At 33.5% G+C, this 144,179-nt stretch overlaps 10 protein-coding genes across 21 annotated transcripts; 5 read left to right on the top strand and 5 right to left on the bottom strand.

The window, feature by feature from the left end:
- Positions 1-9,891: 9,891 nt before the first annotated feature.
- On the bottom strand, positions 9,892-27,339 carry LOC105325886 (cleavage and polyadenylation specificity factor subunit 6). 4 transcript variants are annotated; one of them, XM_034448811.2, is made up of 16 exons: positions 27,225-27,339; positions 26,728-26,802; positions 26,471-26,575; positions 25,199-25,302; positions 24,763-24,929; positions 24,182-24,337; positions 23,715-23,800; positions 23,302-23,398; positions 22,582-22,611; positions 21,686-21,760; positions 21,279-21,397; positions 21,061-21,152; positions 17,297-17,409; positions 17,043-17,190; positions 15,351-15,598; positions 9,892-15,053 (listed from the first exon to the last, which is right to left on the bottom strand). In XM_034448811.2, exons 1-15 carry the CDS (start codon positions 27,282-27,284, stop codon positions 15,367-15,369), a joined length of 1,659 nt encoding a protein of 552 aa, XP_034304702.1. In that variant the 5' UTR covers positions 27,285-27,339; the 3' UTR covers positions 9,892-15,053; positions 15,351-15,366. The 4 variants fall into 4 exon arrangements, with proteins under 4 accessions (XP_034304702.1, XP_034304693.1, XP_034304709.1 ...); XM_034448802.2 differs by having other exon boundaries at positions 9,892-10,185; XM_034448818.2 differs by lacking the exon at positions 22,582-22,611 and having other exon boundaries at positions 9,892-10,185.
- A 3,926-nt stretch (positions 27,340-31,265) lies between these two features.
- LOC105337148 (signal peptide, CUB and EGF-like domain-containing protein 1) lies at positions 31,266-58,423 on the top strand. Of its 5 annotated transcripts, none has more exons than XM_066085602.1 (25): positions 31,266-31,399; positions 33,544-33,828; positions 37,305-37,943; positions 38,557-38,574; positions 46,451-46,570; positions 46,707-46,829; positions 47,044-47,166; positions 47,693-47,812; positions 47,949-48,065; positions 49,147-49,263; positions 49,520-49,642; positions 50,015-50,131; positions 50,496-50,618; positions 51,016-51,225; positions 51,481-51,600; positions 51,811-51,969; positions 52,263-52,365; positions 52,484-52,587; positions 54,386-54,550; positions 54,694-54,861; positions 54,954-55,115; positions 55,549-55,746; positions 56,012-56,164; positions 56,327-56,406; positions 56,657-58,423. In XM_066085602.1, exons 2-25 carry the CDS (start codon positions 33,792-33,794, stop codon positions 56,798-56,800), a joined length of 3,543 nt encoding a protein of 1,180 aa, XP_065941674.1. In that variant the 5' UTR covers positions 31,266-31,399; positions 33,544-33,791; the 3' UTR covers positions 56,801-58,423. The 5 variants fall into 5 exon arrangements, with proteins under 5 accessions (XP_065941674.1, XP_065941672.1, XP_065941675.1 ...); XM_066085600.1 differs by lacking the exon at positions 31,266-31,399 and adding an exon at positions 31,475-31,669; XM_066085603.1 differs by lacking the exons at positions 31,266-31,399; positions 38,557-38,574 and adding an exon at positions 31,475-31,669.
- On the bottom strand, positions 58,411-60,506 carry LOC105337136 (low molecular weight phosphotyrosine protein phosphatase 1). The gene is made up of 6 exons (XM_066085604.1): positions 60,410-60,506; positions 60,077-60,150; positions 59,580-59,696; positions 59,312-59,373; positions 58,921-59,023; positions 58,411-58,789 (listed from the first exon to the last, which is right to left on the bottom strand). The coding sequence occupies exons 1-6, from the start codon at positions 60,447-60,449 to the stop codon at positions 58,706-58,708; spliced, it is 480 nt and encodes a 159-aa protein (XP_065941676.1). The 5' UTR covers positions 60,450-60,506; the 3' UTR covers positions 58,411-58,705.
- A 136-nt stretch (positions 60,507-60,642) lies between these two features.
- Positions 60,643-64,061, top strand: LOC105337127 (transmembrane protein 237). The gene is made up of 5 exons (XM_011441722.4): positions 60,643-60,989; positions 61,904-62,189; positions 62,430-62,745; positions 62,980-63,154; positions 63,622-64,061. Exons 1-5 carry the CDS (start codon positions 60,693-60,695, stop codon positions 63,814-63,816), a joined length of 1,269 nt encoding a protein of 422 aa, XP_011440024.3. The 5' UTR covers positions 60,643-60,692; the 3' UTR covers positions 63,817-64,061.
- Positions 64,062-65,104: 1,043 nt separating this feature from the next.
- LOC105337124 (uncharacterized) lies at positions 65,105-68,058 on the bottom strand. Of its 2 annotated transcripts, XM_011441709.4 has the most exons (7): positions 67,916-68,058; positions 67,655-67,772; positions 67,502-67,550; positions 66,867-67,375; positions 66,622-66,723; positions 66,239-66,527; positions 65,105-66,024 (listed from the first exon to the last, which is right to left on the bottom strand). In XM_011441709.4, the coding sequence occupies exons 2-7, from the start codon at positions 67,703-67,705 to the stop codon at positions 65,783-65,785; spliced, it is 1,242 nt and encodes a 413-aa protein (XP_011440011.3). In that variant the 5' UTR covers positions 67,706-67,772; positions 67,916-68,058; the 3' UTR covers positions 65,105-65,782. The 2 variants fall into 2 exon arrangements, with proteins under 2 accessions (XP_011440011.3, XP_065941671.1); XM_066085599.1 differs by lacking the exon at positions 66,622-66,723.
- A 109-nt stretch (positions 68,059-68,167) lies between these two features.
- On the top strand, positions 68,168-74,293 carry LOC105337111 (G2/M phase-specific E3 ubiquitin-protein ligase). Of its 2 annotated transcripts, none has more exons than XM_011441692.4 (6): positions 68,168-68,279; positions 68,624-68,692; positions 70,154-70,650; positions 71,538-71,639; positions 71,916-72,204; positions 72,403-74,293. In XM_011441692.4, exons 2-6 carry the CDS (start codon positions 68,653-68,655, stop codon positions 72,648-72,650), a joined length of 1,176 nt encoding a protein of 391 aa, XP_011439994.3. In that variant the 5' UTR covers positions 68,168-68,279; positions 68,624-68,652; the 3' UTR covers positions 72,651-74,293. The 2 variants fall into 2 exon arrangements, with proteins under 2 accessions (XP_011439994.3, XP_011439988.3); XM_011441686.4 differs by having other exon boundaries at positions 68,207-68,319.
- Positions 74,294-86,638: 12,345 nt separating this feature from the next.
- On the bottom strand, positions 86,639-90,475 carry LOC105337100 (prestin). Its single transcript, XM_011441675.4, has 2 exons — positions 90,334-90,475; positions 86,639-89,730 (listed from the first exon to the last, which is right to left on the bottom strand). The coding sequence occupies exon 2, from the start codon at positions 89,696-89,698 to the stop codon at positions 87,215-87,217; it is 2,484 nt and encodes an 827-aa protein (XP_011439977.2). The 5' UTR covers positions 89,699-89,730; positions 90,334-90,475; the 3' UTR covers positions 86,639-87,214.
- A 9,878-nt stretch (positions 90,476-100,353) lies between these two features.
- LOC105337091 (prestin-like) lies at positions 100,354-103,319 on the bottom strand. The gene has a single exon (XM_011441665.4). The coding sequence runs from the start codon at positions 103,114-103,116 to the stop codon at positions 100,729-100,731; it is 2,388 nt and encodes a 795-aa protein (XP_011439967.2). The 5' UTR covers positions 103,117-103,319; the 3' UTR covers positions 100,354-100,728.
- A 3,196-nt stretch (positions 103,320-106,515) lies between these two features.
- On the top strand, positions 106,516-115,760 carry LOC105337066 (DNA damage-regulated autophagy modulator protein 2). Of its 3 annotated transcripts, none has more exons than XM_011441641.4 (7): positions 106,516-106,660; positions 107,828-107,959; positions 108,188-108,255; positions 108,363-108,505; positions 108,943-109,120; positions 113,931-114,004; positions 114,358-115,760. In XM_011441641.4, the coding sequence occupies exons 1-7, from the start codon at positions 106,626-106,628 to the stop codon at positions 114,550-114,552; spliced, it is 825 nt and encodes a 274-aa protein (XP_011439943.3). In that variant the 5' UTR covers positions 106,516-106,625; the 3' UTR covers positions 114,553-115,760. The 3 variants fall into 3 exon arrangements, with proteins under 3 accessions (XP_011439943.3, XP_065941670.1, XP_011439951.3); XM_066085598.1 differs by lacking the exon at positions 106,516-106,660 and adding an exon at positions 106,667-106,850; XM_011441649.4 differs by lacking the exon at positions 106,516-106,660 and adding an exon at positions 106,667-106,965.
- A 5,752-nt stretch (positions 115,761-121,512) lies between these two features.
- LOC105333051 (ALX homeobox protein 1) lies at positions 121,513-133,079 on the top strand. Its single transcript, XM_034448680.2, has 4 exons — positions 121,513-121,999; positions 122,799-123,136; positions 132,080-132,214; positions 132,562-133,079. Exons 1-4 carry the CDS (start codon positions 121,801-121,803, stop codon positions 132,850-132,852), a joined length of 963 nt encoding a protein of 320 aa, XP_034304571.1. The 5' UTR covers positions 121,513-121,800; the 3' UTR covers positions 132,853-133,079.
- The last annotated feature ends 11,100 nt before the right edge of the window (positions 133,080-144,179 follow it).

Raw genomic sequence — 144,179 nt, 5'->3', positions numbered from 1 at the left:
ATGAGTAATACATATTTCGTTTACGTAGACGATACTGCAAATATGTTAATATTTGCTATCATACAAATCATATACTTTATTCAAGAATTTTAAATATATAAGAAACATTTTGTTTTTATATAAAATATAAACAACCAAGGCCGTCTGTTTTAAGTTTGCAGTAGAACTATTCTAATAGAAAAGGGAATTTTGTGACGTAATAAAATAACAAAAGTTTGATAAAAAAAAATCTGTGTCGGAGATAAAAGAACGGCTATAAAGGAAATCAGATATCACAATTATGCATTTAAATAGCGATTAAGAGGTTTTTCGTTTCGAGGTGGTTTGGGTTTGTTTTTTTCCTGGTACTTCTTCATCCAGAATGTCTTTTCAACTGCAATTTTTAAAAGAAAAATTTCGTCGATCCTCATGCAATTTTAAAGATTTTTTCTTTTCTATTTTCTCACTAAGATTTCACTTGAAAAAACAATCAATTCATCGTATATCATCTGACAGTCAAATATGTTCGACTGCGTCCTAAATTTGTATTTCATTTGACAATTTATATTTACTTAAAAAATCAAGAAGACAATTATGCTGAGTATAAAAATTACTTAAAACTTGAATATCAGCACACAGAATGAAGATCTGATGAGAGTTCGTTCACTTAGCAAGTATTTACATATACATTGAAGTAATAACACTGTTGCAGATAATAATGCTAGTGCCAAGGTGGCATTTTTGCATCTGCTTAAGATGCAGTTTCGTAATTATCCATTCATACCAAATGATGGACCGTTGTCTAGATAGTATATAACCACTTTTGTTTTAGTATGCATTACAGACGAGATATTTACCTTTAAGAATTAATACCCTGTAGGAAAATAATAATTTCCATTCGAGAAATAATTTTCCTACATTAAATATTGAGAATCGTATAGGAATTATATTTTCTATTGGAAAAAAGTATTTCCTGTCAGCATGTGATTCAGACAGGTAGTTTTCCTGTAGGATATCAAGGAGTTTTGTTCAAATCCTATCGGAATTTAAATCCCCCTCTCTCTGTATGAAATCTGTGTTCCTTTTAAATTTTAATTTAAAATGCTTCAGTAAGAAATAGAGTCTACCAAAATTTGAGTGTCAGTCGTCAAGTGATAGAAAGATACAGAGCTCACATTTCTTTGTTAAAACAGTATGTCAACAAAACCAAGGCCATTGGTTTGTTTTTACATTTTCAACATTGACAAGAAAGTTTCAGGTTTAGACCTAAAATCAATGTGACAAGTAGTAGATGTAGTCTTCAATATAGCTTTAACAAACACTTCTGTCATATTTTTGTATGGTAGATCGTCAGCATAATATGTTGGTAATATTATATCAAAAGCTATTAAATCTTTATGGGCCTTGTATAAATTTATTATAACAAAAAGGTTGGATAGATCCAGACCCCCCCCCCCCTCCCTAACGTCCTGGCCCCTCAAGTTTCCCCGGGAAACTCAAATTGACTCATTCACAGTAAAATAAAATAGTAAAATTTCCGAAAAAATAGTTTTCTATTACACATTGCAGTTAAATACCCCCCCCCCTTCCCCGAAAAATCTTTATGGATCCGCGCATGGACTTTTACAGGTAAAACCTGCGCTTGGTGAATTGAAGGAAGAAATTAGACTCTCACTTCTAACATTTTTAAATGAAATTAAGCTTCTTCTATTACCACTGATGATAATGTTGGATTGAGAACTAAATTAAATAAGACACAATAATATATTACATTTTTATAAGAATTAATCTTTTAAATCGTATATTGAGTGTTTTTTCTGCATAAGTTTTTTTTTATAAAGTAAACCAAATGTATTTCTATTTCATTCAATTTTTTCAGCTATTATTATACATTTTTATTTTCAGCAGCAGTATGTGAAAACAGGCTTCTGAAGTTATCGACGATGTCAAAACAGAACTATAATTGAACTAAATAGTGACCAAACGCATAGCCTATATAGTGATTCCTTATTCATCTGATCAGAGACATTATGTCTCTGATCTGACTCGGAAGATGGATGAAAATAGGAGAAAAGCAAACAATTGAAGAAGATTCAAAGGATACAGAGGTATATAGATCGACATTTGAAAATTTAATATTATTATTTAAGTGTGCATTTTATAAAAGGTCGTGAATATTTAAGTTACCGGTATATTGATTACTGTTAATCTTTGTGAGATTCTTTAATAAGGACAAAGTTTGAAGAATATTGGTTGGATTAAATCATTGGCCAGACATTGGGCCCACATTAAAACTACAAAACTACTGACAATGGGCCAACATCACATCAATGTGTTGGTGCAATGTTGCGCCGATGATCAAAATAACATTAGCCCGATGGTATTTTCAGACATTGGATCAACGCTGGGCCAATATAAGCTTGCTATCTGGGAGAGGACTACCACATCAGGAAGGAAACGTGGTATTCAGTGTACTCCCAGTGAGATACATGACAAAAAACTCACCATGCAACATCATCAGAAGGAATGTGACTTAAAATAAACAAATCAAGACCATTGCCCAATAACCAGTAACAATTGGTGGTAGGTTCATCAGAGAAGTTAAATCCTTCGTCTCCCTGGGGTGTGGTGGACAGACCGTGATGTGAAGTCAATAAACGGCAGGAAAACACCTTGATAAAATCTGAGCATCTAAGATTGTCTTAATTACTTTTAAATCTCTCTTACTGTATGAAGCAATAACATTGAAAACGACCATAGTTACCCTGGAGAAGATTAAGACAATTTACAACACCTGTCTCTTTCAAGCGCATCTGCAACATCCGATGGCCTGAAATAGAGCATGGCAACCATCACTACACATGAAACTCAATCGGAGGAAGTAGGTTAGATTAAATCACCTTAAGAAAGCCAACATCCAGCACCACACACAAAGTCCAGACTAGAACACGCACAGAGAGAGAGAGAGAGAGAGAGAGAGAGAGAGAGAGAGAGAGAGAGAGAGAGAGAGATGGGGCGTCGGCAGGATACAGTGGTAAAATTAAAGGCACGACATGACCTTGTACGACACTGCAAAAGCAGCCCAGAACCTTGTGTGCTGAAGGTCTGTCATTGATGGCCTATGTGCCGAACGGAACAACAGGCCTAAGTAATTTTTACTGATATTAGAATAAATGATATGCTTTTTATCTACCGGTATTTATATCATTTTATATCCGTGACGAAAAAGCGGGAATAGCCTTAAATCATATCAGAAACACTTGTTTAAAAATCCTATTGCAGGCGTAACTTATCATAGAATTTTGTCAAACAAAAGAGCTACATATAATTACAGATAATGTGTTCTCAAAACTCTTTAATTCAAAATTTATGAAAAGAAACAGTTTTACGTTTTGCAAGTTAGGACAGAGGAAAAACATTTTGGCTTGAACGGCAAGAACTAATCGCCCACTGCTTTGGATTTAAAACTAAAACCATGCCATGTTAAATACAAGGGGATTTTTTCAAACGATTCCAAATATCTGATTTCATTATTTAATACATGTAAGTTCGAATGAAGCTAGGTGGTTTGGTCGACCTTTACCTCATTTAGTCAGTTATTTCAAAATCTTTCTAATCGATAGTCTATTCATTATCTATCTATCAGTCTATCTATCTGGTCTTTTTTCATTGTACATTGTAGTAATTTTCTCATATTTTTAAAAAGATAGTAAATGAGTTTACCAATATAAACCTCTGAATATAAGCATTATTTAGGTGTAAATGCAAAAAACAAAATGATAAGGTAAGTGATTTGTTTTAAATTTAATATAATATATCAAAAGCAATTAAAAACTCCTTTAACAAAAAAAGTGAAAGTATAATTCTTAAATTTGTGTTCAGTTTCACGAACTGATATAAATAATGCAAAACAAAATTCAAATAAACTACTTGAAATTTAAACACACTAAATCAAAGACGAGTATTCAGATTCGATTTAGATCTGTTGCTGTTTAATGTGATAGGGTGCAGGTATTGTTAAAGAAAATTCTATAAACATAATACCTCGATGCATGAAAATGGATCACAAATACTAGTAAATCAAACCTTTGAAAAAATGCATACAATTACATTCTCGTAAATAAAGAAAAACCCATGACGCTTAACAAAACATTAAATTATTTAAAAAGACACGTCCAGGGGTCATAAGCAATCTTTGTATGAAGTTAAAATTTTTAATATTTCTCCATAAGAAAGATATAGACCGGCTTTTTTCTCTCTTGTGACCTTCAACTTGCAAAAATGACCATGGATCAAAATAATGACTCACCTTCAGATCATAAGCAATCTCTTTGTGAATAAGAGCTTCCAATGTTTCTTCATAAGAAAGATATAGACTGGACGCAAATTTTGCACTTTTCCTTCCAATGACCTTGAACCTGTCAAATGAATTTGGATCAAAATCATGACACACCATAAGGTCATAAGCTTTCTTTGTGTGAAGTAAAAAACTACCAATGATTCTCCATAAGAATGATACAAATACGAACTAATTGGGCTTAAGTATACTTTTGACTGACATCTTTAAAAACAAATTCGTAATGAAAAAATCACATAATAAAACATTTCTCATTTTTTAAACCTCCTCATTTGAAAGAATTAGGTACATATACACTCTGGGGATAGCTGGGGATAGCTTTTCCTTTTAAAATTACTATGGTTACAAACAAGCCAACAAAGACAGAAAAGAACAGAAAAGCGGTTGGGTCTGGCAATATACCAGTGGAAGCTATCAAAACTGAACAGAGACAGCTGTTCACATTTTGCACCTCTTCAAGAAGATACGAGAGGAAGAAAACATTCCGGAGGAATGAAAAGAAGGCTTCCTTATTAAATTGTCAAAGAAGCATAATAATAAAGTTTTTTTAATATATCTAAACAATTATGCATCTATTTCTGTGTTCAAAAAATCCAAATTTTAAAAAAAAAACGTAAGGAGACCTGATGGACTTCAGTTCCTACTGGGGAATAGTGCTCTTGTACTGTCAGTGCTTGACAAGGTCCTCAACAGGATCTTTTTCATGAGGATGAAAGAGGCATTGGGTCCAGAGCTCTGGAGCTCAGAGGTTTTAAACGCAAAAATCAAGTGCTGACCAGATAGCCAGTCTGTGTTTCATCATTGAACAATCACTTGAGTTGAAGCCCCCCTCCCCCTTTTATATCTACTTCAATGACTACTAAACCGCATTTAACAACATTGCGTGACTGTTGAAGAAACTGAGGCACTATGGAGTTTCCTAGAAGCTCGTCTCCCCTATTCGTTATACATACCCAGGCAATACATGTAGGGTTCCCTTGCTAGTCAGACATCCGAGAGTTTTGAGGTCAAGATAAGAATTTGTCAAGGGTGTTTACTGTCACCAATCCTCTCTCTCTCTCTCTCTCTCTCTCTCTCTCTCTCTCTCTCTCTCTCTCTCTCTCTCTCTTGGTTATTGACAGGATTATGAAGACTACCAAGGAACAATGGTATACAGTGGACACTACTGACACAACTCGGCAATATCGATTTTACAAATGACCTTACTCTCTTTTCCCAAAACCCCAGTCAGATGCAGGAAAAATGAAAAAATTTCACCTTGCAACCACATCAGCAGGAATGGAATTTAAACAAAAACAGCGTACACCACTGTCAAATAACCAGTCACAATTGGTTGAGAGTCCATCAAAGAATTGGAATCCTTTATTTACCTCGAGAGTGTGGTGGACAGAGAGGGTGGCACAGAACGTAACGTGAAATCAAGAAACGGCAAGGCAACAGCTGCGTTTACCATACTATAGAACATCTGGGCATCAAAGGACATCCTAATTACTATTAAGTCCGCCTTGCTGTATGGAGCAAATACATTGAAAAGGACCAAAATAATCCTACAAAAGATCAAGATATTTTTCAACACCATCTCAAGCGCATCTGCAATATCCGATGGCCTGGAAAGATCACAAATCAGGAACTATGGATTAGTGCAGGGCAGTAATCACCACACATTAAAGTCAATCAGAAGCAATGGGCGTGATTTGAATCTTTCTAAGGCAGCCAACATCTAGCACCACACGCCCAGCCCTGTCCTGGAACAAGCAGGGCAAGAGAGAGAGGGGGATGTCCAAGAACCACCTGTAGACGGGGGATACTGAGTAGAACTAAAGGCGCAAGACATGACCTGGCAAGACGCTGCAAACCTTGTTTGGTGGAGGATTGTCGTTGATAGCCTATGTTTCTTATGGAACGACACGTCCAAGTTATCAAGTAATTTGACCGATATTGGAGTGAATAAAAATGCCTTGGTTTTTACTATCAAATAACAAACTTGTCATTCCTTCTAAAGACTAAAACTTAAGATTTTATATATGTGAAGAAATGAGTGAATAGCCTATATTGACATTCCATAGACATTAGTTTGAAAATCCTAGTTTGAGGCAAAACTTAGGATAGAATTGTAAAACAAAAGAGCTACATATAATTAAAGACATATACTTAATTCTCAAATGGTTTTGAAAATGAAATCTTTCAAAATTTATGAAAAGAGATAACAAGAGAGATTTTTGAGAGTTCAAGTTATGATAAGCGGAAAAACTTTATCGCTTAAATGACAAGAATTTACCGCCCTGCTTTGAGTATAAAAATAAAACCATGTCATGGGTTTGTAAACATGTAATTACATGGGGATTTTTCTCACTATTCCAAATAATGTTTATGACATCATTCTTTACTGAAGTTACAAATGCAGATGGTTTGATCGACCTTCACCTCATTATATTATCAGTTCTCTTAAAATCTTTACGATCAATTTTCTATCACTGATCTATCGGTCTATGTATCTGGATTTATAATTGTAGTTATTTTTTATATTTTTAAAGTGGGGGTCAAAACCGATAGAAAATCGGTTTACAAAATATACAATTTTATACATGTGACATTCAGGTGTAGGCGAAACAGGACTAAAAACAAAATTATGGTGAGGTTGGTGAATTGTTTTAAATTCAATATACATGTATATCATTTCATTTACAACATTTTTAACCAAACTGATATTCTGCATAATTCTTAACTTTTTATTCAATTTCACAAATTGATAAAGTAAATAATGCAAAACAAAATTCAAATAAACTGCTTGAAATTTAAACAAACTAAATCAACGACATAGATTTAGATATGCAGTTGGTAATATGATCGGGTGAAGGTATTGTTAAGAAAAATCCCAAAAACATATTAGTTAAAACACCTCACTGCATGATAATGAATCACTTATACTAGTAGATTAAATCACGTTTGTTTGAAAATATATGTATACAATGACATTCTAGTTAATAAAGAAAGCCCACGATACACCCAAAAGTATTAATTTCCCTGTCAGATCTCTATCTTTCAAGCATTTGAACGACGCTTGCGTTTTTGTTTTTGGTTTTTTGGGGGATTTTGGGGTTGTTTTATTTACATTTAAAGTGCTGTATTTAAAGAATTTTTTTTTTGTTTAAACTGTGTTATAATAAAAATAATAATTTTTATTTTTACTAAATAAGATCCTCATTAATGTTGTTAAAGCAAATCTAATTCTTTATCAGAAAATAATAATTTCTGCACTAAGGAATACAATTGTAAAGCAAACGAATGTTTGTACAAGACGACAACAACTAAATGTATCTTGAAACTGAACCTCAAAACAGCGTGTTTCACTAACATATAACTAAAGGGGACGGGAAACAATAAATAATGGTCGTGGGAAATCACAATTTTACAATCAAAAATATTTCTGAAATGAAAGATGCCAGCTCACATTGAATTATTGATTCCGTCAACGAAGTCTTTTTTTTCTTAGAAACAACATTTTTATATCTGGATTAAATTATGTATTCTAACGGGTTTTCCCCCTGCAGATTCAGTTTCCATAGGATTCAGTCTCAGTGTATTTAAATCATCACTACTGTGAATTCATTATAAATTCATTATAATTTGTGGGTTGCGATATCACATCTTCATTTATAAAATATAATTGACAAATTTTATTGAAAGATAAATACTTCGTAATCCACAACGCGCGGGATTGAGGGGAGGGAGGTTTATCGAAATAACTCAACTATGAAGCATATCAATCTAATTAAAATTAGACGTAGAAGTCTAATTTTAATTAGATAGGAAGCAAATGGGAACAAACGAGAAAATACGCCGAATACTCAAATGAAACAGAACAAAATCCTAGTTTAAAAAAGCCATCAACTGATTGAATGTTAACAACATCCAAAAATTGTAGTCGAACGCAACATCGATACTAACTACTGGTCCCATCATAGACGAAAGTAAGTACATGTAGTTGAATTGCTGACCTTTATATATACCGGTATATAAGATTACAAAATAAGAGTTATTTTTATTATTATTACTTAATTTCTAGCTCTCTGATATCATATCTAACTATCAACAAAAAAATTAGAACTCTAATATATCTACCTACATGTGACCTAGAAGGTCAATATAATTATATCATTTGATGTTTCCTACATTGGACTAAAAATAGATCATCCAATGTAATGTCGCGTTTTTCAATTTGTTCTTTATAGTTATTTTAAGGTACCTGGAATAAGAAATAATGGATACAACAATCATACCGATCTGTCTTGTTTGGTCAGGGTACGCGTATGTGTTTCAGTACTGCCAGACCTATCTGAATTAGAATTGCAGGCATGTGTGAAGAGTGAAAGGTTGTCTTTTCAAAGGTTTAAAATCCCCGAAGAAAAGAGCATGCTATTGTACCTAGTCATTTTAGTTTTCCGAACCACTCCTGTTTTGTTTTGTATATACAATGTATGCATGTTATATAAGTCTCTGGTTTTCCCCATTACTCATGTAGAGGCAAATGATTAACCATCAAGTCACATTGTATGTTTATCATTGCAACTATATCTCCCAATAGAAAAGTATCACATAAAATGAAATATATTCTTCATATTAAAACAGAATTTTGTTTGGGAGGGGGATAATTAATGAAAGCTCCGTCTCACGTTCTTGTATGAGAGTATCATCTTACTCCGTTCTCTATCAAAAAAAGTTTCATGTTACACATCGAAGCCGCTTCGTTTGGGGGGCCCCCAGTTGAGAAAATGCTGAACGAAAATGGATAAATACATGATCTCGAATAATTCAAAGCGTTACAGTAGCTCGTTTTCTTTGATCAGCGCTGTTTAGTTTGGTTCATCGTTTCAAGCCACGGTCCTGAGTCCCCACACTTATCTCATACCACGGCAAGATGGGAGAAATCGTACTTATTGGCCGTGGTTGTGAGTTTAATTTCGCTTCACGGGAAAATTAGTAGCTAGAGATTTCGCCTTTAACTTTTCTGAAATCAGATTAATTTTGTTGTAAAGATTGTTGGTCATCCAGCCTCCTAAGTATCTGTTTGTAAAATCGAGTTCAATTGCTAAAAATGAGAAATATAAACCCCGTCAAAAACAACAAATGCTTTGGAATAAAAACCGCCTTAAAATTATTTTTGTGGCCTTGACGAGATTTACCGACACTGTGACAGTTCATTGACTGCAACGTATCATTAAAAGTCGAATTTTTGGTAAAATGTTGCCATATGCTAATCGACCGTATTCACATTAACTCAACTCTTCCAGCACCAAAAGCTTGCCGATAATCACTTCTACATGAAAGTTCAGTCTTAAAAGTAAAATCTAGTGTATTTATTCCATCATAATATTACATGTACATGGTGGTATAGGTCATTTAAGTCATTCACTAAATGACTACTTTAACCCGGAGCAGAGAGAAGCAATTAAAAAAGATAAAACGTATTTAGTGACTACTGCAAGTCCAAGATCTCTTTATTACAAACCGATCTACTATTTATCAATTTCTGTGAGAATAAAAAAATAATACAATGTATTTACAACACATTTATTTCAAAACTATATCAAACACATGGCAAAATTTCCCGTTGCACATTCTTCTATATTCCATCCACTGACAATCTTCAATTTCCTGTCTGTATTATCCACTTCTTTCGAACACTTTCCATCGGTGAGTGCGCTCTCGATGATAACTTTGGAGTCTCCGGCAATAATCCAGTGAACAAATTAATATAACATGATACATACTGACGCAATTACAACGACGTCCTTGCTACTAGTAGAATTTACATAAAAAGGTGAGGCGTGAAACATCTTGACATAAACCTACAAAGAGAAGACGGAAAGAAAGATAACGTGACACCTAGCAATACAAACTTAGCCTTCAAATATGCACCAAAAGATTTTGATTGCGCGGTATTCAACTGAAACACTTGCATCGATTGTGTAAACGTGATAAAGTTAAAAAAAAAATTTCGGCTGGCAATGGGTTTTTCCGTTTTAAAGTTTCATTTCTTTTCAAATGGTGCATATTTGTTTAGATATTAATAGAAAATACAGCGCATAAAATGACAGAATACAAAATCAAAACAAAATTAAAAATAGCACGACTATGAATTGATGTGCTTCAGTTTTACATAAAAAGCAATCTGAATAAAACTGAAGCACCAATCAAACTAACAGAGTATGCTCTAGGAATCAGAATACCAACAATACAGAGCAATTGTAGTTATGCATTAAACAACGCCAGGACAATCTAAACTCTTCAGTCTTGCATTTAAAATCATTTTTGTAGTGACTCATACGTTGTTATATTGACTCGCACGTGCTCTTTCATTCATTCATTCTGCAACCCGAATTACAATAGTAAGCAAATTAATTTCCAACCAAATCGATGAATACAATTTTTAACAGTTTAGAAAAGCAATCCACTTACAAAGTTCACCCCTTCTCTCTCTCTCTCTCTCTCTCTCTCTCCTTTCTCTCTCTCTCTCTCTCTCTCTCTCTCTCTCTCTCTCTCTCATTTTTTCAAGATACAAATTACTCCCTCTCTAATACCTCTCACTTATTACTATCAATTTATAGAAATGCATGGGTTTTTTCACATTCATTCATATTTGTTACTGCTCTCAAACATTAGATTCAGAGACAATTTTGCCATTTCACATAGATGCACGTGGTCTTTTAAACGGATACTAAAGACAAAATAAAATTACAACAAAAAATTCCTCACAAGAGAATGAAAATTTAAAATCTAAATAATCCTCATCATTGAAAATCTTATTTCGTAGGCACCAAGCAAAAGTATGAGATACAAATTGTGTAAATTGCAATTTAAAAAAAAAGACCTATAATATTATTTATAAACAATGAACTGTCATTATATTCATTTTGCTATAACCAAATAACTTTCAATTTATATGACATTTACAAAGTTGTAATGATTTGTCATTGAACCAGTCTAGTTAAAATTAAATGTTGGATCTGCTTGTTTCTAAGGCCAGCATTAATAATTTATATGTTTGTTGTACTCCGACCCAAAATTTTCATAGTAAATAGCTTTTTTTTTTTAATTTTTTTGATAATCTGATAATCAAAATATTTTTTCATATACTGAGAAAGATAAACAAATTCCATATTATTGATACAAAAACACAATCTAAATGAGTTTTTAATATGATATGTACAATCAATTTTTTTTAAAAATCAAACTCAAAATGCTGAAAAATTATTGGGTACAGGCGATGGGTCAAACAAATCAATTTTTAATTTTGACCTATCTATCCAACATCTTATTTTACTTGGATAGGTCAATGAACTTCCAGCATCCTATATATCATGCATTGGAGGTAGATATATTAAATCACATAGTGCCATTTCTTCCAAACCTTACGCTTTACATATTCTTTCATGTTCGTATCACTCATCCTCACTTTCTAGTAAACTGTTTCATATAAATTTTAAATAACTTTCCCCCTTTAAAATAATTTGGAAGGGTTGATTTAGGATGACAGAATACATGTATTGTATTTCTAAACATAATTTTATTTCTAATTTATAATCTGAAAAAAAATTCTCTATTAATAAGCTTTTTCTTTCTTTCTTTCTTTTATAGATTTATATATTAAGTTATAAACATATGAAGTTGTGGTACAAATGTGACTCTAATGATATGAATAGTTATAATAAATATTAGACATAAACATATTCAAAAACAAAGCAGAATATACTACAAAGTATTGCATAGCATTACAACTTTTCAGAAATGAACCTAAAGAAGACAGGTATACTTGGAGAGGTAACATTTGGGATAACCCCTTTTTTTCTCTACAGGCGAAACACAATTCATTTATTAGGCTATCAAACAAAATAAAGTATTTAAAGCAGTTACAAATTAAAACCCCATTCATTTAATGTATATGATCAAACTTTTTAAGTAAATATTACAGATATGAAAAAAGTGGGAACTAAATATGAGTAAAAACAATGCATCGTTTTCTAATTAAATAAAGTAATTGTTAATAGTGATTTCAATTCCTGCATTTAACACTGTAAAACCCAGTGTATTTAACTAGTTCATGAAACATTTTTGTTCATAGGAAACAGGGAAACCCAATACATTTGAAATGTTATTTTGGTTAATTCATGGAGTACTACTTTTGATACTCAGTTTCTCTAATCTAAAGTATTTTTATCATTCTTAAGGCATTTTATGTGCATCACTCCATGTACAATCATAATCGCTTTTACCAATTTTTTTATCTGAGAAAAATACTTTTTTTTCCAAATGAATCAAAACTACATGTATATATTACTTAGCATGGTACATCGTAAATAGAAATGAAGATGATAGGCATAACACATGTATTTGATATATCTTGCAACAGAACAGTGCAATGTAAATCAACCACTCATGAAAACCATGTATCTGTACAATTAAAAAACAAAATAGTCATTAGTTACTTATAACTACTAGTAAGTAAACTCCTCGGAGGATGAAGCAGACATCACTGAAATCTACATAACAAATCTTAATCAAAAGTGTGTCTTTGCTGAAATGAAATGTAATAAAATGAAAAATCTACCTTAAAATATACAACACAGAATTTACACCAATAAAAATGGAAGAAATTTTTAAAAATTAAAATGGATATTGATATTAGAACCTTTAATGAACATTTTTATTGGTGCATTATATCAGCTGACAGTTTGCGCATTCATGTTGAGTTAATACATGTTGTAACTTGTCAGTATTGGTAATATGTCCCATAGAGGACCTTACAACATTGCATGCACAATATGTTTTACATAGTCACCTTATTGACATGTAACTGGACATGAACACACTGTTTATGAGTTTTAACTATCTAAACATCAATTAATTCAATAACAAATGATTACAATTGAATACAAGCTTAAAACCTGCAAAAAATATATTCAAGTAAATATCAAATCTTAATCAAAGTTTACTGAGTTAAATCTGTGCTTCATATAAATAGATTTTTACCTCTTATTTTCTTACACTTACCTTTCCACTTACCTTTGTAACTGTACGGTAACTTGACATACACTGCACATGTATGTTTTTTGATATACATGGCACAGGTATGTCTTTCAAATGCACACATCCACGCAAACACACATACAATACATATTTATACACTGATATGATTCGGAGGCTATGCATCAAAAGTTTTACAATCAGAAAGTACATGTATGGGCTGATGAAAGCGAAACATGGATGTCAAATGATAAATACAGCAAGTTTTCCACGATCATTTTTACATAGTTAATTAAAATGAATCAAGGTCTATGGCAGACGATTAAAGAGTCAGGCTTGGTAATGCACAAGTTCATATAATTTGTTTCATCTTGGTTTCAGACTATAAGACAATCTTTCAGCAAATTCACAGAGATAGAGAGTCATAGAGGGGTTTTTTTTACCATCAAATCAATGTAATTGGGATTCTAAATCTCAAAGTTATAAATGAATGAGTACAACTCACAATACAATCAAATATGAGGCAGTATACAAAATTTCTCTAATTCTGAAATAATATATAGCTTTGATCTGTTTGTATTCCTAAATTTGACAACTGATGTTATTCAAGATAACGTTCTTAAATCAGTTTCTTATACAAAACATGCACAGTTGATGTAAAGTGGACAAATTGCCTAAAAAAGGCCAAAAAAGTTTGAATTTTGTAAAATTACAAAGGGGCCTGGGTATATGACTGGTATACCCTTCAAATATAAATAAAGCAAAGGGTAAAAATAAATAAATGGAAAAAATAAACTTGTGAAATTTCTTTGGCACATATTGGGAAAAAAAGCCATAAAATCTAACATCAAAACAAAAAAAAGTCTGGATGTAGAGAGTCCAGAATAATTCCAATGTAAGAAAATACACAAAGATGAATGACTAGAAAGGATTATCAGGCCACTTTTATAACTCAGTTCACAAAGCCTGTCAAAATATATCTGCAGATGTTCAAGAGTTTTTATATATCTCTTATTACAGTCATATCTAAAAAAAAAAAAAAAAAAAAAAATTCGAATGTCATTAAAAACATCAGTATTCAACCACCCTTTTACCTCAGTATTTGCATTCTTAAGGCAATATATGCTTTACTAACAAGATAGATTTTAAAATTTTGATGAAATAATAAAAAAAAATCATTAAGCAAAAACATGAAAAGAAAAAGCTTGAGAATCTACAGATCACTTGTCAGGTACAGTGCCTAATACAAAACAAGGTAGTCCTCATTCTAAATAGATCTCTTATACAAAACAAAACGGTGTGTTAATATGGGCCAGACTATCCACATTTAACTGATTTACAATGACATATTTTGCAACTTCCTCATTTTTAAGTGCAATATAGATGGAATGACTTAATTTTTCCAGTGAATATAATTTTAGTTCTAAGTTTTAAAACTCATTAAAAGCATTCATGAATTTGATTTTAAGGCATTCCATCTTTTAACAAATTTCTAATTCAAGCTAGAGTATATGGCTTTAAATGGACAACTTACACATCTTTAAAATTGACAGGTAGTTTTTGCTTAGTTTTTTTTTTATTTTTTACAATATGGGCAGATAGACCTATCAATAATCACATTTTATGGGTATTTCCAGAATTATGGGACAAAATGCACCATCGGTGAGGAAAAGAGTAGCCTCTATTTCTACATCTGTAAAAAGAAAGGTAACGATTTTTACAACTTAAGTAAAAAAATCCTACATAACATAGCTTAAAAATGGCACTTACCTTTATTATTACTGGAAATGACTTATGTGGAACTGATACTGACAGAATGGCAATCATTTACACAGAAACAGTAAGTGAACAGAGGCATGCAACAATTTTGAGGCATATTCTTATACAATCAGCATCACTATTTCATCACCTGTATTAGGCAAGCTGCCCATGGAGTAATCCCTGAAAGTCAAGCTGTTAGTCAACAAATGAATCCTTATTTTGTTCTTACCAAATAAAAAGCAAAATTAATGTCGTCGGCTGCTGTATTCACGTTCCCTGTCCCTGTCTCTTTCTCTGTCTCTATCTCGGTGAGACCGAGATGAAGAGGAACTGGACTCGGCCTCATAATGGCGATCTCGTTCTCGACTTCTCTCTCGGTACTCTCTTTCCCTGTCGCGACTTCGTGATCTGTGACTGCGACTTCTTTCCTTGCGCTCTCTGTCCCTCTCTCTGGACCTCGACCTTCTGCTGCTGCTCCTAAACAATTGGTAAAATAATTTTAAGAGACCCTCTACCATCTGAATAATCTTATTTTCTTGGATAATCAATAGAACAGTTAGGAGGTAAGTATTTCAACGAAAATAGAAAGGCAGTCATACAAGTTCAAACTAGAACTGTCCTAATGGGACTAATACCTCCGCTAGGCTAATTTCAAATGGGACAAATAATTGAATTAAATAATAAAGGTTTGGAACACAAACAAAAAAAAATTTCTAGAATTAATTGTTTCAAATTTTCCTCACTTTCTCCTATGGCACAATGGAACTCCATATCAGAAAATTGATCCCATAGGACTATGATTTTCTTTGATGAACTTGTTAAATTTAATAAACTCCCAAAACATTACCATAATTACCATACTATGTAAAAATATGTAAAAAAAAAAAAAAAAAAGAAAATTTAATATTATAAACAATTTTAAAACTGCCAAAACACTACAATCATATCAGTAATTTTGAATTTTGAATTTCATTTAAATTAATGCCCAATAGGGTCACTTCATCAATTTACTTGACAAATAAATTTAAACAACCTCTAAAAATAGTTTAACTTCTTTATTAATAATTATATTATTTATTTCCTTATAATGATAGAACTTTTGGTTTGCATGAAACAGTTTTAAAATAGCCCCAAAACCATCACCCACTTTACAGATTATCAATTTCCCCTAAACACATGCTCCATCTGAACCATGGCTCAGATAATGGCTCCCTTGGGACAAATGAATTCAGCCACACTTGTCTTTGATGTTCTTATTAGCTCCTAAGAATTTATCATTGACAAACAAAAACTTTGCATTGTCAGTTGATAGAATACTTATAAAAAATAATTTTTTTTATTAATTAAGACATAAAGACAAAAAACTCCATCTGGATGTATTTATATAAATATATTTTAGAGTGTTTTCTATTACTTAATTAATAAAATCTGTAAGGATTACCTCCCTTACTTTTCAACATAAGTGTACAATATATAGAATAAGGAAAATGAAAACTGTCATAAAATCATTAAATCTTGTCTGATCTTAAAAAAAATTGCAGGTGCACATCTTCAGATGGTGTTCAACATATGTACAAATTTTCAAACTGTTCCATGCAGTAATAAAAAATTCTATAGGGGGGACAAAGTTGCGTCTACAGACAGACGGACGGACAGACAGACGGACAGACGGACAGGGTGAAACCAATATACCCCCCTAAACTTCGTTTGCGGGGGTATAATAAACTTCGTTTGCGGGGGTATAATGATTCTGAAACAAGTCTAAATTCATAAATGTAGTTTAAGGTTGTTTTTTGTTGGTTTTTTTCTTTTTGGGGGGGGGGGTTTAGTTCTGTGCTGATATCAGCTAACAAATCCTTTTTAAACAATTAAAAACTCTTGGATCAACAAATACATTACAGACACAGACAGTATCTCTTACTTGGATCCATAAGACTTTTCCTCAATTCCATGAAGTGTATCCTGCAAGGAGCTGATCAGGATCTTACAGCGATCATCACTGGCAATCTTAGACTGCTTGATCAGAGAGATGGCCGTCACCAAAGTCTCTATTGCACTGGCAAATTCACCTGCAAGATACAAATGAAGATAAATATGATATTAATTTCCACAAGTTACACACATCTCATAGATTGATTACTGTTTGTTTGAACCACCACTGTAAGATTTACAGACCTGCACTAGCATCTTGAACTGCTCTTGAAATAGCACTGCTAGACACTGTTTTGTTTCTCTGAAATATCTCTTCAAACTCTTGTTCACTGAGTGCTGGGGACTGTGGCTCAGGTCTACAAGACAACAGAAAGGATTGAATAAAATGACATGGTAGGTGTTATGTAGCATTCTATGTGGTGTAATTCTTATGCTGCTGTAACACTCTTATTTACTTATTTACAGTTATATATCTAATTGGTTAACAATATCAATTCTACATTCAATTCTACATTCAATTTATTTCACTACGAACATTAAGCTTCTATTCATAATGCCTTATTCTAGAGCATTTCTCAATTCTTACAAAATTCAATGAGGATCAAGTTAAGCTAACAAAAGAGAGATAACTCCTTCACTAATACAGTAAAACTCGGTTATAGCCAAGTCCTAGGGACCAGTGGATATACTTCGTTATATCCGTAATTCATTATATCCGTAAAACGAATTCGTAATAATAACTATAGCAAATTCACTATAATTGTTGCCAATTGAGGCTTAAAATAAAAATACATAGCTTTGTTACCTCTAATAATCAGATTGTGAATTGAAAAATTTATATGAAAATTCATTCATTCAAACTGTTAGTGTTATGTTGAATGGTAGTGCAAACTTTTTAAACTGTAATGAAATTCGTTATTAAAGTGTAAATTTTCGTTATTATTCACTTCTACGGGACTCAAAATCAGTTCGCTATATCCGTAAATTCGGATATATTCAAAATTGTTCAATATCCCTTCATTATACATTGAATACCTTAAAATCTTGTCTACTGTGGTTTAGCAGTATTACATTGGAATCCTTCCACAATATTCAAAGATACAATAAACATAGGTAATCACAGATTACAAAGCTCACCGAGACGAGACATCACCCTTATGAGACTTCACCTTTATGAGACCACCTTTATCATATTAAATGAAAATCATACTTTATGATCTTGGATATTCATGGATTCTGTTTTTACACAATATCGTATATCATCTGTTAAAAAATTGAATGATAATCAAATGTTCATATGTAAATCAATACAATAATATAAATATTGCATCCTATCATATTTACAACATGTATCATATAATACAATAAAATACCATAATTAACAATGATGAGATATGATATTGTAAAGTATGGTATGACATTGTATTGTGTTATACGTTATTGTATTTGATCACATAATACAATATCATAATATATAAAACAACATAGTATTATATTACAATATCATATTACATAATACATCATAACATTGAAACATATGATATTATATTGTATAATATAGTATGATATTGTATGATACTGTATCATTTTTGAAACATAATATGATATTGTATCATATGATATTGTATCATATGATACAATATAATTTGATACAACATTGTATCATTACAAATGATACAATATTATGTGATAAAGTAAAATATATAATACAACATCATATTATACATATTGTATCATATGATACAATAATATATTTTACAATATCATACAATACAATTTCATGTGATGTGATAATATATCATATTATAAACCAATATCATATTATACAATATCGTATGATACGATATTATATAATATTACAGTATCATATTATACAATTTCATGTGATATAATTCTATATTACAGAAACTAATATCATATTATACAATATCGTATGATACAATATTAAAGAATATACAATATTGTATCATAGGATACAATATTATATTTTGCAATATCTTATGTGATAATACCATGTGATAAAATAATAAATTAATAATACAATATAATATTATACAATATTGTATCATAATATACAATACTATACATAATGATATCATGTTACAATATCATAACATAAAATATAAAAAAAATTGATTCAATATCATATCATATCATTTCACTTTTTATTATATTACATATGATATTATACTGTATCATATTTAACAATATTGTTTCATACCATACAATACTATATCACAGGAATCATGTTAAATCATTTATCAACAAACACATCTATCTATAGAGCAGGTTTGAGTGAGGTGGGAGATTTCTTTAGCATCCTTGATAATGGAAATCAGGCTCTGCATCTGAAGCAACCTCTGCGTTTCATTTATAATATAGTTAAATCAACTATGCAAGCTATCATCTATAAAACATGTGACCTGTTCCAAAAAAACTAAACCTCATCCAGCATCCGAAACTTATGGCTCAGATTCAGCATTCAAGCCTGTCAGGTGCATCAGTATACATAAGACGCATCTCCATGCAAGTTTGGTGAAGTTCAGACCAGTAATAACTAAGATATTATCATCAGAGGGCACTAGCAATTAAAACCTTAACCTGCTCCAGCATCCGCAACCTAATATGGCTAAGATTCAACATCCATGCCTGTCAGGTGCATCTGTATCATAAGAAACACCATCCTTTCAAGTTTGGTGAAGTTAGGACCAGTAATAACTAAGATATATTTTTTAGCATCCTTGATAATGGAGATCAAGCTCTGCATCTGAAGCTTCCTCTGTGATTCATTCATATTACAGTTTAATCAACTATGCAAGTTTGAAATAGTACTATTATCTATTAAACATGTGACCTGTTCCAAAAAACTAAACCATATCCAGCATCTGAAACCTATGGCTCAGACTCAGCATTCAAGCCCGTCAGGTGCATCAGTATAATAAAACGCACCATCCATGGAAGTCTGGTGTAGTTAGGACAAGTAATAATTAAGATATGATCATCAGAGGGCACCTGTTTCAAAAACTTTAACCAGCTCTAAAAACCATAACCTCCCCAGCAACCGAAACCTATGGCTCAGATTCAGCACCCAAGCCTGTCTGGTGCATCAGTATCATAATACGCACCATCCATGGAAGTCTGGTGAAGTTAGGACAAGTAGTAACTAAGATATAATCATCAGAGGGCACCTGCAACAAAAAATTTAACCAGCTCTAAAAACCTTAACCTCCTTCAGCATCTGTAACCTATAGCTCAGATTCAGCACCCAAGCCTGTCTGGTGCATCAGTATCATAAGACACACCATCAATGCAAGTTTGGTGAAGTACGGACCAGCAGTAACTTAGAAATTGCTATCAAAGGGCACCTGCAACAAAAACTTTAACCTGCTCCAAAAACCTTAACCTCCTCCAGCATCCGAAACCTATAGCTCAGATTCAGCACTCAAGCCTGTCTGGTGCATCAGTATCATAAGACACACCATCCATGCAAGTTTGGTGAAGTACGGACCTGCAGTAACTTAGATATTGCTATCAAAGGGCACCTGCAACAAAAACTTTAACCTGGTCCAACAACCTTAACCTCCTCCAGCATCTGAAATTTAGGACTCAGATTCAGCATCCAAGTCTTTCAAGTCCATAAGTAGGTCCAGATGCATCATCCATGCAAGTTTGGTGAAGATAGGACAAGTAATAGCTTAGATACAGGACCTGCAACAAAAACTTTAACCAGGTCCGGACGCCGACGCCGACGCCGACGCCGACGCCGAGGGTATAGCATAAGCTCCCCCTGACTTCGTCTCGGTGAGCTAAAAATTTGCTGTAAATTTAATGTTGGTTTTCAATGCACTAATAAATCTATCCACCTTTCTTTGCCTTATAAGAATTGTAAGTTTACATAGAAATATCTAACAGTTACATCATAATAGCGATATGTGATATCAATGTGAATGTCAGAAATATCTAACAGTTACATCATAATAGTGATGTGTTATCAATATGAATGTCACCTTTCTGTTGGAGGTCTGGCATAATGATCACTTGGATATGACACAGGGGGTGGAGCTCTGTATGGGTCGTGATGTCCAGGCGCTGCATGCGGCTGAAACAAGTAAATGAAGTGCAAATATAAAACATTCAATAATCAATTAAAAAAAATTTCTTTAAATAGCAAAAAGAATGAATGAATTTATGTTATAAAATTCTCATATGTTCATTTGATTCTTACCATAGTTGGGGGTGGTCCACCATGTTGAGGTGGGAAGAAGGCTGGGTTGACATGAGGGGCCGGGGCTGGGGGATGTCCAGGAGGGGGGATAGAAATCGGGGGCTGCTGGTGAGGCATTCCTGTGAATAGAAGAAACCAACATGTACTCATCATACCTACAAAGGATCTCAGCTATACCTATAACTAAATGGGATCTCACAGCCTGGGACCTCCTTTTTGCATCAGCTATTAAACAAACACATTTTATATAATTAGTAGAAACAATCACTCATCTATGTGCTTCTCAAAGGAGAATTCTTCCTGTACCTGGTGTGTTTGGGTTATATACAGTAAAACAGGGGTTAAATCATGAACAATGCTACAACTGTCTGAAGAGAATTAGTAAGAAATTGAGAGAAGTGCCCTACCAGGTCCTGGGGGTCGGGCTCCCGGAGGTGGGACCGGCTGAGGTCCTGGTGGAGGGCCAAGTGGAGGGTAAGGTGCTGAAAGGAACAGAAACATTACAGAAACTAATACACGGTACAGTTTGTGATTAATGGTGGCTAATATTTGGTTAATACATGTACTTCCATGGCAAGAGTGTGAGCAAATATTTAGTGTGCAGAAAAAAAAATTTTGTTTAAAATAAAAATTACTATAAATAACCAAATAATCAGCCTCCACAAATGAGAATGAATATCTCCAACAGTGCTAGAACTAAATGTTAATAATAATTGTTAAGTTTTTATTATAAATACATAAAGTAATCTGAGACTATGATCCTGAAAGTTCTATAAGGTCTGTTGAAGTGGATATTCTTGAAGACTAGCATTTAATTTCTTATTGATTTTGCAAAAGGGAAAACTTGCAAACAAGAAGACAATTTTGTCAAAGAATAGTTCTGAACTTACACAATTCAAAGTCATAAACAAAAATATCATGATGTATAAGAAAGCCTTCGCTGGAATATAAACTTGGTGCTTATAATCACCTATTTTCCTGCAAACCTTTGAAACAAAACCTCACCTTGGCATCAGCAACATTCACATCACCCATTATCCACATTTACCATACGTTGCCAACTTTCCATCATGCAATATCTACACATGCTTCCCCTTTAATGCCTTTTCCCCAACACCACAGAATTCATACCAGTTTATTTCTTTAATAAATTTCAGTTATGTGTTTCAGGTAATGGGCAATATGCTTTTAATCTGTCTTCTATATACCATTTCAGTGTGGATATTACCATTTCTTAGGTTGAATTGACAAGAAATAGCCCTTATTGAAAAACAGAGACTGCTTTTAAGAAGGCACAACTTACTGCCTGGAGGTGGAGGTTGAGTAAAGACATCTATAAATAGTAACACAACATTAAACACTCCAAACACCTCTCAAAATAAAGATAGAAGCCTTCAACTCTGTATTAGCAACCACTAAAATGTCATGTAATGAATGGAAAATCAAAACAAAAGAAATCAAGATATTCAAACAAGGTATTAACCTTCACATTTAACAACATTGGTTAATAGTGTTTAACTCCTGTATAAATTTTCATAAATTTAAATATTATCTTTCAAATTTTAATTAGGATAAAGAATAATTCTGAAGAGATTAAATAATTCCACTTTTCCAAGTAATTCCCTCAGTCATAAACTTTACATGTACAATTCCTAAGAAGTGATAAAAATCACCAAAATGATACCCTTTCATTGAATGTATTTGCAGTGGGCATGCTAAAATGACACCTGCTCATATTGTTCTGTTAATATGGCAAATTCTGTTAGTAAAAGCTAATAGTGTGAATATTTCTTCTGGAAAAGGAGTTGTTATAGGCTCTGACTGATCTCTTTCGTAGTTTATACTTCATAATTCAAGTGCAAAACTAAATACATAAAGATGTGAAAATATTACAGAGCATGAAAAAAATAATAAATTCCCATTTTATTTTCTGTGTCGTTCCAAATCTACGTGAACATGTGCCTTGTAAAAAAAATATCTAATCTTGCATGTGAATAAAAAATGCAACACAATGAATTCTTACCTGGTCCTGGGGGTCTGTCCCATTCGGGTCTGGGCGGGGGACCCCTGGGGTCCGCTGGGGGTGGTCCCCTTATTGGTGGTGGTGGACCTCTCATCATCTGAAATCATTGAAAATGAATGTCACTGTACAGAAAATTGCTCAAAAAATCAACAAGTACATTCCATGGGCACCTGAAGTTTGGATACTTCTTTACCCCCCCCCCTTTTTTCTGAATTTCTTTAGTTGTGATTTTTTCTTCAAAATGTATGAATATATCAATTAAATATAAGTGGATAAAAATTAAATTTACACATTTTAGAGAAATTATTATAACAATAACAACAAATCAGAAAAAGGGACAGGTTAGGGGGATGATAGTAGTATCAAAACTTAAGGTCCTGTGCCACACTCCAGTTTTAGACTTTAACACTTACAACAGCTGGAGGAGGGCCCAGAGTTCTTGGGGGAAATCCTGGTGGGAACTGCACCTGTGGGGGAGGACCAGACACCGGTGGCATACCTGTACAATGAAAAAAAGAGTTGAGTTTCCTTTAGTCTTCTTTACATTTTAACATTGCAAAAGAAAAAGAATTGCTCAAGATAATGGATTGAACATCTAATTTTTTTTGTAATTACGTATTTATAAAAATAATTAAGTTCAATAGTTTTAAAACAAAAACTTTTCTAAGGAACAACAAATCTTTCCCCACCCTACCCCTTGGGCAGCATTCAAAAGGGGGATCTTTTTCACATAAGATTATGTAAAATTAAGCAAAGCAGGGGTTTATCAGTAATCTTCTCATGAGCAAGAATCCGTCTATTTCATATTCATTTTTTTTTCAATTTAGCTGCATAATTTTCCTCACATTGTTGAACAGTTCACTAAGATTGAAGGCCTTACCTGGCATGATTGGGGCACCTGTCGGGGGTGGGCCTGTGGGTGGGGGCCCTGACACGGTCGGGCCAGAGGGCCTCTGTTGCTGGCGATTCACAAATGGCTGTTTCTGTTGGGTCCTTGAAGGGCTGTGACTTCTTTGGTGACCTTTGTTCGTATTTCCTTAATTATATGGAAGTTGATACCCATAAAAAACAGTTGCATATGTATTTTTAGGAAAAGTTTTTGGCTGTAAAAACATGTTATCATGATAACTCTACTTTTCGCTTAAAATTTATAATTAACTGAACATAGGCATTGAATTTATCCTCATACCTCTTTCTAACTAAATTGAGAATAAAACACTTAATCCGAAATTACATATTTTACAAAAGGAATATCATGTACATGTAATTTCCGTTTAACAGAATCTCTTAAAAATTTGTCCAACACAACTACAAACATAACAAAATATATATGGGGTTTTTATGTCATTGAATTAATAAAATAAAATTTCCTAAAAAAAATTGACACTAATAGGCTGTTCAAATTGCTTTTTAAGTCATTAATTATTTTATTAACTGGGGTCAGTTGAGCTGATTTCCTACCATTCTGTGCTGGGGGCTCTCCTTTCCGGGCCTGGGCCTCAAACTGACTCAAGGCCTGTCTGTTACAGTTAGAGATTTGTGGCACTTGTCCATGTATCTCCTTCTTTGGTAACTTCTCAAAAATCAATCGAGATGAATTGTCTGAACCAACGACAACAACAGCAAACCTATTTAATGAAAAAAAATTGTTCAATGATCTTATTATCTCGACTGATATATAAATAAATGCAGTTTATACATTTTCCTCTATGATTTTCATAAAAAAGGGCATAGTAAAAATTTGTAGTAATTCTACACATTTACGTAAATCATTTTTTCAATGGGCTGCCTTTAATACTTTCTCACTTCAATACATTCTACTTTGTAATCTAAAAATTTTGCTTCAGTATTTAAAACAACTTTCTAAATGTTATTAAGCATTTCGTGTCAGATTTACCCTTTAGACTGTCCATTTGCTCTATTCTCATAGAACTTGATTTCCACCAAATCTGTTACACCTATGGCTGCCAAAGAATCAATTAAATCCTGGTCTGTTGTCCACTGAAATTCAATAAAATGTAGCCATATTAGTACATAATTGAAAGTTAACCAGTAAATCCTATTGTAAAACTCACAGCATATTGATAAATAGAAAAAGACAATTAATTGTGGCCATAAATTTGTGTAACATAATACCTTGCTGGTCCACCTTCATTTCCACATTAATCAAATAAACCATGGGAATATTGAAACTGGTTTTTTTTTTCTTTTGGCTATTTGAATTTTTCTAAAGTTAATAACTTCACTTATTAATAAATTTTCCCCAAAAGTTATCAGTTTCAGTCTTTGAAAAAAAAAAACAAACCCAAACAAGTCTATCTGAGTACATGGAGCCCTACTCCATGTACTCAGGAAAAGTTTCATGTGGGTGTATGTAAACTTGATATAAAACGGCTTGCTGATTTTTTTTTCATAACTATTTATTTTAGATTAGGCCTAACAAAAAAATAAGTTTGTTTCTGCTTTCCCGACCCACCCTAACTTAAACCCGCCGACCCCAAAAAATTTTTTCGAGTTTTTTCGTAAATTCCGTTTTTATCTGTTTTTTGTTAAAATTTCGTTTTTATCTGATTAAAAAGTCTATTGTGTCCTCTAAATTCAACTCGTAAAAATGCTTATAGAACTCATTTAGATGCCATCAGTGTTGTGTAGATGTTTGTTATTTACAAATGGCAGCACATGTCGTGCCAGTTGAGCTCTAGATGTTCCCACCAGCCAGGGAAAAAGTTCATCAGATCATTTAAACAATGACAACAAATACTTGGTTTTTGTTTTTATCTTACCCAGTTTAATAGATAAATGGTTTAATATGCACAGTTGAACAAATGGAGAGGGGAAAAAAAAAAGATTAAAAAAAAAAAAAAAGCCGACCTACCGACCCTAATTTTTTTCAGCCTGAAAGCGGAAACAAACCTATTTTTTCGTTAGGCCTTACTATTGTAACTTTATATCACAGGTTTAATGGTAAACAGTACAGCTGTACACTTGTGTTTATTTTTTAGACCATGTTCCTTGATCCAAGTAGTACTGTTGAGGGTATCAAGTGCAATCATGACGGTTGGTTAGGTGAATGTATGAAATATTCAAGTTAGTATAATTATTCTCTTCCATTAGATCAAGCAGATTTAAGATGAAGTGTCCATGCTTGTTAAAATTGTCTTTATCTTACCCATGTGAGATTGCCCACATAGAGGCTGATTCTCCGCCCTGTGTATCCAGAGGGGACAGTTACTGATGGTGTCGTCTTGGTCGGTGTATCTGGCTCTTGTTTTACCTAAGGAGTACCGGGTAAAAGAAATTCTTTAGAGCAAACAACTATCAAATTCCAATAACATTACTTCATATTTAGGAAATTTATATGCTAAAAAAGTTACATTTAAAGCTTAATCTTTTTTACAAGCAAGGTTCAAGTAACATTGAGTTTACCTCTGCATTATCACCACTAGAGGGAGCTGTGATCACGTCATTGTAAAGATCATCATCTGCATTGAACTCGTTTTCCTGTTTGCAAAAAAAAGACGTCAAATGGAAATATTAAAACTATCATCATCAATAGGAGACTGTTTATAAACATGATCAATGGAATTTTAAAATTTTAAGCAGCGTTCAATCACATTATTTATTTCCTTCTTATATCCTTTTTAAAAGGTTTGAGGTGTTTGTTTATTTTCAATCAAAAACATGTGTAAGCTTGGTTATAAAACAGCTGAAATGATTAATCAACTCAAATTTGTTAAATATGCCATTTATGTTGGCCGAGTTTGCAAATAAACAAAGGTGCAATGGTCGAGTCACGCTTTGTTGGTTGCACGGGAAGTAAAAATTTGTATGTGAATGAATAACAACACTTCACACAGTTATCCTTACAATAAATATAATTTTAAACACTGTAAATCGTATATTTGCAAGATAACAAAGATTACCTGATCAAAGCCTTCTTCTAAATTGTCGTACAAATCAATATCCACGCCATCGCCCGCCATTTTGTCTTCTTTGCTGAAATAAAATTCTAAAGTCTAAAACTAAACTGGATATTAAACCCGGAAAAAGGACGGGAGATAAGAATGGCTAATGAACATAGGCCTATTGAAACACCATCAATCGTTTAATATGCAAAAATATGAAATTATATTATGGTTTGTACCATTCAGGTTATAATGAATTAAGAAATTGACTTTCCCGATGGATTTATCTCAGTCGATCAGTGCTCTTTAACGTTACCTATTCAATCCCAGGCACGTAGCATCGTTTTTGAAAGTTGGGGGGAGGGGAAATATGCTACTTCCTAAAATTCTGAAAATCCCAATCCGTGGGGTGGAAGGGGGGGGGCAGGTATACCTATATCTTCAACTTCACTTCTAATTACCGTTATTTCAATTCAAATTTTTAACATGGTCCAAGAAAAGTGTGGCGAGGATCAATTCCATGTTTATTCATGTTTTTAAGATGTAGATTATAGAAAAATCATTGCTGTGCCAAAAAGTGGGGGGGGGGGGGGCAGCCCTGCGACACTGCAATTCTTATAAGCCATTTTGTTTTATATCTGTAATGTTTTTTGGTGGTTTTTTTCAGATTCCACCCCCTTCCAAAAAAGGGGGAGCATGCTATATTATTGCAGCTACTGCATGTACTAAGCGTAACTTTTATCAGTTTATAGTGCATTCATGGTGCAGTGAATTTCCATTTTCCATTAAGCATACCTCGGCACTTTTCGTCTCCTTCCTCATCAGATGAGCTTACAGCTAGCGGCTTCCTTGACATCCCATGAACCATCGAAAAAAGGATCTTAGTGTTTAAATTCATGTATTTATATAGTATTTGATTCGATATTTGTCGTGTTGCAAGAGATGAGTGTGCTTAAAACATGAAATAAATTTCTTTGGATTATAATCAGTTTTTTAAAATCCCCATACTCAAAATTAGAAATGACATCATTAGTTATTGGTGACGCATGTAGTGATGATTACTGTAAGTTTCTATTCTATATAGAGAGTTTCCAAGTCTACAGTTTGTTGATCATTCCACCACAGAGTTGTCTGGCTTACCAAATTTACTGGTCACGATTTTGGTCAATTTCTATTTTTATATTTTTATTATTTACAATGCTTGAGAAATGCATTTCTAATGATCAAATAAAATTTGAGAGTCATTTGTAGAATTATAAGCAAGATACAGGGCTCACAATTCTTTGTCATGTAAACAAGGCTCGTGCCCTGTTTTTGTTTACATAGGTTCAATATACCAGTAAAAAATATTTTTCTAGCTTATTTGTCTATCTTTTCATTTATTTTAAGCATATATAAACAGTTTCTAACGTTTAACACATTCGTTTTAGGTTTAAAACTGAAATTTTTACTTCAACGTTCAAAATGTAAATAAACACTTTGTTTACATAGCGAAGAATTTCAAGCTCTGTAACTCGCTTATAACTCAACAAATAACACTCAAATTTCAGTTGTCCATTAATAATGCCTTTCTGAAGCATTGTAAATATTAAAATCGGGAAAATAATTTTTGTCCAAAATCGTAACCATGCCCCTTTAAAGGGGTTCAATCACAAAAACGTGCTCTCTCTCTCTCTCTCTCTCTCTCTCTCTCTCTGCATGATGAAGCACACAGCAGTAACCTTTAGAGCATGCACTCTAAATCCGCAACAAGGCGCTTATCTTCTGCCTATTTAACAGACTGGGTGCGTTATCCATTTCTTTCCCTTGATCACAGAATTTCGATTAAACCGAGGACATTTTATGGGTGGCCGCCACTGTTATTTAATATGTTTTTCACAATTAGTCAAATTAACACGCATTTGTCAAAACTTTATTCATGGGTTATACCAGAAAATTTATGACTTATATAATGTCGCTCTGGCCCTTTGATTGCTGTAGAACCTAATGAAATTTTAAATTTGGAGGCGTTTTCACAATAAAACTCAACACCGTAGACTGATCCTGCCCTCCAGATAAGAACTGGCGGTTTATATATTCAATTTCCTCTAACCGGAATTATCATGTGAATATATTAACATAGTCAGATGCATTCAGATAAATGTATAATCAAGTCTAATGGCATTTTATAATGTAACAGCAATATCTCAGAAAGGTAGTGAGACAGAAAGAGAGAGAGGGGGAGGGAGCGAGAGAGAGAGCCTCGGAGAGAGAGAGCCTCGGAGAGAGAGAGAGAGAGAAAGAGAGAGAGAGAAAGAAAGAGAGCCTCGGAGAGAGAGAGAGAGAGAGAGAGAGAGAGAGAGAGAGAGAGACTCGGAGAGAGAGAGAGAGACAGAGAGAGAGAGAGAGAGAGAGAGAGAGCATCATTTCCATGCAAATATGATGGGCATATATCAGAACTATAAACTAAACTGAATACATACCGTTATTGCATAATATGATATTACATGTATTCGCTGTGTGACGTTTTCAGTAAGTACCACTGTCAAGTCACATCGTTTCATATAGCAATTATTCTGCAATGATTGTTAATATATATAGAATTGTGCCCGATGGTAAAAAAACAACTCAGAACAACAGCAAGGGAATCTTTCCGATTTCAGTCATCTGCTAAGAAACTGAAATCTCGGACTATCTGTGCTAACGTCTACACGTGCATATTGTACCCTAAATATGCAGTGACCAATAGCTCCATCGCAAGTATCGAAACACTTAGTACAAACTCATTTCTAAAAATATTGTGCATCTATCATTTCTATAGCGATCCAATCCAAAACTTTACGCCAAGTTTAACATTTCTGGACACAACCAGAAGCTTTGATTGAAATGGTCTATTCATTCAGTGCTCATATATATATTTAAAAAGTATTGCAAATTTGTCAAGTGTTTTATTAGTAAATTTGGTATGATGCAACTATAAAAAAGAATCCAGCCGTTTTATCACATCTAGACATATCATATGAAGGCTCGAAAAATTATCAATCAAACATGGCTTAACAATATTTTATGCACCAGTTGATTTGTTTTCAAATTCATATGCAGGGTTTTAAAACTATAAAAAAAAAGTATGTGACATCCTACATTCTAAATCAACGATAAACCAAAAATAATTAAGATGCAAAAAGATCAATTATAATCGAAAGATAACTATATATACTTTATAGTGTATTTTATTGTGAACTATTTTACAGAATTCTTTCTTGTTCTGACTTTTATTATCAATACATGTTACTACAGTTGACTCAAGAGGACGCATCTGAGCTCTTTACATCATCCATTAACGCTCTCTCTCTCTCTCTTGAGAGAGAGAGAGAGAGAGAGAGAGAGAGAGAGAGAGAAGGGGTAAAGGATATCATTGTAGGGTTACATTAGAGGAGATACATATACATATAGAAGACTGTATTTCTACTCAGTAGTATAAATCACTTTAGCCATGACTTTTAGATATACAACATACGTAATCTACTAAATTAATAGCGACTTAAATCTCAGATCTCAGTTAAAGATCACACATGTAAATCTTTTTTTTTCTTTCTATAACCTTTAATTGTAGTAAACTAAATTTAAGAAAACGTTTTCCTTAATTATTTTTATTGTAGAGTGTAAATCAACATTTCTCCTATTCTTAAGTGATTTAATGTTTTTTAAAGACGATCTTGAAGAATAGTGTATCTCTTTAGAATATGGCGCAAGCACTGAGTTCACAAGGAACTGCATCGATTTTCTACTCATATTTCTTCAACTTTAATTGAGCAAAGACATGATCTAACTAAATGATATATCACCTTTCATTAACGTTTATTGAGAACTTCAACATCCGGGAGATATCAGATCATGGTCTTTTTACAAAGCGTGGACATCCTATACAAAAGTGGCCAGGCTTTGTTGATCAAGGAAACCTAATATTGTATGTCTAGCTGGATGAATTCCCCAGTAGCCTTCGGTTCGATTTAAGCGAGTTGTTGAAAGCTTGCTCATTACGGCTTGTAATTGTCAAATTTGTTCCTAATGCTGTACCCATCTGATCTGCTTGATAGAAAAACCATAAACAGAAGCTCCCGCCGGCAATAGCGAACCTTCGAAATGATTGAAACTTGCTTTGCTAATTAGAGGCTATAAGGTTTCTCACAGGTCAAATCCACTCCACCCTTTCGGTAAGGCAATCTCTCTCGATGTTAATCCTTGGTAATTCTTCAGTGACATATGTCCATTCTCTTTTCCGGATTTCTTGGGGGGAAGGGAAACTGATTCAACAGACATATAACGCTGATAGTTATACTTGCAAAATAAAAACGAAATTTGGAAAGAAGAGAGAGGAAAGCTTGGCACGATTAATTGAGTGTATAAATATTTTGGTTGCGTTTTACAAGCAATATACTAAACTGTGAGGATTGTTAAAAATATCACGGAAGAATATTTGGAAGGTAAGAAAAATTAGAAAATAGAATTCCAGATCTGATTAGAAAAAAACACTCGTGAATTCAAGGTAAGAATTTCTAAATAGTTCCCATTAAGTATATTACAACAAAACGCAATATATACATGTATTTTCTCTTAATGTTAATATATGTTCTGCAACAAATTATTGTTATTTGCCAACGATTTGTGAGTGTTTAGAGAAAAAAAAACAAGTTGCTACATTACTGACATAATCACGAAGTATTCTGAGTATTTCCTTATCAAACACTTCCATTCGGAATCACCGAAGAAAATTACAGGTAATAGGTTTATTTTCAGAATGTTGAAATGTTTAAACAGATGTTCAATTATACTGTGAATTATTTGCTATTTTGTTTATCATTGGCCCTCTCTTTTTTGCAGTTGCATTTTTGGGGGTAAAAAGGCACATGGGATCTTGATTGTATTATTGACCTCCATGAACTTTCGCCATATTGTTCGGTCAAATTAACATCTACATTGAGGGAGCCCTAGATAGCCGGTCAGGGCGACATCGCCATCTTGTACGGGCCATGTTGTCTATTAATGACAATCCGAAGACTTTTGTACAAACACGTGTGCGGAGATCTTTAAAACCAATTATTACAATTATGTATTTTTGTAACAGTCCTTTTTTTGAGATCGTTCGTTTATGAATACTGAAGGTTGAAAAAAAAAATAATTAAAACACTGGAATCCTATTTACCCAGGTGTTCCATACATCGTACAATCATTTGTTTGCTTTCAATTGCTTTCGTGTATTAAACAGTAAATGAAATGTCATATACTCATAGAAAAAATTCCATAAAAATTATTTTGGATAGAAATTCTTTTTTTAAAGTAATAATAAAAACCTTGAATGACCGAAAGATACGACTTATCTATAAATCTGATTTTAAAATATTTGCTTCCCCATAAGGATTGGCGAGTGTTGCGGAAACGAATATGTCATTTGTGTTTATCCTCTCCATATAAGTACCCCTTACACCGAGTATTAGAAAGTTATGAAGTTATATTGTATTACAAACCCTTCACTTGTCTGTCTCGGCATGCGAAAAGCACTGGATTGGCACTTCATTACTTTTAAAGAAAACTGTTAAATAATATTTGACTGTCGCTGCATTCAGTAATGAGCACATAGAGATGCCCTGTCTCTAATCATCTAAAATGATTGACTCCCCTAACCAGCAGATTGGGTATTTAAGACGTTCACGGCGTTCAATTTACAGCATTAGATGCTGAATTCCATTCGAAAGTGACAAAAGAATTTTGAACTTAATTTTGTCAGATAAATATCTTTAGCGGTGAAGCCGAAAGGGAAATGTGTAATGCACTGTAAAAGCTCTGAAGAACGGAACAAGAGGAACTCTTCTGCAGGTCTATTGTGTAAAGCTCATAGTCTGGAAATCTATCGTTTATTTTTTTTTCACCCATTCAAAAAATAATTTGATAAGAACGTTCGATGTCATTCCAAAGAGAGTTTAAACTGAATGAAATGGTGGCATTTTGTCAGGTACATATTATTAAAAACTGGCGTACAGAAGAAGAGAAAACCACTAATTTTGACGACATACTGTCAATTGTCTGATACACTTTTAATTATCTTGACAAATCATCTGATGAAAGGTATTTGAAATATTTTGTAATCAGTTTAAAAGAACTCCACTCTACTCAATTGAGTCGGCCGAGTCTAAAACCCCGAAATAATGTCGTCTTACCAGAAATATACAAGGTTTCCTTCGGACTAACATTGTATTGTTTTTACATGGATCATGTTTGGCGCGTTTATGGTGTCTCGCCTGACAGTAATGGTTTTCACAAGATATCCAGTGTTTACATGAAAATTCCTGTTATTTTTCAGTAATCAAAAGAAAATGTATATGTAAGATAGGACCTGAGAAATAAGAAGAGGAATTGATAGAAAGAAACCAGCAGCCAATCAGAATTCTCCAGAGATCATGAGGTTTCCTGTTGTCACCCTATCAAGGATCACGAAACATCCCACCCGTGGATAGACGAGTGATGTCTGGACTTTTGTACAGTTTCCAAAAGTTATTACGTATATATATTTAATAATTACCGATTTACCCCAAATGTTGAAGGATCACGATGGAGACTCGGATGCCGTTGGTATTATTACTAGAAGGTAAGTACCATCAAATTCTGTCAAATTTTCATGTTTAATTTTTTTTGTTCCGTTTTGAATGCATTTAGTTAAAAATGCATTCTTTTTAAAAAAGAAAAAAAGAGCAAAAGACTTCATTTTCTGAATAAGGTCGATCTTGCTTGGCTTTGCAAAAGTCATTTTAAACATTCAATGTAATATCCGCAAAACAATTGTAAACCTTAAGATTATATGCTCATTAATGATTCAAAATTAAAATTTATAATATAATTGAATATTTTCTAATTTCATAAAGTTTTTTTTATTTTTTCAAACGATAGAGAAAAGTTAGCAACAATTTCTGAAACAATCCATTCTTTGCTCTCTATTTGGGTTTTTTGGTAATTGTATGATATAGTCTGGGGCTCATTCTAAGCAAAACTTTTTTATAAAGTCAGAATTTTCTCAGGGTTACTCAACTGTTAAAGTACTACATCATTTTAAAACTTGTAAGCCCAAAATAAATAAATAGATAATAATAAGATGCAAATCTACTTATATATGAGCATGCAGTCTGACCAAGAGAATGGCAATGCCAGCTCAGAATATCAAAACAGATAAAATTGTTTCAAGAGACCGTAATGGAAATAAAACTGGAGTTTGTAGTGTAAAAAAGAACGGCAGAGACGATTAATTGAATCAAAATCTTAGTGGTTAGATTAAAGTTTTATCCAAAAAATCTCGTGAACACGATAAATGCTTGTTGTTTCTAAGCAGCTACATGTAGATTCTCTGGAAGCTAGAAGAGAGTGTTTCTAAGCAGCTAGATTCTCTGGAATAAATACTATATGATAAAGAAGACATGCTGTACTGTATATGGACTTAAAACTATTTACTTATACTCAAATATAAATAAAAAACCTTTTTGGCAAATTGACATTTAAATTCAGTATTAAATGCGCTGTTTGCAAATTTCGACAAAATTCACTTTTAGATATGTACATTTCCATTTAATACATATGAATGATGCCAATCTTAAAAAGTTTGACTCAAAATATCCATTTTTATAACCTTTTATTTAGAGCATGATCTGTTAATTTAAGATTATGAATTAGTTGGTTGTGTTGACATATAACAATTTTGTTTAAAACTTAGTTTGCTCAAAATTGCAATATATATACATATATAGGTTGTGATTTCCTTAAATCCAAAACAAACGAATTCCAGAAACACTTAAAAAATACGCAAATTGGTTTGTACAAGAACATATGGACTGCAAGTTTAAATGCCTACAACCTATATATGGTTGTCAACTGACAAAAGAATATTTCGGTCAGTTATATTTCTGAAAATTTAAAATCAAGATGGTGGAATGTATTTGTTTACATTTCACAAATATAATAGTCCAGAGATTCACACGTCTTGCCAAGTTGTTAGTAATTTTATAATCTACATTTATTTGGAAAACCTCTGTATAATTTGACGCACAGCTTTTACTGTGAATAGTTTTTTTGGAAATCTTGCTTTCCATTGACCAGTGTCAAGGCTAGCACACAACTCCACGCGACGGTTCATGCGACGTCATCGGGAAACGCATTCTACATGAACACCTTCAATATATGCAGTTGATACCAGTGCCATGACCAATAACAAATGCAAAAAAAATTAAACAAACTAACTAATTCACATGTATTGCAAGTCAACACTCTTTGACTCTCTTTTTTTTTTCTTTGCTTTCATTTCCTTTCGCTATGTTAATAAATATCACTATTTTAAGAATTCTTTGAATTTCACGTCATGAATCTTTGACATATTATTGGACACACGAATGTTTTAACTGAATAATATCGTCTTCAGCAAATTGTATTAACTTTGCACGGTGAAAGCCATATATGGATCTACATGATTATACATTTTTTATCAAGTGTCAGTTGAAAATTGTGAATTCTGGAAAATAAGGAGTTGACATTTTGACGTGTAATCAACCATAAAGGCACCACAGACCAGCCAATTACTTCTATGACAGACTAAGTGATAAAAGTATAGAAAAACTGTACTTTTAACTATAACTAAATAGACAGAGTAACTTCCGGGATTCTCCAGCAATATCAAGTGTCTGGGTGATAAATTACCAATACTTATCTAACACAAGGAATATTAGATGCTACAACTCCTTAAAACACAACACGTACATTTTTGAATCTATCACAGGCAAATGACTTCGAGCCGATAAAACCCCGATCACAAATATAGATAAATCTATCACAGTTCCTTCCTGTGTTTGGGTGTGAAATACCAAGATAACCAGTAAAATGACAATTTGTTGATTTAAAATAAGGACTTTAACTACAGGAATGATTTATGGCACGGGAAAGCGTTTATGTCAGTTTTCTTGTTCTAATTTTTATTCCAAGGGTACTCTAAAACCATAAGCAATCGATAAAAATGATATATTAATGATTTTCCAAGAAGCTGGTATTTACATTTGTATTATTCTTGGAATCAAGATGACAAACAAAACATACAAGAAAAGACATTTCTTACACAGGTACTAGTAATTAGTTTAATAATTTTATAAAGTCTGTGAATAATAACTTGAAATGAATGAAACTGATATATTGTGCATGACTTCCTTATTGTTTATTTACTAAAATGATGTCGGGAGAGGCATGCGTAATGTGAATATATTGACGTCAAATTTTATTTTTCTTAAAACAACAAAACACCATTGATATGAAATAGTTAAAATAGTAAATGAGTATAAAAAAACACAAATTAGTTAGGTAAAAAAAAGCAGAACCAGGTCTTGCTGGGTTTTTTTGGAGCATCTCATGTGTGGATCCAGAAAAAAAATTTAGGGGGGGGGGGGTGAAGTACGAAGGTTATTTGAGTTTGGCGGTGAGGGGGGGGGGGGGTCCCGAGCCATATTTTTGGTAATTTCAAATGTAATTTACAGAAATTTGAATTTTGCAAGGGGGGTCCGGAACCCCCTGAACCTACCCCCCCCCCCCCGATCCGCACATGCATCTTATGCCTTGGTTGAGCTCTGTTCCAATAAAACATTTGTAAGACCGAGAGAAGTGACAACGAAGAACAATTCGACAGGAGTCTTCACGTCACAATGGGAGCATGATTGATTGTCGTGGGAGGCGGTTGAATGACAAAATTCTTAAGAATCTCATAAAAATAATCAATTTTCTACTTAGGTTTGTGTTCAACTATCAATTTACTTGTAATGTTAATTATATTTCACGATATCACATAGGACAATGCTCTATAAAACATGTCCTACACTGTGTTGGCATGACGAAAGCATATTTATGACAGTCTGGTAAAAATATAATACAGAAAACAGACCAGAAAAAAATTCAAACGCGAACAAGCAAATGCATGGATATCAATATAATAGCATGTATACTTTTTATATTGGCACAAGATGAATAGGGTTTCACAGAGAAATAATAAGTTGTGTCAGATAACAACTTACAAAATGCTTTATTTCATATTTCTATTTTCAGTAATGTTTCTTCAAACGGTTGAGTGTCTGGATGACAACTATGTGCATATTAATTTGAAATCGGGCGTGGTTAGGGGTTACAGTCCTTTTATCTCCTTTTTAACCTCCCCCGTCACTTCCCCTGGCTCCCGCTGCGATAAGCAAGTGGTTCTAAGGATTGACTTTTCCGGAAAATATCACGGAGCCAAGTTTTTCTTGGACTATTCGGAGCCCCCTCGATTTTGGACTTTGGATATTTCCGATTCTCCGACGGGGGATGGGTATGGAGGTGACCATGGAACCACAAGTAACATGGCTGAGACTCAGATTCATAACAAACAGTTACGGGTTTATGGGAATGACCTGCCGGGACACATGGATGCGTCCTCCAATGGGGGCTTGTTAATTCATACCACGGATAATTTTGTGAAAAGAGGATCTCGTGTAAAATTGGATATAAGTGATGAAAGAATACAATGGAAGTCCGGAAAAATAAAAGATTTTCTCGAATCTAAGTTTTTGTTTACCTTAAATGGGCAGGAACCCTTATATGGAATTAAGGATAACTTTCTGTATGTTGGTTTGAACAGAGTCGTGGCAGGAAATTACAGGAACGGGAGTGGGTTGTGTGACGTCACCATCTCCTTGTATTCCTTTCCAGGTACGTTACATGAGTATTAACCATCACTGTATGTAGACTTAAAGTACACGTATATCCACAAATATTTAATCATAACCAGCTGTGTATGGGTAAATGTTGTGACCCCTGTGGTATACAGTATTGTCCGCGGAACTTGATTAATTTCATACTCATGCGCTATGTGTACATTAGTGATACTCACTTGAACATTCCAATGCACAAGTTACCAAGACATCTTTTACTATAATGACGCAACCAAATTAAGCTGAGAGTAACTTTTAAATACACATTGCTTTTTTATTTCAACAAAAAGGAGCAAAAGTATTTAATAATAGACAGTTCCAGAAAAGAGAACAAACCAAGCTCGGTTTTGTAAACAAGGTTTTAAAGGTTTTGATCGACTGTTTCAGTAATTTAACATCAAACAATAACAATCAATTTCAACTATATTGATAAAAAAAATGTACAGAAAAGCAGTTCCTTGTGCGAATATTGAAAAGATTCTCAAATATTCATGATAAAGTGCCATAAGCTTCAGACTTGTTAAGGTCCTTACGCCAAAGTCAACTCTCCAATTAATGACCATGTGACTGTTGCTGACACATTTTACAGAAAAACTTCGTATCTTATGCAGGGAGACGCCCCCCAGAAGGTAGGCAGCACACGCACTATCACGTATCACGCTTCAGTGGCATTCATGTTTTGTGGCATTTATATAGCTAGCAAGAAATTACTCCGAACACCCTCCAATCAATTGTTTATTTATCAAACTGATACCTAAAAGCTATATGTATCATGGGTTTCATAATTTTTTATCATGACTGAAACATAATACATAGATGCAAGCGTAAAAAAAGGAAAATAGATACAGTAAATAAATTAATAAAAACCGGATGAATATTTTTCAAGGTTTGAAGAACAGTTTCGGAGCATGCATGTCCACTGCTTATTGTTAAAATAATACAATATTTCTTTATCGACTAGTATATTTCTCTGTCAGTATGTGTCTGGATTTTGTTTATCATTTATTTCTAAGTGTGACAAAGAGCTTCTCGTTTGTTTTCAACCAGCACTGTAGTTGATGCGCAAGTATCGTTTTGTCCTTTTAATTTTTTTTTCATATTTTAATTTTAACGCTTTTTTCGATTTAATCAGTAGACATATTGTACACATGTCAGATATACAAACCTATGTTCATGACTTTTTTTAATGCATGATGTAAGTTATAAGATGTTTTAAAATAGAAGTCCTAACATTTTTGACACAATGCGTCTATCGCTATTGTGTAGTAGGTCGGGTTTTTCTTTTCAGAGGGATGGCATATGCACATGATTTGATTTATTATCCTACGGCAAAAGTTAAATAAACATTCATTAGTCCACTGTAAATATAATGTCTTCTCAGACGGAGATTTATGTGATTTTCATTAATTGGGGAGTTCAATGTGTTGAGATGAAAAGCGAAATCCACGAAAAGAAAAGAAGGGGATTGCTTTGGAATTGCTCCAAACTGTTTTATCTCCAATGTTTAGTCTATAACAATGTTTTTAAGGAAACCACTTATTTAAAGACTTAATTAGAAGGACTTGAGTCGATATATGAATTTTGAAGCATTTGACTACGCCATTGATAACTTTTTAGAAATGTGCTCCTTTTTTTATCGGATCCAAGTGAGATTTTGTGGATATCCGAAATAAGTTGAAAAGTAACACAGCGTATGCTGTATGAATACCATGTTTAACATAAAAATCTCCTCTCATTGCTTGCATGGCAGCTTATCACGTGTCATTGATCGACCAGTGGTTGTGCATTATGATTAAAATCCTGCATAAGTATGAAGTATAAATTTTTATTTTGTTCTGCAATTTATTTATTTTTATTTTTTTTTGGGGGGGGGGGGGGGGGGGGGGTTAGTATGAAGTATAAGTTAATAATCAAAATTTGCAATTTGTGCTGCGATGTAATTTTTTTTTTGGGGGGGGGGGGTTAGATTTTTTAAACAGATTGACGTTTTGTTCAAGATTGAATAGAAATATCTAAATATCTTAAAATATAACCAAAAAATGTTAGTATTTTTCTAATTCAATACTGCACAGACAATGATAGATTACACCTTCATTGAGAAAACGCCGGATTACCATTTGGTTCATCGTGCTCGGCAATAATCAATCAAGAAGCAATTTAAACGATATCACTCGCGCAGCTCATCTCGGCTATAAGAAGTTCCCTCGCAGTTTACACGAAGGCAGAAGCTTTATGTGCGATCGCAGACGGCCGACGACGCAATTATTATTTTATTACCGTAATTCCCGCCAAGTCAATGGAAGATAAACTTTTTTGCTTATGTATACAGCTAGATTCCATTCTCCACTTACCTCTTTAATACCATAATGAAAAGACGGTATATGATCCATCAAAACAGGTACCGGTGATGTGTTATTTATCATTATCGGTGACTAACTACTAGACTAACAAAGGTCATATAAGTTCATATTAAGTCTGTCTAGACGATAAACGGACGTAGAATAAAACTAGTCAGGCCGATCTTTTCGACCATTGGAGGAGATGAGGTGTGTGGCTTGTTTGCTGTAGTGTGGTCTATCAACGTGTGCATTGGGGACCAATCGAACCAGCTGAGAATAGCTAGAAAAACGAGTAAGACTTGATCCTTAGCAGCTAAAGGGAACAAAACTGACGACATTAGTCAAGTGATTCATGCTGTTGTAGTAGATTTTGTTATTAAAGTTGGTATTGTAATTTGATATTTTAATTCAAGTGGGAATTTTTAAGTATTAAAATGTGATATCAAAATATCTAAAGAATCCCTCAGCTAGAGCACTGCAAGATTATAATAACAATCTTAAGGTATCAATAGCAAATTAACTCTTGGTGAGCCATCAACTTCAATGAACGTATTCTATCGAAATGCATTCAGGAATCTGGTTGTACAGAAATACGAGTCCCAATGAAATACTGAAGGGGCGGAATAACCTACATATATCTTCTACAATTTTTAAGTTTGACGTTGAATGGATAAATTGCCAAAAAAAATATGTTACAAGAAAATCTCATCTTACCTAGTGCATATTTCATTTTCGTATATATCGGTATGACGTGAAGCAATTTTGTATATCAAAGAGAATATAAGATATGAATTTTGGTAATATCTAAACAAGATGCATCCTTGATGATGTGGAAGTCGCACTTATTTTTTTAACTCTCTCATAATGACCATGACCTTGAATTGAACACCATACATAACTTATGGGGGTAATTCTAAAAAAAAATACCTTTTTATGAAGAGTTATTGTTTCGAAAAGAATCTAATATTTATATGTGCTGTGAACGATAATAATTTTCATGTTACTGACAATTTTACGCCATTACCCATTAGGAATTAATTTGTGTTTTAATCTTTGATGTATTTGTTAAAAAAGTAAGTTACCATAACCTTGAACTTTGACAAACGAGAGAGACCAAAATCAATATTCCTTCGATAATTGATCTCGAAGGCATTAACAATGTTGGTCACTAAGAAATACATTTCTTACGTAGAGTGTATAAGTAAATACACCATCTAAAACCTATATAATTAAGATTAATTTTCTTCCATTGTGTTGTTATGATCCATGTTGACAGTGTAGTTAGACACGTTTTGACAGTCTAGTTAGACACGGTTTAATAATCTAGTTAAACACGGTTTGACAGTGTAATTAAACACGGTTTGACAGTGTAGTTAGACACTGTTTGACAGTGTTGTTAGACACAGTTTGACAGTGTAGTTAGACACGGTTTGACAGTGTAGTTAGACACAGTTTGACAGTCTAGTAAGACACAGTTTGAAAGTGTAGTTAGACACGGTTTGAAAGTCTAGTTAGACACGGTTTGAAAGTCTAGTAAGACACGGTTTGACAGTGTAGTTAAACACGGCATGACAGTCTACCTAAACACGGTTTGACAGTCTTGTTAGACACTGTTTGACAGTCTAGTTAGACACAGTTTGAAAGTGTTGTTAAACACGTTTTGACATTGTAGTTAGAAGGGTTTGACAGTCTAGTTAGACACGTATTGACAGTGTAGGTCGTGGGGTTTATAAAATGTCGCCTGAGACTCAAGCAAGTGTGATACGTCCGACAAGAACTGAACTTTCACCATTGTTGCGTTAAATGCCCTCTCATGCTTATTTCATTAGCAAATAATTGGACAAAACGCTTTCGATACACATCGCTCAGTCTCGATAGAACCGTGTATTTCATTACCGTAGGAGGTAACATATGACTCTAAGTGATTTTTAATAGCAACATGGCCCTCAAATAACATTTAATTGCTTTCAATCAGGTGTTACAATGGCAATTTTTTGTAATGATTGCTGTAAATAACATCTTTTCTTTTAAGGTATTTTTAGATCATTTACCGTATTGATAAACGTTCATATTAATTCAGTATTTAACGCAATGACTGCACCATTTCACCGAATATTCAGAGAAATTAAAGTAAATATATCTTTGTGGATCAATGAATCGAATATTTTTGGAATCGACTACTTGAAATACAGAAAACTATTATAACATTTACTAAACTTTTCATTTAATAGTGCATTTGTTTCTATGTGCTTCTATCGCCACACACGCACGATTTTTTATGCTGGGATTCTTCATTCAATTAGGTTCGACCTCAGACGCAATAAAACAAACACGATTGAAGGTCTGCAGACATTCATGATTCTATTGTCACACAGAGCGACCATCTGTGAATATTTCTTTTATTTTTTACATACTGAAACGTGCAAGAGTAGTTTTCACTCGATATTATCTCTGGAACAACTTTTTCCTTTTTCTGTGTCTTGGTCCTTCATCAAATAACGTTTTAGGCAAAATTCTGTTTGAAAATATAACAACGACACGTTACAAGTAAAGGAAATGTCTCTGATTTCTATCATTGTATTGGAATTTATTTAGGGGAGACAGGGACCACGAGAGAGCGGTGTATTGTTTTGTTGAATGTCAAGTATCATCGGCCGATTTCTTATTGAAACCGACAGCACACAGAAAATGATTCTAGCTTACTGTGTTGTGAATGAAATTGGCATTTAAAATGACGATGTAGTTTACCCGAGGAAGTGCATTTTGCAGTCAAGACGTGTTTCACACTTATAAACATACTTTCTATTTCCAATGTGCAGCTTGGGATGCCTTTATAAGAGAGAGGACCTCAAAACCGTCTGTGTCATTGTTGATATAGGAATCCGAAAATGAATTCAATGAAGGATCATACAGAGATGCAAAGATAAAATTTTGTTTTGTCTCGTATGTTTTGGATGAAAAATAAGAAGTTTGCAAATGGACCCTATTCTCGTTTCACACTTTTCTGTAAAGTTGTGTGTTTTGTGGCTTTTTGACAACGATGTGTTCTATTGTTACGGCAACTTCACTTAGTAACCAATCGCGTTGAACTATGTCGCTGATGAAATTTTGTGGACATTTATGATCTTTTATTTAAAAGCAATTTTTTTTCACGAAAGTCTTAAAAAATTTGATGCAAAATGCCACCATCATTGAAAAATGATCAGTTTGTTTCTCCTACCTTTATACCAAAAATATTGATTGTTGTGAGAATATATTCTTACAAAGGATTCTGAAATATTGAGTAAAAAGTGAGCACGATCAGTGGCGTACGGGAAGAGGCAATGACGGCAAAACTCGGTGTCGTCTGTTTGTGTCTGACCTTGGTAATAATGATGGACTTTATGGATTGTAAAAAAAATAGCACCAGGCGACGAAAAGGTATGAGAGAGAGAGAGAGAGAGAGAGAGAGAGAGAGAGAGAGAGAGAGAGTTTAAATCAATGGGTATTTTAATTTTTTAAAATAAAATTTTCAACTTCATTTCCCTTCATTCATTCTAATAATATGTGTAAAATTCAAATATGTTTAACAGAAAGTTATATTTTCCACTTTTCCCTCTTTTGTCATTATCGCACATGTAATATTTTGTATACATTCATTATGTAAGAACCATAGGCTCTAAGGATAACAGCGTATCCTCCAGTTGATAAATGGATTAACCCAAGATCAGATTTTGTTTAAACGATTTCGGAAGAGAAGGCGCAGGTATAAATTGGCGTTTCCTGTTTCAATGCTTAACCAAAGTGCAGCAAATGAATGCAGAATGGAGTCAAATTCCGAAGGTTATAAACGATCTTGCCAGGAGAATATTTGTTAACAAATATATAAGGATGTGCATATTTTGCTATCTTATTATGATTTCGCAGTTACTAGTATACACTTCGAACATAGCCATGATATAACGTTTCTTAAAAATGTCATATCTTACCTTCTATTTTACAAGATGGCTTTATCGTTTGATATATAGGTATTATTAACAGTTGGGATGTATAATTTGGCACCGATGTGGGAGAAAATTGTCATCAGCACACATTTATGAAATTTAGATATCAATCAAAGAAGATCATATCTCCGCGTTTTCTAAAGAGTCCAATTTTTTAATTGATTTTCTGTATGTAAATTCCACTGCTTTGCTTTGAGGAAGGATTTAAATTGAAATTTTGAAGAATTTTAAACTTGCAACTTCGCTTAGCAAATTAAATTGTTGTCAATAAATTAAATTCTTTAGATCAAGTATCGAATAACAAGTTTTATGAGCCGCTGTAAGATTTGAGTGTAACACTATGACCTGTCAAACTCTGAAAGGAAATTACCTAAACGAATTTTTTACTAAAATTTTTGATTGCTACAACATCAAGAGGTTCGTCGGTACTTTGAAGTGAGGATACGTCGTATGTACAGTAAATATCTGTGGTCAAAGTGCCGTTCCTTCTGTACACATCGAACTATGCAAGACATGGGTTTTTTACGAGAGGCGGTTATTTTACATGACGGAATCATATCATATTGCCATTTTATGGTGTACGATTCATTTTCGCTGCCTGTCTCCACCACAGGTCTTCTTTTAAGCCCGACTGTTCAAACTTTTTTTTTTTTAAATTAAAAAAAAGCGAAGCGATTGATAAAAAGATTCTTCACCAAAAACCGACACGCACCCGATTATACACGTTATGTCAATAGAGTAATTGACTCAGATATCTCATTAAAGGCATACTCAAACAAACTTCATGTTCGTTCAAATTTTTAAAAAAGACAGCATGATAAAACAAACTTGAAATTGAACATGTCGGAATGGGAACGTGTCGTATAGCAGATACTTGTCCATTGATCGGCGAATCCGGTTTCTTGAAAATACATTTTTTAACTATAATACTTTTGTGCAAAGTAAATAAGCGAAAAGAAATTATGTACGTTTTAGTAACTTATCACTTTCCTCAAAATATAAAGTTTAATATTTTTATGTTCATAGACAAAAAATTTGAAGGTCATGAATAACAACTTCTAAGTTTCATTGAAGGAATAAACCACAATACTTGCAAATCTGAGATATGTTTATATGTACTAATTGTAAATCTGAATTATTTATGAAATAAATCTGGTTATAGGCATGCACATGCATACATCTACGTAATCTATATTACATTGATATGTCCTTGATTTGAAGAAAAAGAAATATGTTGACTGTTTTTGCTTCAAGGTGGTCGGTCGAGACCACACCTTACTCGCGAAATAAAAAAGCTGAATTCATTTTATATAATAATAAAATATGCTTATCAGTAAAGAAAATCGCTATCAATATGATTGATAAGTACACTTAAAGGACCTCTCTGTTCCGTGCCTGTCTAGATTGTTTCCACCACAATTATGCGCTTTACGGTTGTAAACTTTAGGAGATTGTAACCTTGAGGAAAACATTATTGTTACGCGGCTGAGTTAAAAAAAATGACTTCAGTCTGACAAAAACAAATTTTTCAAAGAATAACAATGACAAAGATATTTATTAAAGTATGAATTATCCGCATATTTACTACTTTTTTCTATTTTTCTAAATAGAAAAACGCATTTAGGTTGGAAAGACGACACACAATTTAATTTCGCATGATTCAAATGAAACCCGTTCTTATTTTCAATAAGAACACCTGGCAAATGTGCGATGCTTTGTAACAAACTAACATTCATAAACTATGCACATTACCTATATCATACGTAAGTGTTGGTCAATCCCATCGCCCCACAAAAGGGGATCTCTATTTAGTCTGGAAAGTTTACGAGAATTTTGACCTGCAGGTGTAATGCTGTTATGTTCAGGAAGTTGACTTTAGATTGACCTGATAGATAACTTAGGGTCAAATAAGGATAAACCAATGACTGTCACTAGTTATGGTCATGTGACCAGTAGACCAATGCATTGATGAGCAAGAGTGTTCGGATGGAACAATATGCCAGACATAGTAATCATATGAAACAGCGAATAAAAGGATTTAACACAAGAGTTTATTTTACTAATTTTGTATATATAATACATTGTATTTACATACATTTCATCTAAATACGCATTTCTAGAGCCTAAGTAGTTTGTGTACATCTCTATTTATTTAAGAGTACAAACATTTCATTACTTTTCAGGTAATGCCTGTGAAAAGGGTACTCATAATTGCCACAAGGACGCCATTTGCATAAACACAAGAAGACGGTTCCGATGTCGTTGTAAGCCAGGATACTATGGAAACGGAAAGCTCTGTTACGGTACAATGAAAAATGGATTTCAAGAAAATTTTAACTTTTTTCGTTTTTTCTCAAATTTGAAATTTTGTTTGCAATTCATTTTCATCAATTTTGCATGCAAACTCACGTGTCTCAATTGTTTCCCCTTATTTTAAAGAAATCAATGAGTGCATCTATGATAACGGGGGTTGTGTTCATTTCTGTCAAAATACCAAAGGCAATTACACGTGTAGCTGTAAGAACGGATTTGAATTGGACAGTGACGGACACAACTGCATCGGCGAGTATTTTTTTTATCTTCTGTTATCTGATTTATTTTCATCTTGTTTTTACATTTAAAAAAGTTATTGAAATAGATACAGGTATTTTTACAATAAACTTTTATAATGTAAACGTATTTACAAGAGGAACTCATATCTATTTAGATAATGGTGCTTCGTTGTTGATTCTATGTTCACAACTTAAAATGCAACGTTGTGTCCAATTTTTTGCAGATAAGAATGAATGTTTACAAAACAAAGGAGGATGCCATCATCAATGCCTCAACACACTGGGAGGGTACGAGTGCAAATGCAACGCAGGTTACTCTCTATCCAAGGACGGGCGGTCTTGCCAATGTAAGTCCTAACAATGTGGCTTAATTACCCGCAGTTTGCGTCACAAATAAAGTGTCTGTTAAATGTTTTGTCAGGTTGAATTTCTTCTTATCACAAGACCCACCAGTCTAACATTGCAACGTGCTCATTAGAATTTGCATCAACTTGAATACTCAGTGCATGTTCAGGGTGATTAGCTTTAACTTTTAATTCCAGTGGATAAGATACAGATTTAAGCTAATAATCTGAGGGATAAATACTCGGGTTTTTTACCGTTTGCGCTCTATAACAAGATTCTGTAAACATAATCAGAAATCTTAAAAGAAACTTGTTCGACAATCGGCATGTGTAACTTTTTAATCTCTTGGTATTAGATTTGCAAGATCATTATCTTATTTTAAGTTAAAGGAAATGTATCTATGACTCTAATATATTGGAACCCTATTGATTATCGATTGAAAATGTACAGTGTATATAGAGGATAGAACATAGCATATGAAATATCTCGGCTTTCGTGGTTGCCAATTTGTTTAAATTTTCAAAACAGATGGAACTTGGTGTACAGAAAATTTAGGATGCGACCATCACTGTGACAGTTCGGCTTCCGGCCCCCAGTGCGCATGTCGACCAGGATATACTTTGATCTCGGACGGGAAACATTGTCAACGTTAGTACGCATGCGTTCTGGTATTTTCCAATTAATATTTTTTGTTCTGATTAAATTATTTAGTGCATATATAAAACTACAAAGAAGCTGCTGGTTGATAAATAATCATGCATAGGGTCATGTCTCTCCTTTTTAGAAACCTGTGCTGTTGGAAATGGGGGTTGTCAACACAATTGTACCGATACTACTTCCGGTCCAATATGTAGCTGTGCTCCCAAGTACTTACTGATGGAAAACAATAAGACTTGTATTGGTAAAACTAATTGTATATATATATTTTTTTATTCATTATAACCTTACGTGTTGAAGACGGATCTATGGGCTGTTAAGAATAAGTAGTTCATGTCGTCATTTAAAAGATATTGAGGAAACGATTATTTTACTTATTTTGGGCCAAAATATTTTTAAGTCGATTATCAGTTACCATTAAAACAACAGAGTGATAATCTTCTTAATAATTTTTTTTTTTACATATACAGGATAAAAAATGTAAGAGAACACAAAAATACCTTTTTAAGTTTGTCTCGCTATGTGACTGTACAGTGCATGAATTGTTTGAAGGTTATGGTGACTGATCTGTACTTGTTTGATATTGCCTGGAGTAAACAACTGGCGTTCTTTAGATAGCGAGAGAAAAAGAGTTCTTTTTTTATAAGCTAGTCTTACTTTATAAATATTTTAGTAGCAGTTTATCATGTTACTCTTATACAATTCTTTATTTTAATTGTGTGGACCCCAGACGGAACACAAAAGGCAGCCTTTTTATTTCTTATCACTAAACCACTTTATTGTTAATTACTTCATATCCTTCGTTTTCTTTTCATCTCAGACAATAGAAAAGATATTTTTAAAAGCCCACAAAATGTCGAGACATTTTTATTATGATGGCCTAACAAGTTTGATAATCGAAAATGTCATTTAAAACGCATAAAAACATTGCTCTGATGAGGTTTTGATTCAGTTAACAAATTTTACACCAAGATTGATGTATGCGAAGCAATCACGTAAAACAAAACAACTTGTTTGACATTAAAAGTTGCATCTAAAATCTAAATGGACTTGATTAAGCTAAAAACAGTGCCCTGCTATCAAACAATGCATTAAGATTTATTATTTTCTGGACGACTGGATTTATCGTACAATCTAACATGCCTAAGAGTTAACTGTTTTACATTTTACGCAATTTAAGACAGGTGAAACCATTGAAATAGACATTTCCTTTTTAAAGAAAAATACAATTACATCTGTCCATCATGCATTTTACGACATTGAAATCGGCATGAATTGTGTTGTTTTTATATTTGTGACAACACTATTTGTCTCTACTGTTGCAGCTTCCTGTGATGTTAACAATGGCGGATGTGACAGAGAATGCATAGATTCCAGGGATGGACCAAAATGCCAGTGTCCCTCCGGTTTTCATCTTCACCAGGATGGAAGAACATGTCTAGGTATTTTCCCATTTTGTCGTCTGCTTCAGAATTTTAATTAAAAAAAATAACCAGTGCACATACAAATCTGTACATCCTATTGTACCTTGCGGTTCAAATTGAGACAAACAACTTACGTTTAACTACCTTTCGTCAAAACACTTTCGGAACAATAAATCAAATTAAGGAATCAAATATTAGTGTATGTATGAAGCAATAATGAAACTTACATGAAGCGTTTTATTAAGTCAAAGCAATATTTTCTTTTATGCGACAGATGAGGATGAATGCGCTGTTAACAATGGGGGATGCAGTCACAAGTGCTTGAACACTGAAGGAAGCTATGAATGTGTTTGTCCAAAGGGATTCAAAGTTCAGTACAACCAAAGAGTCTGCGTTGGTGAGTGTATTGCTTGATGAAATCTTACGCTTACTGACCAAGGCCATTTTCAATCCACCACTATAAACACTTAACTTATTTTTCTTTGATATTGTGAACCGATGAAAGCATTCACGCGATTGGGAAGACTTTCGTCACAAAAGTGTGAAGAAGCCAATCGGAATACGGCACGGATTATTTATGTTATTAATAAGTTAAATCACATTTATTAAGTAAACGCGAGACATGAAACATCTTTGTTTTCTACATCTAAATTTTTTATGACCAACTAGATGTGAGTTTGTTTTTGTCTTTTCACACCACTCAGAAATATAGGGAAAAAACGCCCAATCCCGTTTTCCTCGTATTATTGTGCTGTATGTATGTTTTTAGATATCAACGAGTGTGAGCTGAATACAACGTGTGATCATCACTGTGTGAACACCCCGGGCAGCTATTACTGTACCTGTAGGGAGGGCTACAAAATATACGGGGTCACTCACTGTGCAGGTAAAACTACGCTTTTAAATGGATTCAGCAGTTTTTATTTCAGTCATAACTATTAATATATTTTCTAAGAATTTCTTTAGACAGAACAGTTAAATATTTCAAAAAGTCAACATTCAGAGTTGTTATTTTAAAGAAAGCTAGGTGATCACAGAAGGACAGAGCATAACCAAAGAGATGTTTCTTTAGATAAAATAACTGTTACATGACAGTTCATATATCTTGTTCTACACCATTTGCAATGCTAAATAAAGGGAACAAGTTCAATATCCAATTTCTGTTCCTCCAAATTGGCTGTATGCAATGTACAGACATATGGACAAGCGATTGATGAACGACATACTTACAACCTGACATTGTTTGCTAGATAAAAACGAATGTTTGGAACAGAATGGCGGTTGTCAGCACTCCTGTGTTAACAAAGAGGGAAGCTTCAAGTGTTTCTGTAAAACTGGCTACAAACTACATTCCAACAGAAAGGACTGCCTAGGTATGTGATGGTGTTTGTTTCACACTTCCTGTAGATGACGTCATTTCCTTGATGACGAATACTGTAAACCAAGTTTGTTTTGCGATTTACCGGATATAAACTTGATCGCCGCGACTAATTATCGTGAACAAGATGTACATTATATAGATAATACTGCACAAGAGACATTTAATAACAGGTTTGCGGCGGGAAATATTCGCGTTAACGAGTCTCTTGCGAACCTATCGAAATATTTTCGCACGCAAATAAAAATTGGTTTACAGTATTTTCTGTTTTGAAAATCAGTACAATGTCATGTTTATAACATTTTTTCAGTCTTATCTTCGAAATTGTGCACCTTTTTGATATGTGTTGTGAATTTTTAAGTCCTCAATGTTTGAAATTGTAATTTATATAGAGTGGAACAACTGTTTACCCTTCGAGACCCCTGCCAAGACCTTGACGTCCTGCAAGCAGACTGGTGCCGACCAGTACTGTTCCATTCAGTGCGAGGCTAACACTCATCCGTCCGGAGTACTCAACACTAACAAGTACTATACTTGTGGTCCCAGTACGCAATTTCAGTGGTCCCATAGTCTGCAGAATGTCACCCTGCCGTTTTGCTCGGGTAAGAGACAATTCAAATCCTTATATTAATGATCTTTTGCGGGTTTTTTCTATTCATGAAAAAGGGGAAATAATTGCATTTGTTTGAGAGTGAGAGACGCCCAATAAGATATCAACCAAAATCTTTTTAAACTCTTGTATTTGCAAAACACCAATTCGAATATGATTTAAAATCTATCACAAAGTCAAAAATACTTTAAATGGATGAAAGCCTTCTTTTTAAACCAAATACATTTAATATGCTTTTATTTCCCAGAAAATATGCGAGCTCCCTCCGTCTCTAAAACAATCAAGTTTGTGTTTGTGGCCACCCGATGCCGAGTCAAGAGGCGGTTAAGACACGAGGTGCAGCATAATATTACGAACCAGCTGAACAGTGCGTTTAATATATAAACATAAACTCAGTAATCTAAAGCTACTTTTAAATGCCTAATTTGTCAGAATTCACAGTGCTCTTTAAAATATCACCCTAAATATGCTATTTATTATTGGTATTTTAAATACTTCTTGATATGTCATGATAAGCATTGCGGTTTTTTTTTTTACTAAAAAGATTTATAATTAACAACATTCCTTTTTATTGCAGCATTGAAGAAGTTTAAATGCAGAAATTCGTGTAAAATCAATTATGTTCAGATAGACTGCAAACGCATTCCAAAGAAATTCCGAAGACTCGCACGAGATGTGTCAAAAACGGTCATAGCGGGACAAATGGAACTGGAAGTGCGGCCGTTTTCGACAACTAGTATGTTTTCATTCCATATATAATGGCAATAAATAACGCCAAATTCATAATTTTAAGCAGACTCTGTTGTCCATAATACAATCATATCTACCTTACATTTACATAAGCATACATGATGAAAAATTATCATAAACAAGTACATCATTAAATACATGTATTAGATGAATTTTGTACCACAATTGTTTTGACTGATGACATGCAAAAGGTAGAACTTTCTTGCATCAGTATAGTTTAATCATAGACTATAATATCTATCAATGAGCTGAATCTCAGAAAACTAAATAAATTTGCAGAGAAATGTGACATTCCTTGTACAACAAAACGGACTGAGAGGCGTCTGAAGAAAGCGTACAAAACTCTCAGAAAGATGGTCAACAAGGAACAGCTATTCTTCAGGTACATGTAAACACATTCAATTCATGTGCTGAAGATGGTAATGGTACTCGAAATTGCCGCCATCTTGTTTGTATGTCAACGAATGCGATTACTATAGAATTAAACGTTTCATTTTCAGATACGACAAGCAAGACGTTTCCTTTGCCAAACGGTCCTTAAAAACGAAGAAAGTGTATGGTTATGACTGTCCTGTTGGTAGCATTATGGCGGAACTCGCTTGTGGTATGTTTCATTGTATTGTTATTTATTATTTTATATTTCATATTGCCAAAGGCGATTGGAAAGATGAAGTTGGTAGCTGCAGCTGCCGATTAAGGTTACACAGCGCTTTCTTCTTGACCCCGCTTAATGTTTACTGTACTGTTACGGTTACATTTACATTATAAATTATATCTTGGTATGAATTGTATAGTCCTGTGGTCCGAAATCCTTTTGCATTATAAGTTGGATCCTAATATTCCTGGTTTCATCATCCAATGATCTGAGAACTCCATGTTTCCCAATTAAAGGATTTATTATTGAAGTACCGATAACTCTAAACTGATAGAGTCTGTCTTGGTTCTGAGGCATCAAAGCTACAATGGCTTACGATGCAAACAATAGATCGAACAGTTCTTGTAGCAAAACCTTTATTGAAAATTCTGTTAATGCCATTAATGACCTTGTGTATTCTTTTTGCTTTAAACTACAGTTTGTCCCTGCAAAGTTGTGTCTGTAATAAGACCATTATGTTTGAACAACATGAGAACATGTACTATACATGAAATATTCAATCAGTCTCGATACTTCAGTTCTTTATGTTTCAAGATCTTTATCGAAACAAACAATTCTTGAATAAAAAACGCATAAAGTTACAATCAGACATTGAACTGAACAGAAAGTTTGCCGTTGAAATCAATGGATATCACAAAAATGCTACAAAAAATAAAAATAATACAAACATTTCTAAACTAGTTGCAATCAAATTATTCAACTTTTGCCTTAAATTTGATAACCGCTATTTTCGGAAGTTCAAAATATTGTATCTGTAGCATTGTAAAACTGACCTTTTGCTAAGATATCTGCATATTTCCATCCAAAATTTATGACAAGTGTGAAGAGACTACTGTTTTTCGACGATAATCCGTGTGTCGGTCTCTTCTACTGGTGCTATCAGCTTCAAGCTCAACAACCTTCGTTATAATGGACACAGGAGACTGATTTTGGCGCCTGATTCCTGTAACTTCAGTTGTATCGTCATACTCTTTGATAGTCGGATGTGTATGGCCATATTTTGCTAATGAGGTTATATTGTGAGTTCGGACATGAAAAAATGGAGCATCTATCGGGCGATCATCACGTGTTTGAAAATAATCCTCTAGATCTAACAGTTTTCTGTTTTTTGTGATCTTGTTGTATACAGAAATACTTACCTATGCTTGCTGAGCCTCTTTTTCTAGAAGTATCGATCTGCTTCTTCTCATAAACTGAAATATATTTTTGTCAACGTGCACCCACTTTTGACTTATGAGGTCAGTTTTCATACGAAAATTGGATGTTGTAAAATATGATAAAAATTAATTCAACGAAATTAATTATTTATCCAGTCTTCGGAGCTATAATATTCGATCGTACTTGATCTTTGTCCCACTTAGTAAATTGTGGAAAAGGGAGACTATGTTAAAAGGCGAGGCAAAATTTTACGGCCCCTCAGCTAGATTTCTTTATTACATTATAATATTTGCAGCGGTGTCAAAATATAGTTTAAGTATGAATTTGTAAAATAAAACGTAAGAATAATTTTTGTAAAAGTGTCAACACCATATAGCTTTCAAGTTTAAAATCATTGTAGGGATGCTCTCCTAGCTAGAAAATGTAGGTTTTTTTGTTATACAACTATCTATATATATCTAATGAAATTACATTGTTTTACAGTGGACTGCGGTATTGGGTTGTACTCGTATTATAACAAATTGAAAAGTTTCAAATTATTGTAATTTTGCATATATAATACAACTACATAAAATTTTTTGCTTTACAGTGGATTGCGGAGTTGGATCGTATTACAACAAAAGTAGCCATACTTGTGAGCTCTGCCGTCCAGGGACCTACCAGGACAGGGAGGGGCAGACAGGGTGCAAGGCGTGTCCCCCCATTATACAAGGGGGAGGCATACTGGGGGCAAAGAGCACGAGTGAATGTTCCAGTTAGTGTGCTAAATACAAATTTAAAACATTCCCATATACATGTAGTTGTATGCATTCTAAGAATTAATTTGACACTAGTAAATTGTTAATATGCAGAAAATTAAGTTAGCGTAATGTAAATATATTTGTATATATTTTATAGTTTTATGTGGCCCTGGCACATACTCTTCTAGTGGAAAGATTCCGTGTAAAAAATGTCCACGGGGAAAGTACCAAACGGACTATGGCAGAACCAGATGTGAAGACTGTGGCGTGGGGTTATCTACAATACAAGATGGCGCGCTGTCCTTCCGAGATTGTAGTACCAAAGGTTGGCATCCATAGTACTCTACTGAGATTGATTCAGATATGTCGGAGTGTTTAAAAAATTGTGTTTCCTAACTTTGCATGTTCTTTTCTCAGTTACGTGTGCTGCAGGGAATTTCTTTGATGTTCTGAAACACCAGTGCCTGCCTTGCCCAGTTGGGACGTACCAGCCAACCGCTGGTCTCAACTTTTGTTACGCATGCCCAGTCAGTACATCCACAGATTTTGTGGGGTCTACAAATCAGTCAGATTGTAAAAGTGAGATATATTATCAGAGATGCTTTTTTATTCATTTGCTTTAAATTTAGAGCCCTCAGTTACCGAACAAATTATTGTAGCACATTATGGCTATTTGCAAATGCGTCTTCTTTTTACACCTTATATATCAAATTAATTGGAATTGAATTACATTGACCAGCTAGAACGGGGGGGGGGGGGTTGTTGTAGATTTTTGTCAATATTTTCTTCTAGAGTTTTTTATGTATTTAAAAAATAATCATTTTATAGCACAATGGGGATTGACTTCCCTGATTAGTGATCGAAAAGTGTCAACTAAAAACCTAGATAACCAATCGAACACAATCTTCATAATGTGTCCTACGTAATTTATAGTTCATCCTTCCAATAAAAACCAAATGATATATATTTCAGGCTGCATAAGATTTATGAACGTTTCGCTTTAATCAAACAGATCAAGAATGTGGCGGTCAGATTGGTAAACTGCAGGGATACATCGAGAGTCCTAACTTTCCTGGAGACTACCCGAACAGTATACAGTGTACTTGGAAGATAAAACCCGGAAAGAAGCGACGCATTCTTGTGATCATTCCGGAAATATTTCTTCCTAAGGAAGATCAGTGTGGAGATAAACTTGTCATGCGCAAATCTAGTGAGTAGTTTTTTGTGTTCATTATTTCATTTTGTTATTTGGAAGGGGTATTACTGTTTAAATGATAATGTTTTTATTAAAAAAAAATTAACGCCTCAGGTTCGATTTAAACGGTAAAAAGACAAAGTTTAACCAAATCTGAATCGGTTGTATATATTGCAAACCATAAATAGTAGCAAAGGTAGTGAATATAGTTCTTTAGGACAATTGTAAAGTCATGTAATTTCACTGAACATTATAGTTTTTATTATTTTTATGTGAGCAGGTAAACCCTCTTCGCTTACCACTTATGAAGTTTGTGAAACAACAGAAAAACCCAGAGCGTTTACCTCCAGAAGTAGAAGGTTGTGGGTTCAGTTTAAATCCGACTCCCAAAACACTGCTGGTGGCTTCTCTATTCCATTTGTCACCTATAATGGTACTATACTCGTAACCTTGTTTTGTTAATCACGAAGTTGAAATACTTGGAATGGTTGTACAATTTATCACAGATAATCTTTAGCAGAGTGTTTGATTATCAACGAAAGGAATATGATTCGTATTTATATTGCATAATGACAAAGTATTTCTTCTTTATCAGAGGACTACCAGCCTTTAATAGAAGATATTGTTCGAGATGGCAGGTTATATAGCTCATATCAGCACCAGTCCATCTTAAAGGTGTGTAGGTCACAACTGTTTAACTGTAGCATATAGTCGTCACTGTCATTCTTGTTTTTTTTTAAATTAACGTTGTTGAAATAATATAAAAATGTTGATGAATTTTTCCAAGCAAATTCAAAACTTCATTGAAAAAAATATCCTGGAGTTGTTAAGTGTGAAATTATTTTAACAAGTGTAGTGCACTTATAGAGTACCATATAACCATGTTATATTAGCCTTGTGTCAGACGTCATAACTTCCTTTATAGGACCGTAAACTGCTGAGCGTGCTGATGGAGGTGATATCCCAGCCCTATAACTACTTCAAATACGCCAATGTCTCACACACCATGATGCCCACCTCCTTCATACAGCTCCTGACAGAGAAGGTCCAGCGGTTCTTCTCCACCTGAGACCTGTCTTGTTGGTCGACAGGGATGCTATGGGCGTTCAGAGGATTACAAGGGAGAAGCAATATCAAAAAGGGGAACAATCAAATCCTATCTTGAGATTAAACAACTGTTGAACAAATTTATGTTGCTGTTTTTCAGGTTTTGAAGTCTTGATTCAAAACACATATCAAGAAAAGACTACCGCCATTTGTGAATGGAATGTATGATTAAAGATGTGTTACTTATTTAAAAAAAAAAAAGAGTTTGTAATTTACAAACCATGTTTGTGTTTAAATGTATGTAAATGCTCATAACATGCCAAATTAGTATTTATTTTGTATGTCAACTTTTAGTTTTTATAGATTATTTTTACATTGCTTCCATGTTTTGAGTGCATATTATTGGAATATGCATTAACAGGTTGATTGTCATCTCAAAGCTTTCTTTCACGTATGTTTTATATATGTACCATAGCTTTTTTTCAGTTAACAGGAAAAGATTGTATTTGGGTGGTTTAGATTTTAAAACTGTGTCACTGATAAAGTTCAAGTTCTTTCTAATGAAATGTAATTAATTATTCATCCAGAGGTATTTTAGCTTTGTTCCCTTTATGAAACAGGACAAAGGATATTGATTCCATCTTGCAATACACCTTCAGATTCAACTTATGGTATCCTACAATGGTTTAATAAGTATTTCACTGACTATAGGTCCCCGAACGAGAGCTGTGTACTTATTGCAATGTAAAGTAACTACAACTGTTCATTATGATATTTCAAAAAATGTACACAAGTGCTAAAAAGGGCCAGTTTCCCAAAGGAAAATAATCTTTAATTGTCTGTGTACTTATTGCAGCCAGAGTTTATTATTATTCCAGATAAATAATGTGACCCTGTTAATTTAGGGTCAGTGATTTCCTGTATATGATGTATGCAAATTCGCAGTGGTGGAGGGGGCATACATTATTATGACAAATATTGTATTTGTATCTATTTTTATTTTACAAACCATGTTTGTTAATATATGCAAAATTGTTTTTCACCTATAATATTTTGTTTCATTTCCAAACTCGTGCTTTGTCATTCTGCTGGTATTTCTGAGCATTTGCCTACCCTCTTCATGTATCAGCACTAATTATTGGTTCCAAGCTTAACTTGATGCATTCACACAGATCAAGTTTTTGCCATGAATATATATGTACATTTGTTGTCTTCATATGTGAAGAGTGGTTATTTCATGTGCCTGCATTTTTGTGATTATGAGCAATAATTAATTATCAATAAATAGAAAATCCTTGTGTATGTGAAATATCCCAAGTCTTATCTCTTCAAAATAAAAACTTTGCAATCAATATACAATGTAAATGGCATATCGCAAAATTGTACCATAAATGCCAGAAAATATATCAAATCAGAACGAAATGTGCATAACAAAGCTTTTTTTTGTTTTTTAAACCTCTTAACATTTTAATCGATAAAATAAATCATTTTTAAAATAAGCACCAGTCTTTGTAGCTGCAGTGCAGTAGAGGTGTACAGTAAAATTAAGTTGACAAAACAGCAGGTCAAACAAAATTTCTAACTAGAGTTGCCCATCTGCAGCTATATGTACAATCTTTGAATGCCAATTTCTTTCTTTTTAATTTGCTTAGTAAAAGAGTTACATAGATAATGAAATTGAAAAAATAGCATCTCGGAGTAAAGTAGGCTTACTTAGTTAGCTGATAAAATAACACTGTGTTGATAGCAGAGGTTTGTTGTGTGTTGTCATATAAAGCAGCCTGAATGATTGATTTCTAATAAAAAAAATATCATCAGCCCAATTGTGGTAAGCCAGGAAATAAAACTCTGCAGCAGTTTATGTCCTAAAATTTTTGAATTGTTCCTTGCACGAGGAGTTTCAAACAGACTTTGGTTCAAGTCATTATCATGAGGCAATGCTGTCATAAAATCCTCTGCAGCATCTGTTCACTTTGTCATAGACTTCCTGGAAGGCCTTTATATCATCACTCTGTTTAAATCAAATATGTAACTTTAAGAAGTCACGAACTTCGCTGAAACTTTATTTTAACATTTTTAACTGGTTGAGAAGAACAAAGAACTAGTAAATCAAAATGATGGTTATCAAAACGGTAGACTTACATAATATGGATCCTCTACATATGTTTTGCTACCATCTGTATCATAATCTCCAAACATCACCAGTTTTGCTTTTGAGTTTTTTGGCTTTAAATCTTCCAAATCACTGAAATATAAAAAAAATTTCAAAACTATTTATTCTATATGGACATGGCCCACATTCATTTCATATCTGAAACAAAGTCTATTTACTATATGAATCCTATGGTACTTGTTAGAATATGAATGTAGTACAATGCAAAATTTCAAGATCTTAGTAGTTGACAAAAATGGTTGTGTAGCTACACATACATGTATATAGCATAAACAGTGCACAGGGATTTTTTTTTAAAAGCATGTACACCTCTTCACTTATTAAAATAACAGTTGAATTATCATGCATAAATACATGTACCTCATGTTATCATTATCCATGCCAACAATGTAATCAAATTCCCCAAAATCTGAATTTCTTATCTGAAAAACAAAATGAAATTGCATTAATTATCATCCTTTATCATGTTAATAAATTTACAAACTGTGAAAACTGATTTTCATTAAAATTTAGTAGATATTAAACGTTGGTTATAGAATTTATAAAAACAGCTGGACTGTGAGATTTAAATTTTAGATTAGGCAACATGATTTGCGTTCTGAGGATATTATACTAGTATTATGTCTACCTGTCTGACTTTGTGGGTGTATGAGGTGATTCCATTCTTATTCAGAGTCTTTATTGTTCTGCTGTCTGGGTTTTTACCAATATGATAATCAATGATTGCTGCACTATCCACCTTCCACTTGAAAATAGACAAAATCATCAACATGAGATCGATTACCGTCACTGTCTGATAACATTGAATATATCAAATAAGTTTATTTCTTTCTTAAATTTTTTTAAAAGATGTGCCAGGGACAACCTATATAGCCCTACATGTACATGTAGCTAGGCAAAGGGATTTCATCAGATTAACAAACTAACTTAATGTCACCGTGTTAACAGGTGTATGACTGTTAATCAACATATCGGGTCTCAATACCTCAGTGGTTAATTAGAGCATTGGCATTATATGCCAGAGGACCTGGGTTTAATTACCGGTTGAGACTTGACTTTCCACCACCTGTTACATTTTTTGTGTCATTACAAAAATATTGTGTTATGTGTACTGGTTAGACTTACTGAATCTCTCTCTCTTTTCTTTTCTAAAAGGTCCAAGAATAATGCCTCTGATATTGGTGATCTACAAATGTTACCTGCAATTCAAAGAAATTAGAATTGTATCTATTTGATCATATTGCATTTTGAGGACCTGCCCTTGAATAATCAATGTAACAAAAAAAATGTACAATCTTATAAAATAGCATGTGCTATGTACAGTATTAATTTTATAGATTGTGCATAAATAATTATCGCCTAAAACAATTATTTCAATGTTATATACATGTAATATAAACATCATAAATATGCTGTCAAGATGTTTAGAACATTTGTCATTGAGAGTCATCTACAAACCAAGGCAAATAAAAAGAACAGACTTCTTTGGTGATGCCATTTTTCACCTCGGGATCGGCTTGTAGATAAGAGATATTGATCCCGATCCAGGAAAAAAATCTTTTTTAGTTATCAAGTATTCTTAAATAAAACCCGTAATTATTTTTATGGATATCATTAATATTTGAAAATTGACAAAGACAAGCGAAGACGTTTAAAATAAGATGCTTGGTTAATGTGTAAAAAAAACAAACAATTAAAATACCAGAAGGCCGCTTACATCAAAATTTACATTGACAACAAGATGTCGGACGCAGGAGCAGATCCACCAAAGCGGAGTAAAAAACTACCCCCAATTTCCTCTGAGGATGGCGATGAACAAAAGAAACCCGTCAAAAAGAAAAAGAAAAAGGCCCCGAGTTCAGAGGCGAACGGCACGACCTCTGTAAAATCGGATGAAACGCCAAGAAAAAAGGTAGTGAAAAAGAAAGATGGAGAGGGGTCTGATAAACCTACTCCAAAGAAACGCAAGAAACCTACAACCACGGAAGAAGGCGAAGGAGACCCTAGTTCTGCTAGAAGTGCAGCAAGCAAAGACGAGGTAAGAAATTTATACAAATATTATATGAAAGTTTTGCACACTCTATAAGTTTTCATACAGTAGATGTGTTCAAACATGTTTGACAAAGTAAATCATTGATATTTCTGTCTCGTAAACTTGTTTCACCTTTGAATGTGATTATATTTTCTGAAACTAAGTATTTGATTTTACAAACTTTGCATAGTGAAATTCAAAAGCAAAGCAAATTTATTTGTTAAATTGATATCTTAATTGATAGAGGAGGCTGAAGATATGCTGTATACAGGGAAATATTTGCCCCTGTTTTATTTTCGCTCCTTTTGCCTTCATTGTCAAAGGGCGAGTTTAAGACTGGGCGAAATATGATGTCTCAAACTATCTCTCTTAAAGCACAACTATGTCTGGGCAAATTCAAGACGGGGCCAAATTGTTTGCAAGAGTAGAAAGGGCAAATATTATAGTATATGTGGCGAAAATAACCCTGTATACAGTAACAACAAATAAAGCAAATTTTAGACCATAAGATTTTGATAAATGAATTCTTGTTTTATTAATAAGAGACATCCAAAATACATGATTATCATTATTTTGCAATGCAATAATTTTGTTTTGAAACATATATACAGATATGATTATTTCAATTGAATGTTTGAGTTTCGAGTTGTTAATATAAATGGGTAACAGCTTGACTGGACGGCTTTCAATATCATTTTATCAATTTTTGCTATGCAAAGTTCAGTCTTCAAGGGGTAGTTAATACACCTTCTTATTTTGACTGATTTCATGCAATCAGTTCTGTTGCTCATGGTTCTGTTGCTCATGTTGCTGTGCAATTCATTTTTAAATCAATAAGTGTTAAAAGAGACAACAGAGATGTACTTTATAATTTCTACATGAAAACATCATTATGACTGTTTGAATGCATTATTGATAAGGATGTAACTGGAAGCAAAGCAAGTCTGATATCTAAAGATACAAAAGGAAGTGGAACACCAAAAAAGAAAGTCAAGAAGAAAAAGAAACCTTCCTCTACGACAGCTACTCCCCGAGAGGATGACGAGTGGGCGGATACTTTAACGGCAGAGTTACAGACAATACATGAGGATGTTGTGAGTCCAAGTGGCAAAAAGGGCAAAGATGAAGTACTACTTCACCCATTTTCAACAGAGGCAGCAGTACTAAAGAGTCAACCTTTGGAAAAACTTTTCATTGAGACCGACAGTAAGATTTTGTTTATGTATGTTTTTCATCAACTGCTACATCTATTAATTTAAGACTGTATTAAAAATTGACTGTTTAAAAAGTTGTGCAAGCGTGTACCACATAAATTATATCAATGAACAGTGTACCCTTTCTCTTAACAGTAACTTCCTACCATTTTTAAAAATTATGAATAATAACTGTGATACGTGTATGTAGCAATGCCAAAATTATTAATACATTGTTTATTTCTTTCTACAGGTGGATTTAAAGGAGAAAGCAAAGTCAAGTATGCCAAGAAGTGGAGAGAGGAAGAAGCTATCCGAGAGCAAGAACCAGAGCAGCAAGTGGAGTCAACTATTTTGTTCGCTATAGGATCACACAAAGTGTTTGTGACATTCTGTCTGTTTTTACATGGACTAACAGCAGGCATTGCTATGTGGCACCTGACAATGACATACATTTTGTTGTATTTCTCATACATTGACTTTCTGGAGCATTACAGAATTCTGGCACTTCCAGTACAGTGCATGTTTTATATTCTCCTTGTGTTGTGTACAGTTTCAGCATGTGATAGGTAAGTACCCGTCATAAATTTAAAAGTAGATTTTATTATAAGGAAGTTTACATTATGATGAACAAAATTACAAATAAAAGAAAAAATAATAGGACATTTAAAACTTGATGGTCATATTCATGGAAATACTTACATTCGAATTGTAGACAGCTGTGTGAACATGATTCTATTTAGACAGTAATTTTTGCATAAATATAAACGTATGTTTTAATGAATTTAAAATTAAATTTGTAGGTTTGACATAGGCCGTCCCACACGTAGATTTGTTCTACAGTCTTTCACCCTGCAGACAGGCACGGTGTCCATTGTCATCTATTTTGTGGCTCTTATACTGAGCCTATGTATGGCAAATCTGGAAGACAAAATGAACTTGTACAACAGATATCCAGACCTCTGGATGGATGTGAATGTAAGTACATAAATATGTAGGAACTTTGTTGTCTGTTTGATACCTCAATCTTTTTATATTGCACAAAAATTTTTGAGATTGGTCCAAATATCAATCAGACCATGCCATTAGGTAACTTCTTGGATGATTGCAGTGGGGAGTATTTTGTTTGAATTACTGGCATTGAATGTTTAAATATAGTATTCTATTAGATATCACAATCCAATTGGATGTTTTCTAGAGTTTTGAAAAGGTAAAAAAATATGACATGCCTTTCATGAATACTCAACCTCTCTATTGTTATCACAAAAAATGATCATGTAATGGAACTAAATAAAATGAGTTTTAAATAAAAGATACGTTAAGTTTTTCTGACTTTTAATTTTTGTGATACAGCATAGCAAGACCTAGACTTTGATATAATACAAGTTCTATTTGTCTTCTTTATTTCTTGATTCACACTGAATCCCCCTCTTTTTGCCTTCCAGAATAATAATAACGTACTGTCCAGCGCAGGTGATGACATCAGTACATGGAGAGATCTAAACACGGCTCGCTGCTGCATGGCCATCCTGGCCTGGATCGTGCTGTCAATCACTGCCTCCACGGACAGACTGACAGACAACCTGAGGGCAGGAGATGATGAGTTTCTGGAGGATGTGGGGACTCAACAGAAAGTGTGAACACTAATAGTGCCTACATCTGTATTTATTATGCCTTATTATGGGGTGGTTCTCCCGTACTAATTTGTAGTATTGAAATTAGATTATACCCAAGATCACTGGAGTATCTAATGAACATTAGTTACATGTATAAATTGTATTTATTTATGAAGTGAAATTCTGTGATCAAAGGAATATTCCAAACATTTACATGTTTACTGTAGCATATGCATATGTAAAATAATGCTAGATAAATCTAAAGTAAGTTCTGCGTTTTTCTTATTTTATGCTTTCAATGTACAATACATCATGCATCCCTAGTAAGTTTAATAATGCTTGAATTAGAGGGTGTCCAAGTAGCACAGTAGACAATGCACTTGCTTCTCAATGCAGGCGCCGCGACCCTAGTTCCATTCTCTTGATCAACAACAGTTGTATGTGATAGGGTATGGTGGTCGCCTGCATGGCAAAAATATAGTTTTCTCAGAGTTCTCAAGCTTCCTCCCATATCAATGTGATAGCAGTACCAGGAGAGATATAAATTTAAATTGAATTGAAATTTAATTCTAAGTTGTAGAAAATGGTAGTTCAGTTAGTGTTAGGACTACGGAGAAAAAGAAAAATATGTTCGGTTTGCTTTAGAAGAAGTCTGCAATAAGATTATCTTTTCTTATTTATATAATGTTTGAACTATGTTGTTTTAGTGTGCCAAAAGATCTAATGATTCCAAATTTCATGTGTGTAGTATCTTTGGATACACACTTATATTTACATCTACCAAGTATTATTTCATCTATTTCTTACGGAAACTTATAGTTAATTCATAGCTCTATAGAAATAGCCAGACTGAAATCACCACGCCCTGTTTATAGATAGGTCGAAATCTACAGTGGCTGAAACTGACAGGACTGAAATTGACACGCCCTGTTTATCGATTGGTCGAAGCCTACGGCGACCTAAGAAAATCCCGGACTGCATTAAATATACTGTAATCATGATGTCACTCAAAGTCTCACAGGAGACGATTTGGCTGTTGCTTTTAACTAACGTAATTGTGTACATTAACAGTAATTTTGTGAGTTTTAATTACTTTTCATAATCAGTTTAATAATTAGTTTAAAGAAAGATGTTAATCTAAATAATAAAATGCTTTTTTGATGATCCATGCGGGTTATGAAGGTAGCGATCATTGGCAAAAAAAAATATTTTTTTTTGCAATGTTGCTACCATCATATCCCGAATGAATCACCAAAAAATCATTTTATTGTTTAAATAAAGTTATTGTTAGATTAAATAAAAAAAACCCAGAATTTGAATAGTTCTCAGATTATGATAATTACACGTTTTATGATGTTGAGTGAATACACTCTTTGTACAAGCTTAAGAATAAACAGCAAACTACACTGGCCTTCACAACTGAATGCAAAAAATGTGTCATTATTTTAGTACTTCCATTTATCAAAAGAAATAATGTCTAGATCTGATACAAGCAAGCAAAGGCTCAACAAATATTAAAAGTATTAGAACCATTTTAACAAGTGCTTGGACTTTGGGTAGTTGGTGTCTAACAGCAATGTGACGTAGGCTTGTCTATTTCATTGTTGGTTACTCAGCCATAATGATTGCTCTTTGAAATCAACAAGATTTGCCTGGCTATTTGTGTATTTTTTCACTTGAAACCAGCGTCATGTTTAGCTTGTTTTGACGCAAGAAATAGATAGATAGTTGCGTCCTACTGAAAGTCCAAGGCCTTGTTAAAATGGTTCTAATAGTTGATGTATTGCAGAGTTGTCCATTTACTGCACCAGTGGTGTTTTAAATATTGATACTCCATGTATATACATATTTCACGGCACATGTATTGTTACAGTTGGCTGCTGAAATGTCTTCAGAAGCATGAACAAGATTCTTAATCAATGCAGATAATTATACACTATAAACAATAGATCGATGAAAATAACAGCACAGATTGTTTATAACTTCGTCATCAACAGCATGGTTTATTGACAGCAAGTTTGTCAAAGGTTTTGATGGCGTGATGGAAAGACTCCTTGAATTCCTCGTAGTCTTTGTTCCCAACAGGAATCATAAGTGTCTCAAAGCATGTCATGGCCTCTGGAAGCTTCTGTCTGGGATTGGACATGATGAATTCGGCGCGGAGTTGTTCTTGGCTCACAGAAGGGCTTGATAAGCCTGTGATAAAGTGGTAGAGTGTTTTCGCTTCGTCGTCTGAAATTGAAGATACCCTCTAAAACGTAGTTTACTAGAATGGCATGTTGTATACAGTATAAAAGGTATCCGATTTATTCTGTACAATTAAATTGTAACATATCTTTTATAAATTACATTAGTACCTACCGAAATGTTATTAAACCTGACATAAGATGGAGGAAAAAAAAAACACTGAAAAATTAAGCCTTTCAAAGGTGCTTTGTGAACTGACCATTTATTTCATTGACGGACCGTAGTGCGTACTCTTTAGCCTTTTTCAGTTTATCATTGGCTGCATTGAGACCTTCCAGCGCTGGAAGTAACAGTTTCTTCAGATACTGCTTGTTAATGGAGTACTCTTCGGAATGAACAAAAAGAGGCTCCAACAGGGACACGTCTTTGATTTTCTCCAAGAATTTCAGGTAGTTGAGGCCCTTCTTCAGGGCATCAATGGCCGGTCTCCTCTCGTCAATGATACTGTATCTTGTGAGTAAGGTGATAAGCTGTTCTCTGTTTTTCATCTACAGTAAAAGAAATCTTTAATATTACATTTGAAATTGTTAGAATAATTGTTTAAAATGTGCACGTAAAACTTCTATAGGGGAGCAAACTAACATTGTACTGTTTGCCTGTTGGCCATCCAATGTGTTCTACGATAACTCCTTCATCACTTTGTATGACGTCATTTATTTGGTCATCTGTTTCACATTCTAAGAGCTGTTATAAACACAATAAAAATTCATTATGACCATTTTTTTTACAACAATAATATTACATACCAGCATTTACGTACAAGCATGGCTTGCAGCAAGATATTTCAATCTTTGAATTCATTGTGTGAATGAAATGCATGTAACTACCAGATTGACAAGGTGTTTCACGGCTGGATTTGGAATGTCATCTACCATCAGATAATGTTCAAAATCGTCATGATCCATCATGAAGTGGTACAGTCCAGGGTGTAAGTACGGAAACCCGCAATCAAAATTAAGAATGGCCTCCACGATTCCTATCCCGACTGCAGTAAGATCGTCTAGCCTGTCCTGAGTAAAGTTGGGAAGCAGTCGTGGGTAGTTCCCAACAAACAGCCCCCGGTCCCTGATAGCTTTCTGGAAGAATGTGGAATAGAATTCCCTCCGGTAACCCCCTCCATCGTAGTCAAACTGTCCGGAATCGTCGAAAATAATCATTAAGGATTCGTGACGAATGGAGACACTTTTCCGGCGGATTTCGCCGACCTTTCCCTTGTAGTGCGACATTGCAGTTGTGTACATATCCGACCTTTGGACTTTCATACATTGTTTGATTTGTTCATTCCCGCTGATTTGTTCCAGAATCGGTCGGATCTTTTCTTTATACATCCAGAAATCTGGAGAAACACAAACAAACCATGAACACATTCATGTAGACGTCAGATTACATGTATATAGTGTACTGATTAGAGATCATGATGAGAACTCGCAATAACTTAAAGATCCGCAAAATTCAAACTTACTCGCACACGTTGGAAATTGAGCAACATCTGCAACCTTCTTGAAGGCAGCCTGAAACATTATAAATAAAATTCATAGAAATAGTTTTCATTTCTATACTCATGGTATAGAAGAACTATATCACTTATGAGTTGTGTACAGATTCGAATACTGACCTTGAATTTCTCGCTGGGTTGCTGAGATTGTGTGCTGTTATCGTTGCCCATTTTTGTTTCTCCGTTTAACACCTGTGTCTGTTCCTGATGTAGGTTAAATCAGACTGGATACCCAGCACTGTGTAAAAATTATGGTTTTAAATCCAAATAACACCCTTATGATTACCCCCCCCCCCCCCCAGTAACAATCGTTATTTGGTTTTTTTCAGTCAAAGGAATTATTCGGACATAATAGAAATTAATAAATTCCAGAAAACTTACCTGTAGTTTTGAAAAAGACACTACTTCAAATCACACACCTGGCCAAAAAATCTTATCTTTCAAAAACAATCAATCGATATTTGTAAAGTAAGTCACAATTCAGAACCCATGCAGGGCTGGAGACTGTGCTGTATTGTTTACAATACTTGGCATCGACGACCATCCATTGGTAAACAGAAACTAAATTGTCAACAAGCTTTTTGAATTAAGTTGCAAAACAAAAATTCTCGAGCTTGTTTCGTCATGTGTTTTGGCAGATTGCCGCGGAAAGATCGAACTACTTCCCGGTCTATGGCAGTTAATTTACAACAGAAAAACCAGAGACCAACGTGATTTAAACAAACGAAATTTTATCATCAGAACTGTAAGTATATCGACGCTAAATCATCAGACGGACAAGTTACGTGAGTTATTTGCTATAGGAATTATATATATATATTTATAAATGAAAAAGCATTTCATATAAAATAATTTTAAAAAACGTAGCTCGTGTGGAAACAACAAAGAGCATACCTCAAAAAATATATATACATATACCCCTGGTTTTAAAATATTCGCTCTTTTGAATTTACAGTTCATTCAACTGACAAATCAAGACAAGTCTCTGACTTGCAATCATGCTCGTACATTCGTACAAAAGGTGAAGAAAACGTTCAACAATGCTTGAATTATGACAGTTTAGATCTTTTTTTTTTAATCGTTTAACAGGAAAATAGGAGGAAACAAGAAATGCCAGAATGGGGGGACAACAAAGTGTCCCCAAAGAACCTGCTCCAAGTAAGTCTATCTATCTATCTATCTATCCATCTATCCATCCATCCATCCATCCATCTATCTATCTATCTATCTATCTATCTATCTATCTATCTATCTATCTATCTATCTATCTATCCACCTATCTTTCTTTCTTTCTTTTAATCTATCCGTATTTATGTCTGTCAGTCAAATTATTTATTCATCGATTCGATCAATAAAAAATCAAATAATGCGTTTTGTCCGTAGTTGAGATAGTAATTTTAAGTGTATTTTGTTGTGAAAGATTAAGCCATCTCGAACATGCAGGGATAAACAAAGCTAATATTCTCTGAAATAGACCAAAAATATATTAAAAAAGCCCCAAAAATAATGCTCATTGTCCTTAGTTGAGATAGTTACTTTAAGTGTATTTTGGTGTGAAAGGTTAAGCCATTTCGAGCATTCAGGGCTTAACAAAACTAAATAAATATTCTCTGAAATAGAATGGATTTTTCTCTTATCTTCTCACATGTTGTATTTTACCAAATTTTAATAAAGTGAAATTCGTCTCAAGTTGATGGTCGCTTTAGGTTTTTAAATGTGTGTACGCCTGAATAATTTATCAAATATCATCGATTTTCCATCAAACTAACATGAATATGCCATATGCATAATGCGAAAGATATTAGAGAGATTTACACTTTAACTGGTATAAATTACACGCAAACAATCACTTTATAACGTTATCTTCTGTGTTTCTCTTAAAAAAAATTAGTACGACTTTTCAACGATATAATCTAAAGATAAGGGTGTACCAGAAAGTTAATAAAGTGGTGTACATGTATTTTCATGGTAAACAGTCACACTTGTATTTTACATTGGTGTATTTTTGTGTTATAAAAATTTTTTTAAAGCCCAGAGCCCCCCCCCCCCCCCCGATGTCTTATATATATATAAACAATGCTTTTGGTGCTATGGATTGTCCTAAAAGCCATTTTACTTAAGAATGCATTCACTCGTTATTTTTAAAATATGGAAGACCAAAGTGTCATGAACCGAGGTTTAATCTTCTTTGGAATAGATGTAATGGATATCATCTTTCAGAAACCACTTTAATTTACCCCCGTACTTGGTTATAGCACATACCGCGGCAGAGAATGCTTTATCATTGTATTGTTGAAATATGGGTGCTTTGGTTTCCGGAAGATGCGAGGAGTTATATAACATATTATGCTCTCTCCCGACTCAGTTTGATGACATTTATTGAAAAAGGTTTCTCCAAATCATAAAAATAATTGATTTCTATTTTTAAAAACACAAGAAACAGTTTTATTGGCAGTCATAGTGTTGTAAATATGTCTTTTTAAAAGTCCTTTTCAAGTACTTAATTACTGGAGCCATGCAAACATGAGTGTAAATTATGAGTGTACTCTTTGAATAAATCATGCTTAAAATTGAAAACTACAACATCTAACGTATCATTTATTCATATATTTCTTCCAGTGTCGGAGACTCAGCTTCGAACGTTCAATACAGTTATTGCAGATTTGCGCCGACAACAGATTGGGAAGAGAGTTGTTCTTAAAGTGGATAGATCGTCTCTCTTACAGGGAGCTTTTTCCCATTTCAAAATGAGCGGAAGTGAGCTGAGTCCCATTGACGTCATTCTACATACTGAGAGAAACGAAGAGCCATGTACCAACTTAGGCGGACCAAACAGGGAATTCTTCACTCTCCTACTGGAAGATTTCAAATCCTCGAAACTGGACATGTTCGAAGGTCCAGGGAGTTTTCTTTTACCCGTGAACAATAGGAAAGCGTTAAACGGGGATATGTTCTACTTGTTTGGAAAAATTTCCGTTCTGTCGATTCTTTCGGATGGTCCTGGTTTTCCATATTTTCCGCCGTTTCTGGTCAGCTACCTCAGAGGTCATGAATTTGAACATGAACTGAGTAGTTTGTACATCGTAAATACCTTCTTGACGGATCATATCAATAAGGTATACAATGTATATAAAAGTTTATTTACTTAATTATATTCATCTAGAAAGGACCCACCTTTATTCTTGCATACTGTTTATGAGGTCATAACACTGTGCCGAATAGTAATGCCAGTGCCAAGCTTATTATGTAATTTTGTAAGAATCCATACCAAATGAAAGATCATGGTCTCATCTGGCAGGTGAGATATTGATTTTTTAACAATGAATATCCCATAGGAAATAATAACTCCCAAGGGAGATACAATTTTCCTACAGGAAATATTAAAAATCTTACAGGATATTGTAAAAATCCTACAAGAATTTAATCCAGAGCGGTAGTTATCCTAGAGAAAATTAAGATTTCCTATCGGATTTTAAGATCCCATGCCAGTGTTTTGTTTAAATCCTATCAGAATTTAAATCCTTTAGGAAGTTTCATTATTCCGGTAGGATATTCTAATTATCATATAAGAAACTTTGTTTTATTATGAAAAAAGTTATTTTCCAGAAGGAAATAATTTTTCAGAGGTAAATATCTTACCTAACAGGTGAAATAAATTAATAATAAAAGTGGTTTTAAACTCTTTAAGCAATTGGCTATAATATGACGTATTTGGATTTTTCGATACATGCACCTTACACGGGTGCAAAAATGTCACCTTGACGCTGGCATGATAATCTGACACATGGTTACCAGTTACATGTTCATGTATTCAGGTATCCCGGTTGTATTGTTATTTTAGAATCTAAACAAATTGGCTATAAACACGTCTACTTTATTGAGATTATAGGCATGGAAGTATGAACATATCATATACATACATATACATATTTTATTCTATCCATATTTTTTTATTAGATTCTAGGTCTGTTAAAATTGAATGCTTTGGTGGGTTTTTTTTAAGATATGCAACGCAACAAGCCAAGAAGAGATAGACAGAGTAATAGGCGAAGACGAAGAAAGATTCATTGACAATTGTGGTTGGCCGCGAACGGACATGGTGACAGTAAGAAATCAATATATTTAACTATACCATCAATATTTCTGGAATGTCTCACTAAAAGAATAATAAAATGTATGTGAAATATGGATAAAGTTGTGTAAAGGAGGGATGGAAACAAACAAAAAATGACAGAGATAGGTGCAAATAGCGCCAAAAACGTCATTGTAAACCTTGCATGTGGACTCTTTTTCAAATATAAAGCTTACGTTAGTAATTCTTTATGTTTATTGCATCATATATTTAGATGATATATGTTTTTCATTAAAAAATATGTTTTAGCCCAGCAAACGAATGTTGTACGTCCAAACATTGATTCGATGGGAGTTGCTAGACAAAAGGAAAGATGTGTATGATCAACTTAAAAAGGGCTTGAACGTCCTGAATTTCCTCGATCTTACTAGAGATCTACAAGAATTCGAACACGTGTATCTATGTCGAAACAAGAGTAAAACAACAGCAGAATTCATTAAGAAGAAATTGGTACCGGAAGTGAAGAAATTACAACCCCTAGACACAGAGGAAGAAGATGCAAAGAAATTTACACTGCGTTGTTTGAAGGATCTAGAAGGTAGCAGTTCTAGTTGTCTCTCTTGTAACAAATACACTATTTTTTTTAAAGTTAATTAAATTCAATTGAACTTATAAATCGTCTTTTTAATATTGTTAGTAGTTTAAAAAAAGATGTGTTGCAATTTAATCAAAAATTGATAAATTAAAATTCAGATTTAAAAATTTGTTTTATTTCATTAATACAAAACACTTGCAGATGAAGAAGCGGCGCATTTATTTCAATTCATCACGGGTCTTGACGATTTACCGGCGCAGGAATTACCGATAAGCGTGGAGTTCAACCGGGTGAACCGAGTAACGGAACTTCCGGAAGCCATCACGTGTGTCCAGAGACTTATACTGCCGCTGGGGAACAAATCGAAAATACAATTGTACTCGTCATTTGATAAAGCCCTCAAGTTTGGTAGAATCGGATTCGGTGAAAAAGCAAGTGCGAGCAAATGAGTGTCTTTCTATATTATTTTATGCTGTCATTACTAACTGATTTACGATTATATTCATTAATATTGTTTAGTACCTGTTATTTATTGTAACATATACACTACCTCTGTGTATGAGAAAGCAGTTTAAATTACCGTTTGACGTTAATCATTAAAACTTATTCAAGACAAACACGCATATACAAAGCTGCTTTATAGAAGCATGTAACCACAATTAAGGCAGTGTTTGGTATCGTGTCATTAAATTTATCAGAAAATAAATGTATGATATTTTATAAATGCGCAGAAATGCAACGGTGAAACGACAGATTACAAGAAATACCGTGCTTGTACAACTTTCAGGATGTACCTTTCACCTTTGTTTCTTTCTCAAAAAATAACGTGTTAAGCTACGAAAAACAAGTTGTAGTTAGGGATGACGTCTGTTGACATCTTTCACAAATGCATTAAGTAGCTTAACAAACCCGGAAAATGGAAATATGACATTATATGTATATATGTACTGCAATTTATTTCTGTAAGAACATATCTTCAGCTATACTGGATGTCATTGATCGCAAATATGAATCGAAAGATATCAATCCAACTTGTATAGTTCTTTGGTAGTATTTCTATCAAATTTATTACCTTTCCATAAACTGCGTACCATATTAATGTGTATGTAAATGCACATTCATTGATATTCTTTACAGCTGAGATCAGATCTAATCAATAAACTACCAACGGAGTCACAAGATGTTTTAGTATAAGATTTGAATTTCAATACTCTATTTTGTAAATTCTGAATCGTTTATGTATAATAACCAATTGTGTGCGTATGTGCATGTATATAGTTAAATTCAATAAATAAAGTTCTCCAATCCAGTACAAATACGCCACTCCAGTTAACTTGTAGGATTTTACGTTAATTAATTGGTGTGCAGTACTTCTAAATACTGGATACGGCATAAAAATAACACAGAAGGTAGTCAGGAATTTATTTCCGCGTTTTATTGCATCTCTGATGAAGCATTCTCGCCCCAGGTGAATTCTTCTCCATCTCACTTCCTTTAGCTTTAACGGTGATACATTATTCTAAATTTGACGGTTTATAGTTATAGTAACTTCACAGAAGAAACCATTCGACCTTCACAATTTTAACCTTATAGACCCAAACAATCGGATCATCAAAGACTATGGTTGTGTTTTTGAAAGGCAACATTTGCAAAACATACCATCTTTCATTTTGTTTACCTCTCGTCAAAGTATGCCAAGGTTGAAACTCAAGTTATTTTTTGGTTATGTAATTGCATTTACATATGTATGTGCCCTTAGCTAAGGGATAATTCTGTTTGTGTATGTAAGTTTGTTTTAAGGTATGCATAAACTAAGAAAACAAATGAAATGCTTATAACTTTGTAAAAATCGCCAAACATTTGTTATTTGCTATGTTCATTATGATGCACAAAGTTTCGCTACTTATTTATAAAACGAGTAGCAATTTTAACCTATTTACAAGTTCTGGGTCATTCTTTCTTTTTGTACATACCGAGCAACATTCAAAGTAATTATTATACAATGTGACAAAATTCATGTATCAAAATCAAATTGAAGTGCTCTTCGCGTTTTTGCTGTGTTCTCTTCTAGAATAAAAATCCCTTTGCAAAACGCTTGCTTTTGGTAATTTACAGTTGTGTATATCAAAATTTCCTTGGTTAAACAATCTTTGCTTCAAATGCCGCCTGTGTAAGGACACGCTGTTTCACGTGTGAGTAAAGTTCAGTACTCTCTTGAAACATCCAGGTCATGAGGTAAATAGGTCAACTACTTTTTTTTTATCATGACAAGTACTAAAACAAAAATGCACATTTTTGTTACAAGAATTTATACGAAGGTCCACAAGTGGAAACAAATTTGTCTTGTTCATACCGACACATAGATTAACATTCTTTACTTAGGGATGATATTTGGTGTCTTGTCATCAAAATAGAGAATTCTTGTGTTGGATGTAAATGACAAAATGGAACTTTCTATATTGCCCTCTACATTTTTAAGCCCGGCAATTAAGGACATTTTCTGCTTATTACCCCCCCCCCCCCCCCCCACACACACACACAAACAAACATGCCTAAAGCAAAAAGTATGACTATGCAGATAGGTATAAATAGTACCATTTTTCATATAAAATTTAAAACAACACTTGGCTTTTCTGAGTGAGAGTAGGATTTGAACCAATAAAATTTATTTTTTTAATTATTAGAATTTTGATTATGAAGAACCATTTAAAAATAAGGTACTTTAATGACAATTAAATGTAAACTAAAGACACATGTCTCTATTCTCGATTGCTCGGGAATGCGGAATGCATTCAATTGGAATAGCATTCATTATTTTCTTCTATTTTTTTTTTAAATCTTTAGTAAAGATAAATGGAATCGTGATTAATTTGTAGGACGAGGTTTTTGCATGATTCATTACAATGCTCGCTTGTCGTTGGTTAAAACACGTGTAATAAGCCCTTATGTAACCACAGAACACAATGTTTGTGATCCCCAATCGTACGTCAAAAATTTTTAGGCTATTGCATAAAATGCATTTTGCCTGCACATTTTGTATTGCAATTTGTATCCCAGAGAATTTCTCTGTGTCACTACGACACAATAGTTACGTCGCATTTGATACAGGTCTATCCCCGTCATCACTAAAATGTTTAAATCACTCAACTAAAACCATCGATAAAAGGTGCATACATTTGAGTTCAATACTGAGAGTTGAGCATAAGTTAAAGAAAGTTGGCTATAGCTAGGTCTGGTATTTATCATGCCACTTTTATGATGTCTGATTATTAAATCATTCACAGTGATAATAAATTGGAATCATTCAAATTAAGAAAAAATCAAATAAACAAATAATCACAGTGAAATAGAATATTAAGCGATCAATATAACGATACCATTTTCTTTTATTTTGCGTACTTATATATTATGCATGCTAAGGTATAATATGAGAAAAAGAAATCATTTATTGCATATCTTATGCAGAACAGAAATTGTTAAAAAATAAATTGACAGTTATTTTATTGAAAACGCCCAAGGTTCAGGTAATGACATATCAGATGTATCGAATATTCAAAACACATGCAGATGTCATTGAAACATTTGTTATACAACACTCTACATTGGTATTAGAGATGCACCTTTGCACTGTGTGAAAGGCATGCCTCTATATATTACTTGGTTGGTATCTGTATACAAGAACAATTATCAAATCCTTTCTGGCTTCTTGTAAGATGATGTGAATTTCTGAAGATGGAATTCTATCGGCCTCTTTCAATATTAGATATTAATTGGCTGAATAATGGTTTTCAGAAATACCTATTCTGATATTTGATACGTTACAAAGTAATTAAATAATCATAATTTCTGTGCATAGGATATACATGTACTTTTAATAATGAATTAATCATGACGACAAGAGGGAAACACAGCTGTGTGTTTTACATTTCTACTTCATTGGAATAGTCGTTATTCAAAATAAAATTGCGATAATTGAATCTCATAAATATAATAATATTGATTCAGTGGCATATTTTTTAACGTTTGTTGAAAATTTTCTTAAATCCAAAATAAAAAAGATATTTCTAATACAAAGGCGAGGTGTCTGTCACTGACATGACGTTAACATTAGGTCTAATGGTTTTCATGGAAATGATGATTGAACTGGCTTACTCTTTGTTCACCATGTCGAGCAGAACTAAAGTGATACTGTTGTGGTTAACTTTTTTGAATAAAAAAGATTAATATTACCAAAAGATATATAAACATATTTATTACAATTTCCTTGAATAGATTCAGATTTATAGGAATCTTCCACGTATATAACAAAATGAATAAAAGGGGCTTATTTTCCGTACGTAAGCAGACCTGATGAATTGCGTAATTATTGTGTATCTAATAAATTTGGAAATATTACAATGGAACAACAATACAAAATTAAGGGCCAAAAATTAAACAACAACATTTTAGAAAAGATCGGTATAACACTGGAGATATATGAATAACTTAATAAGTATTCCGCTTTCGCTTTCCTATTTTTGCTGTGAATCTATATGAATTGCCCCCTTGTCAATCCTGCTAAGCAACAAGAAACGGTCTAAATTCAGTAGCACCGATATGGGAATAGCACTATATTACTTTTGATTCCTCCTTCCTTTGACATGTGAACTTCTTTAATATTTTACCTTAAGCCAGAAAATTAACAAATGGAATCTAATAATCCACGATAATCACTTCAATGCAATTAGTTTGAACTGATCATTTCACACACATACAGAAACAATATATACATGAATAATGGTGTCTTCTCGTACATAAAGCCGTTGTCCCTCTTTAAGGGAGCAGTTATTCATAAATCAGCTGTTGTTCCCCAACGACGACAGCGTCAGAATCACTAACTGAACACAGTTGACCATCTATAACCATCTATGACCATCAACACGAGAGAAGTCGTGATTTTTAGAGTATACAAATGTTAGGATTTATACCGCCCACCGGCAAACGATGTGCAAGGAGCACTGATTTGGGTCAGTCTTTTTGAGTCCCACTGATACCGGCCCCATAACGTTATTTCCGTCTTCAGTGCGATCATTGGTAGTCTTCCTCGTGTGGAATCTCCACGCGGTTTTATAGATATGTCACTTCTTTACTTTGCAATGCAAATGTAGCCACGGTGTCATTGAATACACTTGAAGCTGTACTAGACAAGATGTCTACGGCAGCAGAAAACAGAAAAACTGTACTCAGACACTTCTCTCTTAATGTTAGTCATCCATCATTTTAAATATAGAATTTCTATTCAAGTTGTCATAATATAAATTAAAATTCTGTAAAGTTACCTCAATACGCATTCCAGCATAACTTTTACTTTCTTACATCTTCAGCGTATTTTGGGATATTGTTGTCGTAGTTTTGAATATTTGATTTGTTTTCTGATTTATTTTATGAGAAATTAGATATAAAAGATAAGAAATTTAATAAATTTAACTAGCCTACAGGTACATGTATCTAAAAGACTAGAATAGAAATATTTATTTAACAAGCATATTTAGAAATACCTTATGCATGGTCACTTTGAAGGCAAATCAAAATTAAATATCAATTAAAGTATATTTTTGGTTTTAATAAATTTAATTATTTTTCTTTATTTTCAAGAACAGTATCAAAAGATTTGCCAAGATTAACACCACAGAATCGGAAATGTATTCATATTACTAGGAGGCCATTCTTTTAGGAAAATTAAGCTTGATTTATTGAGGTACAGACAAACACGTATTGTATTAAATGCGAAATCAACATATTTTACATGAAAAATAAATAGTTCTTACTGCCCAAGTCTATCATAGGAACATGTTCCTGTCGGGAAAAAACCAGGTACTTGTATTCAGGAATTTTTTTTTGTCAACAACTGCATGTAATAATCCTGTTCACAATGCAAGGAATTGCACAATTTCGTTATATCCGTTATATGTAGATTATGTCAGGACCTAATAAACAATAAATGTCCAAAACATTTGTCCTTTCTAATCACTATATTTACAGTCTCTTTACTAATGATTTGTCATTCATTGGTTGGAATACTTTTCATTTTTGTTTTTACACGCGAAAATTCACGGAATATTTTGGATTAACATTGACTTTTCTCATTTCCTTTTCCTCATAAGGTTCGTTAGGTTTAAGATGTTCTGCATAAAAACTTCTTTTTATATATGGTCTAGTTTTCTTTATGTAATTTACTGTGTAATTTAAGACACATCTGTATGACATTTCTGGACCGAAATATCTAAAATGAAAGACAGCTTTTGTTCATTATGCGTGTTTTAACAGCCATATGTCTATTTTTAGGACTATTTGACTGAAATGCTTCGTTCTTTGACGAACTGTACAGGGGACAGATAGCTCTCAGTGTGGTCAAAGAGTTGTTAAGTCGACTCTTCGGCGCTTGTGTAGAGACCAACTGAACACTGACCAAAAATTGGCAATGATTAAAATCCATTTCATATTTTCTTAATTATTTATCCGATTTATACTATATTTCATTTCCTCCTACACTGATCAGATAATAGCAAAACAGATAATACAAGAATAAAGTGCCGTAATCCAATATATGTAAATGTAGCTGTGTTGGTTTAGTTTCAATGCCAACTCAAAATGCAGTTCAAATTTCATATTGACCCAGAAAAGGTTATCCACTTTAAACCTAAGACAATAGCAATTAGCAAATTTAAATAGAGAAAATTATTTTACGGGGTTGTGACAGATTGAACATAATGAAACCATTACCGTATTATTAACGTAGTATTTGAGTCTCATGGTCGTAATTTATAACAAGGAACTTTTTACAATTTCGGAATAAATGATTTGTCTGATTCATAACTGTCATTCTAAGTTCTTATTTATATCGTTTTAAACTCTTTGCACTTGATTCTTATGAACTCTCTATTAATCAAACCAAAGATTAGAAACTGTTCATTGACTTTGGAAGCAAACACGCAATATTATAACGTCTGTTTAAAAAGGGCATCGTTACAATTTGAGCGGAAAATTTTCAATATTTTTATTTTAGTGAAACTGTACTCTGCTTTGTCAAGGTATTCCTTGTGATCAAATTTTGAGCATCTGTTGTCTAGTGATACTAGAAATACAGCGGTCATAACCCCTTGTTATGTTAAGTAAGGACAGGCTTTTACACTTTTAGTGCTGGAAAACTCAAGAATGAATTTTAATGTGACAAACGCTATGAACTGTTTATTTCTGTTTAAAACGAGTTAACAAAGAAAACAAACTGATTGAAACATAACTTTATCTATAGAGTATTTTAACCAATCTAAACAAAAACATTGCACGAAAAAATCAGAAGAATGCATATATTCTTACTCCGACAGCTATGTCCTTCTTTGGATTGCGTAAATTTCTTGCTAGGCATAAATAACGATCAATTTTTTTCAAAAATAGAGGATTACATACCCATAGGATGTCAATATATATATGTGATATGTATGTATTATAGCTGATATATTCAGTATATCTATGAACTATTTCAAAGAATCTCGTTCCAAACGTCTTATCTGTTTTTCTGCATTTGGTAAAACAAACAATGTATTTTGACTATGTTCTTTTCCAAATTCAGGATTTATACAAATCTAAAATTATAATATCCAATATCCATAATTCATTACATAACTTGTGTATTAGTGTGTCTCTTCATCAAAAGCAGTCATAGAAGTATAAAAGTGTAAAGAATTCAATAAAAGCGATATTAATTTGACCCAATTACCGATATATATTTTTGTAAACTTGGGCTTTATTTACAGTAGAAGAACGCCTTCTTTAAGCCAATATAAGTTATGAAAAGTTTCTGGGTTACATAAATGAAATTCCCACGAGACTAAATTGGTATGCAGTGCATGGAGTGGTGTTAATGGTACTTTACTTTTATCAATTAAACCCCCTTAAACACTCGCAATCCATCTACATAAAAAGTTAAAAACAGAATGCAGGTCTAACCAGGGGGTCATTGGTCACCCGACACACATAAATGGGCGTATAAATAAAACCTGATATAAATCTCACTGCCGATTGTACTACATGCTCGATAATTGATGTTACAACGACTGGCCTTAAGAGGGCTGGAAGGTCGATGTCATTTTTAGACCATATCAGTCTCCTATAGAAGAAGAAGTCTGTACAAAGATATAGAAATATACTCAAAGTAAAATATTTTTTACTATACAACCGTTTTTGGCTAACGAACTTTGAAAAAAGATATATATTGTTTGAACATATTTCATTGTATATTTACAGAATGGGATTGGGCACAAGTTCCATAACTTATTAAGCCCTCCCCCTCTCTCAGATATATATGAAATACGTGGAAGAAAATATAATTTAATTCAAACTTATTTTTAAAAATAAACTTTAAAGAAATGTATATGAGAAGCATTCATATTCCTACGCTAGCTGCCTCGTCAGTCTTTTTCGCGAAAATATAGGACATTCTTCGATCTTATTGCTCATATTATTACAAAATGTATATTACTTTCATGATTATTGTTTGTTAGCTACCATACTATCTATGGAGGGTAATCGTGTTCAAAAATCCAGACATGTAAATTTGTAAATCCGAATATGCAATCGTGTTGATGTGTGAGCCTGAGCATGAATATGTGTAATTCTGATCGTGTAACCTATAAAACTCGGGCATAAACACGTCTAAGATTTGACTCAGTTCCTTCGCATGATGCACATTTTGCAACTTTATTGTTTACATTAGTTAATTAAACCTTCAACTTTACACACTTTCATTCCGTAGTTTCTGCGTTTGTAACTTCAGAATCGGCAATAGCACATCTGACATGATACAAATTGACAAATGTAAAGTCTACAAGTTTGTCGAATTTTGACATGACCTTATATGGCAACTGCCTTGCTGCGGGAAAAGGCATGCCGTAACCGCCGGACCGGAATGAACGGAAAATAAACATAATATTCAGCTAAACTTTTAATGAACGACACCTTTTCTATCGAAAACACCGGTATTATTTTTAGAAGAAAAAAATTGAGGTATGATTGAAACTGGACCAAACAGGAAGAGGTTCATGTAGAAAAGAAATCGTTGCCAATGTGACGAATGCGCTAATTTCCGTAATATAATTCTCATGGTATTATAAAAGGAAATGCCTAATATCTTATATCTCTAAAAAAAAATTGACATGTAATTTAAGCTGGAATATAAGTAAATGCGTACTCTTTTCTAGAAATGAGACGGATCAAGAAATTTCCTAAGGGGGTAAATATCTTTTGAGCGACATGGGGTTCGAAGACCGCCGTGAGGTCCCATGTAACTCCATTGCGTCTGAATTCTAAGAATTTTGAGAGTGAATTTTTAACCGGGTTTCCGATTATTGAAAAAGTAAAAATTGCAGACGGGCGAGTGGCTGTCAAAACGGTACCCTTATTGTACCGATAACTCCTCGAACAGTTTTCAAGATAGGAAGTTGTTCTTTTGCAGATCATTTATACATATATATATCAGAAGTATGCAAATTGCTAGGATTTTGATTTCTGATAATTTATAAAATTATCAGCTGTTGAACTTAGTCATTTTTGGGCAAAAACATTGCATATAGAGTACCCCATTTTTACTCTTGTTATTTTTCTGAATTAGTTAGAATAAACGACCTGCAAGGATTTGGTAATTTTTCGCGGAAAAATTTATGTTACTTTACATGTATTTATACTTTTTGTTGTTGTGTAAGTGAAAGATAAATAATAACACAATCTTCAATACTAATAAAAAAAAACCTAGCGCATATTTTTGTGCGCCGTAAATCGAAGTTTTACCATGGGAGGCATTGTAGCTCAAAGATCGTCCATCTGTATTTTTAGACAGGGAGCTACAGACCTGCAGCTAGTTCACAAGTGGCTGTAAAGCTGTATTATACTAGCTCTCCAGAAATTTTTTATCAGCCAACTTCACAAAGTGAGTCTGTATTGAACCAACATTCAGGACGTCATACTCAATCCCGTAATAATTGCTTAAAATAATTTTTAAAAAATGTCAATTTTTACCTGCATGATAGGCTTTTTTTCCTATATATTGCCGACAATGCAAAGAAACATTTCTTAAAATAATTGATACATATTTTAATTTCACGACAGTTAACCTTATCTTTGGAATTTTTATTCATTTTTTTTAAAGAGGGTGTCGCTTTTTATGTCTCATATTACCGGGTAATCACAATCTCAAAACCAATGTCTTTAAATAGTTTGTTTTACTTATCGATAACTTTGCAACTCAGCTGACGGACCCCGTGTAATTTTTCGCGTGGGGGGGGGGTCTTGTCTTGTAACAACTTTGTGGTAGCGATAAGGATGCATTTGGAGATATTTTCTTAATTCAGCCGAGGCCTATACTTTAACAATTTGTTGCATGTACTCTAATAACAGTGGCGTCGGAAGCAAATTGAAAGGGGGGGGGGGCTAAACTAATCATGAAAAATATTGACAAGAATTCCCATAATCATGAAAATTCTAATCCGTGGGGGAGGGTATACCAATAACTCCAATCTTACCTGCCCAATCCCCCCCCCCCAAATCATGAAATTCCTAATCCGTGGTGGTGGTGGTGGGGGGGGGGGGTGCTAGTATACCTACTATGACTCTAATTTTCAATATCACCATTAATATTTCATTCTCATTAAGGTCTTTTAAGGAACAATTTTATTTGTTGCGAGGCCGGGAAAAGTAGGGGGGGGGGTTGAATCCTCCCTGTTGCTATGTTCCTAATGGTTAGGTCTAACTTGGCTAGCCCCCCCCCCCCCCCCCACTCCCGGTTCAGACGCCTATGAATAAAAATGCGTATATATCTTTATACACGTGTATTCAAACAAAGTCATTAAATGTAATTTTTTCAGTTCTAAGAGGATATTTGAAGCCGATCGAATTCTTTACTCGCATCTTTTATACATTCTCTTGATAAAATGTACACCAATCTCATAATTTAATTTTCCGAAAAATAATACTCTATGAAATGTTGTTATCCAGAGATAATATGATCATAGGCTTACCTAATATTTCTTTTTTAATTATTCCGTCCCTATTCCGGCGATTACGGCATGCCTTTACCTGCAGCTAGCCTTTTTCTATCAGTGACGTCACTGTTTCCATATAAGGTCATGTCAAAATTCGACAAACTTGTAGACTTTACATTTGTCAATTTGTATCATGTCAGATGTGCTATTGCCGAGCCTGAAGTTACAAATGCAGAAACTACGGATTGAAAGTGTGCAAAGTTGAAGGTTTAATTAACTAATGTAAACAATAAAGTTGCAAAATGTGCATCATGCGAAGGAACTGAGTCAAATCTTACACGTGTTTATGCCCGAGTTTTATAGGTTACACGATCAGAATTACACATATTCATGCTCAGGCTCACGCATCAACACGATTGCATATTCGGATTTACAAGTTTACATGTCTGGATTTTTGAACACGATTACCCTCCATAACTATCTCTTTTAAGTAGATATTGTGTATGAGTAGGTGTTTTTAGTTTCTGGTTTTTAAAATGACGGAATGGTTTTGCAACACCTGCATCATATTTCTGAACACATTCGTGTAGACTCGGTTTAAGCAGAGGGTTGTATACTGTTTGCTAGTGGCACAAAACTGATAGCAGTATTTGCTACGAACATAAAGAACAATTTACGCCAGTTTCCTAATAAGTTCAGTGATTTTAATCTAGAGATCGGCTGAGCACAGCCATTTTCGCAAGCCAAGTTTCCGATCGGACACTTGACTAGTGGAGATGGGCACAGTGAAAATTCCAAGTAATTTAAAAGTTCTAAATCAAATTATTGATAAATTACTTATAACATTATAGTATAGTAAATTAAAACAACTGTTAAATTGAACACGATGAGTTCACATGTCGTTTATGTTTCACTTTGCTCATTCTTTTTGCAGCAGTTCTTGATTATGTGCATCGTTAATTAATTTATTACAGAAAACGAGAGCCTTGGCAAATTCAAACATTTAATAGTATTCCAATACACTGTATAAACTCTGATGAGGACACTCTTACTCAAGGTAATGAATGCGCGTTGAACATTTTAATTTCGTTTGGTGTTTGTATTGTTTTACAACTTGTGGTAAAGTTTATTCTCAGCATTTAAACAGTTATTAGGAAATCTTAGTAAGTAAGGCAAATCAAAGTAAATACTGAATTATAATTTTAAACTCTAAATAAATAGTCAACTCCTTTATTTTTAGTTTTTATTAATCTGCTGTTTATTCTAAAAAAAAAAATGACATTACAAACTAACCAAAAATGTCCCTTTTGTAACCTTGTTTTTATGAAACTAAATTTGGCGATGTGAATTCTTAAGTACTATATCTGCATATAGCAATGTCTCTAAATGTCAGAACGAACGGAACTTTTCACAGCATTTTACTTCATGGTCGCTGATTAATGGCGGCTGCTGAATTTATTTATCTACCGTCCGAAAAATATGAAAAATTGAAGGGAGCACTATAACTCTCGAAGTTCACAAAAGTTCAGATTAAATATAGCTCGTTAATTCTTTTTTCAAGGAAAAGGTGCAATAAGGTAAAAACTGTGATCAAATTATTCCTATATACTCGTATATGATTGGTAAAATGGAAAAAACAAATATTGTTGCTGAAATGTAGCAGTAGTAAACGTAAATATGTTTGTCTATAATCGTTTTGGCAAACGACCTCATCATAAGTGCTATATTCATTTTAAGCTTTCAATGAATAGGGGGATTTCCCATAACTGGGCTGGATCTCCAAAATGGAAAAAATACACCGCAGGATATATTTAGTGTGATATATGTATAAAGATTACTATTCCCAAATTTGAACATGTTTTCCGGAAAATAAATCTGAGAAAAACACCGCACAGTTTGAAACCGTGTCAAAATTAATGACCATCGTCAAACACTGAGTGGTCTTTTCTCGCCTCGCCTCTGACCCCGGGGTATTGTAGACAAGGCATCATTTTTTAACGTAACTACAATGGGTATTCTACTGTCCAGCGACTGTCTGGATCTGTTCAGTAATTATGTCATAAAAGTGTATTAAACTGACGTGCATGCGACACTTCACAGAGTGAGGAGGGCAATACATCAACGCACGTGCGCGTAGATGCGATTCTGACATTTTTGAAGACTGGTGTATAAAAATGTCAGACGAGCTTAAAACCCGTTTTTGTCATATAAAGATATTGTTTAACTGAAGGAGACTTTGAGGTGACTTGAATGGGACGGACCTCATTACACGGATTTTGGTCGTAGTTAATGAACGGTCGTTTACTTGAACCTATAATTTATGGTGTAGTCCCCGTTAAGGACAAATAAAACAGTTTTTACTACGAGGAAATTCGCAATTCATAAAATCCGTTCATTATGTCAATATTATTACTGTTTACATACATGTTTATTTAATATAGTCACAAGTATTCATTGATGAATATATGCTTAATTTCGGGTGTCTTGTACACAGGTGTAGTTTCCATATTTGGAGAAGTGGGAAGGGAGTATTCTAATTATTTCTGTCATTTCACCGAAGATTTGCAGAAAATGTCAGATTCAGAAAAAAAATTTGCACACATAAATTTATGTAAAAATGCGTTATACATATTTTCCAGAAGTAATATTTAGCTCCGCGGTGCGCTAATAATAAACGACGTCGCCTTTTTGGGAGAAATTCTGGGTCTTTTAGGACATTGACCACTTAATACGAATATCTAGGTGTTTTCCCTCTCACTCATTTCTCTCTATCGTTTGTCAGTTGGCGCCATATTGTTGCATCATTGAACACTGATGTTTAAAAACACTGTTCTACAGTCATGAGTGTTAGACCAAAGCTTCAAAAGAAGCTCTCCTTGTAGAACAAGTAAGGTGTTGGGTTTAATGGCGTGTGGGGCACGGTCGTGTACATATAGAAAGGTGTCACAGTATCCGCCAAAAAATGTTCTCTGAGTAGACTTGGACACTTAAACGAACTGTTAAATAATCATCCGGAAATGTTTATAAATCTTGTATGTCATGTCAGACTTTGCCGTACTTTAACCTCCTAGAGAACGTTGAATAATGGCATCTATATTTAAACGAGCATAAAAATTTATGAAATATTACTTCTAGAAAACAAAAGCTGCAATGTGTTGAGTCAGATAGAATTACTTAGGCGTATGCCTGTCACATAATTATCATTCGTTGAAGATAAATTTTAATTTCATTTGCATGTTAAACATTTAACCCCTGTGTTCTTTGCTTCATTATTGCGAATTCTTCTGAAAAGCGTATCAGGTAACTGGTGGTTCCAGCCAAATTGATCTTGACTTTAGTTTCGTTCACTAGCGACAGATCGGCCACTGTGTAGGTAGTTTGTAATACAAGCAAAGAGTTTAATTAAAACTGAATAAAACAGTTGGTATGGGTTTTTTGTATATTTTATTGTGTATTTCCCTTGTAGAAAAACGATAAATGATAACTTCACATAACACAATACTGTTTGAATTGCAATATCTGATTACAAAATATCCGCATACATTTACGTGAAATTTAGCACACAACCAATCGTATTTGCTGTTACACTGTTGTATATACAAGTACTGTATTTCTTTTAAGCTGGAAGTTTAACAAATTCAATAACTGATAATCGAACTTGTTCCGATATTGCATTTTGAAGTGAGTTGTAACAAATGAATTATTAAAATGAATTGAATATCAATCAAATACATTTGATCTCTATACACAGCAAAAAAAACATCATAATGTAAATAAACACAGTCATAGTGTTAAAGCTAATACTATTGGAGACGAAGCATTCCAGACCGCAGGCTTTGACAGATGGGGCCCTTTGCTTTCGATGCTACCGAACTCTTGACTGTAGGAACAAACATTCTCACAGGAGTTGTGGGATGAGTTCCGCATGCTTTTTACTTGTCAATTTCAATTATTCAACATTTAGTTGACAAGGAGTTTAAGAACCTCTAAAGCTACGCTGTTTATTGAATATTTGTAATGTAGGAATCTTCAGCCGCTTCTTCATCATCGAAGTCCTCAACCACGGGCGGAAGTGGGCGAATGGACTGTGTCTTGGCAACGGCAATGGCGTCGTACACAGTCAGGAATAAGTTTTCCTTTGGAATTCTGTCGAACACACTCGCTTGGGTCATTGTCTTAATCATATCAACGGAGCAACCGGCCAAGAAAACCTTGACTTGAACGTGATTATACTCTGAAGATATGTGGCCAAGTACATTTGCACCGGAAGCATCCAAGTAGTTGATATTTGAACAGTCGATGATAATATGATGAGTTTTGCGCATAATTCGAATTTTCTCGGGTGTAACGAGCTCATCTCCAGTTTCAGGGTCTTCCTCGTATCCCAGTTGGCTGATGCTAGAAGCGGTGGACATTTGTCTTGGCATACCTTGGTAATTGCCATTTCCTGAATAGTTAGATGGACGAGAAAGGTTTTCGTCTGAGATTGAGAATACAGGGTTGTCGCTCTTGGTGAGATTAGCAGTTGAAGCTGTGTTGATGAATGTATCCTTGCCGTTTGAGTTAATGCTGACTTGAGAAGCTTTGCGGTCTCCGGTAACTGTAACTCCAGTTAAATCTGTTGACATCTTCTTCTCTTTCAGGCCTCCTTTACGCTCTTGTTTCTTGAGGAATTTAAGAAGTTTTCGTGGGTTGATCGTGCATTTATACAAAGTATTACGGAAAATTTCAGCGTTGGCAAAGAACAGGTTGGCTTGGAAGCGGAAAACCTTGACGCCTGTATCCTCGATTGTTTCAGAATACCTCTTGTATTCCACGATTGCGCCGTCTTTGGTGATTCTGCCGAGTCTGTATCCGCGAGCAAACTGAGTCTGGAACACGACAGTGATCAGAGAGACAATGACGCCAATTCCGAGTCCGAAGTCAATGTCAAGGAAGACCACGCTGACGATAGTGAAGAACCAGATGACGAAGTCGATTCTGTTGATTCTCCAGTATTTCCTGCAATCTCCCATCTGGATGAAGAGTCCTTTGAGGGCAGCGACGATGATAGAAGAGAGGGCGGCTTTGGGAAGAGGCTCGAACAAAACGCTCATCGCCATGATGACGAGAATCATCAACAGCGCTGCGAAGGCTCCGTTGAGTGTAGATTTCGCATTCATGTTTGAGGCGACCATAGATCTTGGTGGGGCGACAGCGGACGGGAAACATCTGAAGAAAGCGCTGACGAAGTTACACATTCCGTAGGCGACCAGTTCTTGGCTGTCATCTACCTCGTAGTTGTGCTTCTTGGCGCAAACCTTAGCCATAGCGATAGTGTTAGCGAAGATGAGAATGGCGATAACAAAGCAATCTACAAAATAATCGGCTACTCCAGTGGTGTCAGGTAAAATAGGTGGAGGTATAGTTGAAGGAATATTTCCGACAATGGCAAGATCGAACTCTTCGTTTAGTTTTCCAAGATAAGAAGCAAGGGTAGCGATGATTACAACAATCAGTTCAACGGGAATGGGGATGAACAATTTGTCTTTGAACCTTTCGTTAACGCATTCTTTCATTAAGAAGATGAATGCGATGCAGATAATCGTCGTTACGATGGCAGCAACATTAGCATCCGTTATATTTTCAAAAATAGCTTTGTATGTTTTCACGATCTTGAATGCACCACCATACCTTGGAATGGAAATTCCCAGGAGAGCTGGAATCTGGCTTGTTGCGATATGGACAGCGGCCCCTGAAGTAAAAGCGGCGAAGAACGACTCAGATAGGTAGGCGGTGATGAAACCAAGACGAAGGAATCCCATAATCAGAAGAATTACTCCGACGAAGAGGGATATCGTCATGGAAACGTGTTCCTTGTAATCCATAAACGCAGGAATAGAGTCCCATTCTAGAAGCGTTGCATTTGAGGACCCGTTGAGAGAACTGTAGATTAAAGTAGGATTGGCAGCTTTGAACACTTCCGCTTGTTTGTCCACTACACTTGCAGTCACAATACAAATGACAGCACTCGTTCCCATGGACACGTGTGGAGAGGTTCCAAAAATCACGTACAGGATGATCGGCCAAACGGATGTATAGAGTCCATTTTCTACCTTCACGGAGGTGAGTAATCCAAACGCCAGAGCCTGTGGGATGTGTAAGATACCGATGGTAATTCCAGAGAGAATATCAGTGACGGCATTTTCCTTGAGATTGTAGTAACGGATTGCTTTGATGATCGGTAAAAAGCTTGAAAAGATCTTGAACACTTTCTTCGGAGTACATGACACCTTTTCCAGAGCGCGTTGATAGATGGGTGGTTTGTCCGTGTTCTTCTCCTTCAGGTAGATTTCGTCGAAGGCCGCCTGGGTATAGGGCTGACGCTTGATGAAGATGGTGCTGTCCACCGGGGTGGTCCCTCCCGGAGAAGACTTCCGTCTGTCCTTCACTCCCGACTTGTCCTCCATTGACATGTTGTCTGCACTCGAGGAAGATCGCAGCATACTGACCCGTCCTCTTATGTACTACGGCAAGTCTACAAGGAAAAAAAGCCAAATCTCCAGTCCATTGTGACGTAGTCATTTTTATGTGAATATGAGTGACAGCTCGTAAAGCTATCAAGAGCGACAAGCGGATGACAAGCTCTGGCAAGTTTGCATAATTCAGGTGCAATTCTTGTTCTTTTGAAGCAATGTTAACATGTGCATTCTAGAAACAAAATTGTCATCGAGATTGTTCCGAAAATAAGACCGAGTGACTTAAGACACAATCAGACATTTCATCAAGCTACGACATTTCTAAAAGATAATGCGCAGAAAAACCTGATAAAAGTTTCTTTCTTGAAGTTTCGTTTGATTCATTTAATCTAAATTATATCTATCATGTATTTACCAACTAAAGTGAAAATAATATTTAATTATTGAGTAACATTTTGATATATTACTTAGCACTATCAATTTCGTATACAAGTGTGGTACTCGATCAAAAAAAAAAGTTTAAATATAACGATAACAATTACAGGATTTTTTTTTTCAATAATACTCTTTAGTCCTTTTAAATATTATTTGTATATTTCTTGATCTTATTTCCTGTCACATTTGATGTCCGTGGTATATCACAGATAGATAAATTTACTTACCAAAGATAGAACACAGCGATTTCAGGGTGATGTTTTCATTCGTGGCCTGTCAGCCTGGCCGAGAACGCGCAATGTCAAATTTTACACTTATATACGAAGGGCGACGTTGATTGATAATTTGTGCAAATTAGGAATTAATTCAACAGATAGAAACTTATCTATGGAGATATGTACATATCTTTACCAGTTTTATTTTTTCTATTTCAATTTAAGCCCCGCCCATCTGTTGAGAATAAACGGCAATGCGCCCTGGTCTCAACATTAATGAGAACGTAGACCTTTAAGCCACTCCCACCTAACGCATAGTACTTCAAGGAGTTTGAATTAATTAAAGTTTTTTATCGTCTTCCCACCCCTCTTCCTTTCCCTTTTTTCTTCATTCCCAGTTATTATTCTTAAAAACAAATAACATATTGATTCATTTTTCTCACAATATTTTGCGTTTCGATATAAAAATATTATATGACAGATATTAAATCTGTTGGTTGATGATAAATGATAAGTATTTTGATATCAGAGTAACATTTCTAAGTATGCACTTATAGCTTCGCACACATACACTTGAAATCGTTTACAAATATACATACATTTTTTGTGAAGTGAAATAAATACATTTTTTTTCTGAAATCAGTTATGAACTTTATGTATTTCCTCCTTAATTGCATGATACATTATATATAAAAAGAAATACGTGCATAAAGGGAAGGTGTTGAAACAAGCTATAAAGCTTATTTGTCCAATTACTTTTATGTTATTTCCATTATTGAATATCAGTAATTTAAGGCTTTAACAATTACTAGTAATATAAAATCATTACCAATTAATATTTTGTTATGTGACATTTGTAAATAACATGTACACGTGTCTCCTTGTATCAGGTACGTTACCAATGTTCGGGGTTTTGACATTTAATCTAGATGTTATATACATGTTCTTATGCGTATGTTTGAATATATGTGTAATAGAATAAATAACTATTTCTTGACTAATATTTAGCTAAAAAGTGGGGTCTTTTTATGAAGAAATATTTTGTTGTTAGGTACATTTGTAAATACTTATGGTTTGACTCTGAGAAAAAAGTTATACAACAATTTTGATTCTATAAAATTATACCACTATACATGTATTGACATCCACTAAGTATGATTCCATCTATTTCCTAAGGAAATTTATTGTAATTCTTAGCTGTATAAAAACTGACAAGACTGAAATCTCCACGATTCAGTTCCTACCAGTTTGATTGGTCAAAACCCTCAGCAACCTCAGAAAAATCATGCTCGGAATGTACTAAATGATCATGATAATGTCAGACTCAAATTGATATGGATGTTTCTTTTATATAACTTACTAATGTAATTTAACAATTTTATTAATTTTGTTAAAAGAAAGATGTAGGTGAAAACAATATAATGCTTTCTTTGATGATTCATGCGGGTAATAAAAGTAGTGATCAGATATTGAATGCAAATACTATGGAATTGCTGGCAGGGGCATGCTGCATTTCCTCGTCCAGACCCCTTCTATAAAAGGATGAGATGCTACAAATAAATTAAGAATATCAAAATGTGTATATATAATATAACAAAATGTATATTTAATATAAACACCACTGGGTTATGCTCAGATTGTTACAATTAGATTTAAGAATATTTTATTTATTATATACAGAAATAGTACATAAATTATGTACTTATCTATTTGTAATTTTATTTTGTTTCGGTTTTAAACCTACCTAAGAATTTTCCAACTCCCGATCTATTGCTCTAAAATTAGAAATAATTCAATTGTTCTACATAGGTATTCAGACGTATTATGCAAATCCCCCGGGTAGGGGTTAATTCCTGCTGGTATACATCGATGAGTTTATATTCATGCGTCCCTGAGACGCGGATTAACATTGATGTCTCTCAGTGTTTAATTGAAGCTGATAATCATTAACGCGATACCCCCTGTTAAGATGGATTAAAAAGTGAAATATTTTTACGCAATAATGACCTAGGTATTTTATTATCCCCCCCCCCCCCCGGAAACCTGGGCTGAATGAAATTGTTAGTATTTCATGGTGTTTTTAACATAATAATTTACGTTTAGTTGTTGAATAACAAGACACCCCCCCCCCCCCCCAAAAAAAAAGGTAAAATCGGAAATATCATCAAATATTGATTCATTTAACAATTTTCAAGATAAAAACCATGAAGATGTTTCAATGTCATTCATTCTCTGGGAGATGCATGTACATGTTATGTTAAATGCCAACAATTTATGCAAAAGAAAGAAACATTTGCCAGCCAGATCCCCTTCTTAGCACATTGACAAAGAAAATCTGACGGTAAATTAAAATAAAACAAGAACCAGCAAAACATATTGACGAGACCAGTTCAGATTTATTCAAAGTTTTGTAATATCATGATTATGAAGAAATTCCATTTATATTACTTTTCGGGTTTTTTTTCTCACATATAATGTTGTTACCATCACTGTGTGTCAAATCGAGTTTAAGGAGACTGCTCGAATAGGCAGATTAATTGCCTGCTGTCCAATCCTTATTATGTAGTATTTTATATAATAAAATACTGTTTAAATTTTACTAAAAAAAAAACAAAAACAAAAACGTGCATCAGATTCTTGAGAACACCCATTATATGTATTTTTAACGATTTTTCTAACCCAAGGCTACCAAATTACACAAGCAAACAATTAATGGTTTAAGATTTAATAATTCACAATCCTCTTAGAACTCTATACATGTACATATAGAGTAAACAATCATATTATGAGCCACTTTAACACTTCATCCCTATACTGAATACCATGTATTCTATTAATCAAATTAATTGTAATTATTGTTCGTTTGGTGGCATGCATCAGATGAATAAGATAATTAGCGACATTTGACCGGAACACGTATTGACACGTGAATAACTAAGTTAACTTTCCTGCAACTTTTTACGTTGCAATTTATAAATTAGTAATTATATAATTGTGTTTTGATAATTAGTTGTTCTCGCGTTGATTTAAGCTTATTAATTTCTTGTATTCATTAACATCTGACATAATTAAACATATGCATATACTATGTTTTTAATTTTTATCTTATACACTTATGTATTGGTCACTAGGTGTGGTATGTACACGTATGACTAAACTCAAGACAAGATTGTATTGTATTGTTTATTTGCCAAAGTTCATATGAATTATATGCATTGGTATATAAAATATGTACATAATTACATAGATAATAAACTGCATTCTATCTATGCAAAAACACCCATCTCACGTTTACGCTATACAATATTCTAAAACAATTTTTTTTTTTTAAATGCATTTTTGATACCAAGCAATATTTTTTTAAAAGATCATGGCACAGTAAACGATACACAAACTTACGGAAGCTAGAATTAACATAGAGACTGAATATACATTTTATTGAAAAGGAAAGATTTTACATGAAGTGTTTGCTCATATACATAAAACTACATCTATAAACCAAACTGTAAGTCTGTCTCTCAACTTAATTTTACGTTCTCCATTATCCAGAAACAAAATTTTTTTTCAGTTTTATAAGTCTGTGAAATAAACTGACATTCAGCACTGGGGACAGGTCATGCAGAGAGGTGACGGGGGATACCAACCTTTGAAGGACCGCAATATTGTTTACTGTAAACAACATAAACATGGTATGTCATTTTTCTTTGGCCAATATGAGTCACATTCGACTTCTGAACACCGATGTGTGACCTATGTTTTGCTTTCTTGGTTTATTTGTGTTTGGTACAACCTTCCGAGTCAGAAGCTACCACCAGAGATTATATTATTAGCTTACCTGGGCCGAAGGCTCAAGTGAGCTTTTCTGATCAAAATTTGTCCGTTGTCTGCTCTCGTCGTCGTAAAATTTTCTCATTTTCATCTTTTTCTCCAGAACCACTACACCGATTTCAAGCAAACCATCATCACTGGGCTAAGGGGATTTAAGTTTTTTTTTAAATGAAAGGCCAAGCCCTCTTTAAAGGGGAGATAATTTAGAATTACTGAAAATTTCTTGGTATTTGCAAAAAAATATTCTCAAAAACAATATGGCCAAAAAGCTGTAACTCGTGTGGAAGCATCCTCAGGTAGTGTAGATTCAGGTTTGCTCAAATCATGATCCCTGGGGGTAGGGTTGGGCAACAATGGGGGATCAACTTAAATGTAAAAATATATAGAGAAAGTCTTCTCTAAAAGTAATAGGCCAGAAAAGCTGGAACTAGTCAAGGAAGCATCCTCGGGTTGTTTAGATTTAAGTTTCTTCAAATCATAATTCCCTGGGATAGAATGAGGCCACAATGACGAATCAACTTTTACATAAGACGATATAGAGAAAATCTTTAAAAATCTTCTTCTGAAAAAATATGAGGCCAGAAAAACTGGTACTTGTTTGGAGGCATCTTCCGTTAGTGTAGATTAAAGCTAAGTTTGTAAAGAAATGGTCCAGGAGGTAAGGTGGGGCCGAAATTGGGGGGTGGGGTGGTGGTCAATATTTACATAGAAATATATACAGAAAATCTTTAAATATCTTCTTCTCAAAAACCATTCGGCCAGAAAAGTTCAATTTTTTGGGAAGCAGATAGTGTAGATTCAAGTTTGTTCAAATCATGATCCCTGGGATAGGGTGGGGCCACAATGAGGTTGTCAAATTTTTACATTTGAATATATAGAGAAAAAGCTTTATAAATCATCTGAAAAAAGCATTTAACCAAAAAGCTAAAACGTGTGAAAGCACAGGTTGTGCAGATTAAAGTTTGACCAAACCAAATTCCCTGGGGAAAAGTGAGGCCACAAAGGGGGGGGGGGGTTATTTTGGATTAGAGAAAAGTCTTCTCACAAATACTAAAAAAGCAAGCGGGCTTAGTATTTACCATAAATATATGTAGATAAAAACCGACAGAGTTGTGAGCTATTTGTGTACTTAGTTATGAAGATATTTTGAATTTGCCTGTTATCCTGCTTTGATCAGTTATGGCTTTTGTTGCTCAGGTGAGCGATGTTGCCCCTGGGCCTCTTGTTTTCCAAATTTTCCATATTTATAACTATAATGTCATTTGAGAATAATTTTGTTTAAATATATATTGATTCACATCATCATAAGTACCTTTGACAGATAAATCATCCAGTGTAACGAGAACCCTGCAGCTGTCTGCTCAAAGAGAGAAAACTCGGATTAATACTTCAACTCCTTAAGCTTTACACACACTGTATTCACAAAAATAATTTTACACTCCACAACTCTAACTTGTAAAATTCAAATTTGAGGTACAATTTTGCCTTCAATATAGCGCTTTTTCAAACATCAGACATTTTCAATATTATACAATATTTAGTTAAGATAGTTAAAGAAACGCAAATTATACAATTGCCATGTTAAAAGAGTCTTAATTCTCTTTAATACACATCATTTAAATCTTCAGATTTTGTTTGGAATATATAGAAATATAGTATGTATGCAATAAAAAGTTGGATATTTGAGTATTTGAACCACATAAACCAAAGAATTTCGATTAAAATTATGTTTGACATGTATCGTATTATCCGCATACACCGAATTAATTTTGGTTTAGTGTGGTCTTCGGGCTGAAAATAAGACAAATATGTCAATTAGTGACTTTTCTACTATATTCTACTATATTCATATATATAGCCACATATATTGAAAAGACATCCTATAAATGTGTTGTATGCGTGATCTAGTGGTTAGAGGTACATGTAGGTCTTTTTGATATTGCGGTCGCTGGATCGATTCCACTGATTAGTGATTTTTCTCTACTTATTACATGATAAGAATAGAAAGTTTGAATTGTATTTTCTAATCAACTTGATTTTTTCTTCAAATTCGCAAGTATAATTCTGAGCATGAGCACATCCAATATAAACATGTCTCTTCAATAACATTTCACTCTGTTAACTCTTACTTTATAAACCATATGTAAACTGTGCTGTATATTCATTTCTCGATGCAGGTTTCCTGAATTTATGACAAATCAGTGGACGTTACAGACACCAGTAAAATAATCAGTATCTAGGTTTTGAAAATCATATTACCTGTATCTATAGACAAAGATACTTTCTGTTCAATCACAGGTGAAGGCGAAATAATGGAAAAGGCGCTTCAATTCTTTTCAATAAACATTTGGACACATATTTGGGATTTATTCCACACACATGCATTATATTGAATGTATCTAAGCGTTCAGAACATCGCAGCACAGTATTTAAGTTATGCACAAAGTAATATTTCGGACCCAATGAAAATAATTTAAATATACATGTCACCTGTATCGTATCTTAAGTATGTTCAAAAACTTTGGCGGATCCAGAGGGGGGGTTACGGGGGTCGGAACCCCCCCCCCCCCCCTTTCTCTGGGACATATGAATTTTTTTGAAAACGTTTAGTGCCTATTTAAAGACAATTTTCCCATTTATAATAGAAATACTGTAACTATCTCAAATAAATGTTTTTTAAAATTGCTTATTAAAAGAATTTCGTACTGCGTCCCATAATTTTGTTCTTATGTGAAAAAACCCTATCGATTTTTTATCGAAATAAAGTACATTGTACTCCCCTTCAGCATCCGGTGTTTACTACACTGAGTAAACATGTGGAAAATTAAAGAAAAAATACATAATATTAAGCAGTATCGCTAAAAACACAGATTTATAATAACATCTACACTGTATTTTCTACTCTATTTCTTTTTAAAAAATCATTATAGTTCATACAGTTTTGAACTGACAAGCCATCGAGTAAAACGACGTTCAAGTATGAGTACACGCATTCGTTTTACTTTAAAAAGCCGCGCTTTCAAATTTATTGTTTAGTTAATTAACTTAAGTATTTATAATAGATGAGTTTTACTTCGTTTCAAAGGAAAAATACAAAGAAAATTACATGACCCGCTTACGCGGGTTATGCTGTTTTTCTGGAATGCTAGCTACCTTCATACCCACATGAAACACAAAAGAAAGCCTTTTTTGTTTTGTTTCCAAAAGTCGGAAATTCCGTTACAAAAATACCGTATAAAGGGTTTATATGTAAACTATTATGAAAATGCCCAACTTTTCAAAACTTTTCTAAATATGATCGCATCTGTACTCGTGCCGAATGATGTAGCGCACCCGGCCATTACAGAGGTCACATCAAGTTCCCTGGGACGACAATCGCTTTTACCATTGTATTACACACGTACCATCTATTCAGCACATAAATTATCCCCATTTTTTGTCATATCCTATCATTTAGACCTTTATTTAAGAAGGCAATCGATAGAACTCAAAATCGATAAATAGTTCAGAATTTAAAAACATCAAAGACATAAAAAATTACCAAAATATCCATTTTTAAAATAGTTTGTCGTAATTAGTCTGAGTTATTTTTTGCTTCTTAGTGTTTCTTTTCAGTGAAGCATAGACGCACTTTCTCATTGCTGGAGACTTGGGTTTCTTGTGGCTAGATAGTATGCAAATCTTCCTTACCTAAACCAAAACGGCAAAACGCTCAATAATGCAGTGCACTCTGCTGTTGAAATAGATGTGAAATAGATAGTGATGAGATAAATGTTTATAAAATACAGTTGTATACGCACGGAAAACGTTAAAAAAGTCCTTGTTTATTGACAAATGATGAATTTTGCACATTTTGGTTTCCATCAAATGGACCCCCCCCCCCCCCTTTTCCAAATTGCTAGATCCGCCTCTGAAAAAGATACTTGTTCGTATACTGGGATGGGGTCAGATGTTGGAACCTTTTTTAAATAACAAGACATAAAATTATTCCTGCATTTATTTAAAAGGGGGGGGGGGGGGGTATAGTTCTTATCGCGGTTTGTCAGTCATTCTCTACCCCCAGCTCTTCGTTTTCCAGACATTTTTTCCGTTATGGTTTAGGCAATTGATTTCAAGCATCCTGGTAGTTTTATAATGATGCTTTTAATATAAAGGGTAAATATTCTTACTTTTAATCAACAGGTATTTACGTAATTAATTTTTAAATGTGATTGATTGACTGATTGAATAACTGGTATTTTCCGGTACACCTTGACAGTAAAAACAAATCAGAAGTCATAACAATACCGTTTTGCCTGTCGCAAAAGTACTAAATATACACATTGATTTTTAAATGAAAGATCATTATCTAAGTCAACTGTTACTTTATTTACACTTTCAATTTCTTAAGTAAACCGATTGTGATTCACAGTTCTTTATAAACTGGCAGTGCTGAAATCTACATGATCCAGTTCGTAACAGTTTATCTATCAGTCAGGCTTTCAGCAACCGAAAAAATAACGGACTGCACGAAATAATCATGTTGTCAAACTCGAATTCCCACATCATAAGAAGATATTGGTTATTTGTCCTAGCTAACGTACTGATGTGCATTAACAATAATTTAGTTACTTTTACTTTTGTTACTATGACAAATAAATCAATTTTTAAAAAGCATGAAAATATAAAAAGTAAAATACTTTCTTTGACGATTTATACGGATCATTGCAGAAAAAATTAACTTAACCTACTTACGCAGGCTGTGAATTTTTTTCCTGCAATGTCGCTACCTTTATACCCGTATAATTTAATTCTAATTGTAACGCGCTTTCTATGGTGGCATATCTCTGCCCCTTGTTTGCAAGATATTTTTCTATCATATATGTCGACATGCAAGATAAATATGTTGACATACAAGATAATTATGTCACCATGCAACATTACCAGGTTGACATGCAAGAAAATTGCAATCAGATAAAATTATACAAAATCTCAAAAAATCTCAAATATCGCCCATCGGTAACATCCAAGATGCTACCTTTTTATGTCGACATGCAACTTATTTATGTTATAATGCAAGATAAATATGCTGACATGCAACTTATTTATGTCAACATGCAACTTATTTATGTCGACATGCAACTTATTTATGTCAACATGCAACTTACTTATGTTGACATGCAAGATATATATATGTTGAGATAAATATGTTGACATGCAACTTATAAGTTGTATGTAAACATAACTAAGTTGTATGTCGACATAAATATGTTGCATGTTGCAACATATTTATCTTGCATGTTAACATAACTAAGTTGCATGTCGACATAAATAAGTTGCATGTCGACATAAAGAAGTTGCATGTTAACATAAATAAGTTGCATGTTGACATCAATAGGTAGCGTATCTAGCATCTTGGATGTCAGATGTTGGCGATATTTGAGATTTTTTTAACTCTTATTTGAGTGCAGTTTTCTTGCATGTCAACATAGTTATGTTGCATGTTGATATAACTATCTTGCATGTCAACATCTTTTTCTTGCATGTCGAAATAATTAATAGAAAAATGACTTGCGAACAAGGGGCAGAGATATGCCACCATAGCTTTCTGATTGGCTAACAAATTATTTTATATCGTATAAAGAATGTTGCCTACGTCATAGCAAGTCTAACGTCAAAAACGTATCAATACGCCCGATGTTACGTTTGAATTTTGGATAAGTTTACGTCATTTTAAAGGTCAAATGACCGTTTTTATATACAATGAAGAGTAAAAGAAATTGAATTATAAGCAATGAATTCAATATTTATTAGTTTTATACGATATAAAATGGTTAGAAACAGTTTACGCTTTTTAATAAAACGCGAAGCAGTTTATAAAGCGTAAACTGCCCCAAACCATTTTATATTGTTTAAAAAAAATAAATATTGAATTCATTCCTTAAATGAATCACTAAAGACGGTATTTTATTGTTAAAATATTATCTTAAAGGCAGGAAACTCTCAATGTGTACCGTAAGTATCCAACAGTATGCATTTCTAATCAAAAAATGAAATTGGTCCAATAAATGCAATTCTGACGTCATATTCACAATAATTGCGCTTCGCTCTTCTGACATGGAGTACACCAGTAGTGATTGCAGTTATTTTGAAAAAATCTGTTTAAATTGCTTATGTAGATTGTTTGAAACATTTTAAAATTCAATTTAAGAATATTGAGTCAAATAAAGAACAACAACTTTATATTTGATAAGTGAAAGTTCGTCATTAGCAAAAAATGAATCTACAAAGTAACAAAATATCATGGTTTCTTTTTCCTTTGAAACTCATGGAGCCTTTGAGAATAAATATTATTCAGTAGATAATGGACCCATTCATTTCGATGATAAAGTATATATGTACACAATGCGATTCAAATATAGGAAGTTAACATTAATTTTCATGATGAAACATATATTAATTATATACAAGTTACAGCAAATTATCGCTGGTACAAGTTCATATCAGCCAGTTCAAGTCCATCTCCCTCGATTCAAGTACATGTTCACTGATTAAGTTTATGTTCACCGTTTTAAGTTCTTGCAAAAGACGTCAATGTTTCTATAGATGCACAACATATGATTCTTCCACAGCTTCCTCGTCCGTGAAAGACACTGATCGAGTCGGGGTGGTTTGAGCTGGTTCAGACGGCTGAACCACGAGTTCCTCCGCAAACGCCATGGCGTCCGCCAAATCCGGAAATACGTCATCTTTTGGAATTACGTCAAAAGCAGCTGAATGTTTCATTGTTACGTGAACTCTTTCAGATAATCCCGACAAAAGAAGACGAATTCCAAGTTTTGAATACTCTTTGTGGACGTGAACGAGGAGATTAGTGCCGGAAGCATCGATGTAGTTCACGCATGCCATGTCAAGAATGATGACTCGAGTCCGCTTGTACTCTGCTAGCAGTTGCTTGGGATTTGAAATTTCGTCAAATCCAGAGTCTACAGTGTCCAAGCTATCAAGTGTGTCAATAGACGTGAGACTCAGAACATGCTCCGGCGGTGGCAATCCCACAAAAACAGACTCCTTGTTCAAGAAATTGCCAGCATCAAAATCGGCTTGATTGCTGTATAAATGATTACTCGACGAAGATTCCTCGAAAGAAACTGATGAAAATACGCTGTCAGGCTGGTTGTTATTATTCAAGCCATTTTCTGTAGTGACGGTCGATATTTTCTGGAGTGGAAGACCAGTGCGTTTGGGTGCACTGTCATTTCCACCTTCAGTAGGTGTGTTTTCGTACTTCTTGTTTAACAATTTCATAAACTTCCTTGGGTTGACTGTAGACGAGTACAATTTTTTACGGAATATCTCGGCATTTGCAAAGAATATGCTTGATTTGTACACAAATATTTTAATGGGACTCAGTGAGAACAGTTTCTTTATGCCACGTATATTTCTGAAGTTAGAGTTGTACTTCATCAATCTCAAGGCTGAAGCTCGCTGGCTTTGAAACACAATGGTGAGGAGAGAGACTGCTAACCCGATACCGAGTCCAAAGTCAATGTCAATGAAAACCACAGATGTAATCGTACATAACCAAATGATGAAATCGTACTTGTTGATCATCCAATATCGTCTAGCATCCGACATTTGAACGAACAGTCCTTTCAATGCTACCAGAATAATGGAAGCTAAAGCAGCTTTTGGCAGGGAATAGAATAGTTCACTGATTGCCACAATGACCAAGAGCATCAGAAGAGCCGAGAACAAACCACTTATTGTCGTTTTGGCGTTCATGGACGACAGAATCATTGATCTTGGAGGAGCCACAGCGGACGGAAAGCACTTAAAAAACGAACTGGCGAAATTGCAAATGCCGTAGGCATAGATTTCCTGATTGTCGTTTAACTCGTAGTTATGCTTTTTGGCGCATATTTTTGCCATTGCAATGGTATTGGAGAAAATCAGGATGGCGACGACAAAGCAGTCGCCCAAATACAGGGGAACGTCGGTCATGTCGGGTAGCACCGGAGCCGGTATTGTGTTTGGAATCGTCCCGACAACATCGACATCGAACACCTCCTTCAGGTTCGACAAAAAGGAGACGAGAGTTGCGACTATTACAATGATCAACTCGGTCGGAATCGGAATCTTTAACTTATGCTTGAAACGCTCATTGATGCATTCCTTCACAACACACAGAATGATTATACAGATGATGGAAATGACAAGGGTGGCAAGGTTTACTGATGTGATGTTTTTAAAAATGTCTTTGTATGTGTAGACTATTTTGAAGGCCCCCGAGTAGCGTTTGACATGAATTCCTAGAAGAGCCGGCATCTGACTTGTTGCGATATGAACTGCTGCACCGGAAGTGAAACCACTAAAGAAGGACTCGGAAAAGTAGAAAGTTATAAATCCAAGACGGAACATTCCCATGAAAATAAGGATAAGACCCGAGAACAACGAAAGGTTCATTGCAACATTCTCCTTGAAATCCATGAATTCCGGAATGTTCACCCATTCCACGGTAGTCGAGTTTTGCATCGTTGCGTTATTTTTTGCAATAAACGATGCCAGTAAATGTTGATTTTGGGATTTGAACTCATCCGCCCGTATATCAACAACCCCAGCGGTTACCATACAGATCACGGCGCTAGTCCCCATGGAGATGTGAGGCGATGTACCAAAAATAACATAGAACAATATCGGCCATAGTGAGGTATAAAGTCCGTTCTCTACCTTAACTGATGCAAGCAATCCAAACGCCAGGGCCTGTGGAATGTGCATGATTCCAATGGTTAGTCCCGTCAGAAAGTCCATTAACACATACTCCTTGAATTTGTAATACTTGAGGAATTTCAACACGGGTAAATGGTAAGCACAGAACTTCCATGCACGTCTGGGAGAACAGTAGAAATTCTTTTTTAGTCTCTGTAGCAAGGTCTGAGAATTTTCGTCGATTTCCAAGTAGCGATTGCTGAATTCCAGTGTGGCCATCGTGGACGACAAACTCGCTGTGTCTGTGTACAAAACGCGCTCCTCGGTCAGTGATTACTGGTCACTATTCATGAGAATACTTGGGAGTTCGACAATGAAAGTGCACAGGCAGCCGGGTCGTCGTGTTTTATTTATACCTGTTGTGATGATTGTCTGCCAAAGGGGAATCGTACATGTCGTCATCAAGTTTAAAGCTGGTGTTAAACGTCGCAATGACTCAAATTGATTAATAGTCGAATCACAGAGAGTCATATAATATAAAAATAAACTTCGGGGACTTTACTGTTTTACAAAATTGATTCTATTACCTTCTTTTGATCCAGTTTTATCCAGTGAATGTAAAACAATTATGTGAGTCAGAGTAGGGTCATTTGGTTACTTCTAATCATTATATGTTTTCTTTTTGTCGTTTTGGTCGAGATCTGCTACCTTGAACACGACGATTTCGATCACTTATTCACGGTTTGTCCACAAAAGCGGAAATATGGTAAGACAGTTAATGTCAAACTTCTGTCAAAATCTAATTAAAAGTACAATCTTGTTTATAGATATGTAGTAAAAAATATTAGTATATTGTAAACATAGATGTTTATCTTTTCATATGGGTCAACTATTTTTATGATAATTTTAATATCCCTTTGATGGTAAACAATGGTGCCGAGTGTTTCCTTGTTTATTCATTATTTTGCGAATCTTTATTTTGCGAATAGTCATAGCTGTGACTAACTTTATGTTCCGTAAACATTTATACAACACATACATACTAGTATATATCATTACTTCATATAATCCATAAGAATTTAAGTCAAAATATCTATAGGAGCATCCCTATATTAATGTAGACTCGCGCATTAACACAACTGAATTTCGATTGAACCACTTGTTGACAGTCACAGCATTTAATTTTATTTCATGTGTGTACTTTCGCACTGGAATAGAACTTAAAACCTGGAAAAAATTGGATAACTATGTGACAGAGCAAACTGTTGTCCAAATCTGTGACCATTTTCCGTCATTTACAGATCTAGCTTTTTGTAAACAAGCCAAGGTCACCACCTATAACTGTGACGAAGTCATATTTTTGTCATTTTCTTACTGTGTAATGTGCACACACTATTCTGTTTATTTTGTAATGTCTTATCTAATTTCTACAGTATTGTCTCTTTTATATTTTTGAGAGGAATTTTAGACATTTTATATGTATGATGGAAACGAATCTATCTAGTTTATTCAGCCACTGGCTTTTCAATTACTATAAGAACATCAGAAATATTTTTTTCATGTGTAAAGTTTTTATATCATTATGTATAGCTGTACATGTACCACATCCTATCCTATAATATTAAAGCTATATACATGTATACCGTTCTAACCGCTGTTAACCCGATCAAAAATCGTCTTAATTAAAAGTATACAGATATTTTTCAATGAAAGTATATTTTCAATTTACTTTCATAGACAGACAAATACACCTCATGTCGACTGATAGTTTCTGAGACCCATCTGAAGAATAGCTAGGATACACTATTTTGAGAAAAAGCTACAACTTAAACGGGCAAGCTCAGTCATTTGATGTAGAATGTACACCAAGGACCTCTTTTCATATTTTTTCAGCTTTTTAAATCTTCAAGTCTGCAGCTGCGCAGAGCTAAGTAATTATTGTGGCACTTATCCGGCGTTTTTCCTTTGATGACTGGTGTACAATAATTTCCAATACTTGTTCTTCACCCGAGTAGGCGTGGCTTATCACCGTACAATAACTTTATAATTTACAAGTTATTGTACTGTATGAAAGAAGGCATGGTGATAGTACCGTACAATAAATTTTTAATTATTGTTCAGTGAAAAAAAAGCAAACTTCCACAAAACTTATGCTTTAATCAATTTCATAACAACTCTAAACTCAAATTCTTCTCCATAAACACCCGAACAGCTGCTGAACGTCCTTGTGTAATTTTTAACACAGACAACATAAAATTCAACAAAAAAAAATGAAAAATATACGTTTCGTGTAGTTTAACAACCTATCTGGCTACTAACTATACTTTAAAACTGAAACGTAATGCTGCCTCCGTTTCATTTCTAGATACAGCAATTATTGTATGACTATTAGTCCAACAAATATAACATAAAGGCACTGTTCTGTACTTGTATGCATAATTTGCATACAAAACAACACGTTAAACCTCATATCTATTGCTTTTCTTTTGACAGCAGTTTTGGTTTAAACAAGTCAGTTCAAGAACTGTTTGCATCTTGGTCCTCAAGTTAATGTACAAAATGGCCAAACATACCCCTTAAACACGGCATATATATACTAGCTTTAATATTGCCTTAAATTTTTTTTCACATAAGAAAACACACTACGCAGGTCGAGATTTTCAGCACCTTGTCAGGGTTTTTTTTCGTGAATTCCTTCTTTTTTCTATATATTATTCGGTGCAGGGTTTTTTTTTTATCGAAGATCCGGTTTCTTTATACTTTTCGCTCCCTTATCAAAACACATTATTTATCTCTAGTCGAGCACTCTTTTGTCAAGGCCCACGCCTCCCCATGTGTAAATGGACAAACTCTATTTGTTACATCCCGGAAATACATGTAACTACAAGAGTTATCATTTAATTATGCCTTTTTAGTTCAAATCAAATTTTAAAGGGGTGTAATAAAATAAGTTTAAATCATAATGAAAAGAAAAATGTAAAATCATGCTGTACATAGATATGACGTTATGAATATGATAACCTTTTTTGAAATTGTTGCAAATATTGAGCGTTTTCTGTTCGTTTTTTCGACCAGAAAACATCGTGCGCATTCCTGCAAGCTCCATGTTTTGCTATGATTTGTGTATTGTAATTTTATAAGCAGATCAAACATATATTATACAATTTGACAGTTGGCAAAAATCGGGCATATATTTGGTCTCTTCAAATATATATGTAATTCTTTTCTCTAATTATTACAACAGTATTCCCTTTACCCTTTTACATGTATTTCAAAATCTATAAAGTTCTTTTTTTTTCCATGCATACGTTTACAAGTAGACTATATAACGTTAGCTAGGTCATGCTGTGGTGTATTTCCTCGTTGGCCAGTTCGTTATTCTAATTAACAAGGTACACATTTATACACTTCCGCAATTCTCTTTTTTCCCCTGGAGGCACAAGACACGAACGTGCTCCCGTGTCTTAATTTTTTTCTGTACCACATTGCATACATATAACTCCGAGGTGTTTATACGTGCATCACTTGTCTATTCATGAGAAAATTACAACAATGCTTTTATTCTATTGTGTTTATATATTCATGTGGGCTAAAATGAGTTATTTACAGCAAGCATAAAAAATCATCAATTACAGCAAGGGAAAAAATATATTTTATTTCAGCCTAGTTGGTTGCAGGTAAAGAGAACGGGACGAGTTGTCTTGCTCGTTGGTGCTTTCAGATTACCTCGCCCTTTCCGTAGCTTACCAGGACTAAATATCCGAGATAATCCGAATGCATATAGTCACATGATATTGTTTTCACTTTACTTTCACTTTAGACGGTTGGTATATGTTCTGTATTTTGGAAAGCTATTCAGTAGTACGATTTAGAATATGCTAAGAGAATAAACCTCGAACGAAACCAAAGAGTATTAAATTAAATCAATACTGAAGTAAGCTAAAAAAAAAAAAAAGTCTGAGTGGATATTTGATATTTATGACAAGACCAGCGGAAGACATGTTCGCGATTACGTATTATATGATTATGCATTCAGTGAGTAATGTGGGAAAACGTTGAGGCCTATGCAGTAGTATATTATCAGCCTGATTTACAAGAAAGATTTTCCATCGAAAAAAAAACTTACAAGTAACTAATGTTTATTTATTTAATTATAATATCTGCTTTTTATTTATAGGCATGATATTGTACATATGGGACATCTTTTGTCCCCGCTCAACCAATCCATAAATGATCATATATTTTGGGTGTTGAAAGAGACATTCAGGAAATTGCCCTCATTTGATATTTTAGCTCTGCCTTTTTGAAAAAAAAAAACTTAGCTGCGAGGGTTAATTTTGATAAGCTATATCAAACAGTTATTCTTCATGTTCATTGACATATGATATGTTGATTGAAAATACTAACTTTTACTATTGCATAAAAAAGGTCAGTGTTGTGTAACACTGATTGACCATGTATTTCTTCATCGTTGTGTAAACTGTGTCAGCAAATGTACATTGTGTTTTTACTGTAGGGTTTCAATGTATAAGAAAGGCAACCCGGCCAGCATTTAAAGTATTGTTCAAAGCTTCAGATTTTAATTATATAGAAAGAAACCTTTTCATTAATTAAGCTCATGTTTTAGTCTTTTAAAACTGTTTTATTTTTTATCTGTTTGCCCTCATATTCAGTGGGCATTAAAAAAAATTAGGTTCTTTTAAAAATAGAAAATAGTTTAACCTCTTTAGAATCAGCTGTGATAGGTTGAATTCAGTAGATAACGGAGCAAAATATTTTTATTTAGAGTGATTAAAAACTTTGTACACATGTTTAAATTAAAATAAGTCATTTAAAATATGTTTTATGTTATCTTTAGATTGTTTCAGATTATAATGTATGAGGCATTTACAACTTTGAATGTACATGTAATTGTTCTTTTTTATAGTGAGTACATGTATAATTGAAGTACATACAGTTACTCAGACAATAAGAATTCCCTTTTTTCCAGACCAGCCATGTGCCTCAAAGGCCTATCCTATTTGCCTGTGATCACAATTATTCTAACCCTTGGAACATTCATCTTATCTTACATATTAGCTGTTCTCAAGAAAGATGTCAATGCATATTTTCCATATATAAGGTAAGGTATTTGCATTGTTTATATAATTTATAATTGTTCTAATGCATAATTTAGAAGAGGAGTGATTTAATTAAAAGTGAGGAAAATGAATATTATACGCACTTCAGAGAACATTCAACACAGCATCTATTTGTTAAAAGATTAAATTGATCTATCACATTTGCATCGTATTTATCTGTTAATGTCTGATTGACTGGTAACTGTAATGATGAAATTTATTTTCCACAGTGATACAGGAACAAAAGTTCCAGAGAGTTGTGTATTTGGTCAACTTTTAAATATGGCCTCGGCAATTTGTAAGATAGTTAATTTATATATTAGAATCAATCCAATTTAAAATTTGTAATTTTAATACATTAGCACAGAAATTGTAATTCAATTTCATGTCATGCATCTATTTAAGCCATCTGTACACTGTATGTTCGCTACAAACTGGTGAAGAGTATTGTCCAGCCAGAAGACGATTCCATCTTGAAGCTCAACAAGCATGCCTTCTTTTGGGGGATACTCTCTCCTCTAGGTCTTAGTTTAGTCGCTAATTTTCAGGTACATTGATTTATTTATTGATGAGCTTAAAGAGCAGTTTTCTTGTTATCTATAGATCTCAATATTAAAAACTCAAAAATGATTGTCACATAGTTCAGGATAACCAAGGAGAAACTAACACTTTGATGCTACAAATCGATTTAAAATCACATTTAAACAAGGACTTTTGGCATTTCATATATTTTCTTTTTAAGTATAATTGTAAACCAGTGATAAAGATGGTTATACTTACTAAATGACTAAGCCTGCCTATGTTAAATATATTTATCAATTACATGAGATTTTGAATGACTGGTATGGGCAAAGAAGTAATTGCTACATAATGTAACATTGGAGATTTTTACAAAGTTTTCTTAAATATGAATGAAAGTTACTTTATATCTATACATCTGTGGAGATAATGGTTTGCATTAATTACAAGTTTTTAAATGTTTCAGGAAACATCTGTTGAGATTGTCCATGTAATTGGAGCAACCATGGTGCTGGGATTTGGGGTTGTGTATGAGTTTCTCCAAACAGCCATTTCTTTCCAAATGCACCCTTCCTACAATGGCCTAAGGATCTGTAAAGTCCGGCTGGTGATAAGCATAATATCTGTGATAGGCTTCCTAACAAGTAAGGGGATCCATTTTTACATGTTGAATTCCTGACTCATATTCTGAAGCAAGTTTACTTAGACTAAGATATATAAGGGCCTAAGGAGCAGAGTGGAGCATACTTGTACCTAAGATTACCTTTAAAAGGAGGTTTACCCTCTCCCATAAGTAAAAAAGTACCCTACTCAAGACATTTTTCATAAGCAATCCCATCATAGTTATTTTTTTAAATCCAGTAGTTTGCAGATCAATTTTCCATTTAATTTTTGCACAATTTTGAAACCAAAAAAAGATCTTAAGTTCATGCTGGCATGATGGTAGCGAACATTGCAAATAATTCATAACCTGTATTAGTGGGTTGAGTAAATTTATTCTGCAATGATTGCTACCTTCATAACCCATATGAAACCTCATAGGAAACATGTTATCGTTCCTAATATGTTATGGTTACATGTTGAGAAAATGCTTCAATTTCATGACCACATATTAAGAAATGTTACACAAAGATATTTTGAAATCAGAACCAACAACTCCACAAATAATGTAATTCTAGATAATGTTTACAAATCCATTGTCAAAAGAAGATACAGTACTATTATTTATAATCATTTTCTAATCCTTTTGACTTTTGGATTATACACATCAAATTCCACTCACATATAATACTCTGTAATATTATTGTTGTATGTAAATAAGTAAGTAATATTTTGGTTTGTGCACAACAGGTGCCCAGTATTAGTGTCTGTAAGTATCTTAGGACTACAATAGGACAGGCAATAGAAACCTACACTATAGTGTCACCCTGGGATTAAATCCTTGTATCAATGGTGTCATTCCATAGAAAGACCTAAAGTGATTAAATGTATGAAGTATTTGGAGAGATTAAAGGCTTAATGCTCTTTAAGCATTTATGATTATGTGAAAAATAATCATTGGTTATCTGTACCAAATTACCTGTCTCTAACTTAAACCTCATGCAGGGAAAAGTAAGTCCATGGCCAGACTAATCTGCTATACAACAGTTCAGAAACCAAGCGATTTATCGCCCATCTCTTTACTTGTTTTTGATTAATTCTGCTTTAGTGACGATTTCCAAAAGAAATCTAAATTATTGTAGAAAGTGCTGAAAGTATTTTTTTTTCAAGTCAGAGTTATCTTCCATACTGGAGGGTTGTTGTACTTGAAAGGGAAAAAAATAAAAGAAGTGTTATTCTTAGTGTTAACTTCTAATTTACAAGAATGTCCGATTCATTGTAGTGTGTTTTGTCTGTTCACCACGGTCATGTAGTATTGGTTTCATACATATATGTATATATTATCTACCAGGGGCTCTAAAGGTTCCCGACCATGCCGTTCTTTAAAATACGTATCACCCAAAGACATGTTGTCTAGCTGAACATTTAACCTTCATTGAACTGTCAGTACGGGACTTTGTCTGTGGTGTTTTATGATCGTTGATCAACCAGGGAAGCCAAATTATAAACACGTAACAGTCATGTCCACTAATCCACTAATGTCAGAGATAAATTGGGGATATATGAGCAAGTAATATCGCGGGGGTGTCCAAGATCGATAAAAGGGTCAAGATATTTTTAAGTAGGAACTGTCTTGACTACAACCACTGTCAGGTGTGCCATGTTCTTCGAAATTTTCGGAGGATGCTCAGAATAATTTACTTTCCAGAGAAGAGATGACAAAGGGTAGGCACCTCTGTAACATGGATCTGTATCTGCCGCCACCGCCGCCCCGAATACAGAATATGATTGACATGTACAGCGATTTTTGTTTATAAATTAAACTTTAAGTTTATTGATTTTTAAACTGCTTTCGAAAATTATTAAATATATACATGTATATAATTTTTTTTATTCTCGTTATTTTTTACGATATTCTATTTTAGTCAACTGTCTAATTTGGACAGTTGCTAATCACGGCATACATGGTCTGTGTGTCCCTTTACAGCCCCTTTACACTCAAGTATGCACACATGGAAAGTTGGTCCAATCAGTTTAGATTCGGATTGCGAATTTTAAGTTCCATATTTTGCATTTACTGAAACACAGAAGTTTTTATGGTGTTTACCGGGCTAAACATACTCACCTTTGAATGAGCTTACAGTACGTAATCGATTTCCTAGAAAGATCACGTCAGTGTTTACGCAGAAATTTCATGTGATTTTAAGTGACAATGATAAATGTTTTGTTCATGAAAAACAGCAAGATTTGTAACGCGTAATAATTTTTGAAACAAAAAACCATCTTAAATTGCAATTTCAGTCGGAAAAATAAGTAGACATTTATCTGTGTAATTAAATCAATTGTCTACAAACGCTCTGAGAAGTTGTATGCGCTGTGGCAACGCACAGGAACGGGAAATGAGAAATGGCGATCCCTGTAGGTAACATACCGGATGGCGAGCTGCACTCCTCCTCTCGACGTACTTTGCTTTGTGAACGCTAGCTCATTACGAACTAGGTCTAATATATATTATATAATACGTACAATGTATAAGAGAAACCATAAAGAAGAAATAGGTTTATTATTCTTTTTTTTGGGGGGGGGGGTGTCATGATGATGCCCACACCTTTTGTGCGCAATCGCTGCGTAGATGATTTAACTATCTTTTCCAGATGGTTGTCAATACATGAAAAGCCCATTTGTATACTTTCTTTGCGATTTCTAAACAAATCGAGAAGTCCATAAAATTTCGATATTCTGAGAGAGAAGATTTATAATGTATTTGTTTTGCGGTGAGAATGTTTTCAATATTGCCACATTTTGTGACGATCTGTCAAAGAACGCAAGCCGGGATTTTGCTGATAATTATCCCAACAACCTTTGCACACATTCAACATTTAAACTTTGAAAATATTGGGAAGTGTTCAGTGTTTCCGCTCTCTAACTTTTGAAGGGATGCATATATATATAAAGCTGATATTCTTTATGTAGGTTATTTAAAACAATAAAATACAGATCAAATTCGAATTTAGTTCCGGTTCGATGATTTTTGACAGAGTTCTGCCTCTTGAACTTAGAGAAAAATAGGAATTTCGTAGTTTCCGCTATCTAACTTTTGAAGTGATGCATATGTAAAATTTATATTTCATTTAAAGTTAATTTTTTTGAGAATACAGGTTCCAGCGATGAGTTATGCCTCTTGAACTTAAAAGGATTTTCAGGGTCTGTGGGGGCGTTCGTAGCGTTACGACACATCTACATGTGGTGGGTTTTTCTTTTCTTTCTTCTTTATTATTTTATTTTTTTTGGCGACGTTTGTTCGTTCTTTGAAAGACCGCTTACATTTTCGATCATGGCTTTAGAAAGTTTTAGTTAGAGTCAAAACTTTGATGAGACTGTGTATATTGTGGACACATCTATAAGATTACTGAGAGATCACGACGAAGATTACAAAAACTGTTGAGGGATGTGGATAATTTTTCAACGCTCAGCAGCTATTAACTGTCCGCCGCCTCAGTGTAAAAAAATCAGATAAAATCTAAGAAGTTGATATCTGCGATTTGTCAGATTGATTTGACATGATTAGTACCAGTAATTTTGTTACATGTACATGTACTAGAATGTAAAGGTAGCATTCGTCTTCATTTTGTATTATTGATATATTTTAACCGATTCTTCTTTCTGTTACACAACATTAAACGAAGTTTTATTGTACGACATATTTTAAGATATGAAATTATATGTTCAATTCAATTCCCACCAAGGAATGTTCCATGTGCTTTTACTGATAACAAAATGGCCTTTTTATTTTTGATATGCTGAGTTTGTCACGCTGAATGAACTATGCGCGTTATGTGTGGGGTGGTGATTTTTTAAGAGTTTCTAATAATTCTTATTAAGATAAATGATAGATTTAATGTAGATTCGAGTTTTAAATAGATGTTTGTAATAACAGCACTTAGATCAGTCTACAGGCGGACAAATTATCAAAGATTGCTGGTGCGACCGATATTTGATTTATTTTTTATTTTTGATAATATAAATATAGTTATTAGAAACTTAGAGAATTCTGAACATTGTTTTTACACCAAATCATGTGACACACGAACAACTATGTGAATGTTTTATATCAGTGACACTTATAATTGAAATGCAAAGAATGGGTTACATTAGTTTAAGTTTTTTGAGCCTCTAGGAACACCTGATAAGACTATTTTCCAATCCAATTTCTCACCTGTTTCCGTTCATTCTTCTACAGACAAAACCGAATTCAGATATACGTTGAACCTAATTTGAAGCAACATGTTCATATATCAGGTCAACATGTTCATATCAGGTATCCTTATAGTTGTGCACAGTTACTTCCATACATGTTTGTGGAAGTTATCATTTAAGAAATAGAATAACATACCCGGCTGACACGGGTTATGTATTTTTCTGTTTTATTTGCCACCTTTGCACCTGCAAGAACCACCAAAGAAACCATTTTGTTAAGAAGGCTGGATGTTCATCCAATTACCCATCCAATCTATCTTAAGTTTTGTATATGATTATTTTCTGTATACTATATAGCTGCAGGTCTGAAAAAATTTGGATGGACGACCTCCATCCGAATTTTTTCGGACCAGGAGCTACAGACCTGCAGCTATATAAGATATAATTTAGTATAGAAAAAATTCCAAGTACTAGTGTATTTTAGGTTTAAAATTTGAATATTTTTCTATAACTTTGTATAGAGCCCTCCGTCTGTAAGAAATTAGTCTAGTGTCTTAACATGGCATCAACCATTCATCCCTCTTAAGAAATACATGTAATTGCTGTTTACGACGAAAATTCACCCAAAATTTAGTATTGTCCCTTAATTTGTTCTAGGCACGGCTAGTGCTGTGGTATCAAGGATCCAAGGCCATCCCGAGGATAAACTTCACTGGAAACCCACGGACGGAGTAAGTTGGCTAATATGCTTGTTTTTCAGTCCGGGAAGGGAAGATTCAGTGTTTCTTTATGTGTGATAGAGTCTATTAAAGAGTCGTGCATCAGATGAGACGATAACACTGTCCAAATTGCTATTAAATAAATTGATCACTGCTCCGTAAAACGATCAAATATGAATGTCTTGTAACTAGGTAAACGTTTGAATAATTCTACAAAAGTAGGTGTTGACCCCTATTAAATATAATAAGTTAACACTAATGATTGGTGATAAACTGAATAGATTAAAAAACATAGAGTACATATTTTGCATCGATAATAATCAAACGCTTTTGGTATATTATGAAATACAATACGTGATTTCCAGGGATTTGCAGCGCACATAACCAGTACAATATCGGAATGGGTTACCGCCCTGGCATTTATCGGCTTCTTCTTCACTTTCATCAGCGACTTCCGGAAACTAAATATAAACGTTGAAGCTCAACTGCAGGTTCGTCATTTAGACGAACATTACGTGCCATATGATGACGTCAACGAGGAATCCCGGCTTCTCGTGTAATAGATTGGTTGTTGCATGTATAAGAGTTCGAGATAAATCTCATTAAAGAATCTATGTGCTTAAGCAATATGTATCATTTTACTTTGAATCAATTATTTTTTTTAAAACTTGTTTGATCGAGATTCTGTTGTAGTCTTCAGTGTTATCAATGTATTGTTAGATAAGTAGCGTATAAGTTTCCCCACAGGCTTCAAAGGGGAGATAATGTATATGAGGTGGATTTTTTAAAACGTTCTTTGCCAGACCTGAATGACCAGCATTATTAAAACTTTTTGCGGAAAGTTTTTTTTTCAGTTTTTGTAAAGGACAGTATAGTTACTATTGATACTATAAAACATAGATGAAGTATGTTTTGAGAATATGTTTTCTATGTTAGAGATTAGTTATGGTATGAATCGCATTGAGGATTCATCGTTGATTAAAGTAAAACATATTTAAAAACATATTTAAAATAATAATCATTCTTTTAATTTTTTTTTAAAGTATTATTTGACTTCTTAATACTTAATTTTAGAAATTAAAAAGAGGTATAATTGGGAAAACTCAGCCTGTTTCGAATCCATAGGAGCAGACGGTGATTTTTCAGGTGAGCGATATGGCCCTATGGCCTCAAGTTTAAAGCCAGTGAATGTTTTTTATTCCATGTCTCTCTGAATCTCCATCTTTTATACTGTATTTTCTTTTCTTTTCGTATCTCTCTTTTACTGTGGACATTTCATTTCTACTTTTAAGGAGGTTTTCAATCTGTTTACTTGAATCTGTTGTGTTTGATTTAGTATTACTTACATATACATATTATTACCGTACATTTCAAACTGTTTTTGTTTATTGGTGATCAGTAAATTACCTGTGCATTATTACTTGAATTGTATTTTGTTACTATAAATACAAAGAGTTTATGTGATCGCTTCCTTTTTGGGGCATTGTTGAATTTCAATATTTATATATGTATGCTGTTATAACTCTGTGTTGTATAGTATCAAAATCATCAAATATATTCATAATGAAACATGGAGTAACCATGGTCGAATGACATTGCTATTTAAGAAACAAAATATGAGCAGATTTTGCAGATTTCCGAACATTAAAGATTTTAAGAGTAATTTTTTATCTGTCGTTGTAGTGCAGCTTCGAATAACTAATTCCGCCATGATTGTCTCAATGCCAAATGCTTGCTTGTAAAAAAAATAAATAAAAGATTTCAATTATAATTCATTGTTTTTCTCTGTAAATATTTTCAATTGTACGTATTTTCCAATATTTTTAGCCCAAAATCAATTGCTGAACTAAGAGAGGTAAATCTGAAACGCTACTTGTTTCTATATCGCATTGTCCTTTATGATGAAAGATTTTTATTTTTTTTTTTATAAAATCGAACATTCACTATTAATAAGTGATGGCATAATTCATTAAATTTGACCATCTTATTTTTGAAGGAATGCCAGGTCAAGGTCATTATCGCTTCTCTCAATATTAAGGATAAAAAGTGTATAATAGCTGGGTATAAAACACCTTCTTCTGTTTCAAAACAGTATATACTAGTATACTTCTCTATATGGATTCAAGTTTAATACCATTAACTACAAATTACAGAAAGCACCACCTAAATGAAATGAGATTTGTGCACCGAATTCGATATTTGACCGCCATAACTTTTCAAGATATATCTTGAACTTTTTTTGCCAAGTTATTTCATTAAGTAAATAAATCTTCTATGATTTTCTTGCTTTAAAATTGTGAACTAAAGTTATGCTATCAATAATTAATAGTTTTGTTTAACAAAAACCTGTGGTATTTTCCTACGTCAATATTCCTCCAAATAGTCAACTTGCATTGATGCCTTGATGAGAAAAAATATTTTTTATATTCCGATAGGTCAGGCACTGGACAATACTTCCTTTTCAATGACGTTTGTTCGTTACAAAATTGTAAATTATTTATTTTAAATTTCAACCTGCTGTACCTTTTTTGGAACAATTTAATCCATCAAAGGAATTAATACTAGTAACCGAAAATGAAAAAATAGAATACTGAGTTTAAGTGTATGTGGTAGGAAGGCTAAAGTGAACAATAAAGAAACCAAACTCAAACATTTCTAGCACTTTATGTAAAAGAGAACTGTTGGGTGCTTTCAGGTTAGAGCGTAACGTTCAAAATGCAATCTCAGGGTATGCATGTACATTGTACAAATGTAGGTGCTAGCACGATAGAAAGATCCCTCGCGATTAATGGCATAGGTGCCAAAATGCTTGAAACCAATCACTGTACATGGTATATAGTTACGTCTTAAATGAGTAAAACAATTTTGTTATCAACATGTTAAATCATAATTTATTAACGATTGTTCTACCCAAAAAAAGTGGTACACGGTTAGGTATATTCTCAGTTACCTTTGACTTTACTGCGAGAAGTAAACAGTATTTATTGTTTTCAGAAAATAAAATAACATCTCTAAGGAGATAAGATGCTAGATACATAGTAGAATAAACCTGTGTGACAAAATCACATTAAGAGGCGTGGCGAGTTCACTCATTGATCCATAACAGGGGAATTTTGAATCTTGAAGAAGTTTGATGTCTAAGATATTAAGGATACATACATGTATACAAACAAATCCAATATTTTAGATAAAACTATATTACAACAAAGCAATGAATTATTCTTATGAAATTGTTGTATATTTCCACTTTGAATAATTCCGGTCGGGACAAGTGTAATTACAGAATTGGTTCAAATTCAAAAATCAACATTTTTCTTTGACTTTTGAAATTTCATTTCAATTTCTTTTTTAGATATTTATTCTACAAATGATATTGTTTTGACAATTTTTGCATAGATTAAAAAATATTTCAATTTCAACAAAAATGTAAGGGATTTTTATCCTTATGAATTTATTTGATAAACGATTTCGCCTTTTGTAATACTTAGTTATTGCAATATAAGCTGCAATTTCTATTTCGGAAATTGTTATTTTTTTCTAATCTTTATATCTTCCGCTCGGGGATTTTATAAGCAATGTTTACAAATTAACCAATATATACGTGTAACATATTCTCATGGGAAATGGTAAAGTGTGATTGCAGAGCTCTAATATAGCTCAATATATAATATATTCTAGAATAATTTACATTTTAATGCTTATAAGGAACAAAGTCGTTTTCAAAAAAGTAAGTATTCTTTAAAGAAAAACTGTATGAACAGTACATGAATATTTACTATAATTCATGTATTAATACATATTGTAAAGAGTTAAAGTGTGATATAAAGATCAAAACCATTTAAATATGCAGAAAACAACACATAACTTCTAATGCAAAATTAATAACAAAGGGTCTATATACATGTATAATAATTCTGTGATTCTCCAATAATAATTACATATTTCCATATGCAGTGTGTACCGAACTATTAATGATAACTTCGCTCTAGTAGGGATCCACCTTAATTTTAAACTCTTTTTTTTACGTTTTTTTTTTTTTTGTACTTTTCATTCAATTTCAGAGAGTACATGAGATGTATATTATGAAACAAAATCAAACATGCATATTATACAACAATTATGAAATAATTATAAGGAGGTACAAATTTCTTATATCTTATATATTTTAACAAGCATGAAAATGTGAGTACATGTGTATTATAATTGAAAGGTGAAATGTAACCTGCTAAATAAATTTAATGAGATGGTTACAAGAAAAAAATTACAAGAATAGTAATGGAAATTTATATATATGCACAGGACTACTGTGTATTATCGACTGTTCTTTTGTAAATTGCAAACACTTTAATGAGATATTTTCCACACAAAAGTATGTCCTTTTTCATTTTGTTCAGATAATGGTGTGGCTGGGTTTTCATCTAATAGATGTGTCTAAATTGACGTCACATATCGTAATATGTTGGTAAAAGTTGTAAACGGCGTGGAGCAGATACTAATACAATTCGGTTTCTACATTTTGGTTTTAGATAAATGACAGTTACATGCAGAATTACGTTAGTAGCACGATTTGAAGCAAAAGGAAATGTTCGTATATAATAGAGCTGTGATATTATTTATGATAATTAACTATTTACATTTTACGTGCCTATTTGCAACCATTTTATCTTCTCTGAAAAAAAATTCAAACAAATTATAAACAATTAAAGTGCTGTGTATGTGCTGTTTAATGTTAAGTAGTGTTATCATTATGCTACTAGTATTCTATTTAAATATTCGGAGAAATCAAATTTCACGTCAAAATGTATTTACGGTTATTATATGAATTTATCCGTCTTACAGAATAATCTTTATAAGTTTTTGATAATTGTATCATAGATACTTTAAAGATAGATACTTTTACAGTAAATAGCCCAAAAAAATGATTAATTATATCATGGAATTGCATATTATCATGGAATAGTTGTGCGTTAAAAATGCCTTTAAATCAATATTAAGTTAATATTCTGCCTATTGTTAAGTCAACTTGAGAAACATTTAGTTGCAAATGATAGGCTAACATTCAGTTTGTGAAAAATTAGCACGAGTCGATTTGGGTATAAATTCGTTTATAAACTGTCGAAAAAATTACCAGTTGCATGTACGGTACAAGAACTTTGCAAGAATATTTAACTTTTGTTTGAAAATTATCATACCTGGTATATATCTTTTGGATTTTAATTCTTACAATTTAAAGTTACTGCATATTCTTAATAAAGAACACATATTGAAATATCTACTGAACATTTTTCATTCCAATAACATTCTCATGAATGAGACGAATTCTAGAAACCTTTCTTTGAATTCCGAAATAATTCTGAAGCCTTTCCTCCGTTCTTCTCCTCATATGAATTTAATAAACAACAGTAGCAAAGCAAGTTTTTTTTTATTCACAATAACACATTTCGCTATCGAAACTTGCGTTGTATTCTTTTCATTCACAGAAATATTCCTTACTTTTGAACTTCAGGAATATTTCGGTCAAACCATTAAAGAAAACGGGAATTAAGATATTTGGTTGAAATTTATAACCATCTGAAATTGCATTAGACTGTCTCTCTGTATACCTACTTGTATATAACACACATTACGGAATATAAAACCCATAAAATGCAATATGGTTGGAACGTGTTACTCTGTGATCTCTGCTTTTATCGATTCACGCTAGTACAGAATACCCTTGCAAAACCACTCACACCTTGTAGCATAATCGCTTCGCATTAGAAGTTAGTTCATAGAATTAATGTTCATTTACATTTATTAAAAAAAGAAAGTTGATATGATGTGGAGTTATTATTGCGTTTCATACGCGGTTCCGATGTAATGTGCACATAACATGTTCGCTAGATTATGCAGTACCCTTTCCCGCCGCGCGCTCTCCACAAGAGCCAGTCAAAATTACTCCGCTTCGACGCTGGAGAGTTTTGATAAAAATGAAAATGCATATTAGATGTTGATTAAATTCAATTACTTTCACAGCTGGGTTTCGGGGTATAAGATTTGATACGGAATAGTTAGACTGTGTTTACTTCGAGTTTCAGGCCATGTGGTTTGTCGTTGCGAGCACTTTTCTTCTTTCTTTCTCAGTACTTCTGTTTTTGCTGTACTGTCTGGTATTTGGTGTTCCCTTTATTCTTTTGCTCGGAGAATGTAATGCATTTTAGTATACGACATGTCAAGCGCAAACTGTATAATGCTGTAGTCGGTGTCTCCGTGTTGATCATTGCATTATCTATGCCGAATATTTTGCTCAGAGAGAGAGAGAGAGAGAGAGAGAGAGAGAGAGAGAGTATAAGTCCCTAATACAAACTTATGTCATTATGCAATAAAATCAAATATTCACCTCACCATTGACCCCCCCCCCCCCCCCCGAAAAAATCATGCACACGACAGTTAAGTTGTCTGCAACATGTTGAACTCTGTCCGTTGGGAATAAATTTTGTTTCAACGTTTAATTTAATCTCAGGTTGAAGAAAGATTTTAAATGAACTGTTGATCTTCTTTTTCCAATGTAAGACGTTTTTCGCATTCATAACTAATGATGTTGTGAATATATATGCCAGTTGCAACCGAAAATAAAAGAGAAATTTTCATTTTTGAAAATTACTTAATGTTTTGAAAGTTATTCGTTATAAACCAAACGGACAAATTTTGGTAACTATTAGTTTTATCATTTGTCATAAATTTATTTCCATTATTAAATAGCATTCTGTTTGATATCTGCTACTTGTACTTTAATATGTTGTAGAAAGAAATAATGAGATGGATTTAAAACAAGATCAAAAGTCTCTTAATAATGAGTTTGAATGTAAAAAAAAAATTACCATGAGAGCAAAGAACTAAAGTTTAATTCAGATTAATAAAATAAAAACTTCCGTAGATTTCAAAATAACATTATCAAAATCAACCATTTCCTTTAAACAGCGATCGCTCTGATGAGTCTTTGAATGAGAAAAAATCTTGGCATCATTTCTTATCATTAAAGATTGAAAAATTCAATTACGTATATACTTTTCCAGCCATTGGCGTCGATTTGCTTTTAAGTGAATTGCATGGTGTCTTGCTTCTATCTGTGTATCATATAGATTAGATCATAAATAACGCAAGGTTAAAGTGGTTCCTCATTAGCACCTATAAGCATCTAATACAGTGACGGATTGCGCGAGAGTAAAGTGGCGTTTAGCCGAGGTTTAGGGTATGGTCAACGTGTAAAGCGCCTGGTTTCGCGGATTAGCCAATATGGCATCGCAATATTGACATTACGTCACAAGCGCGCCAAAAATTACCTTCTGCGGGGGAAGTATCAAGCAACTGCATTATATTTTATGCAAACATATTCACACATGTCGAAAGTGGTGGGTCGGTTTGTGGTCCTGACATAGCAGAATATCTCCGGGTAGGGATCTTTGCAGACGTGTCAAGGTTTTCATTCTGTTCTGGGCCCATACATAATTAAACAGAAGGGTGATATCCCGGGGAGCTAGCTTTGGAAGGCGCTCTCCGACTCCTCTCTGCTACATATATCTACTGTTGTACACGGCGACTGCCCCTCCTTACTCTGCTATATTTATACAAGAGGCAACGATCCGAAAAATTTTGAGGTAAAGCTAACTCTGCGACTTGAAGACTACAACTTTGAACTCATCTTGCTTGGATATCACCAACATAGAGAAGTGATTTGTCTGGAGTTAAGATTCTTTGAAAATCCACACGGCTTATACCAAATTATTTTCTCTGCGAAATTCAGAAAATATAATTTTTTGTTTGCAAAAATGTCTATGTTTTCGGATTACGCGAGCATGACCGATGCCATGCGTGGTCCTGGGGGTTTGGACATGTTGGGAGGGACCATGCCCCGTCCCCCCGATCTTACCCTAGGACACAGGCCAGAATCCTACAACCAACACACAATTGAAGGAATTCTCGGAACCCGTGGTCGAGATGGCCTTTCGTTAGAGCGAATCAATAAAGGTTGGTTAATTAATTATTTGGTATACCATCTTATAGAAATAACCATTTATTTATTTCAGATTGTTTTGATCCACTATAATTTTCATGAGGAAAGATATTTGGAAAACTACTAGTAATTGAAATAATTTCTAATACAGATAAATATTAATATCCTCTTTGAAATAAAAATCCAAAAACTTTTAAATCACACTAAAAAGTTGTTACATCTTAATATGTTAAGCTGTGATATCTGGAAATGTCAGAATTGTGGTTTTCTTAACACCATCGTATTTCAAGTGTTCTTTATTTCAATGATCATAAATTATCTTTATCTTTGAAAGGTTAAGATGATCTTGTTAGTAAGCCATTCTATTCGCCACGATTGCCTGTTGATTGGAAATAATAAATTTGATTACTTTCAATCAAGATAAATTGCTATTTATTTATGTTAATAATCTTAGTAAGCCGCCATATAACTCAATTTTTTGATAACGATCAAAGTCTACTGCTCACGGATAACAACTATATTCACCACGGATGGTTTTTATTGAGTGTGAAATTTAGTAATTTCTTCTTTCTCCGAAGGAATTTCATTAGTTCCAAAGAGCTTCAAGCTGCAAAATTACTGCGAATTTGCAAAGGATTTCTAAATATGAAATTGGAATTCTGATTGTTCTCCAAAAATGTCGCATGTAAATACTTAATTTATGGAATTTAAAAACACAGTATTGTTTTTCTACAAAGAGACCATATTTTTAATACAGTAATTTATTATTTTTAGTGTTTACTTTTATATTTTGTTTATTTTCTATTTCTTCAGACATGGAAAGAGAAATTAACAAATCTATCCACAATGGTTCGAACGAAAACGTTTCATCGAACATGGACAAGATGGATTCTCCTGGAAATAGCGGAAAGTCCGGACCAAACTCTCCCGAAAAATTTATCAAACAAGAATCAGAGGACAACGAAGGCGACGATGTCAAGAAAGATGACATGAGTGATGGAGACAAAAGCAAAAAGCGACGGAATCGAACGACGTTCACCAGTTTCCAGTTAGAAGAGATGGAGAGAGTTTTCCAGAAGACTCATTATCCGGATGTGTACGCCCGGGAACAACTGGCGCTCCGCTGTAACCTTACCGAGGCCAGAGTCCAGGTAAAGAAGAACTACTCACTATACATATAAAAAAATATATGTGACGCATAAAATATCGGTATACATCGATGACAGAGGTACAGTCATGTAGAACACATGCAGTAACGTATTGATATACATGTATTGCGTAATAGTGTGAGAATACATTTTATAACTTATTACTGTAGTTCGATGGTAGATGTCAAAAATTTACTGATATGATTATTTTGGTGGAGGAGATAGAATACCCGATGCATGCAAAAACTTGTTGGTATATTTGGATGGTTGAGGTCGAATTTTTTGGTGTATTTTGGTGACAGAGGTGAAACTTTGTGGCAGCATTGACGAAATGTCCCTAGAATTAATCTGAATTTCTTTATTATTGATAGTCCTTATGATTTTTCAGCAAAAATAATCTAGCTTTAATTTTCAAGCCTCACAATATTCACAAACTTTGAAAATACTTTTATGAAAATGGCTTATCTATCAATTATTTGAACCAACATTTTTAAAGAAGGGTTTTCACATTTCAGATTTTAAACTATTTTAATCAAAAGGTTATCACATTTAAGATTTTGAAATATTTCAAACGTATCAGATTTAAAATTTAAAAAGCACACAATCACCCTGTGAAACGGCTGACATATGCAGCCTGCACCCCACCCCCACCCCCCGCCGAAGAATTTTGTGGATTACTCGGCACGGGTGTTAGGGGTGTGGAAGACAAATACACGTGCCCGCATTATGCGGTGTATAATACCCGGATGTCGCGTGTGTCATGTAAACATGGGAGGGCGCTTAATTGTTTGTATTGACATCTCCGCAAACATAAATTCGTATTTCACCGATTGGTTAATTACAATTTATGTTAATGAGGAATTGCAGTTATTTTGCTTGGAAAGTATTAATCTGAAAAAATAATATCTGTTGAAAATATACATTAACATGTATGTGCTTCATCCTTGGTTAATTTCGGATATTTGGAAGAGATCTTAAGTCATGTATTGCATATTTTTTCTATTTGGTGGATTTTAAAAGAAGGTTTGAATATAATACAAAATTTAATATAAAAAATCTCCATAATTCAAATAATTCTCCATTCTTATTTTTTAGCTATAAATGCATGTAATCTTGTGATAAGAGTGACAAATAAATCCTTTTTACGACTCTCAGAACATCTGAAGTGTGTGTGCGTGACCAGTGATACGATAATACGCACTGTTAAACGTTCTAATGCGTTTGTTTTTACCGAGATTGGTATGAAATATATGCTTTTCTGCAATCTAGTCATTTTATCAAAGAAATAAATCGAACAAAACAAGCAGTGAAATGCATGCAGGCTCTTTCATGCTCCACATGGGAACAATCGCAGTTACATGTAGCAAGAAATGTCTTATCTTTTTCCGATAATCATTTTTATGGGATTTTTGAGAGAACATTTTTAAATTGTTTACAATCAGGTTTGCAAATATAAAATCCGGGTGCTTTAAATTGTATTATATTGTTTTTCATAGTACAACAACATTGTATTTTTTAAGCGTTTCTACTTTGATTTTCAATGAAAGTACAAGTGCATATTCATAATACAGTTAAAAACTTATCTTTTCAGTGGGGTGTATTTAATTTTTCTACCTAAAGTTTTCACTTGTTTTTGCTTTGCCATAAATAAATATGTTGATAGAAATCTAATCACTTAAGTGAGAATTTCTCTATTTTCTAAAAAAGAAAAATCAGCACAAAAACTTCTACGAATTAAAATAACCCAAATAACTTACACAAAATTCAATGAATCAATGTTTTAGATCGTTTGATTTGCTTCTCAAAGTTAACAGTATTTCTATTGTTGCTTCAAAGATACAATTCTTATTTTCAATTCTAATTTAATTTGTTTAGTGTGTTCCGTTATAAACAAATGTTAATTTTTCTTAGCTTAAAAAAGGAAAAATGAATGAAAAAAAACATAGATTAAACAGTTTTAAAAAATGAGAAATCATTAGGCTTTGGCGTTTGTTGACAACCCCCCTTTTCTTATTCTTTTCTTGATCAACAGAAATTATCAAATATATTTATTTGTAATACATAATATTAACTATCCAAAATTTATTTTTTTCAACGCGTTTTGTGGTGTAAAAATAAGAAATAGGGATGCTATTCTCCAAATTAAATATTCGTGGGAAAATTAAAAAAAACACTTTGTACTAGTTCATCTACATGAAAAAAATTGTTAGACAAATGTTTTTGCCTTCTTTAATTAAATTTATTTTCAAGAAAATTACATAAGAATATATTGCTTCTATATGATTAACTATTCATAATAAGAATCTTTATTAAATACGTACGAGTAAATATCCGTCCCTTAATAATCATTAAATATTTTTCATTAGAAATGCAAAATAAAATTCATGCTGTTTAATTTATGATTTACACTCCAACTTATATACGTATGATATAAATGTACTCGTTTCATCCCATGCTTTTCTTTTATTTACTTTTTATCTTTGTCGACAAACACATGAAACCATCAAATATAAACTGCCACTTGAAACAAGTGGTAAAGCTTCTTCGGGAGGCAAATTTTTTCAAGTACATTTTTAATTTGTTTTCTTTCTAAAAACATTATTCTCTCTTACCAAAAAATCTTGACTTTACTAAGTGTGAAATAGAGAGGACAAAATGTGGCATTATTTAACAAACTCGATGGAAAGAAATTAATTTAATTCTCGGCAATCTTTTTTTCATCAGAAGAAATTTAATTTTCTACTTCATTCCAGAATTAACCAGAATCACCTTCAGTTAACGAAAATATAATTCTTTTTTACCGCAAGTGTCCGGGTGAATATGAAATATGGAATCTATTACTTCTTAGAAGACTTGTAGACAAAGTGAAAAAAGAGCCAAACTTGCACGTGGACAAATGTTATATACAACGATTAAAGAAGATATGAAAATTACAGATGCATTCGCCTGTCTTTCATCTTGACCCGCTAAAATGACCCACAGCACGTTAAAAACATTGGGGTTATGTCGAAAAAGTCGATGTTAGGGGAACATAAACACTCATCAACATAATCGTATTTATCTAAGAAGCGGGCATGAAAACGATCCAGCTGATGCAAATTATTATGAATCAGCGGGGGCCGCGATGCACGCGCTATCCCGGGGTGCAACGCACGAGTCCCCGCCCACAGAAATACAGCTTCCCTCACCCCGACAACAATCGATTTCAAACACTCAAAAGAAAAACCCAAGAAAGCGTTGAGACAAAAAGTCTGGTCGCGCGTGCATTTAGATTAGTTGAAATCTACTTTTAATTATAATGGAACTTAATAGTTCCTTTCACTACTTTTTTTCATTTTTTTTTCTCTTTCAAATAAAAAAAACCCTTCTTCTTTCTCTTGTAAAGAAAAAGAAGACGAAAGCGACTAGCATGTCTATGGATAAATTAGCTTGAAGTTTATTTGTTAACCTGAACTCAATAGCCTTTTATCAATTATATATGTTTAAATATCTTTTTGAATTAAAGAAATGTAAAGGTTCTTTGTGCTATTTCGTCTTGGCCGTAAAATTAGGGAGCGAGCTATAAGAATTCGGACCGCAGACTCCATGACAACTCTCCTACCTCTCAAAAGATGTAAATATACCATCAGTGTCGCTTTTGATCGCTTGATGATAAAGAGGGGCCAAAGTAGATTCACTTATCTTGTTATAATAATTCAATTATTTGAATATGAAAATTGGTCTATCAATTACCAACTATAAGGCTGAAAGCTTCTCGTCGTAATCTACGCTACAGAGAAGATCTACACAAGTCTCGGTGGGGTCCATACTCTAGAAATTCGTTTGTCGGAGGTTTTTGATTGACTCTTCTACGATCGATGTTTTTTCCTTATTTACACATGAATATTTAAATGTTACAAATGACTAATAACAACAAATGATTACTCATCTTCAAAACACTTGTTGGAATTATTTGTGAGTTTACGAGTCATTTTCAAATTCAATTAAACTCACGCCGAGAAGTAAATTTCATGTTATTCTTTAAAATCGCAATGTATCAGTTATAAACAAGCATGCATTTATATTTTTGGCATGGATTTTTAATTACCATTTGGCACAGTTCTCATCTTGTTGTCTTCAGAAAAAAAATTTACCTTCTGTGTTAATCGACAAAAATATACTTTTAACATTCGATTGTTGTTTCAATAGAATTAACACATCAATTATTACAAACATTAACGCATAAAAATTATCATTAGATTTTGGGTTTACGTTTTCTTGTTTTTTTTTAATATGAAATGGGTAAACGTAAAATTCTGGGAGGTTTTTAATCAATATCTCAATCAAAATACTGAGAAATGTATGCGTGTATTTTGTCATTGATATAACGATATCAAATTATGAATAGATGATGTTTTGTTCTAGGTATCAAAAATAAAATATGTTAGTCAGTTCATTCCAATATCTGCCTAGCTGTTACATTACCTTGTAAGTTTAGAGGAATACCCACAAAATTTGATTTATAATATAAGTTGTAACGCTCAGTGCTCGCTTTGTTTATTACATTACGGATTTCTTTTATTCTATCCAAGCATTGTTTAAAATTCTTTAATTCATTTCATGTATAAGTCAGTTTTGGTATTTAAATTGCATAGTTTGACGAACCAAAAAGTACCAAAACAATTTTTTTTTTCAATAGAAGTCATCCAAATTGAAATTAAAAATGATTGAATTTTGCAAAGATATCAAATGTATTTGTGGTAAAAATGTTATCTTTTATTTCTTATTTTATTCACCTTTATTCAAACTTTTAATGATATATCTATGTTGATGGAAAGGACATCGAGATCCCATACAGGCTACCTCTTTATAAAATTATGTATTTTCATTGGTTGGTATCTAAAGGACAAATGGAATCGCTGGTTGTTTTCCGATATTTGAATCGTGCGTTTTTCTGACTGTAAACAAAGCTCTTTACAGCCCCGTCTCACCCCGATTTTTTTGTTTTCTAGTGACACGCGGAACTTCACACTTAGTTTATCTATGTTCATATATCGTTGTTATAGAAATTTGAAAACTGTTTGAAACCCTTGTAATAAAAACAAACATGAGAAAAAGAAAGATAAATAATAACTGTGGCCTTTTTTGTTAAATCTATTTGATCTATCGCCTAAAAGTCTACTTTTTATTACTGCTGAAATTATAAAAATCATCAAGACTTTTTATAGTTATTTTAATCTTTTCATATATACCATTCATTGATTCAAAGTTCAAAAAGAGCGCTTAAAATTGTACCATATTTTGATTACTTGGGAGTTTACGAGATGATTGTCAATAGTATTTTGATAATTACAAACACGGTGTTTAAAATAACGTGATTTCTTCATAGAATATATTATGATATGTTTTCGTTATTTTGTTATCAATTATCAATTAATAAGTTTTGTATCACATTTTGCAATTTTCATTAATCAGTTTATTGTTGTTCTAGACGAACAAAAAAATAATACCGGTATTTCAATCTAAGAACTGTGAATAATGAAGGATAAAGATCAATTCTGAATAATGAAAGATTGTTTAAAATGAAAGCGGAATGTCTAATGACACAATATTATCATTTTCAAAATATATCATTATCATTCAAATACGCGTTTAAATTATAAAACATTTCAAACAAGTTATTAGATTATGATCAAACATAGTGAGTAAAATCAGTCTAAACAATCTTAATGGTTTTTCACTTCGTTTCGTAACTTTTCGAGAATGTTAAGGTATCTCGCGAACTCTTATAAACCGTCATATCTTGAATCATTTTAGCCGCTTTTTTAATTAAAAGTTACCTAACCTCAACATCTTCTATGATACAAAATGATGAATCTAGAAATCAAGTGCGAGTTATCTCCCTTTTACGAATTATTTGATACACTATCGAATGTAACACATGTTGATCAATGATGATGAAACGTCTGTCTCAAGAGAGAAGCTCTTATAAACTGATCAGTCTAATGGTGAGAAAATAGCGATTCAATCTGTGATGCACTCCGAGTGTTAGCTTACACATAATAAATGAAATTAGCACGATTCCGTTATTGCCGCTAACTGGAAATTAATCTCCTGTTATATTCTTGGATCAATTAAGAATCATGCAAGAAGAAAAAAATTGAATGATCGCTTGATGCTTTTAGATAGAATCCCCGAGAATTAGAACGTTTAATGAGGGTCATGCGGCTGGAAAACAGACAGTAATCTGGAAATACGTAACATTAAATCGACATCTGAAAACATTCCCGCTTACCAATCTCAGAACGGCGCTGTGATTTAATTAAAATTTTCTGTCCTACGAATTTTATTGCCGAATATATCATATCAATGCATGAGGGGCATTCTTTGAAGTCTATCAGTGTTTTTAGAGAATTCACCCACCCATCGGAGAATAGCTCACTACAATCTGTCCATGCTTTTATTCTCGTATTTTCGCAAAGAACGGAGGTTAGGATGCAAAAAGAAATAGTTGGATATCTCAAAACGTTGGAAAGACATATTTCAAGATACATCGCTAGATAGGTAATCACTGCTATAATTAAACTCAACAGGAAGTCCAAATTTTGTTGCTTAATCTGATTAATACATTATTCCGTTATTGTGGGTAATGACTATTTGCAGTGCCGCGCGCTCGTTGGGAGGCGAGTCGTGACGGCGTCATCGGCCTATTGCAGACAATGCCGGCGATAAAACTATTCACTTTTCAAATGTTTTCATCTCTTTTTTGTTAAATGGACCCGACGGCAATGGCAAAGAAATGATATTTATATAAGAAAAAGCGGCGTTTTACTTTCACTCATTAGCTCTTTGACGATCAGTTTTGTCTTTATTTTGAGACTTTTAGCATTTCGTATCGTGAAAATTTCAAATTAACTAGATTTTCTTTTTTATGATTTACTTTTAACCGAGGCAACTCGAAATTAATTAAGATGTAAACTTAAAAACAACTGTCTGAGTTGGATGCGCCACGAGTTTTCTTTATCCAAGACAAAATTCTTATGATTTTTCATTAGAACCTCATTCATAAAAGAAGAAACATATTAGCATTTGAGCTTTGTTTAGTAATTGAAGACACGCCCACTTTTCAAATGAGATAATAAACTTTTATGATATAAAGCTTAAAGGGTTTTATCAGAACAGATTCAATGAAAAAGCGTTCGTTAGGCGCGATTTTTATCGGTAATGTACACTTAGTCGACAGGGGCCGCATTCCTATCTACATGTATACTATGCACATACTTCGGCGAAAGATTATCATTTTTGTAAGGATTTGTTGAGTCAAGCAGAGAAAATACCAATTTTCAGACAAATATCTCTCTCTCTCTCTCTCTCTCTCTCTCTCTCTCTCTCTCTCTCTCTCTCTCTCTCTATTCATTAACTGTTTCGAAATTTTGATTAAAAAAAAATAGAAAATGTTCATTTATAAGCTTTATAGTGAATTTCTGATAAGTCCTTTTTAACGCCTGATGTGCATTTATGTACAGTTATTTTCATTTTATCGTGTGACAAAGAAACTCACGAAAATGAGTTTTTAAAATAAAATACCACATACCGTATCCGAGACATCTTTTGCTTTGTTGACCTTGCTTTGAAAATATGTTGAGCACATAATGGGATAGTTAAAAATATTTCTTAATTATAGAAGACATGCAGACAAATGAATATTTTAATTAAATGATAACTCCCATTGAGCTTAGTGCATCAAAGCTTCTACTAAAACCCTCAAACACCCCGTCTGTCGGACGCAGACTTCGAATGGCATCTGAAATAATATACATGTATCTTAAAAGAAAAACGATGTTATTTCTGGTTTGGTTTTATCCCTTGTATTGCCAAACGAATAATTAAAACATAATTTGAGCATAAAGCTAAGGGAAAGCTGTAGTGACTCGTATTTCGGGGGTCTTTAAAGTGCATGGGTCGATACTCGACCAGGTATATGACTTTCAACTATCTGAACACCGCAGCCGCAGGGAGACATGTGGCGTTCATTAGCTACCGCCGAGAAGTCCATGTACTCTGCCAAATTCAATAAAGCTTAATTTGAACCATTTTCTGCCGATTTATTTACACACATGTCTGTTTGTGTAAAATTCGCTTTTCTTTAGATTAAAGTCCAGTTCGGACAAGTGAGTAGCACTTCAAATGCTACAAACTGGACGTTTGGTTTGTTTTTCTGCAAGACCAGCTGAAATATTTAAATGAGATCTTCTTACGTTTCATCTTGGGATTCAAATAAATGAAGATCTTAATTGATTTACTGCAACTTAATTGGTTAAATGCGAGTTCATGGATCGTACATCTGCAATACATAACGAGGGCCAATCCACACCTTATAAAATTATCAATGAAATAATTATACTTGAATGATTTGATCATATTACCGAATATAAGAGGTTTTGATTTAGCTTATGGTCGACTCTATGTCGTTAGCAGAATATTTGCCCCTAAATATATATTTTTTTGTATTGTTTTAGATATAATATTTACTATTTTCAGCATAATACATGTACATGTATTACTATTTTCAGCATTCGTAATCATTTTGTCTTCACTTTGAGAATTTTGCCTTCAAAGACATGACGATAACATGTGTTGTAATTCTGTTTTCAACAAAATTAATATTTTGTATCTTTATGGATAACTGATATGGTGGTGCTCCGTTTGACACAATACAACTCAAGACATTGATTAAGTAATAAGAATGGTCATTTATTAAATAATATAATAAATGACAAAGTACAAGATGCAACATAAAGATGCCACAATGTAAAGTACAAAAACACAATACTGTTAATCAAAGGAGCAATTCTGCATACATAAAACATAGATAAATAACGCTGTATTGTGAGTAGAATGAACAGAGAACATAAGACAATAAAACATGGCAATTTCTATTTTTAATAATTTGTATCTTTTTTTCAGGTTTGGTTTCAAAACCGGCGGGCAAAATGGAGGAAGAGGGAGAGGTTTGGTCAGCTTCAGGGGATGCGGGCGATGACCGGGGGTACTAACCCGTATGACTTCCAGCTTACTCCAAGACACGACGCATACTCACAGGTGAGTGAAAAAAAAGCTTAGTTGAATTAAGTGATTAAGATATGTTTATAGCAAATTATTAATCTGTTAGTCAAAATTTCAAATGATGCTTGTACAACTACATGTATATGGATAAATTAAATTCTTCATTTAATGAATTCGTTTACCGGTTTATCTTTCATTGTTATAGAAAAGGCAAATTTGGTTTCAATTAAGATATAAGCAGTTTTGTAGACAATCGAAATATTTTAGTAACCATGTCATTGTAGGAAAGAAAAATAGCAAAGGACACAGCAATTTCAGTTTCATTTTTAAAAAAAAATGCTGTTTTGCAATGTTTAACATTCTGTTGTTTACTTTATGTTTAGCTCCAGCACAACCCTTGGGCGACGACTCCTCAGATTCCTTACTCAATGCAAAACTCCACTTGCATGGCATCCCAATCAACTGTGCCAAATTTTATGGGACTAGCCCATCCAAGTCACCTGTCGTCATATCCGGTTAGTCATCAGCCAACGATGTCACTTCCGGTGTCACAGTCCCCACCTCTTGACCCCTGCGAAAATTCGGAAAGAAGAAGCACCAGTATTGCCGCTCTTAGACTGAAAGCCCATGAACATGGGGTAGCCATGGGAATATTCGGTGCTTACGGCAAATGAAATTAAATGTGAAAAATAAATGTAACGTTTTGCCTCTAAGAAATGGACACTGTACTTATTGTGACGTAAGTGTACATAGATGTTGTATGAAGTTTGGAAAAAGTTATCAGATTGACTCAAATTTATTTAACAAAATGTGCCACCAACTGACTTTATATGTGTTTGTAAGCTACAGCTGGGATACGGAAAGGATTATGTATTTTGTATATAAAAATCATTAACCTCTTTTTCCTTCTCCATGTTCTGTTTTGCGTCGGGTCTTGCTTGGCTTAGTTTTTTGTTATCGGGTTCAATATCTACAAGCACATTTAGTGTTTGATGACGACGGAGCACAAATTCAAAAAAGATATTAGAGAGATACGCCCATTTTACCTTATTTCAAACCCATTAATGTTCTCACTACCGATACACGTTAGAATGATAAGAAATCACGTAATTCATAGTAATCACATTTTACTTAAAATCGGGTCACTGCACTATATATTATGCATAGTTTGTAAGAAATACGCAATTTTCAAAGTGTAGTTCATAACAGTTCATAATCACACCGGTCAAAAATATTCAACAATTGATATTAAGGGGGCTCAATGGTCGTGGCCATTTTTAGACTTTATTTATCTCCTTGAATAAATGAGCTCTGTATAAAGTTATCGGAAAATATTCAAATTTGAACATGAAATACATGTACAGGATGTATATGCCATTGAATTTTCCTATACCAAGTGATATAATTTATGTTTAAAAATAATATTTGAAATTCTAAGGTAGATCTGGTGGGTTATTTGTTGAGCATCCAGACCCTGAATTAACAGAGCTATAACAATGTGCAAAATAAAAATCTTTAAAAAAAAACCCAAAACAAAACATCAGAAGAGCAACTTGCTGTTCATTGACAACACACTAATGATAGTTACAAAACATCCAGCCATTTCTCTACAAGTTAATTCAGAATGCCACAAAAATAAGGGGTATTAGGTAAATTACATTATCGGGAAGAAAAAGAAACCTCGAGACAAAACATCAGAAAAATACGGATAAGAATGTGTTCTATGCAAATATAATTTTACTGCATAAACAAATATCATAATAAAGGCAAATGAGCGGCGATAGAAGAAGGCTTCTTTCTCAGCGTATCTTTATTTTCATCGGGAATTGAGTTACTAATGATAAATACCATAATAATGAAGTACAGTTAGAGAGCTCCCCCTCCGGAGGTAGAGAGATGCCTCTTAGACTGAAGAGCCTCGTGATGACGTCCAATTGAAGCTGACAAGTGCTTGACAGACGTGTCGAGCTAAGCACATCATGTTTATGTAATGCGCTGGTCTTGCCGGGGTACAGACAACCCATTTTACACGTGTTTCGGGAGCCGTTTGGTCAGTCTAGGGTGATAATGTATGTACAGATTGATATACAACACATTCTAGTACATGTAAACTATCTTAATTATGTATAAAGCGTTGATAGCATTATCAATAGGCAGTGTGACATATACGTTTGGCAGCTGACACAGAACGGCCATTTCTTACCATCGGTTAAAAGGGAAATTTTCCATGGCCATTTAATCACAATTATCCTAGTTATTATAGGAAAATTCACAAAATTGTGTTCTTTAGAGAGGAAAAAAACATAGTACATTTGAAAAAAACAACTTCTTTTTTATAATAATGAATAAAGAGTAAACGATATAATTATTTAATATACAGTGTATTTAATTTATATCACTGATATTTTGCAAAATAGAATTTGCAAATAATTTAGTAAAAGAGAAATAAATTCCCAAATCAGCGTAGCAAGAACATACAAAGCATTGTAAGGTACATAAATGCAAAATCTATTAAAGTAGCAATCTTTACATTTTAATTTGTAACATAGTAAAATAAAAAAATTATTTTCCCATTGAATTCAAACACAATATCTGAGAATGAATAAATCCAACCGATCATTTTCAGGCCAAAAATCTTTGAAAATATACACAACAATATGCTATAAATCGAGATATGATAAAGTGAAATCCAAATAATTATGTCGCGACCAAGTATACTATATCATAATCACTAAATATATTACAAGGGAGTTTGAAACTTTACTTGTGCAGTGTAGATTTGTTGAAATATTCCTTAGTTCCGTCTTATTTCCAAGTTCAACAGGCTATTTTACTTTTATTTAAATCTGAATATGAAAAGATATAATTCTATGCAAAGTAATATTTATTGCTCTGCAAAAAAGATCAGTATTTCCAATAAGAAATGAGAAAGAATATACTTACCATTTGTCAAAACTTCAAAGATGAAAGGATTCAGTACAGGTATATTCATGTAGAATTTTTTTGTATAAAGGTTGTTATGAAGGTCAATCACATATTGTCTATCTACAATTTAACATTAGAACTTTAAGGTTTAGATGCAGAGAGAGAGAGAGAGAGAGAGAGAGAGAGAGAGAGAGAGAGAGAGAGAGAGAGAGAGAGAGAGAGAGAGAGAGAGAGCGCAAAAAATTCTTAATAATACACAGTTTTAAAAAAGATTCTAGTATATGTTTATGGGCATAATTTTTTAAAGTTTTAAATAATACCGTTATCTGATTTATTTAATTATAGAGTTTAAACAATGCAATGGATTGGTTTCATTCAATTTTAAGAAAATATAAGGGACAAGTTTTCGATAAAATTTAATATTTAAATCAAGAATATGATTTAACGAATGATATTCTCATAGAAAAATCTATAATTCTTGACATATTTCTCTCCAGGAATAAGTGAAAATTCTTTCTTTCGGAAATGTGAAAGAGCAAATACACACAATCGGGTTTTTTTTGGTCATTTTACATTTTCAGCTTTGCAATTTATCAATATCTATGAACAAAATAGACCAAGATTTTTGATTAGCCTATTTGCATGTATGTAACAATATCAATAAAAAAAATTGTAATCCTTTTCCTGCATTTGATTTAAATTATCCAACAAGAATTTTATTACTTATTAAAATACCCAGAACATTTGACATTCTTCTGTTTGACAATGATTATACCGGAATTTCATTTTTTATTCTTTTTATATTTCTAAAGAATGATACTTGCGGTGGAATTAATTATTATTTATTATTTATATGTTTTATAATTATTATTTGTTTGAAATATCTGGGTTTTTTTAAAACCTTTTTTTAATCATATAATAGATATGTTAGTTTTTTTCCCCTTTAATATCGGTATTCATATTGTCCTTTCCGATATATTTCATTTTATCACGACAACTTATGTTATAATTTTATTTGATAAAATGAAATATATCGGATAGGACAATATTACCAACATAAAAGAAAACTTCCAAGCCATCATGAATCAAGTTATCAGTTGTTATTATTGGACAGGTAGTATTCTGTCAATTTATTATGTATACACTGTCTGAAATATAGTTCTCTTTCACGTGTATTCCATATATATTCCTATATAAACAATAGCAGTGTAAGAAAACGTATATACAATGTAATCATAACTTTAAAAGACTAATCTTGGTTTTCTGCAAATAATTTATCCGGCCGGTCACATGTCGATAACATCTCCAATAATCGTGGAAACAGAAGAAAAAATAACTTAACACTTGAACTGTGTATTTAAAAAAGTCATTTGCTGCGAAAACGTGGTGATAATATTTTAATTCTTTATACATGTACCTATCTGTGCCAAATAAGTTAAAACAAGAATTTTATCTGAAGAATAATTCCAAGATAAAGCAAATAGATTTCATTTGACATTAGTCAGAGACTCTTGATTGCATTTTCCTTAAAATATTATAATATATGTTTATGAACCATATTTTTCTGTCATTTGAGTAGAAGATTATCATTGTACATTAAAAATTCCCAGCATGAGATTTTTAACTAACGTTGTTTTATTCATATTCATTCATTTACTAAAAACTAGTTAATCAATAGTATACATGTAAAAAATATTGGTTTTTCTATAATAATTTTAACATAGGACACGGTTTTTAAAACAAACAAAACAGACACAGTAAAACTTTAGCAAAACATGAAGCAGGGCACATTGTAAATATTTGTAAAGTTCAACTTCTGGGGGTGAATTCCGACATCCACTCTCTCGACCGGATTCACACGTTAGCCACAAGCTAGCCACAGAGTACACTTGACCCAGAGACGATCTAGATGTATGTGTGAGGAGCAAAAACAATAGAAAAACAGGGAGATGTTTCCGCTGGTTTGTTACCGCCAATGACCTGTAAGTATAAGATTGGGTACTGTAAGAAGGCAGCTTAATGAATTTCTATTCATTGTCTTTAACTATTAATTCTGTTTACCATACAGTAAAGCAAATAATGTTGGTACATGTACCAATTGCTTGTTTAAAATATTTCATGATTTTTATATAAGGCTTGTATTAATGTTTATGTCTCCTTTTAATTTTTTAGTTTAAAATCACAATAAAAAAAAAGATGCCGGTATCGTGTTTAAAATATTTTAAAACTTATTCAGGTTTAGAAAGATACATTTGATTTACAGTTGTACTAATGCATGTAACAATAATATTTTCCCTATTTCATTGCTATTTCGACCATCATGGTTATGTGCCATCTTGTACAATTTATTTTTTTAATCTTTTTTGAAAACATACTAAAATATTAGATCTTTTGAACAATATCGTAATCTACACAGAAATTTAGGCTGGAACATTTGAATGTGGGGCAAATTGAAACTGTTTCCTATCAACCGTCTTTCAAACCTTAAAGGTTTATTTTGGATCTTTTCTTCTTTGACATCGGATAAAACCCGAAACCTGTCACTATTATCAAACAATTACTTACTTACTTACTTGTTTTGCATACATACCTGATATTATAGAATCCAACAATTGTTTGATTCTGAATTAAAACGTCCATTATCAAAATACTCGGCTGTCTTTGAATTATATGAATTAATAAGTGAGTAATTGAAGTGTTGCATCCATTCACAGATCTGGAAATAAATGGTGGTTTTTCCAGTTCACATCTTTACTGCTATATACCATACGTTTCATTTAAAGCTATGATTGCGTATATGAAATGTAAGCGCTTCCAAATACAGAAAAGACTTTTTTTGCTTCAAACAAGTGAATTAAGTGACTGGTATTTCTGTGTACTTGGTATTGTGTGTTGGAACAGATGAAAATGACAACTAAGAATCAGCTGATGTCTCTGTTCACCAAAGATCCAGTTCGACATGGGACTAATAACTTTAAAAAATGTTTAATGATTCTTTTTACATTAAATAAAATTAGTTTTAATATTCCGGTATATCAAAGCATAACAGTCAAATGTACTTAATTGTCATTGTATCTTCATAAAGAGTAAAGGATTTAAGGATATTTCAGTGACCGTGATTCATAGAAAGGGATATAGTATAAATCTTATACAAACAGAGAATCTGCACACATGTTGTGAAATAGATAGAGTTAATGGAGATTTGCAACGTGTAAAACATCAGACGGGACTTATGGCACATTGTGCATATTTTGCATGCTTTAAAAACATATTTCAACATGGATGCACCTGGGCAGTGTTTAGCGCATCCTCCTTATCAACCAGCTTACACTGGGGACAAAAAATAGGTCCCAACACCTGTGCGGTTTCGCTGTTTAATATTTGAATGCATGTATTCAATTCTATTCTTTTTTATATTTATGCGTTTTTAAATCTTAATCTTCTATGTTTTAATCAATAAAATATTAACGTCTTTTTGTGTATTTTATTGTTTGACCCTTGTCCTATTGGAGAACGGTGAATGTCTTCTTATCTAGCAGAGAGATATCATCGGAATAAATCCATAAGGTGGGGTCTTATCTTACGAAGTACAAGTTATTGCTGATTTTGCATTTCAAATGTTCGCTATCATTTGTGCCTTTGGACTATGTGTTGTTTCAGCAATGCACTCTTATTTTTTTTTATCAAAATCTCATTTGTTTTATCGATACATCTAAAAAACAAATATTAATGAAAACAAGAAATGAAGAAAAAAACATTAAAACACACAAAAAACCCAAGTTATACCCGATACTATTTTTAAGGAAATATGACTTTCAAAATATTGAATATGTGATTTTAAAATGAATTTCAATAAAAAAAATTGGAATTTTTGTTGATGTTGCTGATTCGACGACGATGATTATGACAGTCATTTATTCGATATATGAAAGTAATGGAATCTGCCTACCTTTTGCAAACAGGCTTTGCTTTGCTGTTAACCCTATTATATTGCTGAATAAAATAGTATTTATATATTTAGTCATAACGATACATATGAATATGTAGTGAATATACAGTTTTGAATTGCGATAAATTCATTGAAAGATAAATGGAGTAAAAATGCCATTTTTCGTGTTGTTTTGTATATCTCTGTCTACATGAAGAAATTGTTATTCATTGAAACTCGATAACTGGCAGGCAGTAATAAACAATTTTCCAATTTTCCCGTTTATCTATATATTGTTTATGGTGTGTGTATCAAATCGTCTTGTAAAACTCGGGAACAACAGCCAAAAACAGACGAAAGTATACGTTGTTGTAAAATTGTGTAGAAATTACTTTACACGTAAATTACACTACAATTTGCTATACTTGACAATAAATTGGCTCAATCGTGAAATACCTTGATAGATGTGCATTCTAACAATACATGTTCATTAGAAAATTATATGTTAACATCAGTGCTAGTTTTTTGTTATCACCTCTCGGAAGTGTGTATCCCCTTGCAAAAATTTAAACTCTTACCAATATTTTAAAATCCGTATTGTAACGAAGTGCGATACCCGGGCTTCTTTAATACACTTTGTAAAAGGTTGATAGGTACATAAAGGATCTCCCGCATACCTAAAATTTAATCGATCTTGAGCACATTCTACTCAACACGAACAAAGCTGCAGGTAATGCATGCACCCATTGTCTCGGCACAGGTAGCCATACATCAAAGACACACCGTGGATCTTCATTGGTTCGGTTTGGTTGTACTGTACCAGAGGATGCTGAACATTGGCCTTGACTCTGATTTGTGAGGGAAAAACTGAATTAAACACGGGACTAAAAATACTATCATAAACAGTCATCATTGTTAGAATTTTTGTTGATCTCTTTCTCCAGGATTCCGCTAAGACTTTTTTCTCTTCCTCTGTGTCATGTTGTAAATTTTGAATTTACCGGGTGGCAGTAAATACAAAATTTACAACATGACAACTAATTTTGAATTTACCGGGTGGCAGTAAATACAAAATTTACAACATGACAACTAATTTTGAATTTACCGGGTGGCAATAAATACAAAATTTACAACATGACAACTAGGTTTCAGTAAATACAAAATTTACAACATGACAACTAGTTGTCATGTTGTAAATTTTGTACTTACTGCCACCCGGTAAATTCAAAATTTACACGACATCTGAATCCTCTCATCTTAAAAATACTTCTTTCTTGACTGTGAAATATACTAAAAGTAGCAACCGATACAAGATTACGTTTGCTGTGATGATGAATGTGCTAGAAAAAATGGTGTCTATAATTCAATGTATGCAATGAAATCGGGACAACCCTTGCATTGACATGCCACAGAAAGCACAGGGTCTACGCTATGTTGATTTCATGTTGATTACATAAGATTTACGGTATTGTATTGATTCATAGATGGAAATATGTCAAATATGTAAAGAATGCTGTTTAAATAAGTTGGTTTTTTTTCCTATCTTTTTATTTTATTTTGTACACTTTATAAAATAATATCATGGAATATATTTTAACTCTTACTACATATTACACAAACTTTATCAAAGTAACAACTCGCAGTTAAATTCCATTTCAAGCCGAAGTAAAGATATATTGTGGCGGAATATTCTAGAAAAGATTGGTCATTTATTCGACATCCTGTTGTGTGTTGGAAAAGGGGTATTTTTTGTCGATCCAGAGTTATACATTAGTTAACTACTTGTTATATCTTATTCATAATTGAGTCAAAATAATACACAGCTGTTTTGGCAAATTTTGTCAATATCATTGAACATTTTTGCCAAACATTACAAATCATGAAAAAAATATTCTTAAAAATTAAGATGTTACCAATATTTTACATCAACAAAGGTTACATATATTACCAATATTTAGGCTAATAGTGTTGTATATTTTTTATCAGAGTTGTTTAAAATAAAATATTCATCTTCAATTCAATGTGAAATTTACACATTTAATTAAACATGCCATAAGACTTATATAGATGTTTAAGGAATGAATTAAATATTTATTTGTTTTATACGATATACAAGAGGCCCATGGGCCACATCGCTCACCTGAACAGCAGTTCCTTGTAACATTACATTTCGTAGCATATGCTTTTTCTATTTTAAACATTGAACCCCTTTCTGGGGACCCATTTATGGTCCGAGGTTTATGGTTGGCTTGAACAACATAAATAGTAACATAGGAATGAAAATGTGAAGCACTGCGGTGGGACCGCACGTACACAACCTGAAAAACTGAACATAGCAGAGTTCCACTTCAAGAGGAATAACTCTCAGACTGTACAGAACACAAGAAAGATAACTCTTGGTTCCACTACATTAGAGTTTACACAATTTGAGGATCCTTGCATAGTAATCTCACAAACTGTAGCATTATAGTTCTCGAGAAAAACTTTTTAAAAACATTTTCAATATATCTTTCTATGTTAAACTTTGAACCCCTCTTGGGGCCACAGTATTAGTCCAGTGCTAAAGTTTTAATTATTTGGAACCTACATTATTTAAGGATGCTTGCCTAGTTATCTCACAAGCTGAAGCATTATAGTTCCCTAGAAAAAGATTTTTCAACATTTTCCCTCTATATTTCTATGCTAAACTTTGAACACCTCTTGGGGCCCCAGTATTAGATTGAGATCACGGCTTTTATAATTTCGAATCTACACTATTTGAGGGTGCTGACGTAGTTATCTGACAAATTGATGCATTGTAGTTCTCGAAAAGAAGATTTTTAAACATTTTCCATATATACCGGTACTTCTACATTTAACTTTAAACCCATCTTGGGTCTCTAGTATTAGTCCAGGGGTCACTATTTTAAAACTGTCGAACCTTCATTATCCAAGGTTGTATGCATGATAGTAATCTCACAAATTGAAGCATTGTAGTTCTCGAGAAGAAGATTTTTTAACATGTTACCTTTATATTTCTTTAATAAATTTTGACCCCATCTTGGGGCCCCAGTATTGGTCCGGGGGTCACGATTTTACCAATTAGGAATCTACATAATCGAAGGATGCATGCATAGAAATTCCACAAACTAAAACATTGTAGTTCTTGAGAAGAAAATTTTTAAACTTTTCCTTTATGTTTTTTAAAATGTTTAAATTTTGAACCCCTCTTGGTGCCCATCAATTGTCCGGGAGTTACAATTTTTTGAATCTACATTATTTAAGGATGTACATGTATGCATAGTAATATCCCAAACAGTTGCACTATAGTTCTTGAGAAGAAGATTTTAAAACATTTTCCTACATATGTTAAAATCTAAACCCCTACTGGGGCCCCACTTTTTGTTCGGGGGTCACGATTTTTACAATCTTCACTATGTATACAACCTTTTGTGTATGTATTGGCATTTTTGGTGAAGTGGTTCTTGAGAAGAAAATTTTTAAACATTTTTCATATGTAGTTCTATGTTAAACTTTGAACCCCGCCTGGGGCCCCAGTCTTGGTCCGAGGGTCACGATTTCTACAATTTAGAATCTTCATTATACATACAAGCTTTTGTGTAAATATTGGCATTTCTGGTGCCGTGGTTCTTGAGAAAAAGATTTTTTAAACAATTTCCTAAGGTATTTCTATGTTAAACTTTGAACCCCGCCTGGGGCCCCAGTCTTGGTCCGAGGGGCACGATTTTTACAATTTAAAATCGTCACTAAATATACAAGCTTTTGTGTAAATATTGGCATTTCTGGTGCAGTGGTTCTTGAGAGGAAGATTTTTAAACATTTTCCTATGTATTTCTATGTTAAACTTTGAACCCCGCCTGGGGCCCCAGTTTTGGTCCGAGGGTCACCATTTTTACAATTTAGAATCTTCACTATGTATACAAGCTTTTGTGTAAATATTGGCATTTCTGGTGCAGTGGTTCTTAAGAAGAATATTTTAAAAAAAATTTCCTATGTATTTCTATGTTAAACTTTGAACCCCGCCTGGGGCCCCAGTTTTGGTCCGAGGGTCACGATTTTTACAATTTAGAATCTTCACTACATATACAAGTTTTTGTGTAAATATTGGCATTTCTGGTGCAGTGGTTCTTGAGAAGAACATTTTTTAAACATTTTCCATATGTTGTTCTATGTTAAACTTTGAACCCCGCCTGGGGCCCCAGTTTTGGTCCGAGGGTCACCATTTTTACAATTTAGAATCTTCACTATATATAAAAGCTTTTGTGTAAATATTGGCATTTCTGGTGCAGTGGTTCTTGAGAAGAAGATTTTTTAAACATTTTCCTATGTATTTCTATGTTAAACTTTGAACCCCGCCTGGGGCCCCAGTTTTGGTCCGAGGGTCACGATTTTTATAATTTAGAATCTTCACTATATATACAAGCTTTTGTGTAAATATTGGCATTTCTGGTGCCGTGGTTCTTGAGAAGAAGATTTTTAAAGACATGCACCCTAAACTTACTGTTTCGCAATTATCTCCCTTTTGAAAAGGGCTGTGCCCTTTATTTTAACAATTTATAACCCCCTTTCCATAAGGATGCTTTGTACCAAATTTGGTTAAATTTGGCCCAGTGGTTTTTGAGAAGAAGTTGAAAATGTGAAAAGTTTACAGACGGACGGACAGACAGACGGACGGACGGACGGACGACGGACAACGGGTGATCAGAAAAGCTCACTTGAACCTTCGGTTCAGGTGAGCTAAAAATGGTTTGGGGCAGTTTACGCTTTATAAACCGCGAAGCGGTTTTTAAAAAAGCGTAAACTGTTTCAAACCATTTTATATCGTATAAAACTAATAAATATTGAATTCATTGCTTTTAATTTAATTTTTTTACTCTTCATTGTTGATAAAAATGGTCATTTCACCTTTAAAATGACGTATAATTGTACAAAATTCAAACATAACGTCAGGCGTAAGTTAATAGGGAGCGAAGCGAGCTCTAAGAACCAGTGTGCGCGGGAAAAAAAACGAGCTAAACCGACAGTTCATCAAAAAAAATTTGTCTACGTCCCATAATGCTCTCTAATGTTTTCACCCGTGGTGCTATGCCAAAAATGGCTGACTTTTAACTCTTAATTTACAGTGACTTAAAGTTTGAAGACACGTTT

Source organism: Magallana gigas, chromosome 5 (genome assembly GCF_963853765.1).
Source record: "Magallana gigas chromosome 5, xbMagGiga1.1, whole genome shotgun sequence".
NCBI lineage: Eukaryota > Metazoa > Mollusca > Bivalvia > Ostreida > Ostreidae > Magallana > Magallana gigas.
The sequence above is the reverse complement of the archived record's forward strand: the minus strand, read 5'-3'. Positions and strand labels throughout refer to the sequence as shown.

Coding starts and splice junctions, on each gene's coding strand:
- LOC105325886 (XM_034448811.2), bottom strand. CDS start 27,284: ATGGCGGGCGATGGCGTGGATATTGATTTGTACGACAATTTAGAAGAA. Junction 25,303..26,470: donor ATGTGGGCAATCTCACATGG/GTAAGATAAAGA, acceptor ATTGAATTTCAG/TGGACAACAGACCAGGATTT. Junction 15,599..17,042: donor GAAAAGTCTTATGGATCCAA/GTAAGAGATACT, acceptor CCAATTGTTTAG/GAGCAGCAGCAGAAGGTCGA.
- LOC105337148 (XM_066085602.1), top strand. CDS start 33,792: ATGGAGACTCGGATGCCGTTGGTATTATTACTAGAAG. Junction 47,813..47,948: donor GGACGGGAAACATTGTCAAC/GTTAGTACGCAT, acceptor TCTCCTTTTTAG/AAACCTGTGCTGTTGGAAAT. Junction 51,226..51,480: donor CACCCTGCCGTTTTGCTCGG/GTAAGAGACAAT, acceptor TTTATTTCCCAG/AAAATATGCGAGCTCCCTCC.
- LOC105337136 (XM_066085604.1), bottom strand. CDS start 60,449: ATGGCATCACCAAAGAAGTCTGTTCTTTTTATTTGCCTTG. Junction 60,151..60,409: donor TGTTCTTTTTATTTGCCTTG/GTTTGTAGATGA, acceptor TTTGAATTGCAG/GTAACATTTGTAGATCACCA. Junction 59,374..59,579: donor ACACCCACAAAGTCAGACAG/GTAGACATAATA, acceptor TTTGTTTTTCAG/ATAAGAAATTCAGATTTTGG.
- LOC105337127 (XM_011441722.4), top strand. CDS start 60,693: ATGTCGGACGCAGGAGCAGATCCACCAAAGCGGAGTAAAAAACTACCC. Junction 62,190..62,429: donor ACTTTTCATTGAGACCGACA/GTAAGATTTTGT, acceptor TTCTTTCTACAG/GTGGATTTAAAGGAGAAAGC. Junction 62,746..62,979: donor ACAGTTTCAGCATGTGATAG/GTAAGTACCCGT, acceptor TTAAATTTGTAG/GTTTGACATAGGCCGTCCCA.
- LOC105337124 (XM_011441709.4), bottom strand. CDS start 67,705: ATGGGCAACGATAACAGCACACAATCTCAGCAACCCAGCGAGAAATTC. Junction 67,551..67,654: donor AACCCAGCGAGAAATTCAAG/GTCAGTATTCGA, acceptor ATAATGTTTCAG/GCTGCCTTCAAGAAGGTTGC. Junction 66,528..66,621: donor CAACAGGCAAACAGTACAAT/GTTAGTTTGCTC, acceptor CTTTTACTGTAG/ATGAAAAACAGAGAACAGCT.
- LOC105337111 (XM_011441692.4), top strand. CDS start 68,653: ATGGGGGGACAACAAAGTGTCCCCAAAGAACCTGCTCCAA. Junction 70,651..71,537: donor TGACGGATCATATCAATAAG/GTATACAATGTA, acceptor GTTTTTTTTAAG/ATATGCAACGCAACAAGCCA. Junction 71,640..71,915: donor CGCGAACGGACATGGTGACA/GTAAGAAATCAA, acceptor AATATGTTTTAG/CCCAGCAAACGAATGTTGTA.
- LOC105337100 (XM_011441675.4), bottom strand. CDS start 89,698: ATGCTGCGATCTTCCTCGAGTGCAGACAACATGTCAATGGAGGACAAG.
- LOC105337091 (XM_011441665.4), bottom strand. CDS start 103,116: ATGGCCACACTGGAATTCAGCAATCGCTACTTGGAAATCGACGAAAAT.
- LOC105337066 (XM_011441649.4), top strand. CDS start 106,880: ATGTGGGAAAACGTTGAGGCCTATGCAGTAGTATATTATCAGCCTGAT. Junction 106,966..107,827: donor ATCGAAAAAAAAACTTACAA/GTAACTAATGTT, acceptor CCTTTTTTCCAG/ACCAGCCATGTGCCTCAAAG. Junction 108,256..108,362: donor AAATATGGCCTCGGCAATTT/GTAAGATAGTTA, acceptor CATCTATTTAAG/CCATCTGTACACTGTATGTT.
- LOC105333051 (XM_034448680.2), top strand. CDS start 121,801: ATGTCTATGTTTTCGGATTACGCGAGCATGACCGATGCCATGCGTGGT. Junction 122,000..122,798: donor GTTAGAGCGAATCAATAAAG/GTTGGTTAATTA, acceptor CTATTTCTTCAG/ACATGGAAAGAGAAATTAAC. Junction 123,137..132,079: donor TTACCGAGGCCAGAGTCCAG/GTAAAGAAGAAC, acceptor TCTTTTTTTCAG/GTTTGGTTTCAAAACCGGCG.